This window comes from Hippoglossus hippoglossus, chromosome 3 (assembly GCF_009819705.1).
Source record: "Hippoglossus hippoglossus isolate fHipHip1 chromosome 3, fHipHip1.pri, whole genome shotgun sequence".
NCBI lineage: Eukaryota > Metazoa > Chordata > Actinopteri > Pleuronectiformes > Pleuronectidae > Hippoglossus > Hippoglossus hippoglossus.
Window position 1 is genome coordinate 22,807,214 of NC_047153.1, and position 144,179 is coordinate 22,951,392.

The window sequence follows — 144,179 nt, forward strand, 5'->3', positions numbered from 1 at the left end:
TACAAGGAAATTAAATTGCTAACTAAACACAGGTTGGCTCACTTCTTTAGTGTGACAAGACACAACTCTGTAAATTACAATGTTATTATTTTCCCAAACAGAGATGTAAACGTTGTACTTATCTCTCACTGAAAACAGCCACGGTTCCATCAGCCACTTTTTCTCACATTGTGGTAAAGTACACTTTTCATTTTTACGTGACGGATCCGCCAGCAAATCAACTGCGAGGACGCTCATCCCGTAGACCAATGGCAATCCGTACTCACACACCGAAACGCCCCCCTCGTTACGTTAGATTGAACTCCGGTTTCTGTGCCTGTCAAATTATTTGGCTAGCTAACGTTAGCTAGTTAGCCGGGATGACACTCACAGGAATGTCGAGCAGCTGAAAGGAGTTAGTTAGACAATTATATGTGGACACACGTTAACACCTCTGTTAAAGAAACAAGTAGAGAACAAAGCAAATACGGTGAGTCACACCACTCCGCTTGCTTCCGTGTAGAGGCTAAAATTAAAGGGGTAGTTAAGTTGGTAGCAACACCAGAGGTAGCTTCTTTGGCTAACGCTGTAGATGTCATGACGTGAGTCAAGGAAACAGGCGAGACAGCGCCGGGGAGTGAACATTGATATTATTCGCGGAGAGAGTATATGTCATATTTACAACTGTCAGCTAAAGTCAGGTCATTTGCAAGCACCTAGCGTAAGTCAGTCCTGTTTGCTAACTTAGCATTAGCAGTAGCACCAGGCTGGGGCGAATAACACGACAACTCGGTGTCCTGTCAGAAATGCCACGACAGCAGCTGCTTATTTTACTCAAACTATAACACAGGTCTTAGCTACAATCTTCAAACATTCAACATTAGCTACGCAACAGACTTCGACTATTGAATGTCAATAACAACATAGCAGCTAACGCTAGCATACTTCATCAAACAGTTAAGTTAGCATGAAGCTGCGCTGTCCCAAACAATCCTTCATGTTATATAATTCCGCAGCGATCTTGCTTCTGGTTTTCCTCCTTGCACACTGTCAGCACTTACATATTCTAATGAAAACCACCAGGCTGCAGTGTTATCTGGAGAACAGTAGATCTGCATCATGTGCTTGATTGTGTGGATGTTTGGAAGTTGTCACTGTGTGTGAACAGTCAGTTGTGTCATGTGTGTTATTTTCCACCATAGCAGCGGATGGCCTCGGCAGTACGTGTGGTGGGACCTACATAAAGAGAGGAACACCAATCTGAACCTCTGAATGAGTAATGAATTTAAACCCCTTCTGGAGCATGTCTGCCAATACAAGTCGCAAGGTAAAGCTACACGTGTTGAATAAAGGGTCTGCAACAACACATCTGAATAATTTGTCAGTTTGGAAAGCATATGAATGATCATATACAAAGCATTCATCAGATGATATTGTTCAAATTCATATAAGTCTTTGCAAGCCTTTCTCTGAAATCTAGCACACATGGCAGATACCTGTGCTTTGTAGCACTGACCAAGAGACCATTTTCTAAGTCTTTACTGTTCAATGACGGCGCTTAATCTATTCATAATTTGCTCAAGACATTCTGTTCCAGCTTTTGAAAACATGACAGGGCCCATCATTATCTCTTGGCATATAATCTAGGGGAATATAGTGATCATTACATCAGTCCATACATTTTTCTGTCTGTAACCATTGTGTTTCCCGATCAGAACTTGAAAATCATTTAAAATTGTTTCAAGTAACCTCACAATCATCTTAATCAGTTGGTCGGATGGGGCCTTGTGATACTTTGGGTTTGCAAGGTGATATTTAATTTCCTGAAAACTCTTTATTTTAATTGTCCCCTTGAACTTTAAAACAAGTTGTAGGGGTAGGGTTGGGAAATGTATTGTGTGCTGACTTTACTGGTAGAAGGATGGATTCTTCAAAATTCTAATGGAATCATATGTAATGTTAAAAAAAAAAATACACAGTGGCAATGAAACTTGATCTATGCCACAGAGTTGTAACTATCACCAAAGAATCGTATCAATCTGTTAAAATTAAAGTTTATGTGCCTGTACTCGTCACTCAAGTTTGTATTCAATCATTTTCTTAGGCATCTTGCCAAACTGAAACTGTTTACAGTATAACTGCAACATTATACTCAAGTTGAGGGTGTTGATTTCAAATCAGGTATATACATATGGCTGAAAACTGTGAAAGTTGATGGTAAGAATCCCTGTAAGTATAACTTGTGTCAGTGGTTTAGTACAGTTAACTTGTAATAGATAAACTTTTTGACAACAAAAGGGAGGGGTTAGGTACATTTTAGCACACTGTTGCAACCCTTATGAGGTAGGAAGGAGGCAAACAATGTACCTTGCATGTGGGTGTGAGTTTCATTTTGTCCTGCCTAGTCAGAGGAACAATACAGAAACATTCTCTAGTCAAGTCCGTCCTTAATAAATGTTCATACTAGGTTGGTTGGATAACGCACTATTCACGTCAGGCATTTCTGGCATACTTGCAGTCATCATCAGAAGCATTCACTGTGGCTTCCTGATACATTTCTGGCATTGTGCTCACTGTATAAAGTGACACTACAATCACTCTTATCATCCTTAGAAGCATCAGTAAGCTACAATGATTGTGTACTTCAGAGTGCATGGTCTTGTCTAGACAGTGTTTCCCGATGGCTGTAAACCAGACGGGCCGTGTAACCTGAGAGTTTGGTCACATGGTCACTACCCTGGCCCATTGTGCTACTCTTGAGTTCACATAATGGCTCGTAAACAGTTTCCTTCTGTAATATGGCTGCCAAGACCTCCCTACTTGTCAGACAGCTAGAGATTTATACACATGATGTGTTGAGATTCCTTTTATGTTTCTCAATGAAAACAGCAGAGACCCGACAACGAGGAACAAAGCGGGCACGGGGAGCAGAGAGCCAGCCCAGCCCGGCTGTCCTTGGGCAAAAAGCAGCTTCCACCCATTCCAAAGAATGCCACCCCAATTACCAAGCCTGCTTCATCGGGCACTCCAGCACAGTCAGCCAATGGAACACATGCCTCCTATGGCCCTTTTTATCTGGAGTACTCTCTCCTGGCTGAGTTGTAAGTATTGGTCCAATAAGAGGATACAAATTCAGTTTTTTTATTTTGTATTATTCCTTTGGCATTTGTCATGTTGTGTTCTATGTACGTGGTGTTATTTGAAAAAAATGTGTTGGTATCACAGCACGCCTTCTAGTTTCATTAACCCAAGAGTAAAATGTGTTACATGCATATGTTATCTTCCCTCTTGATTTGATCTAACTTCTTCCCATGTGACCTGCAGCACACTTGTGATCAAGCAGAAACTCCCTGGAATTTATGTTCAACCATCATACAAGTCAGCTCTAAGTAAGGACCCTCTCTTTGATGCTCCTGTAGTTGGTATTGTTTCATATTTATCATATTAATCAAATGCCCACATTTTCTAAATTGCAATATGAAACATATGTAAACGATGTCAAAATGTACCAATACACTATATTTTCTACAGAAAATATTATTTTTTATTATAAACTCTGCTGAAACTGGTAACATACTGCTTGAAGTTATCATGAGTCTTATTGGTGTTTTTAAAAGTAAAAGATTCTGAAATACTTTGTCTCTCTCTAGTGTGGTTTGGGGTCATATTCATCAGACATGGCTTGTACCAGGATGGAGTCTTCAAATTCACTGTGTATATTCCAGATAACTATCCAGATGGAGAGTGTCCCGTGAGTAGTGTAATTTTGACTAAATGATTTTTGGACTGTTAACACAAAACATTAACTTAAAAGACATAAATCATTTTAACGCATTATGTTCCAGGTCTGCAAAAGCAGACAGCCGGCTGCCAATATTCTAATCTGTCACACCACAGTTTCATAATGAACCAAAAAAATTACTCCTCATACATATATAAGAGATCTCTAAATTAGTATTTTTGCTCGGTTGATTCCTTTTAGAGCTCATGCTCGCTTGGTCTCTCCTCTCTCGCATGTGTGCGTGTGCGTGTGTGTGTGTTCGGTCATATTTGAAACTTTCTCAAAATCAGTGTCCTGTTGATAACCATCTAGATGTGTAATTTGAACAGTGATAATGGAAAGTAAGCTATGTGTTATAGAACAGACATAAAATATTGTCGATGAAAAAAAGTTGGGGGGAAAACTCTTGACCATTTTCTTCCTTTTGCTTCATTTCAGAAATTAGTATTTGACATCCCAGTCTTCCACCCTCTTGTTGACCCCGTGTCGGGAGAGCTTGATGTCAGAAGAGCTTTCACCAAATGGAGGTACGTTTTCTGCTTGTGCAAGTTACTTTCACTTTCTTTTTAAATGTGGTTTTTAGTAGCAAAAGAATCCCAGCTTAATTGAAAACTACACTTATAATTTTTTTCAGCCCAAGCAAGTCCTGCTTGGCTGTGCTTCCCATTGGACTTCTTACTCAGCTGGTCCTTCAGTGCAATGTTAATTTTGGAGTAAACAGAAATAGTCTGAGAGAATGTTTTCAAAATGAAATGGAGAGAAAACATATTCAGCATGGTGTTTTAATTCAGAGTCAGAGAATATTTTAAGCTGTGAAGGTGGGCAAGGAACACATCCTATTCCCAAAAAGGTTTAATAATATTGCCAACCTCCTATGTTGTGTTCTTGTAGACGAAATCACAACCACATCTGGCAAGTCCTGATGTACGCACGTACAATTTTCTACAAGATCAATACCACGGAACCACTCAACCCAGAGGCTGCTGTGCTGTAAGTGTCTTCATGTTCCTTAACCTGTTTTTATCTGATGTAATAGTTTCAAATTATGAATAAGTAATTTACTTCCTAATGGGCTGTAACTATTGCCAAAGAATAAGTTTGACATTTCTCATTTTTATTCTGAACACTTTTTGTTTGCTTTTTTGTTACAAGTCAGTGTCAAAAGTATATCAGTATATAACTCTGTATGTGGTTGGACAGGGTTAAAGGTTTGAAAAGCTTTGTGGAAAGAATTATTAAATAAAACATAAATATTTTTGTCCTGTCAGATATGAAAAGGATGTGCAGTTGTTCAAAAGCAAAGTGGTGGATAGTGTGAAACTATGCAACAGTCACCTTTTTGACCACCCCAAGATAGATGATCCCTACGCAATAAGGTTGGTAAACTGTCCACATTCTTTCCATACCACAAAAAACACACGTAGTTCTGTGTGTATGTGAATAGGTGCCATGAGATGCTGAAAGGTTAAGTCTCTGACAAACTCTTCTCTATTGGTTACAGTTTTTCTCCATGGAACCCAGCAGTTCATGAGGAAGCAAAAGAGCGCATGTTCACATGCAAAGTAAGGTTTATGAAAAACACATGTTTACAATCTCAAAGTGCATATGAGCAGGAGAGCGTAGCCTCCTTTAAGGGTTTGCTCTAGTGTGCAACCTCGCGCACCTCGTTTGGATGAGCTGTTCCTGTTATGTAACTGCGAATTTGCCTTGTTGCCCTAGAGACGGCCTGAGGATCACCACAAGGGAATGCAGGTGTCAGGGCTGTCTTGGGTGAAGCCTGGATCGACGCAGCCATTCAGCAAAGACGACAGTCCCCCCCAGAGCTGAACCTGCACTGTCGCTTCAGTGGCCACTAGAGGGAAGCATACGCATCAAATGCCGTGCCACTGGCTTTCCTCAGCTGTCTTATGTGAACTGGATCCTCGGAACCGTTGGGAGAACTTTATATTAAATCTCCATGTTATTGCTCAGCTTTAAGCTTTGTAGGCATCTCCTCAAACAGCTTTAGAATAAGGAAACAAAGTTTGTATCATATGTAAATCGACAAAGACAAATGGATGTCTCGGCAACATCATTTAGGCTGTGATGCAATCAAAGAGCTTTTCTCATTTCGATTTTCGGATCCATGCACACGTTGGGCTTGGTGATATCATGCTGTCCCAAAAGGAGCTGAAAAGTATGAGCAAAGCAATTTGCCTTCATACAGTGAGTAATGGTGGACTATACGATCTTGTTGAAACTGGCTCAGGACTGTTTTATTATGTCAGACTTGGAATGTTTGTAGTCACAGGTGGTGAGAGAAACTTCCTGATTACCACCTCTCCCAATTAGGTTGATATGTTTTATATTCGTTTCTTATTGGATGATGATTTCTTTTAAATTCTACTGTCTGTCTTCTATTGTCTTACATAGTTCCTAATATATATATATATATATATATATATATAAGAAGCAGAACAGGCAAATATGGTTTTAAAATGGGATACTAAATGACTAAGTTTGTATTTTATTTTGTCTGATTCAAATCATTTTGAATGTTTGATGTACCTTTGGCTCTTGGTTATTAAAGGTTTGGTGTGTAAATAATGGATGCTGTGCTAAGGTTTGACTTTAAGAGGCATGTCTGCATCAGGCTTTGGTTTTATTAGTAAATATTTTGGTTACATTTTTTCCAAATGTTAATTGAGCACCCTTTCAGATCTCTACTTCAAAAGTCAATATGGTTACTGCAGGAAACCAACACACTAGGTGTAAAGGATTCATATATATTTTGATAATATTTTGTTATTAGCAGCACAGCTGAAGATAAATCCTTCAAGGATACACCCCTTTGCCAGACCAAAGTCACTTTGTGTCATGTCTCCTCCTGTAGTGGCTTCAGCCACTTTCAATATTGTTACACTTAGGATATTGGGGAGGCATTTTAAGATTCTTGGGGAACCCCCTCTTATGAAATACTCTATTAGAATAGCAGACATGGAATGCTGAAACCTGTTGGATTTATTTTTAGCTGCTGTGAAAGGAACATATGTAACAGAATCTCAGTGTGCTTCACACATGGCCCCTCGGGCTGTAGGAATCTTCAGACGAGTTCTAATGTGGTCTGTATGGGACGGTTCCTCCACCGGTTTGTGAAAGATATTGCTGCATAGATGACATTAGATTGAAATGCTTTTTTCTGAAGTCAATAAAAATGATCAAAAGTAAATTTGTCTTTGCCATAAAGGGGTTTTAGTTATTTAAAACACTAGCAAAACCTGAAGAAAATCACAGATTATAGAAAGCCATTTCAGAAATAGAATGAATTTAGTTTTTTAACCTTGTTTTTGAAAACCTGTTTCATGATTGCTCTGTCACCAAAAGTCCCAAGTCAGCTGTTGCATACTTAAAGAGTCTGGGCAATTTAGTTAAATACGCATTGATTACTGTTACGTAATCTAATAAGTAGATGTAGGTTATAATAAAATATCATTATGGAAAAATCAGTTTGAAGTGTCTAGTTATGTTCACCTGGATTCCATATTATCCTACACAGATGTCCAAAGGATACAACATCTCAAGCACTGGTTTATTTTTCTATTAAAGCAGTTTCAATTGAAAGTGAAGGATGAATCTAGGAACAGACACTGATTAAGATTGCGTTTATTGGTTGAGGACACCACAACCAATAATCACAATCTTAAAACCTACCTCTTAAGCTTAGCGTTCTCTTCATCAATTCTATTTTAACTTACCTGCTTTATTTGATTTAGATGTTCATTTCATTACTGTATTGTTTATTCTATTGTTGTATTTAGACTTGTTAAGCGCCTTGTATTAAAACTTTGTACGAAAGGCAATATATAATTAAAGTGTGATATAAGCTGAGAGAAGAGCCACTTTATTGATCCCACGCCAGGGAAGTGCACTTGTTACAGCAGCAGATAGTCAAAATGACAGCCAGTAAATAAAACAGGCAATGAAATACCAAATAAGAAAATAAAGTTAAACAAAAAAGGAGTACATGTACAGAATATACACATCAAAATGTATACACAATATATACACAATATACAAATTGACATCAGTACACATGCAATATAAACGCTATGAAATGTAAAGATATAAATAGAATAATATATATGGTGTAAACACAATATATATATACTGTATACAATGTAAACATAATACATACAGTGTAAAAAGATCATATAGAGTGTAAACAGAATATATAGTGTAAACAGAATGTATAGTGTAAACAGAATGTATACAGTGAAACAGAACACATACAGTGAAACAGAATGTATACAGTGAAACAGAACCCATACAGTGAAACTGAATATATACAGTGAAACAGAACCCATACAGTGAAACTGAATATATACAGTGAAACTGAATATATACAGTGAAACAGGATTCTACAAGCCATTGAATTGCACATAGGAATGAGCGCCATGTCGCTGTCAACCACCAGAGGTCGCTGTGTACCCGCGGAGGAGAGCGGCCCTCGCGCGCTCGTCCTGTTTGCGCTGAGCAGCGAGTCCGCTCCATGTGCGAAAGTAAAACCTCTCCTGATTGGCTGTGGCCCGGACGCGGCCATCTTATGCTCGCCTGTCAACACGGGCACTTTACAAACGAGCACACGACTCGAGCCGCCGCTCTCCGGCGCTGACCCGGGGCGGCACCGCACCGGCAGCAGCAGCAGCTCCACCGCCGCGCTCCCCGGGAGTTCATCTCACACCCACAGGCGCCATTGTTGCAAACGGCCTCCGGTCCAATCACAGGGGAGCTCACTAATATGCAAATGCGCTGTTATCGCGGTCACGTCAGCAGCAGCCGCTGCGCAGCGGTCACCAGCGGGAGAACAAGTCACAACACACGCACAACTTCACCGGTAACACCGCGTCTGCGCCCGGAGCTTCGCTTTCTGCTTCGATTCAGGTGAGAAATTACACTTCGGCTGATAGAGAACTGAAGAGCGGAGAGTTTCATTCAGGCGGAGAGCTGTCACATTTCTGACAGTCCGGAGTGGGGCTCAGCTGTGTGATGACACCGTCCTGCTCCGTGTGAGTGAGTGAGTGTGTGTGTGTGAGTGTGCGTGAGAGAGAGTGTGTTATCTTCGCGATAGAAACCACGTAACCTCACTAACTTGCCCGCGTTGAAATGTAGCGCTGGCGGCGGAGGGTGCTTCCTCACTTTCTCGCAGTTTCGCCGGTGAAAGAGAAGACGCGCTCGGCTCTGAAAGTAGTCCTCCTCGGTCATGGTGGTCCTGAACTGACAGCGACCAGCCAGTCCGCTCGGCACGGCCCGGCACGGCACGGTAGGAACTTTAATGTGGACGCGTGGACCTGTTCGCCAACACTTCAGCAGCTTCAGCGAGGACTGAAAACAAAAAGTCGGCCGACCAACTAGTCCATAATCACCACGGACACCATCGCGGTCGACCTCTCCATCCATCTCCGGCCTCCTCCTCTTCGCTGAGGAAGCGTCACGACCCCTCTGAATCCTGTGGCTTCTGAAGTGGTGGGTGTTTGATTTACAGGAGCACGTGTGACTCATCTCGAGGGCTCATATCTGTCTTTAATTTAACACCCAATGTCCCGCGTGCACTTAATTCTGCTTCCACTTGTCGAGCAGTTTGTGCTTGAAGGGGCTCAACACATCGCTGGATCGTCAGGCGCCGGGCGAGCCGGGGTTGAAGCCACGGAGGGATGCTGACTTCAGTGGGGAGCACTGGGAGAAATGAATCTGGAAACACGACGGACATCTTGCTGAGTTTAGGGCACTAATAACGCTTTGTTTCAAAGCAACTTCACTTTTCATCCCTTTGCATCTTCCTCACCATGTATGAACCCCTCTTCTTCACCCGGGTTGGTTTGATGCTGTTGACTGACGTGCTGCCTCTTGTTAGGTCCTATATGACACCAGGTCCAGGTTTCAATGGCTACCTCGGGACAGTTGTGTACACAGCTCCTGTTGATGTTATAGTCCCTGAGCTGCACGTGTTTGGATGATGCTTCACCGGATCCACAATAATGAAGGAAACAGCTGGGAGCCCACAGAGGCTGCGAGGACATGGTGTGTTCCTTTGGACGACCTGGGGGTGGTTATAGGTTAGCAGGGGCTCGGCTTTGGCTAGCAGGCTCTGTAATAGGCTGCAGTGAATCAGGGCACATGGCAGATATGGTGATATGATCATGTATTATTGATCAAACAGAGTTGATCAGGTTTAATTTGTTATACCTTCAATTTACTATTGTCATTCCAACTGGAGTGGACTTTCAGCGTTCAACATCCGGGCTTCAGACTTAATTTTGAATGTGACCAACAAGACGCAAGCTGCAAAACAGTTGTTGGAAACCATTACATCTGCCAAGGAGGTAATGTTTTCATCAGCGTTTGTTTGTAACGCAAAACCTACAGAATTTCTATGAAACTTGGTGGAAGGATGTGGTTCAGGTTTGGAAAGAACTCATTAAATCTTGGCGCTGATCCAGATCAGGGGTGGATCCAGGATTTTTTTCCCACCACTTTTTATTTTTGTCATTGATTTTCCAGAGTATAATTCATGGATCTTGGTAAAAAAAAATAGACAGTTTTGTGGACACATTTTGGGTGTGTGAAATTTGGTTGTGATCCAAATACAAATCCAGATGTAGTGTATTTAAATATGGTTTCATAAGGCGACTGTTGGACCTTGGCGGACGTATGCGCTCTGCTGAGTGCCATCCTAGTTTCAAATAAGACAAATTAAATGAATGAGTTGAATACATTGTGTTCATTAGATGAAAATGATTCAAGCATCAAATATGTTGTCAATGTTTGGCACAAATCCCAAAAATGATTAGCCCAAATAATAAGTGCACATCAGTATAATTATCCTGAGAACACAGGGAGAACAGTGTATTACACAACCACATTAACACATTTTGAGATGGTGTAATTATCTCTTGAGTGTGACTTGGAAAGTTGTACTTTTCTTTTGTTCTTAAATTGTTCAGATGTGGCCATTACGCACACATTCTTTTGAGACACTTGATTTCACATGCCTCCCATTTCACTTGTTGATAGTAGGTTAGATAAATCGTCATTATGTTGCCTTAACAGATGAGTGGGACAGTCACACGTTTCCTTAATAAACAGGACAATTAACAAAGCACTGGAGTGGACTTGAAGCTGAAAGCACACATAATGAAAGCAAAGAAAATACTAATGTAAGGAAAAAGTTTATTCTCAGCAGCTTAGCCTATGTTCTAAACACGTGCTCATTGACCTATTTGTGTTATAACAACAAACTGAAATGTATGAGACAAAAAATATAGACTGAATGAAACTACTCTCAAGCTGTGAATTAGCTGCAGTACAACTGGTGTGAAAGTAGAAGAGCCTGACCAATATGAATTTCCTGGGGGTGATACTGATATTGTTGAGTAAAAAATTCTGATACCTCTATATTGGCTGATTCAAAAAAAATTGCAATGATTGCTTAGGTCTCGTTATCAAACCCATATGACAAAGAAATGTTGTTTAGGCTTGATATTTTACAGTTTAACTATAAACTTACTTTAGTAACTATAAATAAAAAACAAAACAACAAAATATATTGAACTATAGAATAAAGTATATAAACATCTTTTATGTAAAAAGTAAACACAAATGCACACATTTTCTCAATTTCTTTTTCTTTAAAATAAAAGTTCTCATATCGGCTAACTTAAACGCAGATATTGATATATCTGTAAAAGGCTCATATTGGCCGATGTGTATTTTCCAACCGATAAAGCGGTCCGGCTCTAGAAAGTAGGACAGCTCGCTTACCGTTAGGTTCAGGCTTCTCACTGTGGCGTTGCAATGTTCTCCCTTTAGCTTTGTGGTGCAGGTGCTTTGGTTTCCTCTGACAGTCCCAATACATGTTAGGTTAACTGCCAAGTAGACTTGCCTGTAGTCGAGAGCGTGAATGGTTGTCTGTTATGTCAGACATGTGATTGAGCTGGGATAAATTTCAGCCCCCCACCACCTCACCAAGATAGTAGGTTTTACAGGTTTCACAGTGAAGCATGGTAAAGTTCCCAACCGTTGATAACACTCTTTCAAATTTTATAAGAAAACTTTGTTAGAATGCCATGCTTTGGAAAAAATGACTATTAATACTGTCCAGCAGTATTGAAGTTAATAAAGTCTCTTAGAAGAAGGCATGATGGGGCGGCATTAATTGTGTGTTTGTGTTGCAACTGTTAAAATGATCAATGATTTTTCAGCCTTCCAAGAAGACTAAAACCTTTTAAGTGCCAATGTCGTTTCGGCTGGTCACGCACCTCTTTACTTTTGTAAGTTGGCTAGTCCATACATATCATTAATGTCATCATTGAAGGAGCTTAGAGATTCTCAGATAGCTCCTGGAGGGTGATTACAGAGACTGCTGCTAAAGAGGAGGTATTCTGCAGGAAACTATGGCAAAAACTGTTGGAGGATACAAGCTGGTGTCGAAACTGTTATGTTTAAGTACAGTCATCTTTGAACTTTTTCAGTGGTGTTGGTTATATTTTGGCGTTATGGGAGGGCTCAAGGAAACTTGATTGAAGATGTTCATGGTCTGCAGAACATGCAGAAAATAAATCCCTGCTAAAGAAGACAACACCTAAAATTCACAGGGGGGGGAATTAAAAGGCATAAAAAATGTTTTAATAAAGATTAGAACAATACAGACAATAACACCAACATCACTGTTTATGTCCAGTTGCTGGTCGACCTTTCTCACCTTCAATCTTTTACTTTAAGAGAAACATAACACTTTTGTGTTATCCTGTTAAATATATACACTGTCTATTAACATTACAGATGGGCTGGACTGATAACGTTTGCTGCCCAGCTCCCACATTAACGTTAGTTGTTTTATTATTAACCATAGCCGCTATCCGCTAGCTTAATGATAACTTAACAGACGGCTAATGTGGCTATCAGCTAATTGCTAATAGTTAAATTGCTAACGTTAAAGTGTGCTGCTGGCCAGGTTAACATTTATGATAACTGTTAAATACTTCAATGTTGTTGAAACGGGAGCTTTACAGACCTCTCAAAATTCACCAGGGTTATTGTCCTACCCAACTTCGTCGCCACCACTTTGTCGGATTGTTTGCTTATCAACATCCTTAGTCTGTCCCTGGTTGTTTGCCTCGTATGCAAAATGCGTCCAAACAGCACTTTAGCTCTTTAAATTTTTCGAATAAAACTGGTTGCGAAGACCCTTCAGCAGCAGCACTTGCCATGTTAAGTTAGTTTTATGTTGGCGACACCAGCTCAATGTTGTGTGTTCATGTATTCAACTGCTAGTGAGGGGAGGGGCTGTGTGCCTGCCTGTCTGCAAGTTTTGTGTGGTCTGGAGGAGGCGAAGACTGCACTGTTGGTATCGATACTGTTGCAAATGAGTATCTAATCCGATACAAATTTTTAGTATTGCATAGTATGAGTATCGGGTTTTTTGACAACCCTAGTCATAGTTTCAGGTTTATTTGGCCTATAATTCGAAATGACACAAGGTAATGTAGGCTGCCATAGTTTTAGAGTGAATCACTACGAGCAACACGTATTGTATTTTGGAGAATGGTACGTGAAGGAAAAAAAACACTTAACTGTATGTTACCAATAGGTAAATTGAAATGTATATTAACCAATAAAAACAATTAAAATCATCCATCGATAGTCTATAGTTAGACTAAGAAACTGAAAAAAATTCTCTGCTTATTTTTGCTTCTGTGTCTGTGTGCATAGCAAGTCAGCATATAATGACTGACCTGGGTAAGCTTCTGTCACCCACCGCCGGTCAGTGGTTGCAGAACACACACACACCCACACACACATAGACACGTACACAAACACACTGGAACACACACTTAAAGGGCCTCATCTGCCTCTGTCCCTAGCTGTTGAAATTCTATCAGCTGTCTGCACTTCTCACAAATTCTGCAGCAGCAGTGTAGGCCACTTCATTGGTTGTGGGGGTGGAGGGGTTGAGGTACATTTGTGTGAATGTGTGTGTTAAAGGGGAGGGGTACAGGAAGAGGCACCTGCTTGTGGCTGGCGGTTGCTTTGCACCAGCTGCTTTGCTACACACATGAAAGACAGTGCTGACAGATAATTGACAGCACCAAATTTCCTTCTGACCTAGTCATTACCTGCCTTTTGTGAGCTTTGTTAACATCCGATGGGAATTCACACCATTCTACTGACCTACTGAGTATGTATCACTGATTAAAAGGATGATTAAAATAGATGGTGGGAAAAAGTATTTGAGAAATTGTCATCACAGACTGTAACTCCTGTGTTTACTAGATTATTTTGTTTACAAACCTAATGTGATCCTTTTCTAGACTATACATTATGTAGTGTTCATCTTCTGATGTTAATTTTTTTATTTTGATATTTTTGTTTTTGGACAGGGACACAATATAATGAACATGCTGTAGAAAGTGAGGCTCATTGGGACCAGCTTGGATCCAGTGGAGTTCCAAAGGTTCCAGTCACCCTATCATGGAATTCTTTGACGATCCCGGCCTCTTTGTTGGAGGTTTGGAAGGGCTGGACGAGGATGAGTTTCCCTCAGCACCCTCACTTGTGGATGAGCTGAACCTCAGTGCTGATTTTGAGCCCCTCCACCAAGTAGAGCCTCTGGGCCCAGGAAAGCCGCCAGACATAATGCCCCCAATTTCTACCCAAGTGATGCCCGCTTATGTTCAACCGATGGATCCCTATATTGGCATTAAGGGACAGAATATTACAGGGCAAACATTTTCTGGTCATAGAGGCACAGGTGCTGGAGGTGGCAGCATAATGCCAGCGCAACATGGCCAGTACCACAATGCCGCCATGAGCCAAGTGCCTCAGTCCAATGGGCTCTTTTGTAACAGTAGCAGTCCAATGTGGGGCAACCAAGACCAGAATGGGAATATGTTCCACCCTGTATCTCAACAACAGCAACATCCGCAACAACAGCGTTGTCATCAGCAGCAGCAACTGCACAACCAGCAACTTAATGTCAGACAACATATACGAGAGCAACAACACCAACCCTGCCATGATCCACAACAGGAGCAGCAGCACAGAATGAGGCAGCAGCTGCAACAACAGCAAAGTCATCAGCAACAGCTGTTAAACCAGTGCCAGTCCCAACAAATTAACACACAGACTATGTCCCTGCAGCAACAGCAGCATCACAATTTCTCATTTCACCAGGGAAGTGAGCAAGTTCACCATAGTCAGCAGCGGGCTCAGCACCAACTATCTGTAGGAGGACAGAGATTCCAATCAAGGGCTCTGCCAAACAAGTCTTATTTGGATAGTCAGAATGCTTCTCTGAGTGGGACTTGCTTACAGCAACATCAGCAGCAACATGGTTCCTACCGTTTGACCTCAGGAGGCCGAGCCTTCTCTGGATCAGGACTGGAAGACCCAAACCGGCCCTTCCCCATGCATTCATCATCTATGGTTCTCTCCCTGCCCACATGCTCAGTCAGTTCTGCCCCTGCTTACCAACTGGCTCAGTACCCTGCTTACCCTGGAGAGCCTGAAGTACCCAGTCTCAATCAGCAGTCTTTGTCCACAGCCTCAGTGTCAGGTCCCACACTCACCACCAATGTATCTCTCACTTCCACAGTGTCTGAGCTCTCAGGGACAGTATGTCAGTTTCCATCCACAGGAGTTTTGAATCAGCAGCACACTAAGACCCCAGGTAGCCAAGAAGATGAATGTCCTTTCCGGGCCCTACATTGTTCTGGCGAAACCCAAGGAAGCAGTGGGTCATCTGAGATGTTTGGTGAATCCATGAGTTGCTACCCAACCATGGCCATCCAGCTGCCCTCTGAACAGCCTCAGAGCTGCGGGGCCATCAACACTAATGGATACCAGGCTTTGGGAGATGGTCTCCTCACATCAGAGGCTCAGGATGGAGACTTGGAGGGACTGGAGCCTCCTGACCTCTTGCCTGACCTACTGCCCCAGCTGGAGGTTGCTCTCAGCCAGCAGGATGAATCCAACTGTTCCTGGGCCAGTTCCAGTTTCAGTTCCAGTTTGGAGAGGGGACATGAGCACAGGAAACCACCACCTGTTGAGTACAAGGAAGAGAAGGTAATAAAAAGTCTATATATATTTTTTGATCCTTCAAAACTACAATGCATTGCCAATACATGGCTGGATATTTTAGCAGAGAACCCCCTAAAGTACCATTCTCTCTGCTCTAATTTATATGAACACAGTCAATGCACGCTGTCCTCAACCTTTTCTAGTTCTCTGGTCAGATTATAGAGAAGTGAGGGGAGAGAAGGTTAATAATTTGACATTCATTGACGAAATTTGATGTAATAAGGGCTTCATGTTTGCTTTACTAAGGTGAACATTTCCTTGCTGACATAAAGAAATTTATATGTTTTTCCCAGTATACTGTACCTGAGAATCCAGTCACTCATGTAATGTTTAACCAACTATCCCAGATAGAACATGTGCCTGTCTAGTAGGAAACCTGCAATCAGTGGTGGAGTGGGGGGAGGTGGAGAGGCAGTACCATGGGCCATCTGAAAGCCCTCTGAAAATGATAATGGTCTGTCCAGCCTGTCCTGCTCAGCTCGCCGACAGCAGGTCAGGCCTGATTAGGCTAAGAGTGGCAGGAGTGTCTTCAGGACTTAGCTGTAAGCATACTTAGGGCTATATCAAGATGTGGGTCAGGGCAAGCCAGAGGCACTTGCACACTGCCTCGCTGGAGTGTGGGGGAGGTTGCACGCTGTTGTGGTAGCTGACACAGTCTCTGTGTGTATGCGTGCACGTGTGAGAGAGCAGGAAAATAGCATGGTGAAGGAGAGTGGTTAGCACTTGAGGGAGGGGGGAGGGGGTCTGGGGGATGGAGAGAGCAGTAGTTCATGGAAAAAAGGAGCGCTTAGGCAAGAAAGGGAGGGAAAGAGACAGCGAGGAAGAGCAGTGAGAGGGAGAAAAGAAGGGGGAGGTTGAGCGAATGCATTAGCTGGCTGTAACAGGCTTCAGGCAGTTCCTGGACCTCAGTTGGCTGGTAACTTAGCAGCATCCACACAGCCTCCTGGCCCACTAGTGACGCATGGCCAGCAGCGAAAGCGGCAGACGTTTTATCATGGTGTGCACATTTAAAATAAAAAGGACATGAATTTCAGCACATCCATGGGTTCCTTTTGATCCGATTCAAGCAATGTTAATGCAAGATTAACACGTTTAACTACAATTGAACATGTTGTCTTGAAGGCAGTGGAAACAGATTATCTCTAATTTAAAATAGACAAATGCACACTTATTTATATCAGAAGAACACGTGTGTTTTGTATGCTCCACTACAGAAAAAAATTATATCTCAACATACTCACAACAAAATTGAAGTGTTGTTTGACATTATTTTACCAATATCACCTTTTCTGTATCAGCACCTACCCAAGAGTGGCAAACAGGAGAGACACTCATAATAACCGTGTGAGTCACTAATTTAGATCTCTCTAAACTGTGCTCTCTGAGTGGCAACAGACCCATTATGTCCCTCTACTTCTGAACACAAACCTATGTCTAAGAGCCAAAACACAACCTGTGTGTTGAGCACTGCTCCAACTATCACCTAACCGGCTGTAGGCGACAACAAAACTGGCGGCCTGCCTAAACCAGAGTTCATCCACACAGCCTATTTGCCCATCTGTAAAGGTCCTTGATTGAATTGGGCTGTGAACCACAGCCATACGAACGAGCCTCTCCCTGTCTGTGTCAACATCCAGCCCCGTGTTGATGCTTACAGGCTGACTGTGCTATTCATGTGCACTGATGTGTGAAGAGCCTGCTGATAGTGTGTTTGCTGAACAGGCAAGGCATCAGGAGATAGCTGCCCACTCTTCACTCCCCCGCAGTGAATGTGGCTAATTAGGATTGCCAATGGTTGTAATGGTCAGCTGCTGCTGTGATGAGCACCCAGGGTTCAAGATAGAATAGTTGTCCCAGGTTACTGTGTTCAGAGCTTAAATTGAGTAAAAATAATGCGCTGGGCTCCGTTGCAATGGATCTAAATTTAAATCAACAGATGTGGGTAGAACTCTGGGCTGTCCGGTGAATCATTTCAACAATATGTATGAGATGTAAGTGGCTTTATGTGAGGCAGTAGTTCAATCTAGTGAGACCCTTCTAAGCTGCATGCCACTATGTATTGCTTACATGTACTGAAGTGAGTCAGCAGCCACTCGTTATACTGTGACTAGTCAGGAAGTGAAGAATGAGATGTCTGAGCATGTTTAAGTGAAGGGATTGTGAGATATGGATAACTGATTTTTCCTCGTTGTGATTTTATTTGTATAGTTTCTAAGTAATTTCTAAATTGGATCTCCCAAAAAATGTACTATATCATTATATAGTATTACATAAATATTGTCCATGACGTAACATTATGTTTCGGGAGATGCTGGTAAAAGTTGGACAACATGTTGGTATTAAAAAGTGTTGAGGCTGATTTTGTTGTTTGTTTGACTTTTCAAGTTTAGTTTCAATGGAAGTGAAGTGGTATTTTTTGCCTTCTTGATCTTAACATGTCTGTATTTGGATTTCATAGACCTATATATGGGTGCAAATTAAACTATGGCCCAAAGGCAAAAACGAAACTGGTTGTGGAGATTTATGGAGCAACGACAGCTCATTCAATATACCCCTTCTCTCTGTACTGAAACTGAAAGAGGATGTTTGCCACACAGATTTCAGTCCCACCCTTTTAGTACCTAAGAAACCATCATCCATTCAACACTGACATGGTTCATCACCTTTCAGAGCATACACCATACCGAGTTACTGGGAGAAATTAAGAAATAAGAAACCATGTTTAAATTAATTGCAAAGGGTGGTTACTCTAAAATCTATGTAGCTGCTGTTCAATGTCTTTAATCGTAATTGGCCTATCTTAAGTGTATTTTGTATGATTTTGCAAATTCATACATGTAAAGGGAGTAATTGAGCCACTTAAAGGGAAAATAATCCCTATCCCAACCTCTTTCTTGCAATATTATGAGAATAAAGTTGCAAATAAATGAAAATATTATTGTAATATTACGTGGATTAATTTAAGGCTATGTTATATTAGAGGTGGTTTATCAGAAGATTAGCCTCTCATCTGTGGTAAAATAAGGACTGTGGAGCATCATGTTAAGTTATACTTTAGTATAGCTTTCACAAATAACGAAAAGCTTCATCTGTTGGCTCATATTTATCATAGGTATCAGGACTTTGAAATTATTGTGCAAATCTATTCTGGAGAAAGAAACACATGGACTTGGAGGAAATTGCCTGTTTTGTCGAGAAGTAAATGTTTGATAGTGGTCAACTGTGAGGCTTTTGTTGGTTGATAGATCTGTGTGATAGTCATTGGAGTTTTTTGATGAAACAATGAGATTGGTAATCAAGATTTTGGATCTAGAAGGAGTGGAACAGGTTCACCATGCTACTTGAAATATTCTAAGTTTTTCATTGTTAAATTACTACTTTCTATTCTCATTTCTCATAAATAAAATAAATATTCTCATTAAATTGTGATGAAGTTGCAGGTGGCCTTTCTTATGTGATATCATATCAGCCTAAGTGTATTTTGATCTATACTGGAAGATCCTTATTTTCACTTTTAAACTTAATGCTGGGCTTTGCAGTTTTTTGTCCTATTGCTACACTCTGCTGTCAAACCAAAGGCTTCAAGTATGAGGGTGCAAATGCTGAACAGGCTGGAAACAGAGATTGAAGTGGAGACTGATGGATCCTGATGGCCTGGGCTGCTCCAGCCACTTCAGGCCCTCAGGCAGTGACATTGACCAGGTGCCTCCTCCCCGGCTACCTGTGTGGCTGATTTGTTATCTGTGTGGGTATCTAGGTATCAACCCTCTCTGCCCTGCCATGGCTCCAGAGCTTGTGTCGCCAGTAAGCAACTCAGGTTATGTGTTCCCTTGCAAGCATTGTGTGTGTGTGTGTGCGTGTGCGTGTGCGCGTGCGCGTGTGTCTAAAAGATATGGTGGCTTTGTTGCTTCCTGACCTCTGCTGAGGTTTATATAACTCCAAGCCAACCAGCTGACCAGACTGGGCAGGCAATGCCATAATCAGCCCTGAAACATGACACCATGCATCACCCCAGCCCTCACCCTACCACCCACATGCAATGCACATGTAGCACACTCGCGCACAAACCCCTGTGAAACCTGCTGCTTCTGTAGTCACATGGTGATAGGCTGTCTTACTCGTACACTTTCTCTGATTACCCTCCCACCCCTCACCCACCACCCCACTCCTCTCTCCTTACCCACCCCTTCGTGCTCACTCTCTGTCAAGTGTTCTGTGTGCATGCATCCGGCCTCACCGGCTTGTCTGTTTTGGAGGCCTGCCAGATAAGGGCGGGGGCGGAGGATAACTAAGGGTCAGAGGTAAACAGGAAGTCAGGCGGTCTTTGCTGTGGGCTGAATGGGAGGGTTCAGTAAAAGGAGGCGGGGGAGGACCTAGGGGAGGAGAGGGAGGAGGGAGTTCTACTCGGATTGACTGTGTCAGGAGCATGTGGGAACGCTGCCAGCCCAAACTGCACAGTAGGTCTGAATTTAAAGTGTGTTCTTTTATTCTGCTTTTCTCTGCTTCCTTCTCTCTTCTGCCTAATCCCATAGGGATTAAATGACTTTGAATATTTTTTTAGGGGTGATGGTTGTGTGTGTTTTTCTCAGTGGTCAAATATGAAGAGTTTTCGTAGCGTGTGTGTGTTGTGACAGGAATGTGAGGCTTCTTGGTTGAGAAGTGAGGCAGCTTCCTTGAACTCATGTTAACCTTTGACTGGTGGAGAATGGAAAGCTGGGAGGTTAGACTGCTGCAGTGTCTCTGGGCATGGAAAGACATGATTTTGAGGAAGACCCCAAACAATTTGAATTGACCTCAGTGACAAAGACGAAATTTGAAAAGGTGTGAAGGGGTAATGACCTCTTTGCCCTTGTGTTTACAACTGACACATGGGCTGTTGTCTCGTGGCAGGAGGAAGAGAGTGTGAAAATGTTGGAATGAAACATCTTAAGATCAAATAAAGCTTGAATAAAACAGGCTAGATTAAGGTTAGTTGAAGTTATTAGGACTCCATTGAGTCTGTCCTTCTGTTCCAGTCGATACATGGTTGTCTGTACCACAGTTTGACTTTGACAAAACGTAGTGTCGGTCACGCTCTCCACAGAGACGACGGTTGGCTAACTGGTTACTGATTGCAAGTTCAGCAAACAGGTTTGTGTCATTAGGAAGTCATTAGCTTGTTGCCATGGACTCCAGTGTTGCAAGGCAATACTGTGTTTATTGAGGTGTCGTGTGTATTTAACTTTAAACAAACATGGATGATGTTATGAATAATGTAAAATAATTGGTACAGTGTTTTTCACAGAATTTAATTATAGCTTTGGCAGTTGCTACTATTTTTTTTTTTTCATGCAAAGATGAGATAAGATTTCATCTTAAAACAAAAAGTTAGACAAGCAACTACAGTGCCTTGTACAGTATGTTTTGGGTCAGATGGTGTAATTCGGCCACATGAAGGGGGAAAAAATTGGAGATTTCTAAAATAAAGTTGCAATATTATGAAAATATAGTTCTAATATTAAGAACATAAAGTCCTAATATTACCAGAATAAAGTCAAAATATCATCATAATAAAGTTGTAATCTTACAGGGGTTATATCAGAAGATCAGTCTGTTGCTGTGTTAAAATGAGGAACGTCTTGTTAATTTTCTCAAGAAACAATGAGATTGACTTCAACATTTAGGTTCCAGAACTCTGGCGAGCACAGGTTCTCCATGCTGTTTGTTTCCTGCATTGTTTATTCTTTTTCTTGAAATACTATTTATTTTTTCCTCATTAAATTACGACTTTACTCTTGTTTTATATTATAACCCTATTCTCGACATCACATAAGGTTGTTTTCTTCAATTCGCCCCCAACACACAGCCTTTCATCCTTTTATTTTCATCCACTGACATTTTTTTTTTTCTGGTCATGTTTCTACGTACTCTTGAACATTAACTTTACTTCATTTTTAATTAAGATGCTGCTTTGTCATCACTTGCTACTCTGTCTTCTCTGTTTCACAGCTCAGCAGTCACTCCGATTGTCACCATGATTGGCTCCCTACTTACTTATGAGTATTTGCAGCCACCATTGGATAAATTGCAGTGACTGAGGTTACTGAAAAAGTCCAGCCTTCATCTGACTTGTTCTCAAATATTGTAGACTACAGTGGCTATATATGCTTGTATCAACAAAAAAAAAACTCAGACAGATTTCTTGATAATCTGATTTAAGGCCTTTGCACACTGAGGTCATATTTATCATGTTTTCTTTTTAATCCGTCATCCAATAATATTCATCACACACAGAAACCTTGCACACAGAGTCCAATGCGTTTTTATTATTTGTTCCGAAAATTCTTAGTAGGACATACAATGGCGTTGAGCCATGAGGAGGATTTTTTTGAGAAGCTGTGAGGGACAAGAAGAATTTCATCTTTTGATCAGAAACTGCCAAATTATTCCGATCGGTTCGAAGTCTATTTCAGGATTTCTGTGAATTAAAAAGAAGAGTCAGACCACTCATGTTCAAATGTTTATAGCAACACGTTAGTGTTTGGCATCAAGGCTCCGACTTAATCATTCCCCCGATATGATTACATAGATGTGATGGGAGTGATGAGCAAATACTTGTAAACCCCCCCCATCGGAGCCTACAGGTGGATGCTGGGGTGGTGGAGAGGCTGAAGCAACTGGCAGCAATACTGACTCAGCAGCGGGGCAAGCAAAGGGAGTGATGGGAAATGTCCTCTGCTTAAATAGAGTGTGGGTGTGTATTATAGCTGATTGTGGAGAGTGAGGTATGTCACATGATGTATGTCACATGATTGGAGCAGCGCAGCTCAAGTTGGCTGCCTGAACTAACTCGCAGGCGTCACTTCATTTCTGTGATCCAATTGATCTCGAAGAGCTCAAACAACTCCAAAACACCTTTGTCAGATAGCAAAGATGGCAAATCTATCCTGTGCTTGAAACCTTAATGATGGACAAGTTTCGGAATCGGTGTGTAAATATTGCTGACACAACATGAGGTTAGAGTTTCAGTTAAAAAAATACGGTCCTGGTTTGTTAAGACCTTATGCTACAGGGGGTGGTGATCAAAGATCAAATTGGGCTTTTTTGCCAGTGAAAAAAACATCAGAGTTACACATCTCAACCTTAGTGGAATTTGTTCCTATACTTTTTTCAAGCTAAATTTCTACAGGAAACATGATATTTCTAGCATTTTCTTCATATAATTGGGGTACAGGTGATCCTGTTAGTTACCTTCTCTTTGTTGATGGTGGAAGAGCATGTGCCAGGCCTCTACCATTCCACTGGAGATTGACTCCACCTACACCTGCCTCGAACTGAGCAGGAGGTAGAAGGGAAAAGAAAATCCTCACTTCATCAATTCCTGAAGGCTGCAGGTCGACTACACACCCTTGCTTGTGCGCAGATGTTCGTAGCTGCCTTTGTGTGTGTTCCTCTTTGCACAGGCAGTGGCCCTGCTCTCTCTTTGCACTGCTTCAATAATGAAGGAGTTGTAAAGGTCTGGCAGCAAGCCCCTCGCTGAATTCCCCTCCACCTCATCCCTTCCTCACTCTCTCCCTCTCTGTCTTTCACATCCTTAGGGACCTCCTCTCAGCTTCACTCTTCGGTTTGCACCGATGTTCCATTTAATGAATGGCATCATCCGGCTTGCTTGTTTTGCACAATTCACTCTCACTTCACAGCCTGGTGTCTGACCTACTGTGCCATCTCTGATTCAGAGAGCATCATGCCATTACTCAGAACAACTACTGTTAAAAACAAGCCTTTAAAGAAGAGGCTGTACAGTTTAGTTTGAGCTGTGTAAAAAAACATGGAAAACCTTGTCCAGTTCAGTATGTAAAACAGATTTCATTCTACTGCGGCAGATGAATCATGCAGCACCCGCAAAAACGACCACTTGTTTGGAAGTCACCTGTGCTGCGCTTAAGTCCAAGTTACCGGAGGTTCATTTAAAGGAACAGATACTGGTGATAAACTTATCTTTTGATTAGTACAGATCTCAGGTGAAGAGACCCATATGTAGTTTAAAGGATAATTACCCGTTTAATACTTCCTCAAAGGAAGTTATGTTTTCGTCTGGGTTTGTTTGTCTGTCTGTTAGTTAGCAGGATTATGCAATAACGGGCGGATTACCATGAAACAAGGATTGAAGGATGCCATATGGTTAAGGGAAGAACCCACTAAATTTAGATGTCGATTTGGATCAGGATGCAGATCCAGGAATTTTGTCACTTTCTTTAACACTGGTTTTTATTTAACATTTTCATTGATTTCTCAGAGAATAATTCATGAATCTTTGTGAAAACAATCAGGCATGTTTAAGGGACTGTTATGTATAAGGTGAAGAAATCCAAAATGAAATCTGGATCTAGTGAATTTAAATGTGGTTCTATAAGGGGACAGTTAGGCCTTGGCGGAGGAATGTTCTCTGCTGAGTGCCTCTAGTTACAGGCTTACAGCATGGATCTTATTTCAGTAAGTTTTATCATGATTTATAGTTTAGTGTGGTATATGAGCTCTGGGAACCAGGTAACAGGTTTGTGATAAAACCAAAAAGTAAACAAATGGCATTAATCACAATTGACTAGAACCTAATATTTGTATCTGATCCACAGGAGACCTGCTTTCAGAGTGTCGAAATGTGTCTGAATAGGAAGGGATCCACAATGACACAGTTGGAATAAAAACTGTGGGAGTTGGCTCGTAATTGTGAAGGGTGTTTCTCTGTGGATGGATGGTGTCTTGCCCTTGCTCACTTTGACTCACACAGTGCAAGCCCTTAAAAGATCATCTTAAATCTCACTGAGCGACCGTCTTCTGAGCTGACACTTGAAGATGCCTCAAGAAAGAAAGATGCCTTAGTTAGAATCACTGCCTGCTATTCCCAGTCATTGGGGCCTGATTAATCTAGAGCCAGGCTCAGGTTGTGCTCAAACCCCAGTCACAGCTGTGTTTCGCAGGGGTCAGTGTGAAATAAGCACCATGTGAAAGCCACAGTAACATAGACATGAAGCGGCTGTTTGAACGATCTTTCTTCAGTGTAAATGCTTCGACTGAATGAGATTCGCTAATCAAGTTAATTTTTTTTAATGCTACCATCCACATAGATGATCATTTGTTAAATACATTAATACTGCACCTGATTTCAGTGATTTTACTGAGGTGCAGTACATAACAGATTTTAGCATTTGAAATAGTCGATGATGATCAGCAGAAACACTGCTTCTTTTTGTTCACTGAGGAGAGGAAATCATATGTCAAATAGTAACTTATTACACACTGCTTCTCAGGTTGAGTAACTTTGTTACCCCTACAGGCTTTGCACTGTAATTGGAAGTATGCAAAATAAGCATGAGGCAGCCCCTAATGCTGGTTAGTATTAATACCACTGCTTGTCACATCATCATGGGTTGCTCTTACTTCCTTTTTGTATTTAGCCAGTGTCTTGTAAGTAAAAATTACAGGGGGGAAAGTCCTGATATTGTTATTAAGGAGCCTCTTCAGATGATGGCAGACCATTTTATCCTTTACCATGCGCTCCTGCTCTCTGTCCTCACAGTCACCCCCTAGTGTTCATTTCTATCCAAACCAGATTGGAACTAAGTCCAACATGCTGTTAGTGTAGTGGTTCTCATGAATCTGTCTGCACTCAAAACTCTTATCAGCAACAGGACTGGCTGTTTGTGCTGAACTTGATTAAATACGGGAGTCAATTAGCTGCCTGCATAATACCAAGCTAATAGGCCGTCTTTGTTAAAGCCTGTTGGAGGAGTTGCTTGAGAGAGCAGCGTGTGTGTGTGTGAGAGACACACACACACAAAGAATTGGTAGTGCCACTACACTGAACAGATTTTTTAAAACTTGGGTTTATTGGATTAAATCCTGAGGATACAGCAATATATGTGTGTATCATATTTTTTGATCTGATAGTAAATAAAAATAGGCTGACACGTTCACAACAGGAAAATCTCGAATGCTCAGGCAAGGGGTGGCACCTGGGCAGAACATGCAGGAGGCAGGACATTACGTATAAATTCTGCTGCAGAGATCATGTGTTTTTCTTTACAGCACATCAATACCAGTGTCGGCCTTTATCACCAAGTGCTCTCGAATATCGTTATTTTCCATTTAAATATCTTCGTCTGCATCGTCTTCGTTTATGGCTCCTCTTTTTCATCCTGAGATTAGGGATGTCACGATATGAAATGTTGGTGCCATGATTATTGTCAGAGGAAATATCACAGTTTCACGATTATCGGTACTATAGTAGGAAAAAGACACACAACAAGCAATATATAACTTATAATATAGCAAATGAACAAGAGAAGATTATCATCAACTGTATCCAGATAGTGTGTGTGTGTGTGTGTGTGTGTGTGTGTGTGTGTGTGTGTGTGTGTGTGTGTGTGTGTGTGTGTGTGTGTGTGTGTGTGTGTGTGTGTGTGTGTGTGTGTGTGTGTGTGTGTGTGTGTGTGTGTGTGTGTGTGTGTGTCAGCCGCTCCTGCGGAGCTGGTCAGAAACCGACGATAAACAAGGATTTCTCCTCTCGCTGTGAACTCCTCCAATGTAGTTTTTTGCCCAGCGTTGGTGAATATATGGATGCATCGTCAGTTCCCTCTTCTCAGATAATGTTTCTGTTAAGTGGCTCGCACACATAAACAAGCGCACCTCACACACAAAACGTGACTCACGTGAGAATATCAGTTCAGAGAATTTCGGAAATCAGCTATTGGCATAACTGGAAACTGTCACTTTTACACACTAAATGGCTAAAACTATCTTGTTGTTCAAATCATATCGTGAAGTTTAAATTATGAATGCATACTTTGGAATTTACTTTAATCAATCAATCAAATTATATTTGTATAGCCCATATTCACAAATCACAGTTTGTCCCATAGGGCTTAACAAGGTGTGACATCCTCTGCCCTTAACCCTGAGCAAGAGTAAGGAAAAATTACTCAAAGTTAAGAGACTATATAACAGCACTTGGTTGGTTTTGGTTTGTGTTCCTTAATGCAGAACTGTTAAATATGTTCCTTTGAGCATGGCTGCTAAATCCCCCATTTGCCTGCAATTGGATGGTGGGCGCCACCCAGTTGTGAAGGATTGTTGACTATTTGTCCAGTCATTGCTCAAAGAAACTACACTCTGACCATGATGAATGAATATATTACAATACAAAAATAATTGTAACTGAAATGAACAGTTTTTTGTTCCGTGAGCTTGTGCTCTCCCGTTTCTCCCCTGGTTCTTCATCTCGCTAAGTGAGGCTGTGTGGTCATAGTGGAGTGGGTCAGACTCTGGTAATAATGCTTTGTTAGACTGTCAGCAGCTCCTCTAGAGGGCACCATGCTCAGCCCAGCTACTGTTACTCTTGGCCCCGATAAAGGATCATTAATGCATGGTGCTGTACTTAATTGGTTGAGGAAGCATCGCTGTGTATCATGTCTCCTTTCATTCATCAGCCTCACTCCAGTGTGGCTGCAAACTGGCCTGTAGCCGGAGGGCTAATTAGTAAAAGCCTAATCCCTTTTTTTTTTTTTGCATCTAAACCTAATAATGAACTAATGAAGCCATAGGTAGGAGTTCTTTGATTGGGGCATCTGTGCCGTTTTTATTTCAGTGAGAAACATTGTCGGCCAAACATATTTTCAGTGATAACAACAAGGAAGTGTGAAAAGCCAGGCAAAGGTTCAGCTGATATTGGAGGTGAAAATGACTTGTATTTAGTATTTCCACCTTTCAGTCCGCATGCAACCCCGTTTGTCTTCTACATTCTTCGCTAATCAACTGTTAATTTGTGAATAATCATCCACCTTTCACACATCTTGTTCAAGGTGTGAATGTCGCGCCATCATCTGCCCTGCTGTTCTATATATAAAGTACAAAACATTGGGCCTGCAGGAGGGGTAGTCACTGAGCCAGATCGATGCCGGCATTGTTGGTCCGACACAGTTGTCCCTCATCACGTAATCTTGGAGCCCATTGGCAATAGCCTGACAACGAATTAACCTCTAGGAGCAACCGCTCCTGTAGAATAGAAAAAAAGTAAAAGGGAGATGCATTTCAGTCAATATGTTGCTCTCCACATGGACCTGCAGGCAACCAAAGCCTGGTCAAACGTGATTGACCAAAATAGAGACGGAAACCAGAAAGCTTCTGCCCCCAAAATGTTGTCCCTCTCTTCCAGATTCTGCATATTCTCATGCACACAGTTTATAGAGATAACTCATCATGCCTCTGATTTCAGAACACCATCCTGCTAATAAGATCACATATGGTCGCATCAATATGCAGGTTTGTTTAGTTCAGTGTAAACAGCAAAGGGCGGCATAATGACAAGTTGTCTTACCGGCAACATAGCAGTATCGCTGTATAAAAGGAGCCACTGTGTCCAAGCCCACCCCGTGTTGGAAGTCAAATCGCAGCAAATCAATCCTGAACCTGAGGGAAAATCTGTCCGTCCTGTGTTGGACGTTCACTCATTTCAAGTGAGAAAATCCATTGATGCTGCATTATTGTGTTGCAAGGACTGTCATTATTTTGCTTTTATTTAATAATATATTGAGTATTTGTATGTATACAGAAACATTTTGGATTACTGGCCACTGATCAAAGAAAATAACTATCTGATGATACTAGAGTTTCAGACATGGCTATCACACATGCACCACACAGAAGAAGATTCCCTGCTCAGACGAGTTCACAACAACACAGGGATCTCACCACAGGCAAAGGTAGGATGTAGTGTATTAAATCCGCTGCAGCACATAGACACTGGCGTTGGCCCTTTTCACCAAAAGCTGCCTTGACATCTTAGTCTGTCTTCTGGTAGCGTTTTTTCATCTGGAGATATTTGTATTCTTTTTGTTTTTAAATTTTTGGATCTGTCGCAAAAACTGGACTTGAACTTGGGTCCTGGCTGATGACCCCTTAACAACTGTGGTCAACCCCTTTTTTCACCCCCTTAAAGTATTAAAGTGCAAATAACCAATAACCCGACCTGTGCATTGTCCACAGCAGTGTTCACAAATACTAGTTAGAAAACTTCATTTTTGTCAGCCGGTGCACCGTGGGTAATGTTACCATTAACACCGGGTGACATTCAATTCCAGTTAGCTATGGGTTCCATCTCTGTGTGAGAGAAACCGCTTGCTGTAGACTCAGAAGCACCGGTGGGTGCTATAGCCATCTTGTCATTTTCAGTCAGTGCACTGCGAGCTCTCAGCTCTCATTTCCCTAATGGTGAGTTAGTGGAGACTCTCACGGTGGTGCAGGCAAGAAATGAGAGCGGTGGCGCACTAATACAGGCTCTTTGATGAGGAAGTAATGGAGTGTTCAGAGACAGACACCTGTGCCTCTGCAGCCACCCTACCTCTCTGCACACGTGTGTGTGTGCGCGCACGCACACACACACACACACACACACACACACACACACACACACACACACACACACTTCCTTTCAGCAGCTCTGCTACTTCCCTCTACTCCCCTCCCCGCCTCTTCCAATCCCCTCCCTCCTCTGTCCTCATAGGAAGCCACTCCTCCTCACACAGAGCTGCCTGGCTGGTTTGCATATTAACCATTGAGTTGCCAAGGAGCTGTGGCTTCATGCCATGTGACTGTTAAAGCATGTGTATCGACTGATGTTCTCTTTTCTTTTTTCAATTCTCTTTCTTGCTCTAATCTTGACACAAACACACCTCTCTGTTGGAGAAAGATAATTTCTTAGTTTTATCAGCCATGTTTGGTTATAAAATCTACTGTAAAATATTTTTCAGACTTGTCACCTCCTGCATGTTTTACAAAAAAAACTGTTTGACTTATTTGAATTATAGTTGGTAACTTTTTCCTGATACTTCATTAAGCATTGTACATATTTCCACCTTAACAGTCAAATGTTCTTTTTGTGCTGTTAGTGTTAATCATTATATACTAACAGCACACGCTGCAGGTAAGGCCACCATTTTGACTGTGTGACCAGTTGTGACTATGTGGAGACTCTTTTTTTGTTAATTTACACACATATATAAATATACTCACCCATTGCACTGTTGCTGTGTGTGTTGTCAAGTCTCCACCCCCAGGCTGCTGTGCCCTGGCAGGCATTATCTGACAGTGCATTTGTTGAGCTTGGAGAGGACGCTGTTGCTCAGCTCCCAGTAAGCATGTGGTCTGCTTCAAAGTCCAAACTCCAAGGCCTTTACTGGCAGGTGGATCTGATGCCAGCTGCTGCACACACTTAGAAAGGAAAGCCATTGTTTATGGCAGTCATCTCTGTTTTTGTAGATGTAAAGCTGTAGAAAGTAAAACTACACCGACCACAGAGATATAGTGGAGAGGGTATTCAGTGCCACTGTTGTACATGTGTTCAAGCAGCATCTCTCTGATTTTATAACCCAACTCCTATCTCACACATACTCTCACACATGCACACTCAGAATAAGGCTTTCCACACCATTACAGTTGGTCAGTTTATTTAGGTCATCTGTACAACTTGCAATGTAAAACCATATTGTGTTGTAGATTGTACCCACGTTTCACACCACACTTGTATAAGCTCACAGTAAGTGTAGTATTGTTTGGGCAATAATTGAATGGCCTTTAATGTCCTGTCTGGATGTTTTTCATAAAAAAGATGTAGAGATCATTACAATAACAGGATTATTTGGAGATCTTTGTTCTTTATGATTTTTTGTTGTTGTTTATATTGTGTTAGATCCTAGGTGATGCTGTGTGTGTTGTGTTGTGTATATACTCTTTAACTAAACAGCCATATTTAGCTTTACCTGTCGGAGGAGACATATTGGTGTTAATCTTTTGAATCAGTTGTGGTTATCACCCAACACTACACAAATAATGCACAAATTAACACAGCAGATGTGGTGAAATCAATGTTTAATGCTTTTTCCAGCATTTGATTTGTTATTTGTGTTTGCTCCGGCCATCAGTGTCAGTTTATCAACATGGTGTAGAAAAGGGTATGTAGGTGGCAGGTTGAACAGGAACGGCACACCTAAAGTGTGTGTGTGTGTGTGTGTGTGTGTGTGTGTGTGTGTGTGTGTGTGTGTGTGTGTGTGTGTGTGTGTGTGTGTGTGTGTGTGTGTGTGTGTGTGTGTGTGTGTGTGTGTGTGTGTGTGTGTGTGTGTGTGTGTATGAAAAGTGAACATTGTGTTGGCAGTGAATGAAGCCTGTTTAGCTGATTTTCACAGTATATATAAAGCTGATGGGGTATCTGTCAGTAACTCAGGCCCTGGCCCAGTAGTGCTGTGCACTGTACCTGGCTCCAGGCCAGCTGCGTGTCTCCGCATAATTCCCAATACCATGTGCCAGCCAGTGCACATGGCCTCTGTATCATGCTGACAGGAGTCCCCTGAAAGGCCGGCTCGTTCCTCCCGAGGTCTCTTCTGGTGCAGAGGAAGACGTGCATGTACTGGACAAGTCCCTGTTTCCCCTCCTTGGAATTTGTTATGCAAAAGTCAAAGCTGGGTGACCAGGACTTGACCTCACTGGGGCTTGACTTCACAGTAGACTCAGTGCAGTGAAGGCTGCATGTGTCTGGTACGGTTAGGGAAGTAGACAATCAGTTATATTCACCTGATTTTTTTTGTGTTGATGTCCTAAACTTTGTGCGCTGTAATATATTTTTAGCATTTGGCATTTTGCGGTTTGTTCATCTCTCATGGACGATGGTTGGACGTTCCAGAAATAATTCAGCATGTCACTTACACAAGGACAAAAAAAAGCTATGCTGTTGACAGTTTTTGGTGTGGGAGAAATCCAGTGCTTTGGGGGTTAAGTTGTGAAAGTTAATTTAATAACTGCTAGCACCATCTGCTGGCCTACTTCCTTACAAAGAGAGAGAGAGTGCAAGAGCGCGAGTGAGTGAGCGAGGGAGAGCGAGAGAGAAAAAAAGAGTCTGGGTTTTAACGACATCTCTAATATTCATGCTGATGCATTTTGCTGCTTTGTGCTTTCATTTTCCACCGCTCTGCCTGCCAGAACCTCGAGCTCGCCACACACGCCCCAGCCAGGCAGAGGGGAGGGCAGCGAGGGAGAAGGAGGAAAAAGACAAGTGAAAAAAGGAGGAAAAAGCAACCGACCAAACAAGCAAGCAAGGTTACACAAAAGCCTTTTTTGTGTGTAATTAAAGGAGTAACCTACCTTATCCTGGCTGATGAAGAAGACGAGGAGAGGCGCAAAAAATAGGGAAACGGCAAGAGCGGAGAGAGAAGGAAAGAACCAGAAATAAGAGGGAAAAGGGTGCTCAGAAAGTCATAGAGAGCGCACACGAAAGGCAGGCGGAAAGAGGAATCAATGAGAGGGGAGGAGGTAGGGGAAGGCAACTCTGACACACACACACAGAGTGAGGGAGACTTTGGTGAAGCCGGACTACGGCGAAAGCAGCACGCAGTGGCAAAATGAGAGCTTCCTGGACTGCCACGCACCTCCTCTACCGCCCACAGCGCTGCTCCCTCATCACCCTGTGAAGAGACAAACGAGGGTGAGAGAGAGAGCGAGAGAGAGAGCTCCCATGCGCTCCTCTTGAGCCCTGCCCGCTGGGGGAGGAGGAGACGGTGGAACCGCTCCGGCGCTCTCGCACTTGCCCGAGGAGAAGAGTTGACCGGGGAGGAGGAGAGAGGGAGGGGAGGGGGGGACACACGGCTCAAGGAAGAGTGAGAGAAAACGACAGTTGGAAAAAGGCAAAAGAGTGAGTGTGTTTTCGAGAGAAGAAGCGTGAGCAAGCAACCGGAGAGAGAGAGAGAAAAACCCCGGGAAAGGGCAAGGCTTTTGTTAGCCGGTTGGAGAGGGGGAGGAAAGAGGAAGAAGAAGAAAAAAGAAAAAAACACCATGTCTACAGTGAAGAGGCCAAGAGGAAGGGTAAGTGAGCTGCTCCGAGTGCTGGCTGGGAGGGAGGAGGTCCGAGGGGGGAGGAAGAGGAGGAGGAGGAGGAGGGGCCGGCAGGAACTGAGCAACCTCTCTTGCTACTGGCTCATGCTGCACTGCCGCCATCTTGAACTCATTGCTGCTTTTTTTTTCTTCTTCTTCTTCTTCTTCCCTCCTCTTCGTACTCATTTGCTTTTTCTGTGCTCGACCTTATCAAGCCGCACTTGATTTACAGTGTTTTCTTTTACCCCACCCCCCACGGTGTGTTCATTCAATACATCACGTCTTTCCCCATCCTCCTGTGCACCTCTCTCCAAGCTGCCCCTGCGCTGTAGTTTAGGTAGTGTGTGTGTGTGTGTGTCCGTGTCCTCCACGAGTTGAGCCTGTCACTCACCAGAGCGCTCACTACATGTGGAAACGAGGGGGAGTGAGAGAGCGAGGGAAAAGCTGTCCGGCCCAAATGGAGCTTACTCTACCTTTTCATGGGCCATAATGGTCCCCTACGTTTTTTCATGGGATTACGTGCTGCTCGAGAGATTGAAATCACTGCAGTGCTGGCAGGCTGTAATTTCAGTTATTTATAGACATATTACACAGCTGCAGTGCTCTCACTTTTGCTGCATTTTATTTTTCCTCTCTCTCCCTCTTTCCCTCCTGCTATCTGATAGATGCCTGTTTTGATATTTTTGTTCTTCCTCTCTTGCTATCTCTTCCATGTGCCTCATGTTCTTCTGCTCTTTAGCATTACTTTCAACCCCTCCCCCTCTTGTTTTTTTTTACCATTAAAATGAATGAGAACATTCCAGCGTGATCCAGTAAATTTCTTCCCTAATAGCCTCAGCGGCGTTGCACACGTGAAAATCATAATGCAGCTCTTGTGTGTGTGTGGTTGTGTGTGTGTGTGTGTGTGTGTGTGTGTGTGTGTTTTCTCCCCTTCCTTCCGCTAATTATTCAAGTCCCTGCCCCCACTTTGTTGGTGAGGTTCAAGCTAATTCTCTTTATTTAGCTAGCAGTGTGGAAAAAAAAAAGAAGCAACCGTCCGTGCCTGGGCCATGTAGGCATACGCAACACAATTTTAGATTAGGTCATCCATTTATGGGTTCCCTCTCTGCTGGGCTCCGGGCCCACCACAAGCGCTTGTGTTGGCATAACTGCAGTCACGCCATCTATTATTCACATATTATCATGTATCGGGCAGACTGGATTATTTATGTCTGCGAGGCTGACTGAAACCTGCGACAGAGAGCCAGTGTTTACCCCTGTCTTTGAATCGCCTGCTCCACCTAAAATAATTCCTTTTGTGTCAGGCTCAGGTCAGAGTTTTCATGTCACATGGTCTCAGAGTTTTTCGACTCCACTCCACCTGATCTAAAGGAATTCTTGGAGGAAGTACTGACCCCTCTAAAGCTGATGGTCTTACATAGGACGCAGAAAGTTAAAGAGAGCATCACGCCGAGTACAGGTCCACTCCCCACACTGTGGCATCTGACTTCAACTAGCTCTGCTGTTGTAGTGGTTCACACAGCCTCCACAAGGTTGTGTTTTTTTATGAATGAGTCAGTGGTAGTTGCAGTGGTCACATCGCAGTATCATAGTGTATTTTATTTTTGCTGGGGGGGAGTTGCAGTATTTTTCTTCTTTTAAACCCATGCTTCATATTATATTGTTATATTGAACCTTGCTTATAGTATCTCAATGTGCTATAAATAACAATCACGTTATTTATAGCCTTTAGTGTATTATCTCTACTCGTTATATGTTGCAAAACATGACAAAGGAAATCTTAATCTTCGAGGCTGCTACCTCTGCATGTGGAGAAATGCATATTGGTGAGGTGGCCGAAGACTGGCTGTGCATATAGCACCTAATAGATAGTGAAATGAATGATGTGCTTAAATAGACTAGTTCCATCTGATCTTTTTGTTTTGTTTGTCATTTTTCTGTGAGAGGATCTTTTAAAGCTTGTCTTTGTACACCAGCTCTCCTTGAAAGGTCAACTTTTTATAGGCTATGTGCTATATCCTTCTTAAGCACACCATCTGAGTATGCGTTTGTGTCATTGGCAATCGATGACATCATGTCTGAAATATTTATGAGATATTTGCCCTAAAAAGAAAGTGTAAATTCAGAATATTAATTTTTATTCTCTGTACTTTTCTCACTCTCTCCTTAGCCACGAAAGAATGCTAATGGTCCTGGCAGCCAGGTACGGGTCCTCAGCCCCCCAGTGAAGAGCAGCTCGTCGTCTTCCTCGTCGTCCTCCTCGTCTTCATCCTCATCAAGCTCCTCGTCAGAGAAAAGGACATCGCGGATGACGCATCAGCAGATGGAGACATCTCCACTGGACAAGCAGGAGAAGGCCAATAGGATAATATCAGAGGCTATCGCAAAGGCCCGGCAGCGCGGGGAGAAGAACATCCCCCGGGTCATGAGCCCCGAGAGCTTCCCCAGCTCTTCCTCACAGTACAAGTCCCACCGTGACCGCAAGCACAAAGGAAACGGCAAGGCACGGCAGAAAGTGAAGGCATGTAGGAAGGCCTGCATTGTCCCCTCCTCCAAGCCCAAGCAGAAGGCCAAGATTGGGTATGTAATCACAACCGTTATTACTATTTGTCAGCACTGGGAGAAATAATAATTGTTTCGTCCTTTGCGTCTTTAAAGCCTCTTCACTTCCCCCATGTCCTTTTTTCTACTTGATGTGGATATCATATGTTTTACTTGCTGCGATCTAGGGGAAAAAAAATTTACAAATAAAAGGAAAGAATATCCCATCAAGCCTGAGGGATTTTAAAGGCAAATTGAGATTTACTTTTTTTAACATTAGATGTTTTGAAGTTTGTGTTTAAATGTTTATTTCAAGAGGTCACATTTGTTGTTGTTAATTTATGTCTGTCAAGCTGCCAAATGGTTAGCGTATCTCTCTTCACATGACCTAATGATCGCACTATAATTAAAATTAATCGCATAAATCAGTCACTGTAAGAGTTCAAAATTAGTAAGTTGGGTTGGAGGTTAGACTTAGCTCAATAACTTGGTAGTTAAGATAATATTGTTTGGCAGATGCTTATATTAAACAGTGAATACATTTTTGTTTGTGTATATTACCAATACCTGATCTCTATGCCTGCCTTGGACTTCCCTTCAAATAGTACATGGGTGTTTTTCTAGTAACATACAATGTTATATATTCTCTAAGTAATATAGAAGCAATGGTGTATTTTACTGGTTGATTTTGCTGTTGCAGTTTTACGTGTGCATTTTCTGCCTCTGGTTGCTGAGATGGAAGCTCAAAGTTCAATAGAATTTACTGCATGCGATAACAATAAACCAGGCTCAGTCATCAGCATAGACATAGGAGGAGCAAACAAAGGCTGCATTTACGTGTGAGACAGTACTGCCTAGTATATTCAGGCAAGTAGTGCTGATGTATAGATACTGTAATCCGCCTCCCATCCCCCTGTTTAACTGCTATACGCACTGTGTGCTTTAAGCCACACCCAGCACAAGCTATTGAAATATCAGCTTGTGTTAATGTGAGGACCAAGGCATGGAGGAAAAGGGGAATGATAGATTGTGCTACTGGAAAAAACAAACAACAAAACATCACTGAGAAGGCCTGTATTATTTAGACCTAGCACGAGAGACTGACAATGGTCAACAATAATAACTGGCTGGCAGCTGCGTTGATTAATAATTAGATGAGATAGACCGAGGGAGAAAAGCTGTTGTAGATAATGGATTTTGCTTGTTGTGCGTCTGTGTGATTGAGTGATAATGAGAAAGTTGTGGCAGTGCTGATGTTCTGGAGAATAGTGAGATGCTGGAGATATCAGTCATGGTGATATGGTCTCAGTAGCTTTTCAGCTCAAGTTAGATGTACTTGCCACGTGATACTCATTGCAGGTCGGGCCTCTCACTGTTTGGTGAGCGAAAGGATTGTTTATGTGGTGGTATCAGTGGTTAAGCTCAGTTTCGATCACGAAATTACATTTCCAATTGATAATCTTTTTAAATATAGTTTATACACATCGTAAATATATACAGTACATACATAGATACCCACAGTACAGTAAGTGGCATTGAACAGTGACAGGGGCACAAACCAAAGAAATTAAAAATAATAATAATTGTATAGTGCTCTGCACATGCCCACCCACCTTCCATAACATCAGGATAAAGCATAAATGGATTTAGAGTGACATGACAAGACCAAGCAGATGGACGGATGAAAGGACAAATGGAATGACATGACAAGAAAATAAAATAGGCAAATATACTGACTAGATGGAATAATCAACAGAAGCATATACATTTCCTCTTTACGGATTTGATAGTTAATTGGACAAACATTGATGGTAACTTCGACTTTGATTCAGAGTCAATGGAGAATAGTGGGGGGCTATATTTGTGCCTCAATATGGAAATGGAGGTCAAATAAGATGTTATAATATTTGTGTGTATCTATGTGCATGAATATGTGAATATCTAGGAATGGGGATAGCTCACAGGCGGGGTTAGAAAGGAAATAATGGGTTCCCAGATTTAAATATATAAAATATGTGTTCTGTAATTAATTGAGTCTGAGTACTAAATTTGTGTCTAGTTTTCCAATTAATAAGAATGCTTTTAATATGATAGCAAGAGTGACTGAAACAAAATTTGAGTAATGGTTTTGTGGGTACAAATTGCTAGATCTCCCAGTAAGCAGATCTTTGGTGATGGTAGAATTGCACAATCCAGACCAGAAATTATGATGTGAGTAATGGTCTCCCAGAAGTGACAAACGAGGGGACAATACCATCTGACATAAAGGTGTCTGTGGTATTATGAGGCTGTAACGATTCTCGAACCAAAACCCTGTATAAATTGTATATAGGAATGCTGTTGTTATTGAAGCGACACAGACGCTTTCTCTTACTGTTTACTTTCCTGAGTGGTTGGCTTATGAAGATCCGCGGAAAAACCCGGAACAGCTTATTTCTGTTGTATCTGTTTTTCGTTGTTTGAACTGAACTATGTTGGGTTTGTGGGGGAGACTGAAACAGACTTTGTAAATATACGGATTGAACTCTGGATCCTGAGACTGTGGGAAACACACGCACACACCCTCACCTCTTTCCTATTCGTTTTTGTTTGTTTGTTTACGCTGTTTTAAGTGAAATCAAGTCCAACGTGTTATTGAGTGTTCTTCTCTTTACTGTTCCAAATGTTGGTGTTTTAATAAAACCCAGAAATGTTCCCACCGATCTCCACCAATGCCATCATCCCTTTGGATCTGTTCCTGACCAGAAAGTCTAGATTTGACCAGATTGGGTTGTGTTAGCAAGTTCTCGTATGGAAGTTTGTCATGTATTTATCTTCATCTTCCTACCAGAGTTGTTGAAATGACTGGGGTTTTATAACAGGGATGTTTATAGTTTCACTTACGGAGGGTACGTCTTTAATGCTGATGTCTCTACATTCAGGTTGTTCTGTATCAAAACATGGGTTTTGATATTGGTTTTTGCAGATATGTTTTATAATGTATTGGGGTTGGTTTGCTGAAAAGTAATGGGTGGGAATAATCGCAAAAAGATCATTAATTTTGGGGAGAATATTTAAATTTTTACTGTGGAGATGCTTGCCTTAAGGTAAAGAGGGAGGTTCCTTCGGAGTTTTCTTATATTGTTTTTAATATTGAAATGAAATTGAGCTGAAACAGCTCTGCCAGCTTAAGGGGGAGATATTAATTCCAAAGCACCGGATGTTGCCAGTGGTGAGGAGTTGTGGGATTTGGCTCTGGACAACGTTATTCCACATAGCTTAATGGAAGGGAAGAATAATTGATTTTGTCCAGGTAATTGTGTAGTCTGAAATGTCAAATGAATTGATGAGTTTGAATGCTTGTTGGAATGACTTTGATTGTTTTTTGTACATAGTAACATATCATCTGCATAGAGACAGATTTTATGGCTTGAGTTCAAGGTTGAAATTCCACTGATGCTGTCATTCTGTTGGATAGCAGTAGCTACTAGCTCTATGAGGATTGCAAAGCCAGAGGGAGAGAGTGGGCATGCTTCTCTGGCCCCCTGTTGTAGTGTGAAGCGTTGAGCAGTGATACTGTTATAACTGTAGCCATAGGTGATTAGTTAAGTGTTTTTATCCAGCGAATGAATGATTCTCCCAAGCCCACTTTTTGTCATTATGGTGAATAAAATGTCCATTTTCTTTTGTCGAATGTTTTTCTGCATCTAGAGAGGTGACTCTTGCATTGATGTTTTTTTTTTTGTTGGGCAATATGCATCAGGTTGAACAAGTGTCCTGTGTTAGTCGATTATGGCATGCTTTTAATGAAGCCTGTTTGATCCTTGCAGTTAGTGCTTTGCTGATGGTTTTCATGTCCATGTTAATGAGTGGATTTTCATGTCTGTGTTAATGAGTGATATGGGGCGATATCTAGGACAGAGGGTGGGTCTTTGTTGGGTTTAGGTAGTCTTGAGATCAAAGCTGTATTCATGTGGGGTGGTATATCAATGCACACCTTTTTCCTCCTAACCACCTTACATCTGTGATGACAGAGTTGATAAAACCATTAGCCTTAAATTAAATGCAGTCTAAGACTTGTTAGACAGGAGGGGCAGTAGCCAAGTTGTCCGCAGTCTTTCATTCAAAAGTGTCACTGATAACAGTCCTTGTTGTTATGAGGTAATGAGTTCTGTAACCCATTTTTTTCAGTGTAACCATGCTTGGCCTACATCCAGAAAAAGCATCGGATCAGAATGTATGCAAACTAGCCAGCTCACGTTGCCTGATACACTGTTTTATAGCTCTCATTACATTATGCATTCCAGCCATTGTAGAACATCGAACTATTTAAGTCTGGTCATTTGACAAAATGTCACTACTTTACAGAAAATTCTATTCAGGCTTTTTTCCCAAGCTGTTGTCTTTGTTCATTTTACCTTGTTTTCAAAACACTTCACCCACCCTTCCATTGGCACAGTGGTGAGTAGATAATGGGTGAATTTTCATTTTTCGGTTAAGACCTTCATTACTAACTTAAATTTTCAATAATGAACAATGGTTTAGTGCACTGCCTTGCACAAAACAGGGAATGCCCCCATAGATGGTTTTTGCACATCTTGAACGAGCCTCAGACACAGTCCAAATTGTGTCAGTCACAACACATATGCACGATTTTGTAAAAAGTTATCAGGGCAAATAAGATTGTCACGCACGCCTTGCCTGAATGGTGCAATGCTGGTTACATCTGTGCCATGCAGAATCTTTAATTTCGTCTTTGAGGATGTGGTCATAGTCATCCTTGTTGTAGCGCATTCTCAATGTTCATCCTTTGTTTTAATTGAGAAAAGAAGTTCAGATACACAGGCCCTCTGCACAAATTCGGCATTGAGGTATAGTTCTGTCTCTATATGACAAGAGGCTTGTGGGAGTGTGTGAATATTTCACCGAGGTGTGAAGTTTCGTAGCTGCTCACGTTAATCGAGCTTTTGCCTTTCTGCACAAAAAAGAGGAGACGAGGATTTTTCTGAAGAGCTTTACTTGGTGATGAAGCTTTAGTTCTGAATAAGCAACATACATTTTATTCTTGATGATTGTGATGAAGTGGAAAAAATATTGTTCCAGGACTGGAATGACTATTCCCTTTTTATGAAGTTGTGCTGTAAATCACAAGTGATAATAAATTACAGTAATACAACCACTTAACTATTGTGTTCCTTGAAGGACAGTGACACATTTTCTCCTGGGCAGTCAGACAGGTGTTGCCTGTGAATCATGAGGAGTCAGAACATGATCAGTCACAGGCTCAGGGCACTCAGTACTGGGTGACGTCTGGGAGTGGAGACAATCAGGCTACATCCATACTACTACGTTTTATTTAGAAAACGGGTGTTTCAAACTAAAACGAGCTCTATCCACACAAGTGTCTAAAAAAACATGCCTGAAAACACGTATCACAAGACAACTCAAGTACACTGGGCATTTGCTGGAATTATGCAGATTACTCTAATATAGCTTGTTTTCTCCCAGAAGGGGGTCAAAGTGATTACAGCCTGATGAATCAATGAATGCTACGTTATGACCGAAAAGACCCAATCAGCAAAGAGTTGTGCGAGTCCACGTCATCATCTCCAAACATTTTTGTTTCTGTCTGTCCAGACTTAAACGCTGCCGTAGAGTTTTAAAAATAAAACCAGCAGCATTTCTAAACTTTTTTTTTGCGGCTCTAAAACTCCGGGGTAGTGTGGACACCAGGCGAATCCATAGCAGAGTTGATGTGTTTTCAAATGAAAACGTAGTAGTGTGGTTGTAGCATCAGTGAGTGCTGGGAATCAATTGGGGTCTGCTTTCCTCTACTGTATTTGGCTTGATCCACCAAACGCAGTGAGTCCTGTTATTTGCTCACCTGCTTTTATGGAGCAGAAATGTGTGTCTGCACACACTGAGCTACCATGAGGGATAGCTGTTCTGTTGCTAATGTGGGGTAATGGAGATGGCCTGCGTACATAATGACAAGACGCTCTAGTGAGGGATGCATACGTGAGGAGAGTCCTGTTCATATGCCTGCACCACCCAGGATCTCCCCATAAAATATTAATGCATCTCAGCTGCAGAGGTACTAATCTTCCGCTAAAGTCATTACTCCAGCCTCCGCTCTGTAAAGGGGGTGTTTGGGGTTTGTGTTCAGAAAGCCTGAGGTTGTGTGTGGATTCAGTGTATATGTTCACACTCCCATTGCATCTGACTGCTTTTAAGCAGAAAATGGGGCCTGAGATAAAAACAAGTTTTTGGATTGCCTGTGTACTTAAGGCTCAGTTTCTCTGTGACTACTACTGGCTTTCTTCTAACCCAATGTAATTGCTAATAAGTGCCTTCTGGATTGCTTTGCTAGGTTACTCTACCAGCTGCTCACCGAGTAAGTTAGGGATCATATCATCATATGAGAAATCTGTTGAACTGATGAGGAACATAAATGAAGACAGCTGATTCAAATATGGATACACCAGGCGCTGTGACAGGTGCACTAACATGATAAATATCAAAAAATATATTTTCTTGGCAATAAAAGTGCTTTGATATCAAGCAATCTGGGTGCTTTTTAGGGAAATTCAACAAAGAAAAGCATGGTACTTTTTTTATAAAATGTTACCATTGTAGAATTATAGAAAACTCTTTGAATTAGTGTTAATAACATCCGCTATCATTACATTATTAAATTGTTAATAAAAAGTAAATTTCTGCTAAAAGTTACCAAAGCTTGAACATAATGAACTAATCTAATAGACTTTAGACAAATAACACGTGGAAGCTCCTGCTCATTGCTGCTTGAAGGGCAAATAGCCCGGGGAATCATCTGGTGAAAAATTACTCACATATGTGTCATATACAAAACTCATCATTTAGCATATTATTATATTGCCCTTTTGAATGAGATCTGTGTGTTTTTTGCTATATCCCAGGCCTTTGAATGGATCATATTAGGAAACAAAGATATAAGTTATTGTGAATAAAAATATTTAGCAACACAATCTGTCCCTTGCTGAGACCAGGGTTATTTAGGCCAGGCTTGCTCTATCGCACCTCTCTCCAGGCTGGAATTTGCTTTTTTTTAGACACCCTACCTGATGAAAAATAACCTCATATAATCACCAGATGAAAGCACCCAGCCGCTCATTCCGTTTTTTTTGTTTCTCCATCCCCCCTCCTCCTTTTTTATTTTTTTTCTCCTAATATGAATTTGGGTCCTGCAGCTTGCTCATAGCTGTGCATCTGATGTTTCCTGCGATGAGGCATGTTCTAAATATGCTGATAGTACAAAGCAGCAGGGTAGCTGCAAAATATCAAACAAAATGGTGCTCGTGAGATCAATTACATGATAGAAAATGGAGGTTTTGGTCTCGTGTATATGCTGCAGCATATAGCTGTTCATATTTCACTGCTTGCCTGCTAGCAGTCTAATCTCTTTTCCCCCACTTTTTCATTAGGAAAAGCTAAAGCTGTTTTTAAGTGAATGTTTTGCTAGTTAATCCCTTGCAGGGTGTGTACGTGTGCATGTTCTGATGTGTGACTGTGTGATGCAGTGTATAAACATGTTGTGTTGTATGCCTTTGTGTTGAAAGTCATGCAAGTCATCCTGTATGTGTAACTCATTTTTAAAATGTTTGCTGAATAAAGCAGAAATCCCCTGTGTGCCCATGTGTACACTGCTGCACATGTCTTTGAGAGGGGCCTTGATGGTGCTGTTACTCCAGTTTCCAGTCGTGTGCTGTGTGGCAGAGATTATAGCCTTCCATTCATAAGAATGGGTATTTCCTGACGAGGACCAGCGCTGCTGTTTGAATAATCCCCTCAGGATGAGAAATGCACCGGTTTTGAGTATGACTCAGTCTCACACCATCATTATTCCTGAGGTAGACCAACTTAAATTTGATGAAGGCCCCTCTGAGATGCCGAAGCATTACATTGCCTTCTTGGCCTGCATTGCACCTTCATATCTTTATGCTATTAAAATCAAACCCTCACACATTGTCTCCCAGTGGTGGCATGCCAAGTAGGGCAGGGCAACACTTGGGGGACAAGGCATGGAGGTTATTTGGCACAATCGGAGAATGGAAGCTAAGTCAGCCTCCAACAGCAAGTAGCCTGTCACTCTGAGGAAAGAGCTTGTGGTATCCTATCATCAGGGATCAATCTGTTGTGTCAGATCAGGGGCAGCTGTAGTCTAATTAGAGATGCAAGATTATGCTGAAAGGATAGCCACTTTAAATCATGGTGGCAAGAAAAATAATCACTTTGCCCTCCATCAGTAGCAAACGTTAAGAGCAGCACATATGGTCAAGATGATGTACAAATATGAAACTGTGCATTATAAGATTACGCAGTTATGAAATTAGAGATGATCAGTTTCTCGTAGGATAAAGGTATCTGGGGGAGTCAGAGCTGAAAGATAATATTTACTGTGATATAGAATGGAAATTATATTGATACAATCATTTTGTCTGTATCAACATCATTGAGTAAATACTTTAAATGTGGTATGTAATACATAAACAGAAAATTATATATATTAAACCTACAAATAAAGTATGCTATTTCTCTTAAAATAACTGGCCTGTTGTGAAGGATCTAAATGGAACAGAATGAGACATGTTCAGTGAGGTAACAAAACATAAAACCTGCATTTCTTTGTCAAAATTTATCACGGAACCTTTGAGCCCTGAAAATGTTGCAACTTAACTGTTTTTATATTGACTCTTCTTGAGTCATGTTTCATATGTTACTTTGACCAGCAGTTCTAAATACACGGTGCAGGTGTGATGTTATGATTGAAGTGAACTGTGTTGAAATAAATGAAACAGACTTCTTGAAATCAAACTTAATTTCATTTTCAATTCATCATACAGTATACAGCTGTCTTCTTGTGAAGCAAATGCTTTTGTCTTCTTTGCCAGTTTTTCTGTATTAGATTTAGGGAAAATCAACTTATCAGCTTGACCAGACTGTTTGTCACTTATAAAGGCCAGTGGCCAGTGATATGATTTCTATGGCATTTACACTGCCTGTGCAAAATCTCTCCTCTGAGCTCTTTACGTACATCGGGGAGTCTTGACTTTGACCCTGAAACCTGAAAGCCGACTGCTTTCATACCTCTCCTTCTCAGTGAGAGCTTGATTTGAAAGTCTGCATTTGCTCCCTGTCATTTAACTTCATATATTTGAGCTTGTGGGGAGGCTATCCATTCACAGGAAGTGTGTGTTGGCGTTGGTGTTTGCAAACCCCTGGGTGGTCCTGCGTGTACCGGCTACAGCAGGGTGGAACAGGCTGTAACCGTCACTAAAATGTGGCTCAGGCTTTGTGTATTGCGCTGTGAGTGTGTGTGCGTGCTGGTGGAAGATATACTTATCTTCATATTAAGCTTTAACTAGACCACATTGTAGTAAATGCCTACTTACGTGCAGTGCCAAGGAGCCATCTCACCATCAATATTCTCTGTCTGTTCTGGCTCAACTGATGATTTCAGAGCCCACAAGTATCTTGTTTCACAGTTCAGGTTTTCCCATATGGGGATCAGAGAGATGCTTTATCCCTGTTACTTTGTGTTAGCTGCCGAGCTGCTGCCTGGTGATGTGACACTGTTGTTCAGCAAGGCCCGAATCTCAGCCAGCTTTTTATTTAGTCCAGGAAGAACGTTGTGTTCTATCCCATTCAGCTGCTTTATCTCTTTTTTTCTCTCTGTCTAATCTTCAGGGTGTCATAGCTTGTTATTTTTTTTTCACCTTCACTATGTCACCCTGACTTGGCATATTTCTCAGCCATTCATCGTGCCACGGACACGCACCAGGGTAGTTTTTCACAGGAAGTGATGTCACCATGAACATCACCGCCCACATTGTCAAATGCCTTCCCCAGGGCAGGTTGCGTGGCAACCGTAAAGTGTCATTGTTAAGAGGATTTGTGAAATGTAATATCATCCAGAGGGGGCAGGGACAGCCCTCAGCACAGGGCTGCTGGAGGAACCTGCTGTTTCCTACTTTCTACAGTCGGATAATACAATTGGCGTGTGTGTGTGTTTGAGTCCTGAATGTCTCAAATACAGATTAGTCTGTATGGGCTTTTTCCTTTGGCCTTTTTGTTAAGGGAAACTACATTGTTGTTACATTGAAATCTCTGTTTTCAAGGTGCTGTTGCTATTGTGACAACTGGTCAGGTTAGTTAGACAAGCTTATCTTGTTTAAAGAATGTCAAACCCAAAGGTCTAAACATTCAGCAAACATAAATCTGTCTTTGTGTTTAAACTACAAAAACCTTTAGTTTTGTATTTGTATTGCTGGTCCTGTGCATCAGTCATATTCTGTTAATTACCTCAGCCAAGGAAGTCATTTTTTTTGTGTTGGTTTGGACACAGAGAAACTCTCTAGTTAATTGAAGAGCTTTTCAACACCAAAATGAACTGAGCTGACAAGAATAGAAGAGAGGTCTTAAAGTTCGACCAAAGCTGAAGTTAAGAATATTTTCACAGTTTGTTGTGTTGATAACATAGTGCTGTATCACCCAAAACACAGTGAATGTTGTGTTGTGGTTTTTTTCTCTTATCTCCACATTGTATGACGATTATTAAGATAGAGACAGGATAAAAAGGGAACAACATCTCAGACATTTTAACTTGTGACAGGAAAAGTCAGGTGTTCCTGATACTATTATTGACAGCTCCGTTCTTTTCACTCATGTCTCAGTAATTATTTAATCATTTATTGTCTTTGTTAATGCTTTTTTTTCTTTCTAAAAAATGTAAACTGCTACATCAACAAACGTCAGTTGCAGACTTCTTGACGACAGTAACCTTATTCATACCCACAGGGTTATAAGAAAGTAATGTTGATGAGAATCATAATCAAATTACACTTTGTGATATGTTAAAATTAATGGAATATTTTATCAGCAAGTCATGTTAACATCTTCATGGAAATATTGTCTGTCAGAATAATATCAGTCAGAATATTGCTGTCTGCGTCTAGCAGATACTTCAGCTGGTTGACGTCTTGTCTGGTTGACCCACTCTGTTTCTGAAGATCTGACCTCTGTCTAGCAAATGATTGGTTGACTTACATGAGAATGTGTTGCTAGTATGGGAATCTTTGTTCACATGTTTGGTATGAGTCATTGTAATCTCGTATGAACAAGCCCACAGGGACATCCTCCTCCTCAACAGACATGTACCTGCTCATGCACCTGTGTGTCTGAGTGCGTGTGTATGTGTGAGTGTAGCTGCATTATAGAAGCACGTTGGAAAGAGAGAGAGGGGGAAGATGTTGTTTTGAGTCCGTATGTTAGCACGACTAGTGTTTTTATTTTTTCCCATTAACATCTGATCAAGCCAGAGATCTGGCGCCTGTGGCTTCCAAGAGATAATACATGTGGAGAGGCGCAAGATAGGAAGTGTGTGCATATGTTGTGAGAGAACATATGGGGAAAGGTCACAGAAATAACATGTGACTGTGTGTGAAAGAGAGAACAGAGAGGAAGAGTATGAAGCGCTGGCGAAAAGAAGCTTTCATCTGTTCATTGTGCAGTTTGCTACTATCTGAGCTCCTAATAACATTATCCCTGCAGTCTGTCTTGATACTGCAATTCTATATTAGGTTATAGGGAGAATTTCAACACTCGAACTCGCAATGGTAGTTTAAAGAGGAAAAAAACTATTTACCTAATTATCACTAAATCAATGTTGATCTGAATCTTCAGAGTAGCTGGGAGCTTCAGCAAGGCACTGAATTATAAAGTAAATGCAAGCAGCTCCTATTGTAAGCAAGCTCCTACTTGTGCGGATAACCCACAATCCTGCTGTTGTACATGTGTTGGGGTTAGAAAACACAGAAGTAAACCTACTCAACTTGTTCTGCTTTTGCAAACTGGCGCAACCTACAGTTTATAAGTGCAATCAACAGTCAAATGACCAAATGGTGTTGGAAGTTTATTTTTTCTGCAAGACGTCCATGATGACATAGTGATTATCAGTCATCTGCTACGATCCTTTGATATAGGACAATCTATTTAAGACAGTATTCTACCCAAGCAGTTCTTAGTCCAACCAGGAAAAGCAGAAATGAAAGATTATTCAAGTTACTTAAAGTTTAGAATATGATTCATTTTCTCAGCCTCTGTACTTCACCGGGATCTGTTCAGCCAGAATTGCTTTGTCTTGCTCATAATACTGACAGTCAACACACACGCTGTCCAATATTTCGTGGGCCTTATAAGAGTATATTGGTTTGAAAATGCTGTATTTTTTATAATGCTTTAAGAATTTTAAGATATGTGGAATTCATAAACCCTTCAATATACCTTCATTTTGAAAGAAAAAGTGAATTAATTTCATAACGTTCCTAAAGACTGTCTTTGCAGGTGTTCAATGGGTATTTCTGAGTTTTATCGTTAAGACACTTGTCTTATTCTCTCCTTCAGGAAAATTGTCATCAAGATTGGAAAGAAGAAAAAGCGAAAACCAGAGTCTTCAGAGGGGGAGTCTGACGATGACCCTCCAACTCGACACACCTCTAAAGATGATTCTGTAAGATCCAGTATACACTCTGCACACACTCACTGTCAAACATATAACCACACAGTACAAGTGACTATTATTGTAAATGGGACTGTAATTCTTAGAAGGGCATATCATCTTATTTTAACAAACAATATTTGAAACCTAGATCGTGAGGCAATTTTATTTGGGAATTTTGATCCTTTAACTTCCCACATCCTTGTTATCATTTATGGTGCCAAATATCTGCTGAAAAGAAAAGGTTGGTACTGTCTCTGTTACAACACTGGTACAAGGCAGTGAGTGAAGTGGTGTCCTCGGCCTGACTGTTCCCGCCTGGAGGAAGGCTGCACAGCTTTAGTTTGAGCCTGGGAGGATAGACTGTGGTTCATCTGCGGTTCATACAGAGGTCACGCAGTGAGTGGCTATCTCAAGTACAAATTTGTATCTGTGCTGATGCAGCCAATTGAAAGCAGAGCAGCATTCATCTGCATCTGCACACACCTAAATATAACTATATATATATATAAAAAATTGATGTGGTATTTTTACTTTTACTTGAGTAAAATGTTTGATTACTTCATCCACAACTGCCTAAATTAGATGTTCAGCATTAACAAATCCATTTGATAGGGAACGTCATTCCCGCTGGGTTTTTTGTTTTTTAATTTTATTTTTGATAACATAAGATTAAATGATCACGTGGTTTTATCAAATCCAGAGCAATGATTTGACTTTGTCCCAACACGTCTCTCTCCTTTCTGCGTCCTATCCGGACCGCTGCCTATGATATAATTACCCTCTGTAAATGGCGCCCCTGGCCTTAATTAAAACAGGCTGTTGATGACTCATTTAGGATGATACCGTGGAAGAAGTCAAAGTAGTATGGCCGACAGCTAGAAGAGAAGCATGGCCTCCTCGGGGGGTTCAGGCCTATTGTCATGGCGCATGGCAGGTTCGACTTTCCAGCTGCTGGTCAGCTTAGGTTTAGGGAGGAGAGGGTGTATCTCCATGGGGATATTATACTCCACACCTAATTAACTTTGGCTCAGTGGCATTTATTCCTAATTAACTACATATTATCATTAGGAGGGGCTCATGTATTGATGCAGGATACAGCGGCCTACGCATATGATAATTACAAAGGCTTGACAGGAAGGAACAGGAAGAAGCAGGATTTTAAAACACACGATTTTCTGACTTTGCTTTTTCTAAGCGTTTTGCTGTATTTCTTACTTGGTACTTTGAAATTTAACCAGGTCATTCATGGGTTATTCATGACATATTATCCATTTTCAATATGGGATAGTGTGACTCCTAAATGTTTTTGTCGTTTAGGTGTTTCATCCTTTACCAAAAAATATAGCATGAGTATGTGAAGAGTGAAACTAGAGTGTCTAGTGTGTGGTTTATACAGAGAAAGTTGTGACTTTGATGAAGACAGTACTGGTTAATAAGCACACTGAGGGAGACTGTTAATCAGTACAGTTCTCTGCACTAAAATTAAAAAGCAGATGCTGCAAAAAATAATCCCATGAATATTTTTTGCATCAATTAACTTCAAAAAGTGCAGTAAACAGTAAAAGCTTAAATCTGCCTTTAAAACAGCACCATTCATTCAAGTACACGTTGGGGCAAGAGTGCAGCTCGGGCCGCCTTTTCCGCCTGAACCTCTCTGAGCCTGAGAGAAGACCAACCGAGTCTGACCTACAACTAGGTGTTTTAGCAGTTTTTTGTGTCAGAACCCAACCAAAGCCAGAGTTAAGGTAAGTTAAACAAAGTTAATGTAAACTGCACTGAGTTAGTGTTACCCTGCAAACATGTAGACATTTGCAGTGTAGATAGGCTCGCCCGGTCAATGTGACTGCACCTGACCCACACCTGAATATCATTTCAAAATCTTTGTTCAAACCCGGCCTTGTTTCGAGTTTCCACAGTATAGTGTGCCCTGATTTGCAATTTACCTGTCAGGTAGTTTTTTTACAAGCATCTTGGAGAACCTGCCCCAATTTTTTGTGTTGATTTAGTTTCAGTTTCTTAATGTGATCCCTGACTGACCCCGTTATGTTGAGATCAAGACACTGGGATTGAGACCATCTGGACTCTAGTCAGGTTTCCAGTTGGTTGTTCACGACTCTGAGTTTATGTTTGAGGTTTTTGTCCTGCTGCAGAATGATCAGACACATCGCTGATGGTATTGAGTGATCGATACAAATCTAAACATGTTAAGTGTGTGCAGTACTGTATATAGTGCTACATAAATAGTAGTCACTAATGTTTACTGTAGAAAATAATCATTGGTCATTCATTAGTCGCTGCAGTCTCCACATCTCTCCCAGGCTATCTGTTGCAACCTCATCAGGGCCATTGTCGGGTTTGGAAATAAAAAAAATATTTTTTTCCATGACCAACAAGGTTTGGTAAGCAATTAAATCACAATTGTTATATTTCACTTATAAAACAGTGAAACTTTTCCCTCCTTGTAATTCTTTTCTAGAAGAGGAGATCTAATCGCCAGGTGAAGAGGAAGAAGTACGCTGAGGAGCTGGAGGCCAGGTTGTCCGATGAGGAAGTCAAGGTTATAGTCAAGGCCAAGAAAAGCAACAAGGAGCCTGCTCTTCAACTCTTTGTCGTAAGAATTCCTGCCTACAACTTGCACATAGCTCTAAGTTGAGTTTTACATGACAAATACTGCACCAGAGTGCAGAGTGCAGCCAAATTAATTTCACTGATGAATAAGTCTAAATTTTAAATTATTTTGTTGGTGGCAATGATGTGCATAAACATGAAAAAGATCAGGTTTTGTAGATGAAGAGCAGGACTACAGTGAAGTGCAGCACAGCCTGTTCTTTTTACTACCGAATTCTCACATATAAACCAGGACTGCTGCAGTATTAAAGAGAGAAGATACATATTCAGTGCCCATTTTTTATTATTTACATGCAACAGCATTGGAATTAGCAGGAGACTATTATTAAGAAAAGCTATGGCCAAAACCTTTTTCTAGAATAATACAGTTTCACCCTGGTTTCTGTTTTGTAAATCAATCATAGGTTTGACATCATCTGTTATATTTGTGTTGTCCAAAATCACAAATTTACCAAACATTACATATTGATTACGATGGAAAAACTGTATAATCCACAGGTAAATCACAATCATGTGCACACTGTTCAGTTTTTATTATGTATTTATATTACCACACAATATTTTTATACCTTGCACTTTAGTATATAGTATTTGCATTAAGTGTCCTTCTTATGTTTGCTTTGAGAGACATACATTACATTAAAGGTGTCATGTTTATTGCATCTGTAGGAGAATCCCAGTGAAGAAGATGCTGCTGTTGTCGACAAAATAATGTCTTCTCGTGTCCTTAAGAAGGAGGTAAAAACGATTTGTTGCTTCTACTTTTCTGTGGTTTTAAGTGATTGTAAGAGATGCAGTAAATTGCTGCACAATTATGATAAAGGTTACCATTACAATTACTTTGCAAGATAGTGAGATTTGAATTATTTATCATTATAAGTAACACTGTCTGCATTTTTTTTACTGTTTTATGTTTAAAGATTTGTCTTTAAATGAAATAACTTTCTATAGTGTAAATCAGCCAAGTCAAAAAAGAACCATGTTTGAAGTTTGTCTCTAATTCAGTGTTTTTCTGTTATCTTAAATCTCTCTGTAGGTCTCTCCAGGAGTTGTCGTCGAAGTGGAGGAGTTTTTTGTAAAATATAAAAACTAGTAAGTTCATTGTTCGGTCGTAGACTCTGTTGTTCATTTTCAAGTGAGCAATGTTTTTATGAATTACATTATGAAGCATAATAAAAAGATATGATTAAACTTCTACAAAAAATATTATCTTTTTGGTTTAGTGATCATTGTTTGATCATCTATGACTAGTGATAGATTGAATGAAACCATATTGAGGATCCTGAATAAGGACTATACTATGTGAATACATAAACACACTAGAGTCTCAGGCATCCTTGAAACATATTTTGCAACAGTGATTTAATTTCTTGACTATGTACTCAGGGATATTATAAAAAAAAATCTAGCTGCTCCCCACAGCAAATTATCAGTCTGAGAGTTTTGGAAATTATGATTTATGAACCGTAGTTTTACTTCCTCAGCCTTGCAGAGAAATAATTTATTTTCACATGACAGATAATCTGTCATCAGCAAGATTGCGTTCATACATTTTCAGCTTAATGATAAAAAGAATGGAGATATGAATTTCACATTTAAAATGTTATAAACCACATGTGATAAAAGAGTCATGTGTCTGAAATCTGTAAAAGACAACGTGATCACATCTGTGTTTTCCCCAAATAGCGGTAAATTTAATGGTTTTTCATTGTAGTCTTATTGTTTGTGTGTGTGTGTGTGCGCGTGTGTGTGTGTGTGCGCGTGTGTGTGTGTGTAGCTCCTACCTACACTGTGAGTGGGCCACAGAGCAGCAGCTGGTGAAGGACAAGAGGATTCAGCAGAAGATCAAACGCTTCAAGATGAAACAAGCACAGAGGGCACTCTTCTTCGCAAATGTAAGGCTGTGTGTTTGTGTGTGGACATAAATTGTATACACATATTGGGCAAAAGGTATGAAGCAGGTGTGTGTTTCCACAATGCGATGTCTTCTAGGATGTGTGTGTTTAGTGTACATGGATATAAATATTGTGTATGTGGATGTTTAATATATTTTTTTTAAGTAGGTTTGTGTGGGCAGGCACATCTGTGTGCATATATTTGAATCTCTTTACTCACTCAGTTGATACAGCGCTGATGCTCGTCCCAGATGGTGAGTGGGCACTTAGGTTTATTCTCTCCGTCTCTCTTCCCCTCGTCTTTCTTTCTGTCTCTCAGATGGAGGAGGAGCCCTATAACCCCGACTATGTAGAGGTAGACAGAGTGCTGGAGGTGTCGTATTGTGAGGACAAAGACACAGGAGAGGTAAAGCGAGTCCTCTTTCATTTGCTAATCATATCTGAGTGGCGTGCATGTGTTTATTGTGTCTACATGCCTGCACACGTTTGACATTTTTTGCAGCATTTTTTTCTCCTTTCAATATATCCTCGACACTACTGATATCTTTGTATCTCACAAGTGCCCAAGGCCATCCTAATGGGCTTCCCTGCAGCCTTTGTTAATATTATAAAAGCAGAGCGTGGCCTCACTCTAGTCTTTTCCATTGTTAAATCTTCTCTGCCTCCTGCAGGAGGTGGTGTACTACCTGGTGAAGTGGTGCTCTCTGCCTTATGAGGACAGCACCTGGGAGCTAAAGGACGACGTGGATCAGAGCAAGATTGAAGAGTTTGAGCAGCTGCAGGCAGCCAAGCCAGACTCACGCAGGATGGTAAGTCTTGCCCACACATCCCCTATCACTGTAATTTCTTTTTCTGTGATTGCTATTTTACTGTATACACATATACACATAGTGTTGCTGCCATTTTGATGTGCTAGTAAGTGTGCTGCCCTTTAAATAAAAGCTGCTCTTGTGTAATTATACAGTTTTCCTGTAGGTTAGAATGTGTAAGCATCTCATCCACCCACATAAGCTCGGTGAAATTATAGGCATCATTAGCCAAACATTAAAACACATTGATACACTAAAATATACAAACTGAATTCCAAAGATTTTCCTGAAATTATCCAGATGGCCTGTATATGAGAACGCAAATGTTAAAGTCAGTTACTGCAGAGAATCTCCAGAGTTTCTCCTGCGAGCCCACTCTGGGTCGTGTTCTATTGAGGCCATGTGAGAATACAGCAGGAGATTCTCCGGAGGATTCACAGCAAGCGTTTGGTTGGTTGATAGAGCTTCTAACACATGACAAACGCAAAAGTGAAAAAAAACAAAAATCATAAAAAACACAATAACAAAAAAAAGATCTCTGCAGTGGAAAATTTGAAGTTACGTCCTGCCTTCTACCTGCTGTGCTCCCTTTTGCCTGATGACTTTGTTGTTTGTCTGGACCCCATTGTGCATCTGTCTGAAAATGTCTGAAAAAACGGCTTTTGAAAACATGCAAACATCAGCTGTCAATCACTTCATGAGCATGATGTATCCACATCTGTCTCCTCTGTTTTTCCTTATTTGAACATTTTAAAATGCATGATGAGCTCGTTTGCAGTTCCCATGTGGCTGTGAAGTTCTTGAAAGATTGACAATCTGAGGGAAAGGCCTTTACAGTGTTTGAATATTGAAATTGCTTGAACCTATATATTTAGTGCAAAGTTGAAATTGAGGTTCTTTTGAAGTTGTGCCACTGTCTTTATGTGTCTCCTGCCGCCTCACACGATTCAACTCGTAGACTCACTCGGTCTCTTTCGCTCAATTTTCTTTCACTGTGCTGCATTAGAGAAGGCAACAGAGCTCATAGTCTATCATCGCTGTGACGCTTTTTTAAATTGTTGTCTCTGAGCTTTTAAGTCTGCTAGTTTTCATTATAAAACTTCTTAGTATTGTAACAGTAATTGCCTTTGATCTGGGTCTTAAACTCTGCCCCCTTGGTGTTGATCCTTGAATTTGACGGAGTTGGGCCTAGGAGGTCCTTGAATTAAGAAGGTGTGAGATTCGCTGGGAATGTTACTGCTCTATCATTATGTCAGGAGTGGAGTATTTTGATGTCTTATGTGCTCATCCAAAATATAAATGTATATTAATCATCCAATCTGCCATTAAACTCTTCCTTAAAACTTGTCACTTAGGAGCGGCCCCCGGCCAATCTGTGGAAGAAGAGGGAGCACTCGAGGGCATACAAGAACGGCAACAGCCTCAGGGACTACCAGCTCGAGGGAGTCAACTGGCTCCTCTTCAATTGGTACAACAGGTTAGTAAAAGTACGGTATATACATACCTTCACACACATACAGCCCTTCACACCCACTGGGGGCCACAGGGCAGAATCTGTATGCTTGTTATCTGACCAGTATCTACAACCCGGATCTTGACCAGGATATGATGCAGTAACTTTGTAGTCATAAGACCTATGACTGAACCAGACATATTACACAATATATAGATTGTGTTGTGGTTAGCTATTGATCAATGCTGTTTTTATACCAATTTTCTGCCAATACAGCCTTACATGATCAACAAATTGCAGAGAACAAGGGGAGACATGCAAAATATACTTGCATCACACAGATCATGATGTTTTGTTGCTGTAATGCTTTATATCGACTTGAATTACAGAGCTTTCATTTTGAAAAGTTGTGAACTTGGCTCTGAAGATGGTGTTGATTGCCTAACAGACTTCTGAAATGGTTGGCACACATGTGAACTGAAATAAGGCTAATTCAGTTTCATTTTATGAAAAGCGTCGACTATTAAATCTTTCTTGCAGATAAACCAGGTAGGATGAACACAAATTATCATATTTGACAACTGGTGGATTTATACACATGCAAAATCTTAAGTATCTCTGTACATATTTTTTTATGCTTCAGTGATCCCATGCTTATAGAATATGACAGTGTATTTATTGATTCAGAGATTTTACATGGGCACATTGCATTACAAGAGGTATCTTCTTTGCGCACCGGAACGGCAGATGAATAATGAATCACTTTTCCTGCAGTATGTGTGCGTGGATCATGCTGCGATTTGGCCGTATTCCCATTATTTGCTTGGGCCTGCGAGGAGAGTCAAATTTCCTGTCAAGGTGCACACTGCTGCAGCAACAATTGCTTTCCCCCCCACCCACGACCACAAAAGAAACACTGCACAGTACATCTGGAGTACAAGGTGTCAGTGTGCTTGCATTAACCCTGGGAATTGGCTTTGTTATGTGTGAGCATGCAGGAGTTTTGTGTATGCCTACGCAGAAAGATTCATCAAAAGTAGAGAGCTGCTTAAGAGGCCAGTGGGAATATCTGCACGTTGCAATTAGCATCAAGACATAATACCCCCACCCACTGGACAGCTGAATAAATGGTTTGCCGGCACGCACCACGCAGCAGAGGCAGTTGCATTTGCCATTATGTTGTATATCATCTCTTTATGCTCTGTTATTATCGGTGATGATGATGTTTTCTCCTCTGTTGTTCTTTTAGTATCATGGGGATTTTGTGCATTTTCCTTGTTTCCCCTCACTTTTTTCTCCCTCCATTTCTTCATCTTCACCACCTCTCTTTTATCCCGACACACATTTTCCTGTGCACTGTGAACCAGGGCATTTGTTGCATGAAACAGAATTTCTTGTAATAAATAGATATAGAGCCTCATACAGCATCCCTACACCAGGGATATAATCTTTTGATTTTCACTCAGATGTCATTGATTTGTATATGGCTGATCACCTTTTCCTAAATTTCTTACCTCAGCTATTTTATGCTGTATTCAACACATTTTTGCTTCTAAACCTCTGTTTTCTCCTCCCATCAGACGGAACTGCATCCTGGCAGATGAGATGGGCCTGGGAAAGACTATCCAGTCCATCACGTTCCTAGAGGAGATCTATCGTGTGGGCATCAAGACGCCTTTCCTCATTATTGCCCCGCTCTCCACCATCGCCAACTGGGAGCGTGAATTCCGCACTTGGACCAACCTCAATGTGATCGTCTACCATGGAAGCATGGTCAGCAGACAGATGCTGCAGCAGTACGAGATGTATTTCAGGGACACACAGGTAAATGGGCACCAAGCACATTTGACATTTTGTCTGCAACTTTCTTAGTCACACAAAAAATCCTTTTCCGGCATCAAGTTACAGAATCACTTTTTTAAACCAATTTCAGTATAATTCACATGTTTAATTCACTGTTCACATGTTTCCCCTGTTGTACACCTTAATTTCTTGACTTATATAATGTATTCTATTTTATTTATTCGTCCATATCAGTATCAAAATGAAATAGAAAATAAATTACAAAATACAGCACAAAAATATGGTATAACTATCACACTTTAAAAGTACACAGGGATTAATTCAAACACATACAGACTTTTGTTCCAGTGCTTGAAAAAACGAGGACTTGTTTTGGTTAAGGGCCTTTTATGATCAGCTATTTTGAGTCAGATAATCTTAACATAAAATAATACACAAATATCCCCGGCAGAGCATACTGACTTGCACTTGTCCATCTTGGATTCTATATGCATCATAATCTGCCACTTGAAGCTTTTCTGGTTTTGCATGACTATAGCTGCACCACAAGTGTGCTGTGTAAAGTGGAGAACAGTAGGCTCTAGAAAGTGCTTTTCTAACATCATCTGCACACAAGAAATGTTTGCTTGTTCATACAGTTTACTGCACTGACGCTGCACATCGGCACAATCTCATAATATTGTTTACTTCTACATTTTATTCACTGTAGACTCAGAGATGTAGTGATGGCAGTGCAGCTATTATTGCTGCACGTTTCAATAGAAAGCACTGCTGTAGGTATTCTATGTGTTTCATCTCCTCCAGTAGTTGTTTTGGTCTGAGAGAAGCTTGAAGAAGAAAGAAGCAAGCAGCTGTTGTGGATACGCAGCTGAGTGTACAGTGCACGTCACATATCTAATGCACATTGAATCAAGAGCGTAGGGAGGCCTTTTAGGTCATCCTGACATACCTGATCGTTGCCTTTTTACAGCGAAGCAGAGAGCAACAGCCCTGTTTTAACAGATTGAAACTCAGTGATTCACTTTGATTATAAATAATCGCAGTGCTTTTTTAGAAAGCAGCTGCACTGTGTCAGTAAAACGAAGTCCTGTGAGTAATCTAATGATATGTTTCAAAACAGAATGCACGCGCACAAGAATGACTTTTCAATATCGAAACCTATGCAGAAACGTAATTATGATGTGCAACACAAAGTCCACTGAGACGTTGTAACCTGTTTAACAGAGTAACTCACATGTAGGAAGAGGTAAGCAATCAGCAGCTGAAGGATAGTGAGAGCAGTGAGATGACCCAGTCTATTTTTTTTTCTCCATACAAAAGATCTCCGGTGTAGTTAGTAGGATTAATATACTGTAGCATATAGCAAGATGCAGAGCAGCACACATGCCAAACAATAAGTAGACCAGTAGGTAGCTAGTGAGCCATGAGAGGAGACTTTCAGTGCTTGGCAGGCCACGTGATGTGTCACAACAGGCACTTAAAAGCTCTTAGCATCCAAACGAACCGTAGGAAGAATTAAGACGAGTGGGAGCAGAACAGAGCCGACCTGCCACCAGGCTGTCTCCCAGGCAGCCTGTGATGTCACAGCAGCCCCCAAGGGGAGCTCTCTGTCAATGTTGCTCAGGCATATCGAGAGAGGCAGGCATCTCTACAGCAGTCTGCTGGCAGGCTGGCAGTGGGAGGGTGTTACTGGATAACTGAGTATCCCTTGAGGAATGTTGTCAAGGCAATAGATACAAATGGAGAGGCGTGGTGGAGAAAAAGCCTCCCCAGACAGAAAAAAACTAACAAATAAACAAACAGCACAAAAAATCACTAGCGGCGGTGCACGTCCTGGTTGTGCAGCAGATTGCTTCTCAGCCCAGAGGTGTGTTGTAGATTGGCTGTCCAATCTAAAAAAAAAAAAATAAAGCAGGCCGTGTGTTTGAAAGCATTAGGCTGTAAAGTCATATACTTCTCATGTCAACATATAATTCATATGTCATATAGTTTCTAATGTCCACAGGTCAGAAGATCGACTCCAATCTACGTCCACACTCTACGTTTTCAATTTGAAATGGCGTTTTATAATGAAAAATTATCTCTGACCAGAGAAACATTTTAGCATCGTGTCAGTAATAAACTTCATCCATACTAAGGAGCCTTAAAATGTATATTACATGAGTGATCACAAACACTGGGCATGCACATGCCGGTTTTAACAGGAAGCAGGTTTATCTACTCTAAGTGGTTGCTTATTTCCTGAAAATTTACGAGGAATAGCATCGGTGAAAAGTAAAAGGGGGGATTTATTTGCTTGGAAAGAAAACGAAGAACAAACAGTTACTGCCAGACAGCGCGGGTAGCAATGCTTGTTATTTGTTATCCGCTATTTGTTATCCACTGGTATGATTCATGACTGACATAGTTTCCAAAAGTCAAATTTTTTACCTGTCCACACTAAAACTGACACAACCCAGCGTCTCCATTTAAAGGGGTTTGGATCCTCTGGATTAATGTGGACTCCAGGGGTAAATGTAGCAGAACTGATGCGTTTGAGTTTGGATGTAGCCTAAGGGTGTGCAGGAGAACTGTATGAATACTGCATGTATTCACAGCTTTTTTTCTCTGCATTTCCCTATGTAACAACTACACAATCTGTTATATGCTACATACCAAATTCCTTTTGTGTGTGAACACACTGATTGTGCACCTCTACAGATACATTTCGTGAGCATAGCATATTACTGAAAAATGTGAACAGTTGTTTCAGGAATCTTTTAGAAACTAATTTCCTAATGCCTATATCTCTTTCCTCTTTTTTGTCTTAAGGGTCGTGTTATAAGGGGCGCCTACAAGTTCCAGGCTCTGATCACCACATTTGAGATGATCCTGGGAGGCTGTCCCGAGCTCAACGCCATAGAGTGGCGCTGTGTTATCATCGACGAGGCCCACCGCCTCAAGAACAAGAACTGCAAGCTGCTGGAGGGCTTCAAGCTCATGAATCTGGTACATAAACCATCAACTTAGGGGGATGAACAAGTTTAGAAAATAATTCAACCTATTTTGACTTGAAATCACTTCTCTACTGTTCATGGTTTAGTCAAATCAGACTGATTGTGAATACTGTACCATCGTCCTCTCATGCATCTTGTCCTCTTTCAGGAGCACAAGGCCCTGCTGACAGGGACTCCTCTCCAGAACACGGTGGAGGAACTCTTCAGTCTGCTCCACTTCCTGGAACCTTCACGTTTCCCCTCTGAGACCACCTTCATGCAAGAGTTTGGAGACCTCAAAACGGAATCGCAGGTGACCTTGCTGATATAGAAAATATAACATTTCTATCTTGTGGAAATGTTGGTACAGTTACAGTAGAGTTATTGGTAAAAATAAGATTTCAGAGTGAACCTACACTGCACTTTGAGGTACACATGTTCAAACACTAAAGGTGTTACAATTGTGAAAAGCACACATCATATTTAGCATTTGTGAATCATTTGACAGGACAGTGAAATTATTGTTGCTTAGAGACAACAGCAGACGTTGTTGTTGTTCAGATTTTGAGGTCTTATTGGTACAGATGGAGCCCTTGAAGTGAGGCTTTATCTAACTAGGCCACAGTGACATTTTATACAACACACACGCTTGCCTAACATATGGTGGATAATGCTTGTCATTGTTGGACAATGTACTGTAGAACTGAACACAAGAAAAAAAGCTTTTAACATTCCTGCTACATGTTGTAGTTTGACATTTCATATTTAGCCCGCAGCACCTGAGAGATGGTCAGGGAAAAATCTTGAAAGCTTTGATTTGAAGTTATTTTATTTTTTTAAATATTAAAAACTGGCTTCTCAAGTAGAAACTCTTGGTTCAAGTGCAACTGTGAATGTTAAATCCTTTTATTAGTTATAGTTGTTGGTTCTGTTTAAGAGGTACTTCATCATTACATGACGAGGGCTCGTAAGTGTAGTAAAAACCGCTGGTTGGGGACAGTTGCTGTTGGTCTAATAATAACTCAGCTGTAACCAAGACTTTAAAGGAAGGGTTGGTATCTTATTTGTTGAAATCCTCCTCACGTTCCAACAGCATCAATATGGTACGATTATCTGAAAAGAAAAAAAGCAGGACTGTACTAAACACGCCCGATCATTTCATTTGGACTGAATTAAATGATAAGCTTGTGTACCTGTCTGTCACTAACCAACCTGCCTGCCCGTGCTCGTAAGCGAGCGAGTCACAGAAAGTTGTGCATGCATTTGCTTTTTGAGGGCGTAGCTTTGACAAGAGGGCTTGTTGGAGGGGGTGTGGGATAGGTTGCATTTTTTTAAGTGTAGCCTGCTCTGTTAGCTGTTCCAGGATTACCAACCCTAGCTTTAATTGTATTGAACTCATGAACTGGGAAATGTGTTTGTGCACCAGAAACAAAATAAGGTGAATACCGACAACATAAATATTTTAGATATTAACTCTACAGCCAGCCATCGATAATATATATAACAGGGTGTTAACAATATTTTTGTCAACACCCTGTTATTTATAGTAAGTGTAAATGATTGTGTTTCATTAAAGCATTTCTTAATATTTTAAATACAAATTAAAATGTTTTGCAGGCAACTACCGTTTAGTTAAACTTGGCACTAGCTAACATTCGCACATTATTTGCATTATGTATGGTGTGTGCATTCTTACATATTTCCATATATGATGAAACATGATCAAGGATTAAGGAAATCTTTATTGTCCGTGTTGGGCAATTTGCAATACAGACAGCAGTATCCACACAGACCTCTATCTCAACTTAAGAGATGGACAACTACAATATATAAGACGTAGAAAAACATGAAAATACAAAGAACTTCAGGGTCTCAATAAAATAAAATCAAAATAAATAATTTATTAAATAATTAATTTCTGTAATGTCTTGTCCTGCATATAGGTGAAGTGAATCTGAGGACTGATGGAAAAAGCTTAAACCTACTAAACAAGGGATGTCTATAGGGTCTGCCAGAATTGGACTGGAAATGCAAAGGAAAATTAAGTGAATACTGTCAATGAATACAATAAATTATTCTCCACTTGGGGATAGAAATAAAAAAACATGTAATGACACCTATAAGACTGCTGTTTTAGTTTCAGTCAGAGCGCAACATGTGTAACTCCACCGCTGTGCAGTGTTTCCAACAGCATTTACTCAGAGTCATGACTGTATTTCTCCTCCTCTTCCTCGTCCACAGGTGCAGAAGCTTCAGGGAATCCTGAAGCCCATGATGCTGCGGCGGTTGAAGGAGGATGTGGAGAAGAAGTTGGCTCCGAAAGAGGAAACCATCATCGAGGTTGAGCTCACCAATATTCAGAAGAAATACTACCGCGCCATCCTGGAGAAAAACTTCTCTTTCCTGGCTAAAGGCGCTGGCCAGTCAAACGTGCCCAATCTGGTCAACACTATGATGGAGCTGAGAAAGTGCTGCAACCACCCCTACCTCATCAAAGGTATGATGGTACCTTTTAAAGGTTAAATACAGGTTCATGTAGTTAAATATAGCTGAAATGTATAGTTGTCATCTGGGTAGACAGCAGAAAGTCTGCAATTTACCCAGTTTCCTGTTTAGTCTTGTTGAGGTGATGTGGGCTCAGTTTATCAGAATCAGGTGCACACTATAATTTGATACCTCAAGAGATTGTTACAACAGACTTGGCATACTGATAACATTCTTAGATATTTTGTTCCCCTTTTAATTAAACAGCAGTGTCACCAGAACCAAACGCAGGTTTGCTTTTGACAGGGGAATTATATGCCAAACTATATATGTTACACACACATCTATGAAGTTAAAACTCCGGCTACATCCTCACTAACACTTTGAAACAGTGTTATAAAAGGGAAATTTAAAGTAAACTGTGTCCAGATGAGCGTTTTATTCATAAATAATCTCCGTACCGAATAACACACTTCAAAACACGTATTACATCAACATGAATGTACATTGCAATAGTGTGTTCCTGTGTAAACAGAAAGTAGATTGTCTACTCTGCAGTTGGTTGCTTAGTCACATAAAAGGAGCAGCAGTAGGAGCAGGGATTAACTTTCTTTGTCTGGGAAAAAGGTGGAACTGTAACTGACAGTAAGTGTTTGCAACACTAGTTCGTCATCCTTGATGCGTTCGCCGTTGGTAGTCGAGGCTTCGTTTTTTTTATTTCTAGGAAAAGGGTCATGTTATGGGAGCTTGATTAATCATTGAAGGATATGTTGTTTACTTTCGGATTTATATTTCTTTTTTTGTAGCTGATTTAGTGACCTATCTTCAGATGTAATAAAACAGAAAAACCATAACATACCTCCATACTGCTCCTGTGGTTTCATCCAAGTGTCCGGAAGCCCCGACATTCATATTCGACTCGAAACGGCGTCATTTACACCATGTTTATAGTGTACACGTATGCTGATATCTTCTGACCAGGTGCATTCAGGGACCGTTGGAAATGCTAACGTCCGCTAGCTTAGCCACTTTAGGAACTTTTCAGTTCTGGGTGAACTATCCCTTTAAATCACACTTTTTCAAAACAAGGGAAAGGAAGGAAAATGGGGTATTTATTGAGTTGAACCTGAAGTGGAACCTGCTGCGAAATCCTGCAGAGAAATCCAGGTTGTCACAATTGATAGACTCGATCAGGAAGTGAACATAGTCCTCTGCATCATTGTCTCCAAAAGTATCTGTTTCTGTCCGTCCAGATGAAAACAAAACCTCAGTTTTCAAACTAAAACATGCCTCAATAACTCCAAAGTAGTGCAGACGCCAAGTGTAAATGAAGTAAAAGTGATGCATTTTAAAACTATTACTACTACATTTGTGTTGATGTATCCTCAGAGACAGGATAATCATTTGTCTTGGTTCTTTTTTGTGCACCTGCACAGTGAATTTTTGCTGCTTGAGTACAACTGTAAAGCTCTGATCATCATGAATTAAAATGAAGGCAAATGAAATAAAATCTTGTTCTTGTGAAGAAAAACTCAAGAAGCATTAAAACACATTATTCCCTGTGTATCCGTGTTTGTTTTGTCAGGGGCAGAAGAGAAGATCATGGAGGATTTCAGGGAAGTTTACAGCCCCACTGCCATCGACTTTCACCTGCAGGCCATGGTGCAGTCTGCCGGGAAGCTGGTCCTCATTGACAAACTGCTGCCAAAGATGAAGGCAGGAGGGCACAAGGTGCTCATTTTCTCCCAGATGGTGCGCTGCCTGGACATCTTGGAAGACTACCTCATTCAGAGAAGGTAACAGATGATGAAGAATTTGTTATTTGCTGACCAATCTTAAGAATTACAGCACAGATCTGGAAATATGAGAGCACAGAAGCAGGTGATATCCTTATAAACTGCTTCTGTGCTCTCAGATGGAAAGTGATTTGGGTCACGTAATGGCCATAAAGCTTCTGTGTGCGATCGCTAGCTCTGAGCCTTGAGAATCAAGTTATGAGCTCTCACCCTGCTTCAGTCTGTGTCTTGCTTTGCAAGTCACACAGTGTCAGCAGCATCTTGGATAAAACACCCAATAGAAACTTCAATGGGAGTGATCAGGAACATTCAGACATTCACGGAGAAGGTTTTATAACTAAAATCAAGGTTTAGAATCTGATCAGATGATTTTGAATTGTTAATACTACGAGTGTTGGTTTTTGGTTATCATCTTTGTCTTTATTTTTAGTCTCAAGTCTCCTGAGTTCTTTTTTTTGGATCTTTGTCTATGAAGGTCCTTTTGTTGCTCTCATGCCTCTGTTTCTCTCTCTCTCTCTCTCACTCTCACTCTCACTCTCTCTCACTCTCTCCCTCTCTCTCCTGGCTTCCCACCAGCATCAGGAGCAAACCGTAAACTATTGTAAACATGTGAGATGCTGCACAGCGCAGACCTCAGTCAGGGTTCAGCAGCAGGTTTCAGAAGCCCTCAGGGCTTCACCGCAGTAGACAGGAGAGTGTTTCTGTAAGGTTCCTCCTGAGTTGAAGTGGAATACCCTGGGGAGGGCAGGAAGGGTCACATTGTGGGAGGGGGTGAAAGTGGACACAACGATAAAAAGGCATAACCGCTCCTTATAGGAACAGGTTTATCCTTCAGGATTTCGTTTCCCAGGTGTTGATGGGAGTCCATAAGTGCCATGGCTGTAATGGTGGGATCATGGGTCATGTCTGTCTTGTAGGTACCTATATGAGCGGATAGATGGACGTGTGCGTGGGAATCTGCGGCAGGCTGCCATCGACCGCTTCAGTAAGCCCGAATCGGACCGCTTCGTTTTCTTACTGTGTACACGGGCTGGTGGCCTGGGAATCAACCTCACAGCAGCAGACACCTGTATCATTTTTGACTCTGACTGGAACCCACAGAACGACCTGCAGGTACGAGAGAGACACATGACACTCATTTAACAGTAGAAGCAATTTGAACTTTTGATGTACAAATATAGTTATTTTATTACCTGGCAGCAAGACTTGACACTACAGAAATTGAAAGATACTGTGTCTGACATACTACTCATTCAAGAGCATGTACATTTAACTTTCAATCCACCACAGGCCCAGGCTCGCTGCCACCGGATTGGTCAGAACAAGGCGGTGAAGGTGTATCGCCTGATCACCAGGAACTCGTACGAGCGGGAAATGTTCGATCGTGCCAGTCTCAAACTTGGCCTGGACAAAGCAGTGCTGCAGAGCATGAGTGGTCGAGATAACAGCCTGGGAGGAGGAGCTGCTGGGGGAGGGGTAAGTTATTTTTGAGGATTCCACAAATGATTTAGAACAGAGCATTTCAATTAAGCTCATCTAATTTGGTTATTAGCAAAAGTGTTCATGTACTGAAATATTTCGTTATCAAATTATTCCACGAACTGGTGCCGCACTGGGATAATCATTTACACATTTTTTTATTGAGACAAAACGTAACACATTTTATTATCCATGTTTTTCACTTGGTGTACCTGGACTCCTGGATTGGATTTAACAGTCATCACACAGTTACTAGTAAAATCAAAGAAGTAAATCTTTTACACTAAAATTCAATGAATTTGAATTTAATTAAATTTGTGAAATTTATGGACAAAACATTGAGGTTTTGTTTCGTCCAATTGTCTTTTCAACTAAATAAAAGTCGCCTGTTTCTCTTGATGACATCAGAGCGACACTGTAACAGATGGCAGATAAAAACAGGACGCCAAGCAAAGACACAGAGCTGATAAAACCCCCAAAAACTTGGAGCTCAATTTTTAAAATTTTGACTTGAAATGCACCCAATTCTATTAGTCTCATCTCTTTTTTTGAGTGTGTGTCAACAGTGTGTAAAGTGTGTAGGGGGATACTTAGCTGCGTTTGATCCCTTCTGAGAATTATCTGAACTATATGGAGGTTGAGCTATTAGCAGGTTTCCACATCTGGTCTGACTGAACATCATGCATACTAAACAGCTGCTTAGTTTTGATACGTGGCTGCTGATATAATTTTAATAATCCAGTGTGTGTGTGTGTGTACATTAAACAGGCTTTGTCTCACAGGAGTGTGTAGTATTATGATCCACGCTTTTCTATTTCTATCAATATTTTTCTCCAGTATCGTTTATTTTTATTTATTGGATATCGTTTCTTGATCCTAACTGTTCGTCCTCGCTCCTTTGTTTCCCAGGCGGTGCAGCAGCAGCTGTCTAAGAAGGAGATCGAGGATCTCTTGCGACGTGGTGCTTACGGGGCCATCATGGATGACGAGGATGAAGGGGCCAAATTCTGTGAGGAGGACATCGACCAGATCCTCCAACGCAGGACAAAGACCATCACCATAGAGTCTGAAGGACGAGGCTCCACCTTTGCTAAGGTGAATGAAATGGTTAAATAATACTACGCTAACACAAGGGCTGTAAATTGGAGCTTAATTTGATGTGTAATTTCGGACAACTTTATATACCATTTATCAATTTACAAATCTCAATCTGTTTAATATTTTAGACATTAAATAAATATACGAGAATCTGAAAATCTGATGATGTTTTGATCTGATTATGATGTTTGCTTTCAGGCCAGTTTTGTGGCATCTGGAAACCGCACAGACATTTCTCTGGATGACCCCAACTTCTGGGACAAGTGGGCCAAAAAGGCCGACATCGATATGGATATGGTCAATGGCAGAGTAAGGACCATCAACACAAATGATACAGTCTACAGAATAAGGATAATTAGGATGCTGCACAAAAAGATGTTGCATCTTGCAAAGAAATACCTCATCCAAATCATCTTTGCTGAAATCCTGTTTACCCTCCCATTTCCCTTTCTACAGAATAGTTTGGTGATCGATACTCCTCGGGTCAGAAAACAGACGAGGCCATTCAGCGCCACCAAGGATGAGCTGGCGGAGCTTTCAGAGGGCGACAGCGACAGTGACGAAACCAAACCGAAGCTCCGGCGAAACCATGACCGACTCAACAGCTACGGGCGCACAGAGTGTTTCAGAGTAGAGAAGAACCTGCTTGTATACGGGTAAGAAGATTTAAAAAAGTTGTGGTGATGATCACAAAGTTAAGTGGATGTTAAATAATACAGGAAAGAAATATTCCACTTTATATGTCCCTAAAATCCAATTTAACCAAGGCAATATGGTTTCGTGCAAGTAAAAGAATACCAGAAAACAAGATATAGACACTGCACTGACAAACATCCAATAAAACAATAACAATTAACTAACACTATAAAACACCATAAAAGAGCTGTTCATTTGCGCTCAGCTAAAAGGGAAAAAAATATTAAAAGTAATAATAAATAAAGAAAACAATGAAATAGTTCACATCGCAGTGACCTTTAAGTTTTAAGTCTTTTTATTTTTATTTTTCTTTAATTCATGTGCCAAGCTCTAGATGGAGCATGGAATTGAATAGAATTTCAGAATGAAAGTTCCTTGTGTACCCAAAGAAGTGTTACTTCGTCTAAATTTTGCATTTATTTTCAAGATGGGGTCGATGGAAGGACATTCTCAACCATGGGCGTTTTAAGAAGCAGTTAACAGACCGGGATGTAGAGTCGATCTGCAGGGCTCTACTGGCATACTGCCTGGTCCATTACCGTGGAGATGACAAAATCAAAAGCTTCATGTGGGACCTGATTGCTCCGACTGAGGATGGACACACCAAGGAGCTGCAGAATCACCTCGGTGAGTCTTGGGACTTAAACCGTCAGTTAACTGTCTTTATAGTTACTCATGGGTAGACTGAACCAAATAGGGTTTAGGATTTTACCACATTTTCTATAGTGCACCTTTGACTTTCTACCTCTTCTTCTTCCACTAGGTTTATCTGCCCCAGTCCCCCGGGGCAGAAAGGGTAAGAAGATGAAGACACAGTCGAGCGCTTTTGACATCCACAAAGCGGAGTGGCTCAGGAAACACAACCCGGAGCACATGCTGCAGGACGATGGCTACAAGAAACACCTCAAACACCACTGCAACAAGTAGGTGTTTCGTGATGCCTCTTTGTTACCTCCGCTAAGGGGTTATGTTTTCAGCACTGTTCCCAACAACTGAAAAGACCACCACAAAAGTGGTGGATGGATGTGGTATGGGTCAGGAAAGAACCCATAAAATGTTGGTGAGGATCCGATTCGGGGTGTGATTTTCTTCTCACTTTCTTTTACATGATGATATAGGGTGTCTTCCAACATCTTCAGTGTTTTCTCTTTAGTACGTGAAATTTGGTGCAGCTTGATTGAATTTAAAGGGACTGTTGGGCCATTGCGGAGGTATGTGCTCTACTGAGTGCTATTCTAGATCATGCTGCACACGCAATGTGACACATTTCATCATTCACACCATGTGTAGCACTTTTTATAGACATTTCTACACCACCGAATTATAAGTAACAACTCTTTATACAACTCTGGACCATCCAAAGTAGTGTCATCAGTAGTGTTATCAGATTAAAGTGGCAGTTGTTTTTTTATTCTTTAACTTGCTTACAGTTCACATGGTGGTCTGCTGTTGGGTTGGTGTATCTCTTGCGGTTGAGGCCGTGTGTGTTCTTGCGCCTGTGTTTGAACATTCAGGCTGTTATAGCGATGGGCAGGTGGTCATTATTCTCTCATGGCACATATTGTATCTGTTTGTTTTTAATAGAATGAAGCCTAAGTGTATGAAAATACAATTTGCACATGGCTCAAATTTAAAACTGCGGCACCTCCAAGCCACAGTAATTAGGAGGCACTAAAGCGTCTATTGGAGGCGACAGTTTACTGATTCATTACCGGACGTGCATCACATCTTGACCAGCTGACTGATACAAATCTTAATGAGACTTCAGCCCGGCTAATGGCCATCATAGATCTCTCTTATTTACAGACAGAGGAGAAAAAAGATAACTGCTATCAAAACATGGGCTGCTGAGAAATACAGCAAAATAGATGGCTTCTTTTTTTTTTTTTTTAAGGGTGGGGGTTGTGTCCATAAGGCTTTTGGACACAGAGTGCTGCAGCTTCCATAGAAAGTTCCCCATTGTGTTCTGGTGCAGTAGTGCTGAATCCAGGGATTGTCCAATATGTGACAAGCTGGGCAGACAGGGACACGCAGTCAGTGCTGTTTGCTGACCTCTGCGTTTTCACTTCGAGGACCTGGAATGTGACTGGTTGGGTGGGCGTTGTGCGATGGGGCGTTCACTATCTTCCTTATCGTGCTATCAATGCAGGAATGAGGGTCTCACACAGGAGTGGAAACTATAGGAAGTATTGCGGAAATATCCTGATAGTGTCCAGATGTGTGAAAGAAAAAAGCAAAAGGTTGAAAACTCTGATTTTCATGAGTCATCATAGTTTACAAGCACTTTGCCTGTGCTTTTTATATAAAAATATCAGCATCTAGTACACTACAAAGATATAAGACTGACGATTTTATCAGACAAGATACAGCTTTGAGAAAGCACATCAAATTGTTTATGCATTCTAAATCAGAATTAGGTATTTGGCTCAGTATCTCCCTGCTTCATTGGTTGTCTTCTGTGAACAGGCCACGATGGATTTTCTGCATGCCGCTCATGTCATGCATACTTGCCGTGTTTGCAGCCAAAAGACGGCGTGTGACTGTGCTGGGATCCTCCACAGGCTCTCTCTCTCTTTAAGTGAACCACATCACACTCCCACAGACACTGACAAACAAAAGGCACGGAGAGAGTGATGATGAAGTGCCGTGCTGACAGGCGGGAGGAAGCGGCAGCTGCTCCTGGGCGGGTCCGGGCCCACAGGAGGATGAAGGGGTGAGGGAGAGGGAGGAAGTTCGAGATTTTGATTTACCAGTGCTGCTAGTCCAGACTGGTCACCACAGACATCCATCACTTCGACAGACAGACAGACCTCAGAGCCTTGCAGTGTTTTTTCCTGGTCCTGTCAGTGAATCAGGGAAGGATGTGGAGCTCATTTATAACAATATTCAGCTGAGTTATAGCAGAAGAAAGATGGGGCGCCTGCTTCTCTATATTTAAGTGTAGCAGTACGTAGTTTTTTTCAGTGCTCTTCAAAGAGGAGCTGCATTGTAGAGAAGCCTTGGCAGGAGAGTCCACAGGTCCACGTGGAATGATGGATGAATATGGTAGCCGTAGAAATTATTTCTTTTAAAATAGAGCAAATACAAAGAGGTTCAAAGTATCAGAGTTTACAGAGAGAGGTGATTATTCAGCCTCCTGGTTCTTATTGTAATTAATGTAACATAAAAGTTTCAGGCATCAGTAGTCAGGCAGCATGTAACGGACAAATGTTTTCCACAAATGTCTGTCTGTGGAACGCATACATCGCGAACCGTTCATCTTATCGGGTTTGCACTTACCATGTGTAATGTCATTAGTCCAGTGAAGAGCAGTGTCAAATTTAGTGTGATTTGGACACAGGATACGTTCAATATAAATAAAATCTGAATAAACAGGTGACTAGTGCCTTGCAGCCAGTGGGGACGGAGCAGCGTGCCCTCAGTCTGTGGATCAAGTTGAACATGCCTTCTTCTACATTCTCTGATAAACTACAGCAGCAGTTGGCAACTAGGTCAAACCGCGGGTCAAAATCACAGCTAGAACAATTTATTTTGCCATATCGGACTAACCCAGATATTCATGGGCGTTGCAGGTGCTGATCTCCCTCATAGCAGCAACATTCATAAAATCACTTCCTGTTTGTCATTTGTCTTCAAAGTTAAACCATGACATTCACTTTGTTGCTGCAATTCTTTATATCGAGCTGAATTACAGAGCTTTTATTTTGAGCTCTGTAATAGCCAACATGCAATGTATGAAAAAACAACACCAGCTCAGTAAATCAATCAAACTTGTACACAAACCGCACAGGCAGGATGAACACAAAGTTTTCTAACTCTGCACCATAGACTGTCCAGCACACAAGCAAAAAAGGGTCATGGTATATTGTAGAACTGTTTGAGGAGGACACACTAATGAATAGGAATAATTCTGGAGTGGTTCCGGAGCTTTAACACAGGACAAGTAAACAGTCCATTCCAAACAGGCAGGTTTAGTAAAGAAACATCAGTAATAATAAGAATGACAATGTACTTGACAAATTATAATTTGTTATGTCTAATTTGCATTGATTTGGTTAAAAAATGTCATGTTTAATCTGAGAGCTTTATTATTATGTTCCTGTCTGGATCTTTCCTTAATCCCCCTGCTCATCTGACAATGTCACACATCCTCTGAGATGCAGCCATTCTACAAAGGCTACTGTAATTGTAGGACAATTAATAGCCCCATAGCAATAAGAACACTCCGCAGAAAACCCACTGTTTGCATGCCAGAAATCCTTAAAGCTCTGCGCCACGTTTTTTTTTTTCCCAATGGCAGACATTACACCATGGAATTTAAAAATCATTTTGTGTTCATACAAAATGATTACACAGAACGCTTTCTACATTAAGCGAAATCTCGAGGCATGTCAGACGTTATAGCCTGGAACATCATCGCACGGAGGTTGCCACCACTTTGCTGCGTCTGTGCTCAAAACCTACTGGCTGGGATGTGTGATCATGCATCACAGAGCTAATGTCTCCCTGGTGAGTCACCCTCCCTCTACCTTGTCAGCCTCGACTTCCCAGCCTTCATCTACTGCCAGAGCACAGCCATATGACGAGTGGGGAGAGACTCGCGTGCGTGTGTGAGTGTGTGTGTGTTCGTCCTAAGAGCCTGGCTGTGGAGCTGCTCGTGACTCACTGTGACGTCACCATACAATAATGTCGATACAATAAGTCACCAAGCTAATTGATTGTATACTTGTCTATCAGCCCGAGTTAGATGTGTGTCCTGCTTTGTGGGCTGCACAACTAATGATGTATAGCTGTTCTCTGCTCTACATCATTCTCTGTACTATATATATATATATATATTCATAAGAGTGTCATTGCTGTAGTGTACAGGAGTGAAATGACAGATTTATACAGTACGATTTTAGGAATGCAGCTGGATTGTACCACATTTCACTCATTTGGATTGTGTTCAACAGGTTGTGTGTGAGCTCTGTGTGTGTTTTGTGTGAGTGTGGGTTCTGCTCACTCAGCGTTTGTTGTTGGCTTTGTTGTGACCGCTGGGTTTTGTCTGTGCAGGGTGCTGCTCAGGGTCAGAATGCTCTACTACCTGAAACAAGAGGTGATAGGAAGCCAGGCCCAGAATGTGCTGGACGGCGTGGACTCCAGGTGAGCTCAACTTTGACCTTATTCACATTCACTTACTTACTTTACATGCGCATCCTCTTTTTATACTTTTATACAACTTTCAAGTCTCAAGACTCTTAATTTCTTAATTATTTAATTGAACAAATATAACAGAATTACCAGAGCATGGTACACGATACCTAACACTGCAAAGTACGGTTATGGAGAAGCTCAGATACAAGAAAAGCAGACTCATAAAAGTCAGGGAGGTCAGATGGATTTAGCAGCTTTAATAATTTAATAAACGCAAAGAGTAGAGTTTCCATATCGAGGTGAAGTAATTGTCTAACTATGTTTTTCTGGAGTTAAAATTGCGGCCATTAGCATATGGTATCAACCTGTTGAAGGAAGAAACAGCTGAGCAGCTAAATGAATAAGAAGGTCCTAGGGCTCCACCTGCTGGTGGAAGATGGAATTTATTTTCTGTCTTCTGTGGTAAAACACTGTCGATTTGTCAAAACTACTGATGAAGAGGAAAACACTATCTAGATCAGTTTTTATAAATTGCTTTACAGTTCTCATTTTGTTGTTTCACAATGAAAATAAAAATCCTCCAAATAGGGGGTGATCCACAGTTCAATTGCAGAGAGACAGGAACTATGTCAGGTTGTTGGATATCAGTAAATGAATAAAATCAATAAAAATGATCCCACATAATATCTGTCCAACTCTCCTCCTCAGTGAGATAAAGATTTGGGTGCCAGAGCCCGACCATTCAGAGCTGCCAGCCCTGTGGTGGGATGCCATCTCCGACAAGTGTCTACTCCTGGGTATATATAAGCATGGTGAGAAACTTCAGCTCCTGCTGACTTGTTTTATACAATTTGTTTACTTGAATACAACTCACCTTGTTTCTACTCTACTTTCAAAGTGTTTTACAGATATGGAAAGGTCTGTATTTGACACTAATCATTAACAAGCCTGTGTGACAGTCACATTATTTATGGTTAAGGACTAATTATTTAAATTGTTGCAACTTACTACTGTGTTTTAGTGTTTTCTATTGATACCAATTGATTGTGTGGGAAATCAACCAGCTTTTGTGTGTTGTCTGGTGTTTATCTATCTTTATCTAAGAGTTTCCGTATATTATCTATTTCTTATGTCACTGTTTGCTTTTCCTCCTGTGTGCTCTCAGGTTATGAGAAGTACAACACTATTCGTGCAGACCCTACACTGTGCTTCCTAGACCGTGTGGGGCGACCGGATGAGAAGGCCATCGCTGCCGAACAGAGAGGCAATGATTTCATGGATGGGTGGGTACATAACACCAGGGCCCACAAAAACATTATATGGCTCTTTTTTTTTTTAATATGTTTAGCTTAAAGATATATTATTTAAATTGTTTCAGTGAAGATTGTCTGCTGCAGAAATGATAAAAACCTGTGCTTGTTTAGGGATGTGGATGATCCAGAATACAAGCCTGCTCCTGCTCTACTGAAGGACGATATGGAGGTAAGACCACAAGAAGTGAAGGAGCATGTTCAACCAGAAAGAACTATTGAGTTGAGGAAGCTATTCCCTGTATATCTGATAGTTTGTGATTAACCATCACATTTCTTATACTTTAAATATGATGTTCTGGTACTGTCCTTCTCTAAAATGAACTGTCTTCTCTTGCAGGATGACGCCTCTTCTCCTGGAGACTTGGTTGTCACTGACAATCCTGGAGGTGAGTATTAGACACGCTAGAGAAATCTTTGTACAACTTTAAGTATGTGTAATTTAATGGTGATTAACCAGCAGAAATTCAACATGATAAATTTACTGAAACCTGGCAATACTCTATTCTGTTAATTTATCTGTATTCGAATGTGTATTGTATATTACCCAGATCCAGATCCAGTTCCAGTTCCAGTGAGAGAAGGTGAAACCGCCTACTGGCCCTCGTCCTCGGTGTTGACAGCCAGGCTGAGGCGTCTGATCACAGCCTCCCAGCGATACACCAAAAGTCGGCAGATCCTCCACATCCACCAGTCTCAGTCTCAATCCCAGCCGTCCATGATACTGTCTGCTCCGCTCTGCCCGCTGCCCCCCACACTCAACGACACCCTCAACCCCAAGATGGCTGCTAAGATTGAACGCCAACAAAGGTAACACCTTCAGATCAGATCAACAATTGGCTGAGCAATAAAATTTAACTCTTGCCGTTTTGAACAAAAATGTTGTTGTATGTTTGACTTTCTATGTAAAATGTTATTACGAGGTAAATTTTCCTTATTTTTCAGGTGGACCAGGCGAGAAGAAGCTGACTTCTACCGGGTGGTCTCCACTTTCGGTGTTGTTTTCGATCCAACCCTCGGCTGCTTCGACTGGACCAAGTTCAGGGCCATGGCTCGGCTGCACAAGAAGACTGACGAGAGCCTGCAGAAATACCTGTGTGCTTTCACCGCCATGTGCCGACGGGTGTGCCGCCTGCCACCCAAGGAGGGAGGTCAGTCGAGCTTTTGCTTACATACACAGAGACATTAAGTGAAACCCTCAGTTTTTATTTCTATACATCAAATTAATAATCTGGACTCTCAGAAGACCATTATACTTTTGCCATTTTGATGATTACAAAAATTATGCCTGTCCAACTCCTTTTTTCCCAAACAAATAAATGTTGATGTTAGCCAATTTATAATTAGGGATGGTATCATTAAGATTTTAACAATACTACTACTCTTACCAATACTGCTTATCCATCTGGAACATTAAACAATATTCTTATCACATCAAGAAATTAAAGAAAAGGACACATTCATTTGTAAGATAACTTCAATGTAGTAATAAATTATCAATAATAAGCACAAAAATCCCCAGTACCAATAACAGAACCGATAACTTAATTATTTTGCCCAAGGGCTTGTTTGATAGCAAGTCTCTGTTCCTATACCTACTGTATTTATAGTGAGAGCATTGTGTATTATGCGTTGCCTGAAGTCAATGAAACACTTTACTCAAGACGTGGTCTTTAACATTGCTTCAGGAAGTTTTGTACTATATGTACTCTTGGTTGTAGATAGTTTAGAGAGGTCAGTAGCACCCTGGTAAACAAGCTGGCTCAGCAGTGCTGAGGTAGAGGGGTTGATAAGGTTAATCATTAGTGGAAAGACAAACAGTGTGATGTTTAAACTCCTGTCATAAACAGGTCTCTGGGTTGTACCTGTAAAGCTGTCTTCACTTCTTCTCACACACCGACTCTGACTGCTGCGTCTCTCTCCTTGTTTTAGACTCTGCGGTTGACCCATCTCTCACCATCCAGCCCATCACAGAGGAGCGAGCGTCTCGCACCCTGTACAGAGTAGAGCTGCTTCGCCAGGTGAGGGAACAAGTCCTTCGACATACATTACTCTTTGAGCGCCTCTCGCTGTGCCAGATGAGCTCTGACTTACCCGTCTGGTGGGAAGCTGGTACCCATGACCGTGATCTGCTAATTGGTGCGGCCAAGCACGGCGTGAGTCGCACAGACTACCACATTCTGAGAGACCCTGAGCTCAGCTTCATGGCTGCCCAACGCAACTACAGCCAAACTAAAACTACACAGCAGCAATCACACACATCCACACCACTCCTCCACACTCAGCACCAGGCCCCCAGCTCGGTGTTGACAGGCTCTCCGCTGCCTCTGGTGGCCCAGAGAGACACAGAGTCCTGTGGGCTTGTGCCGAAATTGGAACCCACCTCAGAGGGGGAGGAGAGCAGGGAGAAACCGGCCGAGAGCTGGAGCCCTCGTCAAGCACCAGCTACTCCCACAGGTCTCGAAGAGAAGCCTGTTCTAGAGACGAGGGACAATGAGACGCAGATGGTGGCAGCACGAACCAAACCTCTCACACCCAACTCCTCAGAGAGGAAACCCAAGAAGGCCAGCAAGAGAGGCCGTCGGGAGACCAGGCGTGGCTCAGAGTCTAACTCAGATGGCTCCTCTTCAAGCTCTTCATCCCGCTCCTCCTCTTCATCATCTTCCTCTTCTTCCTCGTCACATTCCGGGTCCAGCTCCTCCTCTTCTTCATCTTGCTCCTCTGGCTCTTCGTCGTCGTCCTCCTCCTCCTCCTCATCTTCTGATGACAGCGAAAGTGAAGGAGAGGAAGGAAAGAAGAAAGGTGAGTACTCAAAGGGATAGTTCACCCAAAAATGAAAATTCATTATCTACTCACCACTATGCCGATGGAGGGGTGGGTGAAGTGTAGGAGTCCACAAAACACTTAAGGAGTTTCAGGGGTGATCAGTGTTGCAGCCAAATCCAATACAATTTGAAGAAGTGGTCACCATATACTTCAATTGTATTGGATTTTGTAATTATTATTCAGTAACTATTCAAATTGAATTATTATATAATATTATACAGTATTCGATATTAATGTCTGTCTCTCTCTCGTCACGTTGTCAGTGCCTGTCGCAACAAGTGTAAAGGGCTTCGATGAGGACAGCGTGGCATCACTGAGCACAACACAGGATGAAACACAAGACATTCATGTGGCTGAGAATGGAATCAACCACAACGCCTCGCATCCTTTCCAGGGAGGAGGATACATGCTCGCTGCATCCTACTGGCCAAAGGTAAGTAACTGCACATGTGATATATAAAGACAGTGACTGATTTGCAGAGAATCTAAACTCAAAGACCATTTTAAACATTACTGAACAGAATCAGTGTGGTCAACAGCACTGCACCTGTGGATATTCATAGTCATTATTCACCTGGTCATCAAATACAACGTGTAGTTGTCTATGATGATTCGTTTTCATGATTTAAATTAAGAAAATAAGCTGAATATTGACTTGCACCTAAGTACATATCGGATATTTTCACACATTTTTGTCGGTGTGCTGTCTCCTAGTTCTGATCTTACCGTCTTTTTTAATAATTATATTGTGTTATTTTATCTTGTTTATCTTGCCTTCAGTTTTAAAATGTTACCTTGTAAAGCACCTTGCTATATATATTATATTATCAGTATTATTATTAATATAGCATGTGGGCAATGGGGAAATCAGTGTTTGAATTTGTGGGTCATCTGTGCTGTCATTACTTTTTTTTATTTAATTTAATTTGTAATTTTTTAGGATCGTGTGATTATCAACCGCCTAGACAGCATCTGCCAGGCAGTGCTGAAGGGCAAGTGGCCGGGAACACGCCGGGTATATGAGCCTGGAGGTGCTGTGGCCTCCTTCTACACCACCAAGCTGCTGGACAATGCCAACAGCCTGTGCGAGGACCCCTCTGCCTCGCCACAGGGGTCAAAGGTGACCAAGCATGTTGCAGAAAACAAGGAGTTCTCAGTAAAACTCAACGATGTATGTTGATTTCTCCCATTCCTTCCCTCCTCCCTCCGCTTCGCCCTAATCGTAGGACCCTACCACTTCTGCTGCCATGGCTGGTGTTAGCTGCCGCGTTCAGCATGTTGCTCTGGTTCTCTTCTTCCGTCTTTCCTTTGGGTATGATTAGTGGTTTCGGCTGCCTGGCAGGAGGAGAGATTAATTTAATAGCAGCCTCCATCTCTTTTCCCACACACTCAATATGAATTGGGCTCCGAGGCTATGATTACATCAGGACAAATCACTCAATCGTGAGAATATAATAAGGTGCAGTTTGAAGCCTCTCTAGACTAAAGGAGTCTTGCTTATGATGTAACTGAAACATAGACCTTGGCTGTGGGTGTCTTCTAATATGCGGCAACGTGGCAATTAACTCGGCATGCTCGCTTTAATTTATTCCTCCGCGTAAATGTTGTTTTTTCGATAATGATATTTTCTTAAATTGTATGTTTTCTACCACCATAGATCCTCAAACACCTGCTGCTTGTTTCCTTTACAATCTGGACTGTATATGCAGACAGCAGCTTTCTCTCTGGCATGGCTTCCCAGTACAAATTACGAACAGACTTCACCCACCGCCCTGCTAGCCACTACCCACTGTGTGTTTATTTGTCCCAATACTACTAACAAGAAAATGCATGAACAATATTTGCTGTTAATATATACAAATTTCTTACAAATTGACATGATCATTTTTTGTCTGAATTGAAGTAACTTTATGATCAGTAAATTACTGGATAAACAAACAGGCAGAGCGAGCTTCATTGTGTAATAAACAGTCTGACAAAGATTAAAATAATTAAGGGTACCTTTTACCTTTTTATAAACCTTTTTGTTTACTTCAACATTTTTTTTTCCTACACTAGTCTCACACTTTTTTTTTTGTCTGTCCACAGCAGGAGGGAGGTCTGAAGTTGACCTTCCAGAAACAGGGTGTACCTCTGAAGAGGCCCCTGGAGTCCGAGGATGGCCCCCAGGCCCAGCAGCAGTACCTGGCCCGCCTTCATGAGCTGCAGAGCGCCTCGGACACAGGGCTGGCTGATATCACCAAGCCTCAGTGCAGCTTCCAGACTGGTGTGTCCATTCGAAATACAGATACTACCCCAAAACCCATGCATATGCCTTGCTTTGAGATCTCCCCTGTTTTACTTTACCACCACTAGATGATAGCAACATGTACTTTTTGGTGACTTAAAGGGATAGTCAACAAAACACTTTGAGTCTCAGGGGTAAACGGCCAAATCCAATACAATTTGGAAAAAAGCGTAACATGCCTCCATACTGCTCGTGCAGAGTCATCCAAGTGTCTGGAAGCCCCGACATTCATATTCAATTAAAAACGGTGTCATTTACACCACGTTTTAAGCCTAAAAGTCTGCAACTGGAAGTGGTGCCCCTTGGGGGGGGGGGGGGGGGGGGGGGGGAGAGAGAGAGAGAGAGAGAGAGAGAGAGAGAGAGAGAGAGAGAGAGAGAGAGAGAGAGAGAGAGAGAGAGAGAGAGAGAGAGAGAGAGAGAGAGAGAGAGAGAGAGAGAGAGAGAGAGAGAGAGAGAGCTGCTCCGAGGCGGATATCAAAGGACATTTAGGCTTAAAACACGGTGTAAATGATGCCATGACACTTGGATGACACAACACGAGCAGTATAGAGGCATGCTGTTGTTTTTTTCTGTTTTATTACGTCTGATTTCGTCCCCTGACTCTGCTTAGTGGATGAGTGAATTTCCATTTTTCTGTGAACTATCCCTTTTAAAGACTGCACCACTGGCTTTGTTTACAGAGAACAAAATGTTTGCATTCAGTCTGACATATCGTTGAGCTTTTTATCCTTTTGACCAGTAACTAGAGGTGAAAAAAGTCTGGTCGTAATGTAACAGATGCTTCTCCAATTTTTTCTTCATTTAAAGTTAACTTTTTTGACACAGTAGTTCAAAGCTAACAGGCTGGTTCTCTTGCAGTACCTCCAGCTCTTACTGGTCAGATGAGGCTGAACGGAGTACTGGACGGCCAACCTGTGGTCAAGAAGCGAAGGGGAAGGAGGAAGAACGTAGAGGGAATGGACCTGCTCTTCATGAACAGGAGCAAAGTCCCTTCTGTTCCTGATCAGGTAAAGGGTTTTTGCAGAAAGAGGAGCACAGTGGTGTAACGCTGGTATATTGTCACAAGAAAGCAGCACAAATATTCAGCTTGCTCTGTCTATAATGTTTGATCTGTAGTAAAAGCATTCTAAATGTAAAACACTGTGTCCATCTATCTCCAGGTACCTCCAGGTTGGGGTGGTATTGGCCAGGTGGGCACGGGGGCGACTAGTGCACCAAGCTCCAGTCAGGTCCCTGCAGACACAGAGAGCAGGGTCCCAGTCATCAACCTCAAAGACGGCACCCGCCTTGCTGGGGACGACGCCCCCAGGAGGAAAGATCTTGAACAGTGGATGAAAGAGCACCCAGGCTTTGTAGCAGATACAGGAGCTTTTATTCCTGTGAGTATTTTCTTCTGTCCTCTCAATCAATATAGTAATAGTTTCTGTAGTGCCACAGGAAAGTTAACAAAATGTTTTCATCTTTAAGGGGGTTCGTATAGATGGAGGTATAGAAAAATGTCAGAGGATGACTATTAAACTAATACTTATTTTATGTAGAAACAACCTACGGTTGGACATTTACATTTTAAAACTATTCTATATCCAGGGGGTAAATAAGATGCAAATGCAGTTCCACTTCCAGGACGGCCGGCCCAAGCAGAAGAGGCACCGCTGTAGGAATCCAAACAAGATCGACGTCAACAGCCTAACAGGAGAGGAACGAGTCCAAATCATCAACAGGAGAAATGCACGCAAGGTGAGTTTGTGTGTGGGTTTGATTGGGTTTTCAAATATTATCTTTAAAAAAGCGAATTAAAATGCTTTATGTTGAGGAGAGGCTGTAATAACCCCTTGTTCTTTTCCCGGAATGTAAAAATAATAAAAAATCAGAATCATCCTTTCAAAAGCTGATTTATGACTAATGACCAGACATTACATGCTCTCTTACAAATGTACAAATGAAGGACAGTTCCTTCTATATTAACAATCAGATACTTGGCAGACATATGTATGCAGTACTTACCATAATCAACCTAATCATTCATGAAAAAGACAGTTTACAAACAAGAACACAGGGGAAGTTACATTTGATTTGTTAACCAGACTGAATAATAAGAGAAAAGAGTACTCTATGCATCTGATACAACTGTGTACTTCATAAATCTGTGTATTGTGCAGTTTGCTTCATGCAGCTCAATTCGTCTTCCCTGTAGGTTGGTGGAGCCTTTGCTCCTCCTCTGAAGGATCTGTGCAGGTTCCTTCAGGAGAACCCGGAGTACGGAGTTCCACCTGAATGGGCAGATGTGGTCAAACAGTCGGTGAGTCAAACAGCAGCACATCCACCATATAGAAACTGAAGCTGTGTCAGCAAGGAAGGCCATTTTGAACAGAGTCAATAATACACTCAGTTGTTTACTACAGCAGTAAATCATACTTAATGGAGTCATAATTCTGTTTTTAGAGAGGTGTTGATTTAACATCATGATCATTTTGAAGGCAGTAGATTAGTAATTGTATAATATGTTGCTGAGAGGTGAATAAATGGGTGAAGAATTAGTGTCAGGTGGGAGTGCAGTAGCTGTATAGTAGATTAGGTTGCAGCAACGCCTACAGTGTCCATGCTGCTCATAATAATTTGGCTCATCAGTCTATGTTTACCCCTTATGTTATTACATGAACTGTGAAGTGTTTAATGAAGAATCATTTTTGGCTCTGCTGTGTAAAACTGCTAAACAAGCATATATTCAATGTTTCATCCAGGGTTACCTCCCAGAGAGTATGTATGACAGGATTCTGACAGGACCCATTGTTCCTGAGGAGGTGAGTCGACGTGGACGTCGACCCAAGAATCCTCTTGCGAAGGCAGCGGCGGCGGCAGGAGGACCCAGCACAGCAGCCTCCACCCTCGGCCTGAATCCCCTGCTGGCCAACGGCCTCCTCTCCGGAATGGACCTCACCAGCCTGCAGGCCTTCCAGCAAAACCTCCAGAGTTTACAATCCCTGCAGCTGACCGCAGGCCTGATGGGGCTGCCATCCGACGCAAGCAACCTGGCCGCGAGCAACCTAGCCGCCATGTTTCCAATGATGCTATCTGGTATGGCCGGACTGCCAAACCTGCTTGGCATGAGCGGCATGCTTGGGAAACCTGCTCATGAGGGCGCAGGAGGCTCAGAGGAAAAGACAAAGGGAACCACCAGTGGTGCAGCAGGACAGCCGTCTGCCTCTAAAGCCCCTTCTCAAACCTCAGACACCAAAGGAGAAAGGACAGAGAGTTTGAGCACGACTCCTTGCTCAGCGTCCAACTCCTCTTCCTCGGCCACTGCCCCACAAAGTGCTTCAGCTGCCTCCGCAGCCTCCAGTCACCCACTGTCTCTTAACCCCTTGTTACTCTCCAGTATGCTTTACCCAGGGATGCTTCTCACTCCAGGCCTTAACCTTCCTGTGTCTGCCACACAGTCGCAGAGCTCTAACACTGACCCCACCCTTCCTCCTGCTCCTTTTCCTCCTCCGCCAAAACCCTCCAAGTCATCGACGCGGGAGACAGTACGGCCAGCAGGAGCAGAAAAGGACGGTCACGAGGACGAGGAGTTGGATGACGACGACGAAGAGGAGGAGGAGGAGGAGGAGGCAGAACAGAAAGAAAACAGTGGTCCTGAAGGTTCGGGTAAAGGCGAGACGTCTTCATCAGAGTCTGGGAGCTCCTCCTCATCCTCGGATGATTCAGACTCCAGTGATGAGGACTGAATCTATGAGTATATAATTATAAATTTATTTATGTATCGCCTAGAAATGTATACATACAGTATATTCACATATATATGGATTTTCCAGCACTTGTTGTGATTTCTTTACGTGTAAATACAAGAACTAACTAAAAATGTTGTGTAATAAAGACAAAAACCTAAAAAAATGGAGAAAAAAAACTGACTTAAAAGGAACTGAAATTAAATTTCAGTGTTTGTTAACAAGGTACAGTTCTTGTTTTGAGACATTTTGCATGTCAGGACTTTAGCAGATTTCTGAACTCTGTGAACTTGTACCACACGATTATTATGTACAATTGCAACAAAAAAGGCATTATTGTAATTATGTCAGGATTTAATTTTATTAAAAAAGTGAAACTACATCAACACGCTCGTTTGAGCTGTGCTATTAATATATTTTGATTGTTGGGGGGGGTGGGTTTGGGGGAGAAGCGACACTTGACAAACACTTTTGGTTTCTCTTGTAAATAATATTTCAGTACTTGGACAGGTTCATTGACACTTATGCTTTGCAGATCATACGTTGGATATGTCAGCAATAACTTGGGCAGCTAATGAATGTCACTGAAGCTGTAGATTATCTTGTCTGCCATGTTCCCACCCCAGTGCACAAGGTCGCGCAGCCTCACCTGTCACGTGGCTCCGCGTCACGCTGAAGATGCCATTTCTACATTTCTTCTCATTGATTATGGAAAAAAAAAACATAGCTGACGCCCCTTCTTTAATATCTCTTTGAGGGGGAAGTATTATTCTTAATTTTTCAGTGAAGAACATGAGTTTGAATCCTTCAAGAAGGTTCATTATTCACATGGATTAGTGATCTTAGAAACATCATTGTCACCATTACCTTACAAACATGTCCCAACATGTCCAAGCCGCACCTTAGCTACCACCCACAGTAGACGTCGTACACGTTCACTTGCACATCTGTTGATTTATTATTTTTACAGTGTCAGAAACTCTCGGAGCTGTGGGGAAAGAAAACAACCTTTATACTGTGTGCCAAAAAAACTGCCCTTTGACCCCCTGAGGTCCTGACAGAGTGTTGTGCTCTCTGTGTATTGGACTCGTTATGACACGGATGATATTACTGCAGCCCTGGCGTATTGACTGCATCTTATACCTCAACTGTGCTCAATGGATTGGCTTCACTGTGCAAAATATACATGTGCATGCGTGTGTGTTTTCCCGCCGTGTGTGTGTGTGTGTGTGTGTGTGTGTGTGTGTGTGTGTGTGTGTGTGTGTGTGTGTGTGTGTGTGTGTGTGTGTGTGTGTGTGTGTGTGTGTGTGTGTGTGTGTGTGTGTGTGTGTGTGTGTGTGTGTGTGTGTGTGTGTGTGTGTCAGAGCCCGTTTCTATTTCCTTTTTCCTTTCCTTTATTTTTATTGAGAGCTTCCACTGCATCCTTTAGTTTGGCTGGACCTCTCACCTGGTATCTACTGCTTCCATAACTTTCCAGTCTGAATGTTGTGCATCAAGGAAGGGCGGCCTGTAAGCTGTAAGACTCGTGGAACCACATTACCAGTGTTTTTGACCTTTAAAACACGACTCTTCTCACGACAAATTCGGAAGGAAACATTTCGTGTTGCATGACCACCTGTCTGCCAGATTCTTGTGGAAGATACACGGCACAAGCACTGAATAGTTCAAACCCCTACCTGAGATTGTACTAAACTGTCATCGTCTTTTGAAATTGAACACAGTGCCAGATGGGCTGATTTCAGGAAGGGCTCAATAATAGCTTGTGTCACTGGAAGTTCGCAGCATTGTTGTCGTTGTGTACACTCTGTCCTTGACTCCGCTCTGCTGATGACTGGAGTTTCAGCTAGATTTAGAAGTGCCCTTATCCTGTACCTCTCTCTCTCTCTCTCTCTCCCTCCCTCTCATCCATCTTTTGTGTGTCCAAGCAAGCTGTGCTGCACGCTTGTGCGTTTCACCCTATCATCTGTGCACGCGCTCATTTAAGCTGTAACACTGGAGTTCACTCAAGCCGAAGTACCTTTTTGTAATTTTCTCTAGGACTGCTGTTACTCAGTGACTGTTAATAAGTTGCATGTGATTTCTGGGATGAGGTCTTTGATTGGACAGGAGGGGGCGACAGAGCGCTCCTCCTGTGCTACAGAAAGCCACTGTTAAACACAGTCTGGTTAGTATTGCTGTAGCATTGTTCTCTATCAGTGGGTTAAACCATGAACGAACCGACAGACTGAAGACACGCCTGAGTTCTGATGTTGATTTAAAGCGTTTTTCTTGTACGCCTCTTAAATAGCGAGCTCATCATGGGTTTGCTTGCAATGTAATTGCATCTTTTGTTGTATATTAATACTAACAGTATGGTATTTTTCTAAATGTGGAAGCAAAGACCTTCTACATGCCACTGTCATTTTGTATATCTGCACCTCTGCTCTCTTAAAACTTGTAGTGCCCTTAAGCAAACACCCAGCCATCGCTTCTTCTGCTGTAGGTGACATTTAATGTTTTGCTACCCCCAGTGATGGGTTGATGGATTGACGACTGTGCTGAGCCTCTTTAGGACACAAATGGCACAAAAACAAAAGTAGACGTAAGATTGGACTTCACTTTTCTGTTGCTCGTTTCATTTCCTTTTGTTTTCTACGTATCCCAAAGCACTGCTAGTGCTAGAGAAGCAGTGTTAAACCTACGTCAAAAACAAGTTTAAGTAAACAATGACCAATATGCAAGAGGAATGATGAAACACATTACTGCTGTACAGGGACGTCTGTGTTCAGATTTCATACATGTAATCACTGAGATGACGAGCATCATGGGATTTGTATTTTTTATTTCAAGCTTGATAATAGCCCAAATGTCACCCTGGTCAGTTTTTTGTCTTGGTTATTATTTTAATTTTTTTTCATTGGACAGTTGTAATATTTGCAAGTTGTGGTCTGTGTAGTCGAAATAATTCTTTATGTAGTGCAGGAAAACACGTCTTAAGTCATTTGTAATTTATTGGATTACTTTCTATGAAGTTCTATAGAGGAAATTGAGGTTTAATTATTTTTATTAAACATATTCTTCTGACTATCATAAAGTGTGCTCTTTGCCTGTTGCTTTGTCTTGTGGGGCCTTGATCTAGAAATCACTGATACCATATGAAAACTTTAACTCCTCATATCTGTAGACTAGTGTGTCCAGGTCAGTGAATCCGATTCTCTGAGCAATACAGCTCTTCATTCTTTTCAACCCTTATTTAACCAATCAAACCCTTCACTTCTCCTTCATCCTTACATTCCTAAGTTAAGTTTGTCCTTTTTTATCAAAGTGATAAAGTTACAAACCAAAGAAGGAAATGTCCTTTGTTTTGTAACTTTAACACTTTGAAAACAGCATTAATATTAATAGATAGTATAAAAAGTGCAAATTATAACCCTGGTAATGAGACAATACATTAATTTTCTTCACAAATAAACTATATTCTAGATAAACTAAATCTTAAATGACTGTAGAGTCACATCAGTGGTTAATTAACTCTGCCAAAAAGGTTATGTTTTCATCTGTGTGTTTGTTTGTGAGCAGGATTGTGCATGAAATTTTGTCTCAGGAATCTTTTTTCACTTTCTTTAACATTGTGAGTGTTTTTCATAAATTAGATTTATTTCCCAGAGAATAATGCATGGATCTTGATGAAACAATCAGACATGTAGGGGACTGATATATGTGAGTCTGTGTAATTTGGTGCAGATCCAAATTAATTTTAATTTGGTTTATTTTGGGGTCTGTTGGGCCTTGGCAGAAGTTGTTTGTTGGTTTACATGTTGTTACACAAAAAACACGGAACCAATTTCCTCCAAACTTGATGGAGGGATGTGGTCCGGGCCCGGGAGGAGCTCCTCACATTTTAGTTCAGATTAGGATTAAAGTGCAGTTCCAAGAATTTTTTTTACTTTCTCTTACATTGCAACATTTTTGTTAACTTTTCAGGGAATAATACACAAATCTTGATTTTCTACTGTTTAGGACTATGTTCTATTATAAATCCCATACATGGTTATCACACCACTTGTTTTCCTTTTATATGTCTACTATAAGAACTAGATTGAGTGGGGAAAGTTCAAACAAAGGGTTAAAAAGGTTTCCTCCACACCTCCTCTTGGTGTCGCTGGGGGACCAGCAGAGCTGCCTAGTGCTGATCATAGCAACCACACACAGATGACAAGTTTGGACTTGTCTGCTGACAGAGGCCAGTGGGCTGAACTTCCTCAGCCTGCAGAGCAGCAGCAGGCTGTCAGCTCTGAACCATGCTTCACTCTCCACTGACTGCTCCCAGCCAGACACACACACAGAGAAGACCCTCATTCTGACTCCTGGACCCTCACCGTAACCTGGTAAGTCAGCTGTTGATCAAATGATAAATGCCAGACAGATGATCTGAAACGTCAGCTGACAGTTTGAAACCAAACACTGACATCACTCTGTATGAGGTCTAACTTTAAAAGCTGCAGGACACTCTTTCAATAACTGAATCTCTGCTGTAACCGGGCTCTGATACACTTCTATTGACGATCAGAAACAAAATGAGCCTCATGGATGTTTACCACGTGTGGGAAAAGTGAAAGCAAAGCCAGAGTTAAATGTACCATGTGTCAGTGAAGGCAACAGGAGGAAACAGGAACTGGTTGTGACCCAAATAAACAGGCCACAGATTATACATTATTCATTACGTCTCATGATCTGTCATTGTTTACCAAGTTTGCAGCTGAACAAAAACACCAAACAAATATGTAAAGTTGGATGATAAAATAAGATATACCATTATTGTACCACCGTAGAGGAAGTTCAAAGTTCACCCAGCAGCAGAAGGAAGTAGCAGCGCAGGAGAAATACAAAGTCTGTTTTTCTAATTGTGCAATATAAAGAGAAAAGTTTTGTAATTGTGCAATTTGTAATATACAACATGTGCAGCAGTTTCTCTTGGATTATGGATTTTATTGTTAGATGGTCGGCGCTGTTTAAACAGAGCTGTGTCCTTCCATATAATGCATTGTTTGTTTGTGTTACCTATGACATTAAAGACAATAACACAATGAAGCGCCGCAGATTTGGGTGAGTAAGTTAGGAAATAGTCTGGTTTATTTCCTTCCCTGTGTTCTCTATTATCTGGTTCTTCTTTGTAGCAGCAACATCCTTGATCTAATGTGAAAGGAGGATACAAATTCTGGGTATTTTTTTAGTGCATGAGCAGGGCCTGGTGCTCATGCTCAAAACAACAGGCCACAGGGATGATTCATGTGTATGAGGAGCGGTGTGTAACCTGATACTTCCACATGCACTTCCTGGTCTACAGCTGTAGGTGGCCACACAGTGAACTCTCTAGTCTCACACCTGCAGCTGGAAGTAAGTCAGAAAATGGGCTTTAAGATAATATAAGATAATATAAATTAGACTTTATTAATCCCGAAGGAAATTCTTGTGCCAGTTTGCTCAAAAATTACAGTAACAGAATTTACAATAGTGGATTAAGTCTAAAATATATAAACTGTATTATTCAAGTTTCTAAATGTGCCAGTTTGTCTTCTTATTTTAGAAGCTTGTTAATAAATCTGTCTGTAAAAGCTCATTTCAGCCCATAATGATGAGATGTAATGGAGAGATGAGGGGAAGTAAATAAATGAGCTGCAGTAATTATCAATAGATATCGTCATCTAAATCAATACTAGATTAAAAAAGAACCTTATCTTGAGGCTTCAGGATACATGTCGGATTAAACCTCCATTTTGCCTGAGCAAATAAAACAAATGTCAGAACTGAAACGCCAGAAATGATTCAACTAATCAATCAGTTGATGAACCAAAAGTAATTGTTAACTGCTTTGATGACTGTTGAATCGTTTGAGACAGAAAAAATACCGAACAGTTCCTGGTACCTGTTTGTCTATGAGGATTTTAACTTAAGCAAACAACGATTCACATTCACTATAGTCAAATTAGTCTCCAGCTAATCTGCATGTCATGCAAACATGCAAGCTGCAAACACAGAGACCCTGGGAAACTATGATTTGAACCAGCAACCTTCTTGCTATTTAGTTTTCAGGTTATAGGTCAGAGAAAACGAGACATTTGAAGACGTCACCCTTGGGTTTCAGACCAATTTTTAATTTATATTGACTAATTACTGACTTCAAATAAATCAAATGATTCATCAGTTAATAAATGAAATAATCAGAATCAGTAATAAGCCTTTATTTATACTGAGAGTTTCGAATGCAACACGTGTGTCACCAGTGACTGTTGCAGCTCTGATGACATGCAAGATTTCCATGGAAACAAAAAAAAATGGTTCCCAAAGTGTTTTGTAGTACAGACTGTGTGAGAGAAAGGGAGAATGTGACTGGCAGGCAGATGACTTTATTTGGAAGTGGAGTGGCACCCACATACCTCCACCAAGGCCCACAAGTCCTCTCCTGAAACCACATTTAAATTCACGACTTCCAGATTTTATTTGGATCGGCAATGAATTGCACACACTCATAAATATCAGTCCCTGAAACATGTCTACATGTGTATTGAATTATTCTCGGAGAAACCCAGGAAAATGTTGAATATCGCACAATGTTTTGGAAAATGATTAAAAAACATTCCTGGATTTGATCCGGGGTTCCTCCTGGGGTCACGTCGGGCCCCTCCACAAAATTAAGTTTTTAAGTCTGAGCAAGTGATGGAGTCAGACTGTGTCCATGAAGAGAAAATATCAGATTGACACGATGTCGCTCTGTATCTCTGCAATGATTTGATTTTACAGACGTACAAACCCCACATGATCAGGATCAGTGGCCTAATATGAAAATGAATGTAAACACACAATCAGTGTTCAGTCCTCCTCGCCCTCCTGTGTCATGCAGACACTGGACTGAGGTCTGTCTGACTCAGTGAGGACAGTTATACTGGATAATAAACGCCACATGTGAGAATGATTAGAGGAACAGAGTCTCCTTTCTGTGTAGGCAGCACGCACGCTCGCACGCACGCACGCACACACACTGATATAGTGTAGATCGAGGGTTAGAAAATGGGCTTCAGGCCTATGACGACGTAAAAAGTGTTGGAGATGACACATGACCTCTGAGGCTCTGAGATAAAAACTCATTCCCTTAAAAGGAAGAAGAGCATAGTTGAGTCAGTTCAACCTGAAATGATCTGGTTTGCCTTTTAATGCCGTTGGTTTGTCTTTACTGGAACGTGCACTGTGCACACAGGAGACTACACACACAGTTATTCTAGTTGCTTTACAGACGTGCATGTTGTCTGGCATCTAGAATACTGTTGCACATGTTCTTAAAAATGAGAGTCGTATCAATGAGTGTATTACCTGAAGTAATAATAAAATCAAATGATTCTTTCTCTGAGGTTCTTTAGGAAACCAGGAGTAAAGTTACACAATCATTCATGACTTTTTACAGTCTGAGGGTTCGTCACAGTTTCTACAAAGACACTCGTGCTTTATATAAATGCATATGTGACTGTTTTCATTAGGCCTAGTTTATTTTTATTAAGTTGTTTAAGACTGAAAAAAGAAAAGAAAATATAGCACTTTTTTTTTTTACCTGTTTATTTCTCTTTTTCAAAAAGTTTGGAAAAACATATATTTTTTTCTTGTAACCTAATTGTCTCTCTGTGTTTTCTTTTGTGCAGCCGCTCCATCCGTCTCTGGCTCTCGCCCTGTGAGAGTGTGAGGGTCACCATGGCAACCGAGCCTCGGGGCAACCTACAATGGTTTGGCCCCAGTGATCACCTGATGTCTATGTTTAGGTTAGTGCTGCATCTCACTGTATTACTCACACTGTGGACACTTTGTGTTTGTGTTGTCTTAGTGACTCACACATTTTATAACACATAGTTAGAGTACTGGGCACCAGTCACTTTGTCTTGAAGACACTGTCTCTTTTGTGTTAGTGTGATATTACTCCACCTAACTCCTACATGCATGTTAGGTTTTGACACATAATAAATAACAACAGCTACTGAGTGTTACTGGTGGTTTACTGGTAACGGGTACAAAGACAGAAGTCCGTTTCCCTACAGTCGTTTTCAGACATGAACTCTGGAAAATGTCCGGACAAATGGGTCCAGTCGGAGTTTGTCTTTCACATATGAAGAATGCAGTGGGATATTCTCTGGGCCAGATTTTTTACTACAACAGGAGCAGCATGCAGGAGGCAGGAAGTAAACTATGAATTCCAACAAAAGCTCTCTAATCTCGTTGTCTTTCCAAGTTGACATCTTTGTTGGCGTCTTCTCCGTGTGTGGCTCCTCTTTTACACCTGATATCTTATTATTATATTGATGTATTATATCTGTAGTGTATTGGACACACGATCAATGCTTCCACTCACTCCAGACAATATCCTGCTGTATTCTCACATGGGCTCACTCTGACCTTATCCGGACATTTCACAAGGCAGAAAGAGTTCCGGGAAATGTCCGGAGAAACTGACTTGGATATTTGCTTTGATATAGATGTTAATAAAAAGGACGGATCGATCACACTCAGGTCTTCGGGGCTAAATATATGTTGTTTTTGGTGCTGCCTTCAGGTGCTCTCAAAAAAACAAAACACTACACAGAGGACAACCAAGCCAAAGTCTCCTGGTGTTTACAGTTTGTTCATTTACTAAAACAAACCAGGTTGTTGAACTGTTTTTTTAACATATTTCAAATGAATCATGTATGTATCATAAAAAATAATCCTTTTGTTGTGTTTAATTGCAGTGTCATCCGTTCACAGCTTCCTTACTGGAACTTATCACCTGCATGTGTGCTTCCACGCAGGCATAAACAATTGAAGGTGGCCCTAGTCTGTGCGTGGCACGTTTAAAAAAGACTTATTATTAATATTATTATTGTTATTATTATTTTTATAGCACGGCTTTGTTGAATTTCCTATTGTGACGCGTTCTTTAAAACTCAAACACACACACACACACACACACACACACTTTCAACACTAAGTCCACTGTGTGAAAAGCTGCCCACCCCAAATTTCTAATTACCCCGAAAATCTGAGCAGCCTAGCTCCGGGCCTGGTTCAGTACATGTCTGTGTTATTTGAGGAGGTTTCTGTGCAGTCGTGTGGCTTTTTATCTACTTCTCCTTCCTTTATTTACTTCTCCCGTCCCTGCTATGGTTCCTCTGATTCAGGACCTGCTCCAGAGATCCAGCCGAGGCAGTCAAAGCGAGACTGAGGCGCATGCTGCAGACGTTTCTGCTCCAGCAGGGGGACCGATCAGGTAATGAGAGGACCAAAGGTATACTTACAGTACATATTCAGTGATTTAACAATGGGACCAGGGGATAGTAATTAAATGTTGGGGATAAATGCACGATGACGGATTGTGTTCAATATTACTTGAGGACAAAAACTCCAGACTTTTATGATTTTTTAAAAATAATTTATAATTATTATTCTTCAGAATATTCATTTGTTCTCTCAGAAGCAAAAGCATGTCTGCGAGCAACCTCTACCAGTTAATCCCTCCATGATGAGAGGGTTTTTTAATGATAGGTGTTAATCTGTGGAATAAAGATCTTGTTGCTGTCACATCTAATCCCTGTGATACTGTTGGCAGAGCTGGCAGCGAGGTGCTGCCACCAGGCAGAGTTCTGGTATTACAGGATCCTAGAGAACCTGGTCAGGCAGGAGAGGAGAAGACTGGGCGTCAGCGACGTGTCTGTGAGTTTACCCCCCTCCTGTGGCCACATGTGGAACTGCTGTCTTTTTCAGGGGTGTTGTTGCCCCTTTATGAACCGTGTGTGTGTCACATACAGAGAAGTACAGATACTCGTGTTAAAAATGATTTAATAGGGACTGATTCAACCTCTTTACTCAAGTACGTGAGAGTAAGAAGGAACGCTTCCAACTGCTCTTACACTCTACAACACTATTTAAAATGTAAAATACATGTTTTTCCTATATACAGTCTATATATGCACATACCTCTATTTCAATATACCCTTATACCTAAGGAACAAATACAGTTTACATCCTCATACAATCATACTGTATCATTGCACTTTACTCGAGTACATTTCTCAGCTAATATTTCCATCTAATGGGAAAATTGCATTTTATGTGCATATTCTTTGTAATTATTATTTAATTAACTTTTTTATTTTATCTCATTGGCTATTTTATTTTATTTTATTTTATCCTGTAGGATTTGGGATCAATGAAGTTTATCTTATCTTATAAGGATTAAAGTAAAATGTTCCCCTCTGAAGGTCGTTCCTGTCGTGTGCATCTGTGCAAAGCAAACTGAGACTCATGTCGGATGGAGAATGTTTGTTTCTCTGCTTCGTTGTCGACGTTGTCAATGACGTTGACTGATTCTTCACTTTCTTCCATCTTGTCACGGACGTGTGTGCCGCACCTCTTCTTCACAGTTTATTCTCCCTCTCTTGTCTGTTTCGTCTTGATAAACGTCTTTAACACTGTGTTACCTATGTCATGCATGATATGCACTGATAGATATCCAACTAAGTCTCTTCTGTGTTATTGTTGCGTTCATTTATGTTGAAAACTGTATCAATGTTGTTAAAGCGGAGCTCGATGATGCACAATTTAAAAAAAACGAATTCCCCTCAAATGCATTAAATGGAAGTAAAGAGCTTGTTTTGAAAATGTGTTAAAATGTAACGGTAAAAGTAAAAAGAAATCCTCAAATCCTCAAGTAAAGTACAGATACCTGAAAAATCTACAGAACAACAACAATATACTTTCCCACCTCTGGTCACATAACATATTCTCATCTTAAAATAAAAGTTTTGATCTGCATCATTATTATTCTGTTTTTGTTTTAAAGGCAAACACTGTGCATGTGTCGCAGGGCATCTTGGAGGCAGATCTTGTGCAGCGCTGCCTGGTGGCCTGTTGTCTGCAGATTTCCATTTGCTCAAACCATCTACCATGTGATCTGCCCCAGCTCCTTCAGATCCTAACGATGAAGTCGTACCACTTCTGGAGGGTGGGTTTACCTGTCGTCGAGCACATGTTTAGAGAGTACATGTCCCTTTACCTCGCCAAGGAGGTGTGTGTTTGTTTGTCAGTTAGAGCGATTCCACAAGATCTACTGGATGGATCACCATGAAACTTGAAGGAAGTGGCATGTGTCAGGGAAGAGGCCATTTAATCTAGTGGCGATCTGGATTTCGTTTTATCACTGTCTTTAATATTTTGAGATTTCACTTTTTTTTTGTGAATTTCTCAATGAATAAATCTGAAATCTTTAAGAAAAATATAAAGACATGTAGAATGATAACATTTATGATGTAAAGCAGATCTAATAATAATAAGAGACATTTTGTTTTTTTAGGGGGGGAACTTGATTGAGTAAATTAAAGTAACAAATATTCCCTTCATCTATATTAGAGAATGGATCTTTTGTGAGATGATGCAGAACATTTGTGTGTATGTACATATATGTATCAGATGCAATACACGTGAATGCATTATAAAGTGGCCAATGATTAAAGTATTTATACAAAAGCAAATATCTGACAGAGATGAAGGGAGCAGCAATGACAGTTAGAGGTATATATAATAATGGTAGAATATGTGTGGAGGCATATTGTATAAATAAGTAATCTTAAGAAGAAGAGGAGGACAGAGAAGCTCCATGTGTCCCCTGGTGATCTAGACCTATAGCAGCATGACTAAGAGCTGGTCCAAGACCTGAACCAGCTCTAACTATAAACGTTATCAAAAAAGAAGCCAACATTTAAACATAGAGCGGATGTCTGCCTCCCGGACTGAAACTGTGGGATTTGAGTCAGTGACAAAAACAAGTGACAGCTCTGCCACCTTCTACTTTGACCACTGTGTCCCTGCCCGACAGGTGATTGAGCTGGTGCTGCGGGCTGAAGCAGGGCTGCCTCATGCTGTCGTCAGACACCTCTCCCAGGTGGAGAAGAACGTTCTGGAGAGCTTGGCCTGGACCAGGAACTCACCGCTGTGGGAAGAAATCCGAGCCAACAGGGGCCAGCTTCTTACCTGCCAACAGGTCGGCAATAAAACACAAAACCTCTCATAAGGCAGCATGGGGCTGTGTCACATTTCGTACTCAAAGTTCTCTCAAGGGGGCGTCGATTTCTGAGCAAGATTAAATTAGAAATATGATGGAATGAGTGTGTGATGAATCGTTAATGAAAACATGAGAAGCACATGCATGACCTAAATAACGGCTTTTTGTCATATGCAGGTGATGCATCCTGCACAGCTTGAAGATCCAAAGAGAACAGAGTTACAGCCTGACACAAAACCAGCAGGTATAAACACTTATTATAATTCTATATTTACTTATATTCTAAGGTAAGTTGTTATTTGTTAAAATTCTCTTCACATCCCGATAGCCATCAATAAATAAAGTTGTCTGAAAAAAAAGAAAAAAAGTCGGTGTGTAACCAGGATTACCAACCCCAGCTTTAACACACATCAACACATGTCTTGAAAAACACCTCACTTGCAAAGCGCTCACAGTATTCTCATTATGGATTGACTGGTCAGTTGTGTTTTTGGACGTCAGTTGGTCAGTTGTGAGCTAACGTTTCTCCCATCAGCTGTGACCAGGCCTCAGAGGAGCAGCCCCCTCCATCTGTTTGCTCGTAAGGTCAGCTGACCCACCACACTGCAGCCGTCTCCTAGTGTGCACAATCCTATTCAGTGATTCAAATAGCAGCTTGCTGTGTATTTAGTGCAGTCGTGTTCTGTCTCAGGTGTACAGTTTGATGAGCAGGCGTCTGAGGGAGCTGTGTTCCACACTGGACGTTTCTGACGAGCTGCGGCTGAAGATCTGGACGTGCTTCGAGCACTCTCTGGTCCACTGCTCCCACCTCATGGTCGACTGTCACCTGGACCAATCGCTCATGTGTGCTATCTACATCATAGCTAAGGTGAGCTGGGACATATCTGAGAGAATTTATAATGACCTTTAATTGGGTCTGGTAAACTGATGGCCCTTGTTACCGCTACTTCCGGTAGTGAACACCCACCCCACCAGCATAGTGGTGAGTAGATAATGAGTGAATTTTCATTTTTTGGTTCACTATCCCTTTAAGGATGAACTGATTAGATGCCACTAGATGTCGCCAGCGCATAGGCTTTAAGATATACGTAGCATAAAATAGAAAGTTACAGGCAATGAGGCTTTCTTTAAGGTTCAACAATAAATTGGCATAGATCGCATCACGATATGATCTCAATAATTTAACCTGGTTAAATTCATTTGATGATTGCTTTTCTACTCTTTTCTACTCTTATACTCTCACAGCATCTTGAACGTCTAATAAATGCTACAGTTTGATGTATCTCATTCCAGTCCCACCAGTATTATTACACACAGGTTTTTAAAGGTTGTTGTTCTCAAAGCACCACACAGCACTGTTGTTGTAATGATGTTATACAGAAATAATGATCATAACATTAAGTAAATAATCTTCATCACCGATATGATGACAAAACGAAACAAGTTTCATACACGGCTCAGAAGATGTCTCTCTCTCTCTCTCTCTCTCTCTCTCATCTCTCTCTCTCTCTCTCTCAGTCTCTCTCTCTCTCTCTCTCTCTCTCCTCTGTAGTCAATTACTCTACACCTCTCTGTGAAACCAGCCCTCAGAGTAAACTCACGCCTCTCACTTACCCGGTGTGAGAAAATGAGAGAATGGTCATAAAATACACGATTGATTATAGCTAATATATGTCGTCTGTGCTTTGCTCAGCAGGCAAGTAATAATGAAAGCACAGTGCAGAGCGGCTGGATGATGAGAAGAGACCATTACATGGAGCGATGCATCTTCGTGTTAAAAATATTTCCATCCGATGTCCGACTAAATACAAAATTAATAGTCTGTATAAGTTTAAAATAAATCACATTCTACCTCTGAATATTATTTATTTAAATGTCTCTCTATTGTTGCAAATGATTTTGGGAAATTGGGTTGAAAAAAAACACTGAGACATGTTAATGTAATACATTTTATTCTACATTTTTTAATTGACAGTGCAGCTAAGTTGTCAGAACAAGCAGCACAGGGGGGGAAAAAGACTTTATATCATTAAACGTTAACATTTTATCAGTGGGTGTTAAAAGGCATCTTTAAGAAATCACTCACAGACTCACTGGTCTGTTAACAATATAATGTATTCAATTTGACATACATAAATAACAGACATGATCAGTAATTAACTTTTTAATTTGCATTGTTTTTACAGATCACCAAGGTGGAGATACCCTTCAAACACATAATGAAGTGCTACAAGTCGCAGCCACACGCCAGGAGGGGTGTACGTCTTTTTTCTGGATCAGCTTTGAATGATTAACATATAAAATTGAATTGTAAATAAAGTTTAAAATTGAGTCTCATGTCACAACTTTAACTACATTAACGGTCTGAGCACATGGTGCAAGTTCTGGCTTATAGCATGTCCAGATCCACTTTTTCTAGTTTCATGGAAAAAGGCAAATGATTTAGAGGGATTGTACTTAGTCGCATAATTAATTATGGGTGTATTTTGTACATAGTCAGGTGTGCTTGCACATCGGTCGATTGCTTTTATAGTGGCAGATTTTCCTGGTAGTCAGAGACAATGCAGGAAACACCTTCACTTTGCACAACTCTGTCTGTAACAAGCAGAGTATACACGTGTCGTACACCCGTCTATGTAGGTGCATGTTACTATATTGATAGTCAGAGAAATACGCCCTCAGATGGACACAAGTGCATTAGCCGTTTAAACAACCAGCTCCCATGTTATAGGGAGCAAGGCAAGGCAACTTTATTTGTATCGCACATTTCGACTGCAAAGGAAATCAAAGTGCTTTACATGAGATATGAAAGGTATCATGACATCTTGTTAAAGCAACACAAGACAAAACCCAAAGAAGCTGGGCTGCACTTTGCAGTGGGTTTACAGAAGGTCATTATCTGTCAGGTGTATTTGAGGTTTTATATCTGCATTGTGTGTTCTGGCAACATTGGTTCAATATTCTTGAACAGGTGGTTTCTGTCCTCAGGTCTGTAGCAATGTGCTGATTTCAGGACGTAACATGGACAACCCTCCCAGCAGTAAGAAACCATTGAGTAAATACAAATGCCACTCATCTGTATGAGGAAGTAACAGCCTGTCCTTCATTACACACATATAAATCTGCAAGGTGGTCATGTGTGATAAATCACACAGTATGGTACAGTGCTGTCAGACTCACAAATACACGTCAACATGCAGTATTTAGATTATCGTACATAATATACAAACTATACATAGAATTGTGGTTTGTTTAGCATTTTAGTCACTGAAGGATTTTGAATTGATTTCAATACATTATTATAATCAAATTACGATCATTTAATATAAACCGAGCACAGACACTGCAGAGGAGCTGTTGCAGTGATATAAATATGATCTGTTTGTCCATATGAAGCACTTCCTCTTTCCCAGCCACAGGAAAACAAGAGGATTATGACATAATGGTGACTCCTAACACGCCATCGACACATTATCCAGGAGCCTCTCAGGAGCGGAGGGGCAATCTTATCGACTTTTACAACCAGGTCTACATGACCAACATGCAGCACTTTGCCGAGCAGTTTGCTCCGACCTCTGGGGTAAGTGGACCATTTCGAGTGTCTGCACTTTTGGAGGAGGTAAAAGAGCGAGGCCACAAAAAGCAAATTCATGGAGATGTAAAATGTATTAATATACTGTAATACCTCATCTCTTACAAGACTGGATTTAACACATGCTGTGGAACTTTTATGCAGGGTGACACTCCTCCTCTGTCTCCATATCCTCAACCGTGGAAAGCGTCCCCTCGCAGACACCAGGTGCTCAGCAGCCCCTCCGTCTACATTTCACCATACAACCCTGAAACCCCATCCCTCGTACACCGGCCTGTGCTACTACTTCAAACGCTAGTCCCCCCGAGGTCTGTTCAATGTGCTGTTTGTCGTTGTTATCAGTTGAACTGCATGTGTGCAATCTAGACTTTGGATGTCCTTCCTGTTTACAGTGTCTGCGGAGATCAACAACATGATCAAGATGGGCAGGTCACCCACCAGGGGCGGCGCTATCCGGTGAAGCTGGAGGAGGAGGAGGAGGAGGAAGGAGACCACAGCCCTTTGGCAAAAAGGCTCCGTTTGGATGGTCAGTCAGCCTGGCAGAGGAGACTGAGGAGCGTGTGAACGCTCGTGTCGCGAGAGGGACGCAGGGCCGACCTTCTCTGGTTACAAAGCCAAACCTGCACTAGAGGGAAGAGGAGCACAGCGCCGACGATCTCTGAAACTGTAACTACAATATCAGGTGTCCGGGGAAAGCACAGAGCAAATATTGTCTTCCGATCTGTTAAGAAAACCATTGCGCAAAGTTTGTTAGCTCATAGATTTGGTTTCTCTGCACTATTTTTGACACCAATATTGCTGCCTATTGTTGCTTTCAGACATGCACTCAACTCCAGATATCTCCTGAAATTATCCGGAGGGGTTGTATGTGAGAACGCAAATGTCCGAGTGAGACAGACTTTCTCTGCAGTTTCTCCTGCTAGGCCACTAGTAAAAACTCAGGAGAATGTCCAAATGAGCCCATGTGGGAATAAAACAGCAGGAGATCCATCTGTTGGTATTCACCGCGAGTGAGTGGCAGCGTTTGATGATATTTCTAAAACATGCTGGATCCAAAATCTGCCAAAAAACAAGGATAATGCAAATATCTCAGGATCAAGTGTTGCCAAACACGTAGAAGACACTGATGAAGGTGTCAAGGTACTTTGGTGATAGGAGCCAACACTGATGTGGATGTGCTGTAAAACAAAAACACATGATCTCCTGCCTCTGTTCCGACCCCATTGAGCAGCGGACATTCTCCGGAGTTCATGTCTGAAAACGACTTACGTGTCCTTGACCAATGCACTTAACATGCCATCATTGGCCAGTGGAGGAAGATGGTGGTACTGATCTGCTCTCATCATGTTGTGTGAACTTGCAGTTCAAGCCACATTAGGTGTGGGACAAGCTTGTCTGCCTCACTTATGACGTTTCAGCAGTGGTCTGGTTTCCCTGCTTGAATGTTAAATGAAGACTACGTGTTTCAGTGTCGTTCACTCTCAAATAACGTTTAAAATCATTTTTTCTTATTTTCTAATGATGTTTCCTGAAAATATAGTTTAAATATATATATCATTCCTCCAACTGTCACCTTAGGTCAACTAGTTAACTTAGCTAGTTAGCTAGGTGTGTTTAAGGTGTAGTTACCTAGTTAAGTCTACATATACCAGTCAACCCATCACACTCTGTCTCAGATTCTTTGACCCACCCTTTCCCCTCATCCTCCTTTCCATCATCGCTCTTCCCTTCATCCCTCTTCCCTCTTCCTACCCTCCTCATCATCATCCTCCTTCCCTCATCCTTTCATCCTCCTTCATTCATCCCTTCATCCTCCTTCCCTCATTCCTTCATCCTCCTTCCCTCATCCCTTTCCTAATCTCTTCGTTACCCCACATCCCTTCATCCATACCCTCAAACCTCTATCTTCCTCCCTCATCCCTTCTTCCTCTCTCTCTCAACCCCAGTCACCAGTGCATCCTCCCACACCAGCCAATCAGACAAAATCTTCACCTCCATCCCTTCACTCAACATCCCCAAACTTTCTCCTCAACATCCAACATATCAAATTTCCATTCAAACATTTTAATCACATATTGTTGGGGCGTGGTCCTCGATAGTGAAACTTAGTTAAGTTATTGAAAAGGGATTATATAAACACATTTATTTGAGAATATGTCTTGTCTTATTCTGTAAGAATTGTGAAGTGTTTTTATCAAATTTTTAAAAATTAATAAAATTAACATGATCGTACAAACGTTTCCCAACAAAGGGTTTGGATTTTCTTGTATTCCACTTTTTATGAAACCTAATATTACATACAGTTCTCTGGGGGAACTGGTTTAAACTCAGCCTCACTCTGCTGGCTTCTCTTTTTAAAAAGCTAATGAGCTTCATATGAACTTCTTTGTTTATTACTTGGTAGATTCAGCAATACCTACGGACCAATCAGCAAAGGACAACAACATCATGAGATATAGTTTTGACTGTAAATTTTAATATCAATATCATTTCTATGCTCTTGAACAGTTGTGACATATAGGCCTGTAAATCAGAACCTGCTCTGACTCGAGCTGCCTGAATAATTAAATAAAAAATTCATAAATTCCTAGGAGCAGGAACTCCCTGCTCGTCCAATGTGAGAAAACTTGGTAACCATGGCTGCCCTGTGATTGACACACAATCCCCTGGTGTGTTTATCAGTAACCATGTTGTGGCATTCTACTGAGTTAATTCTCAACCCGTGTTGCTTAGGAGGTAATTACACAAGGTGATGTGGCCGGGAGACAAAGGCTCGTAAAGTAAAACCAACAGGCAGCCAGGTGCCCGACCTCAAAAGGACGTCTCAAGGTTGCCATAGAGCACAAAGGCACCTGAGCCCACAACACTCGAACAGGGTTTGTAAGGTTTGGACCAGTGTTTTAACGCTTTAAACGCCTCCCGACTCCCATCAGCTGCACAGCTCATATAGCCGAGGAATTACCTGATCATGGGTTGCAACACAAGCCGGGGGGAGGTGGTGGTGGATCCTGCTGAAAAGCCAGAGGAGAGGCCGAACACAGCTACGTCCACCAAGGAGGCGTCCGTGGAGGAAACCAATGGAACAGCAGACAAAGAGAAAGATGAAAAAACAGAGTTCCAGCTGAGGGTGACCAACATCTCATCCTAAACTCAAAGTAAGAAATGTTAATGTATATTTATCTGAAAGGGACAATGCACATTAATCAACATGTGTTCTTGAGTCCAACATGTAAAAGTTTCAGATTTAGCCACACAGGCTAGTTTTTATGTGCGGCCCCTGGTGAGCTGATGGTACATACAAATGCCAAATAGACATATGTATAAGAATACAGATGTACATGCACAGACACAAACAAAGGCATAATATAAAGATAGGAATATAAAGACAGGCCTATCAGGCCAAATAAATGAGATTAAATAAAATCACAATTAGGCAAGGCAGTTATATTTCATATATAGGTAGACTGAAGGTGCTGTACAGGAACATTAAGAAAAGACAAAACCAAAAGGAATCTATTAAAATCCCAAAAGCAATTTCAATCCCAAAAAAAAGCTAAAAGGTCTCTGTTTAATTTTTTTTGAAAATCCTTGAAGGAGAAAAATAATACAAATAAAGAAGATAGAATTTTGCAAACTAACCAAAACAAAAATGGAATAAAATACAACGATGGGATGACGACATGTTTAAGTCACTGATAAGTGTTTTATAGAATTGGAGGAGTTTATAGCTGTGGTGTTCCAGGTATGTGCTGCTCGATGAGAACACGCTGACTGTGCAAAGGTGATTTTTCTATATGAAAAATAACTTTGATAGTTTTCAAACTCCAGTCTGTTGACTATGCTCCCCTCATTCTGTTTTCAGTTCCATCTATGAAACGAGGATACAGCACCTCCCCTATAAAGTGTGCAATTTATGGCCATCGCATTGGGGTCACTTTGATACAATCACCTCTATAAGTTGACCGCTCCGTCTCTCTGAGGCTATCTGACATGACAAATGGGCTGCGTGGTGACTGAAATGGGCTGTGTGTGTCTGTGTTGCAGTGTGTACAGATTGGCCTGTCTGGGGTGAAGGAGGGCCTGTCAGCAGAAGGAGGAGGAGGAGGAGGCAATGAAGAAGCTGCACCACTGTCCGTCCACCTCTGTGTCATCTGGGCCAGCTACACACACAAAAACAAAAAATGTAACTCTAGTGTTTATACTGTAGAACATATTTTATGATAAATATACTATTTTAAACTGTGTCGTGCTCCTGTGTGAACCTGTGTCGCCTTCATTTAGATCCTCAGCCAGCCCCCTGCAGCATCACTTCTGCATCACCTTTTGTTTGTTTCTCCCTGATCATTCTCCTCCTCCTCCTCCTCTGAAGCGCTCACACCTCTGGTCAGGGCTGATAGTTACAACACACTCTTTCAAACGCTTCCAATTCTGCTGCAGGCTACAGCAGCGAGCCTTGAAGATAGTCAGCTTATGTTTTCAGCTGCGGGTACCTTTCAGCTCCCCGGCTGGATCGCATTGCTCTGCATATCACAAGACTGTTACTGATGTTCATTTGGACAGTCAGAGACAAGTGAGTGCTTTATACAGAAAAATCATGACATGCTGCCAGGGATTTAAAAAAAACTGTTCCAACACTTTCCAGTCTTCGCCACCAGGAGGCATTGGCAAACTGCATGCAGTCCCCTCTGCTGCCACCAGGGAGCAGAAGTGATCTATAGCACATTGCTAGGATACATCTGAGGACTCTGGCTCCATTTGCCGAAGACATTTAATCTGAAATATAGGTTGTAAGTTTATTACCAGCCAATGAATGGAGCTGGAATGAAATAGCCATTTCACAAAGTATATCAAAAATACCCATCTCAGAGGCAGCGGGAAATTACATGAAAATATTACCATTATACAAATGGAAAGTGTGATTGAATAATGTGCTAGAGAAGATAAATGAAAAGCACTTTGTTGGAAAACGTGGCACTAAATAGGTTTTTAATTTCAGTAGTGGGATAAAAGAAGCACATTTTTAGCCCATTCCACTGCCAATTGATCAGTGGCTCCACACCTGCAGAGAGAGAGAGAGAAAGAGGAGGGGGCTTATCGTCTCATTATCATTTAATTAATATGCATGCACACATGCCGATTATCTTTCCTCTGCCATTTAGCAGAAATGAGACATTGATGTTTTAATGGTAGCCAAATGGATAACTCCTCTGTTGCTTTAAAGACAAGGCAGCCACATTGATTGACACAGCCGCAAAATGTTAAGAGAGACAATTGAATTAAAGCAACATGAAACACTTGATTATTGTATTAATACTTGTCAGCAGCTCGGCCATTTGCAGGGACTGTAATCATGTGATGTAGCAGATTTCTTTTTTTTATCAACTCTCTAGTGCAGGACACAAAAAGGGCAAGGCTTATGGTGCGGCGTATGTACACACACACACACACACACACACACACACACACACACACACACACATATATATATATACCAATGAGAATCCGTTATGGAAACATTTTATTTGAAGGACATGCAGAACAGCAAGCTATTAAATTTTTCCACTGTGCCATGACTATTAAAGGACCCAAGGCCACAGCAAGTGAAGCAAACCCAGGATGAAAGTTATATTAATCATAATTCAGTTTACTGTACCGTGTGTGTGCGTGTGCGCGCCCACGTGCTGGATTTATGTTCATGAGGCCACAGGCCAGTATTGTGTGCCAGTGAATAGGTAATATTATGGAAGGAAGAACTATTGACATTTTTCATTTGTGCATAAACGCTGCTTGTTGCAAGTTAAGCCCAAGGGCTGAATCTTTTTTTTTCTTCCAACCCAACACCACAGTGTAATAATATTGGACAGATTCGTATGATCAAAAAAAAAAAGATGGTTCCATGACTTTTCCAAACATAAAACATCACAGAGGACAAAACTTGTGCCCACTGGAGGCTGCAGCCGCTCTCGGGACTGTGCCACCAAAAAAGAAAAAAAGAGGGCAAACAGAAAATGAGAAGGGCAACTAAAAAATCTCTCCGGGGGTGTAATCTCCTTACTCAGTAATGGACCATTTATATGACATGTATAATGGGGCTGCCACAAATATTCACAAGTAGTGGTCTTGTTTTCTGCCAGCCTCCCTTTAAAGATGTGTTCTTCACAGGGTATCTTTTGTGAATATATGATCAGAGGCAGACGACAGCCCCGCTCCTTAATCTTACACTGGCCTTGAAGAATGTCACTGATTCCAACCACCATACCCCCCCCCCCCCCCCCCCCCCCCTCCTCCTCTTTCCACCACAACTGCAGGCTACACAGACTGTCCTATTATTCACATTGCGGTACAGCATCACATCTCTGCTTGTTTTTGTTTTTTTTGTTTTTTGAAGGGTATGGGTTTCTTTATTTTGTGTAGAGCAACAAAAATCTGCAGATATTCACAAGAACTTGCCTCAACCTTGTGATCCTGTAGAATCATTAGTGAAGTCAGTGCCACAGGTACATCAAATGAAATGGTAATAATCACTACACTAATATCGCGGGTTAACGTTTTGACCTTCAGCAGCAAGCAAATGCTCAGACTCTGCTCTCGCTGTATTCTACAATGGGAATGTGTTGCGTGTTGCTTTACATGCTGCTGGTCACTTTGCACCTGTATATTACTACATGTCTGAGCATGCACAAGGTGTGAGAAGACAATGAGAGACTTTCTGACAAACATCGACTGCTGTTTATGAAGCACTTATATATCTAGATCAGTTCTCCCACACTGCTTTGGGATAAAATGATCATGTTACAGTGATAACAGATCTGTTGACTGATCAGAATGTGTACATACAGCTCTGTGCAAACATTTAAGATACTCCAAGTGTCATAGATTTTACTGATCAATTAACTGCATACAAAGTGCACCAAACAAGTACAGGCAGGTAGGTTGTTCCAAGCATCTTGGAAACAGTTATTCTGTAGATTCAGTCCGTCTCAGTAGACATGTTGACACCAATAATCAGATATTAACACCAGTCTGAATACGACACTTTCATGTAAACATCATTTTGTGATTAACTAACCAAAATAAGAATATTCAGAATAAGCAATGATTGAAGACGTGGAGTTTTCTGACCTAAGTCGCATTATGTTGACTGGTATACGTCTTGATCGCATTTTACTGCTGTATGTTGATGTCCTATTAGAGTTTTCAATAAGAAATCAACATAAAGCAGTTACCCAGAGTTTAATGACACATGCCCTGGGTTTGTGGGACTTAATGTTGTTATGAGTCATAATCAGACTGTGCTCTATAACATGTAAACAAGATTATGAATGGAATATTCTCACAAAATAATGTTTTTTTTCTGAATAAATTAAAAAGTCGGAATATTGCTGTCAATGTCTTATGTCTCATGTTATCCCTGACTGACTCCATGATGCTAAAACCAGGAGTCTGTGGAGGCCACATGATCAAACCAAAAAGGGGAACGCTGCATTATGTTAAAACGATAGTCTCTCCAAGGGCCAGTGGCAAAACTCATATGCAAAACATCAGCTGGGCAGCAAGTTTAATTTGAATGAAGTTACTAATTAAATTTAGCTTCGGGTGCAGGACCACACCTCAACCACTCCTCTAATTACCAATCAACCCTTCTTATACCTGGTCAACCCATCCTGCCCCGTTAGCCTCAGATCTCTCGAAGACAGGCAGACCGAGCTTCACACTTAAAAGTCCAAAAATGATGATGGATCCCGGATTTCAGATCAGCTTACCTCATCGGAAGATAACCTGTTCAAAGCCAATTATCCTCCAGCCATCCCTCAGTCAGGCAACAGCCAAACGTCTCAGCCGAGCATCAAAAGATTTAAACGATACATCATTGTGGTGTGCTCCATGCTAGTGAATATACAATCAACATCCTGATTTTATCCTAAATGATTTGGATTCTGTATTTCGTGTTTTGGGTTTCTCACTTAAAGAGAAAAAGTCCAACTGGAAACACTGAAGGTGCTTCATCCGTTTGTTATATTGTCCATAGTTACAGTTAAACAATAGCAAATGCAAAAAAGTTTGTTATCCTCTGCTGGAGAGTATTTGTATGATGTGAGGAGCTGCCTAATGGAGCACACATCCAAAAAGGTAATCTCCTTGAACTATGGGGAAATGTCCCTGGAGCAAAGCTGCTCACAATCTATCTCCCCACTGCCTCCAAAAAGATTCACTCCAAGTCGACCGCAAATGAATACAGGGACTGAAATATCTTACCATTAAGTTTTTTGTCAAATGTCATAGCAATGAAAAGTCTGTAGGACACTGCAAATAGATTATGAATGAGTGGAAAACCCTATAAAGTCCTGAAGGCAAATAAGATTTAGCTGAAGATAAAGGTCAGGGCGCTGGAGGAGAGATACGGGGAGGCATGTGGACGAGGATGACTTGATTATCCTGGATGGGAGCACAAAGAGACATGTCCTTTTGCAACAGGGTTACAAGAAATACCATCCTTTAATAACAGGAGCAAAAGTGCAGACTATAAATGTTCATCTCATATCAGTAAATTAATTCTTGAAGAATTCTGATGGTGTACACCAGATGTTATACTGCGGAAGTGAATATTTATCTTTTGAAATCCTACATATTATATAAGTGTGACAGAGCGATGACCAAAGAGTTATAACAAAATCCTTCAGCCCTTTCCACAATTGAAATAATCCACCAGTGTCTATGTTTGTATTTTTTTTTACTGTGTTGTCATTTCTTGGAGTATCTTTAAAAACGTATATCTAAAATCTTTACAACTTTAAAAGTAATGTAAGTAATTGTAATTAAAAAAACGACTGGACTTTTATTTCATATATTTTGTTGTGTAATTACATGATGTCAAATGTTTTTTACGATGTTCATACCCAAACCCAGAATTATGTCATTTCAAGGTAATGGGACGTTTAACCACTTTATCTGTGGTTTTGTCCGTCTCTGCTGTAACTTCTGGGGCAAACATCGTATGATGAAGATAAAACAAACTGCCAGTTAGCCAGTCAGCTGTTGTACCCTTCTACTCTTTGTATTGGTCACTTTTATTCTTTCAGACATTACCTCATCTATGGTCACTTCAGGTAGATTCTCATCGGCAATGGTGGTGAAGACATCAACTCCCATGATCCCACGCTGCTTCATGACGTCATCAAACGAGGTCTTTTGTTTTTGTTTTATTGAGAGAACCCAAGTGGCCAAAGTTACATATTGTACATTTAACATAAGATGATTGAACGATGTACAATTTCAATTTTTGAGATACGCCCATTTTGCTCTGCTCCTCCTCACCACTCTCTGGCACCACCGTGCATTATCAACTCCGATTTCACCACACGTAACGAAACATAATGATGTCAATGTCACCACGAGCGTACAATGTGATGTGGTAAAACTTTCTGCTGCAAAAAGAGTGAAGCTTACTTTAGATTGATTTAAACCGTTCATACAAACAACAATCGCCTGCAGGCAGATAAGGGAAATCCCCTGACGCCACCTCCTGTTGATACTACGTTTTGCATCGCATGTGACAAAGTGATGAGGCGACAGACAGAGGCTTCAGCTTTTCGGTTCATTAATGCATGCTCTTGCTATTATAGCTATTATAGCTCTAGCTATTATATTCATAGGTTTAAATTACAACCGTGTGCCTCAAGGGTGAGCACATGTGTAGACTGTATGTGTAAACAGTATCCATCTTTAAATTATAGATACATGTTTGAGGAGTCAGTCCAGTTTAGTGCGTCTACATCTGATTTGCTCCACAGTGAGAGATCATGAGAGTATGTTTAACTCATACACATGTTCAGGGGCAGTTCTGTATGGCTGTGTGCATGATCGTGAGCATGTGCGCATGGTGAGTTCATGGACAGTAAGTCCTTTCAAAGAAACTGGTGAAAAATAGGAAATGGTGCTCTAAATGTCATTCATTCAGCTGAGGTGTCAGGGTGACCTTCAGCAGAATCAGCTCTTCCTATTGTGAGCGTGGACGAGTGGGCGCTGTAAAATATCAAGTTTGATAAGAAGAAAAGTCGAAGGCAAACATGTGATCGTGGCCAGTGAACGGCCAGACTGGCTTCAGACGTGACTCTGTGATCTCTATGGGAGGATACTGTTTTACATGTAGGTGTTGCTGCCGCCCCAGTTGTTTGATGGGTCACAGTTTATTAGAGAAGTTTCTCTTTTGATCTAAAACAAACACAGATCTCACTATGTAATAGTTTAAAGTGACTCTGTTCTGGTCTATATTTAGTTTGGGTAAGTTAACACTCCAGCCGAGCCTCACCCTGAGATAGAGTTAGTTTACCTAAAGCCGTCAGTCCTCATCCTCAAATTAATTTCTCTTGTCAAAGTAAATACATCTGACTGAGGTGTTGCATTTTCAACTATGTTTTAATATGGTTATGCTAGAAAAATATACAATTTTTTATCATATTTTCTCTAATAATACTAAGACAAACAAATTCATGCAATACAAAAACAGTGCTGCTCCTTTTCTGCAACAGTTTAGTCTGTGTAGGTTCTCAGTCATCCAGGTCATATCAGGGTTTGGTATTTAGTTACCTATGTACACTTGCACAACTTCTGAAGATTCAACAGCTTACTTTTACTATGGTTAACTATGCTTACTGTTTCAACAGCGCCCTCTGCAGCCATGTGTGGTGATTAATTCTGTTGTGCTTCGTGTTTAGCAATTAATTGTTTTTCATGTAGAGAAAAACAAAGCCTGTCAATCTGTTGAGTGGAGCTCTGACTGTGTATTCCTATTCACTGAACTGAAACGCAACTGAACGGTGCATATTACCCATGATCCCCGGCTTCCTGAACCAGAAGAGCTGCAGCTGTCACCAATACACCAAACTCTGTTCAGAATTCTTCTTATTTTAAAGTCTCCTCGCTGAATATCAAAGGTAAATGCAGATTTTTTTTTGTTTGTATGACCTTTTAACTGATCTACAGTCAGGCTCTATTCTTGAACTTGCTGGGCCTGATTCTTGCATTTCAGCTTCTTGCAGATTGCACCTTTCAGCTGTCAGTCATGATGTTTCACGTCATTTTTATATCATCAAATAACTGATTTTGCGCTTACTTTGACTTTTCAGTTTGGCTCATATCCCATCCACTAACATGGAGGATGCTGGATTTATAATCTAACTGCAGCAAGCCACCAGGGGAATGCTTTGGCTTCACTTTTGGGGAGCAGTCATGTTTTCCATCTTTACATACAGTCTACACACATAGACTTATTCATACAGCATTGAACCATGTGCAATTAATGCAGTTTAGCGCCCTCTAGTGGCTTTGTTCTTCCAGGTCAAGGAACTTAATAAAGTATTTTTTTTCGAATAGGCCATCTTGTTTTAATCCCACCTGGGGAAACAAGCTATGTGACAATCCTTCTCCATCTGCTTTGGTTGCTCATCGAGAAACATAATCTGTCAGGTAATTTGTTTATATCTGTTTACTTTTCAGATGCCACTATTATTAAAACTTATTGCCTGTTTTCTGAGCGGCTTGTTGAGACTTATTTTACCTCCTGGTTTCATTTTGTTACGCTTATAGTACATTATGCATGCACATATTTAATTTGTACACAGATTTGTCTTTGCTCCTGTGTGTTTAGCTCGCTGCTTAAAGTTGTGCAGTGAGATAAATGTATGTAGTTTTACATACGCAAACACGTAGTAAAGGCGGAGGAGGCATCATTCTCCCTGTTCCCAGTCAGTGTACCATTAAAATAATTGCGAAGCTGCTATTTTAAGGTAAAAATAGTTGCATAGTGTTGCTTTAAAGATGCCAACTCTTTGCTTGGGACTTGTAGCTTTAACCTCAGCCTTGGATGCGTTATAACATGTATTTGGCCATCAAGTGCGTATTTACGGACCGTTTACCAGGTTCTCATTTAAAAAACGCGTCTGCTGGAAACATTATAAAGTTCGCTGGAGACAGTATTTTCAGCCAACTCATCAAAGTGCTGTTAATTAGCTAACTAGCAGCAGCTTATAAAATCTGCTAGCGGCAGTCATTTCAGGCAACAGAATCCACAGCTGTCAGCTGGAAACGAGACGCATTGCTTTTGTCCACCTCTGTCTGCATTCAAGGACCCAGTGAAGAATTACACGCCACCGTTATCAAGCCTGACAGATGTAGCAACATAACCGAGGGGAGCAGGGTTTAGCAAGAGTCTGACACAGGGTCAGTTGATTGTTTTTGAGGCCTGAGATCATCCTTCAAACATAGTGTGCTTAAGCTCTAATGTTTTTCATCATCTACTGGGAATTGTTTATCCAATACACGAGTTCTTACCAGCTCAAGGACTGTTTGTTTTACAGTTGAACCCTGATTTCTAACCTTTTTGGATAGAGACGAAGAAGAAGAAAAGATCATTTCCTTGTGAGGATACACAAGGAATCATATGTATTTTATATGTGACAGTTATGACAGGGAAAAGAAAGCCGATGAGCTTGTTTGGTGTACCACATGTTTTTCTGCTTTGTGTGTTGGTGTGTATTCAACATTAACATCGCACGGAACAAATCCATTAGGATAAGAAAGGCTTATTATCACAATCATTTCCCCGACAGTTTGCTGCAGTGTTCACCATGACAACAGGCCTAATACCCCCGAACATTACTAAACCATCTGCAGAGAGGTGCTTAACGCGCATCAAATAACAGTAATAGTCTGTTAATGGCGTTATTGCCCGCTGTGTCATCATGCCACAGTCCTGCAGGGCTCAAGGGAAAAAGAGAAAATCTGTTCTATTGTTCCAAGTTGAAAATCTCATGGCTGAAATATGATTTTTTTTATTTGTTTACCGTCCTCTGTGTCTACATTTTTTTTTAAATGGTCATTACGACAAGAGCAAAAAAAAAAACCTTCAAGGGCTTATGTTGAATGGATTCCTTTAGGCCAGCATGTTTGTTTGTCTGCAGATTTGTAATAACAAAACTCTTCCTCTCTCCATGATTGGGCCATGAGGAATGTGACCTCATCTCTGGGAAAAAATAATTAGGGACAGCAGCCCCAGAGCACACTGAGAACCCCCTCCGTCTTCTCCCGGAGGCATCGCAGCACAAAGACAGCCCTCTGTTCTCCACCGTCATATTTCTGTATGGGCTCAGGCTAATATTCTTAATGCCGGCTGCTAAATGCAACCAAGTTTGTGGCCTGGAAAAGAGCAGCTGCAATTAAGAGTTAGATTAGCCAGGAGATGGGCGGCATTCAGATTTAATGTTAACCTGATTACAGGTTTCACAGAAATAAAGGCTACGTGTCAGGTTCCATCTCTTGGCAGCTCGTAAACGTGTGTCTCGTATGTGTGTGTGTGCGTGGTGTGTGTGTGTGTGTGTGTGTGTGTGTGTGTGTGTGTGTGTGTGTGTGTGTGTGTGTGTGTGTGTGTGTGTGGTGTGTGTGTGTGTGTGTGTGTGTGTGTGTGTGTGTGTGTGTGTGGAGTTTCCCTCCTATCATTATTCAGGATCATGGTTTAAGTCACTATTTCCTCATTTCATGTAGAAATTTTATGATGTTTGACCTCCAAACCATGCTCCCCCTACTTTCTCTAACAGGTCCAGATCATGTGCACATTTGTGTTTTGAAATCCTGCTTGAAACCGGCTGCAGTCACACATAGTGTTGCTTTTCAAATGTCATGGACTGTAAACAAAGATGGACGACACATTCCTACTTCTTTCATAGATACAGGTGCTGCTGATGAAAACCAAACTTACAGGATAAATGAACACTTGAACATATAACAGTGGGAAAAGACCTACCTAAAATCACAATAACCATCTATGTAATTTAATATTTTTTGTCTTTTTAGTTTGGTGGAGGGGGGCAGGGTTTAGAACCTATACCGCAACCAACCATTAGGGGGCAAACAGGAAGGTTTGGCTTCCCTTTTGGGGAGCTGTCATATTATCCATCTTTATTAAAGTCTATGGGTCAAGTCTGTTTCTTCCTGCTCAGGCTGCTTCTATTCACTCGTAAAAAACATTTGCTCATGTGCTTGAATTTTTGTAAAACAACCCTGTCACAAATCCCCAATTAATTGAATGATGTTGACCTATGAAATCATCACTGTCTCATTTTTGGCTGGTTCACTGTACTTCTTTATGTTGTGTGGACCTTACCTACACTTGTCTTCCATATGGGGACACAAGGAAGACATAACGTAAGTCATTTGATTTCTAAAGTAAAGACATGTTTTGGGATTAGGGTAAGGTTCGTTCTTGGTTGAGGTTAGGATGAATGTTACGAATAGGCCATTTATTTATTTTTTCCACAACGATACCAGCCCAAGATACAGTCACAAAATATTACAGGTGTGATGTTGGAATCAAAATTACGTTTTCAAGAGTGTGTGGTTTAAGCAAGGGTGCTGGAGGTAGGGCTATAGCAAGTAGGATAGGCTCCCCCTCTTTACCCCTGGCCCAGTTATTTTAAGTCGTTGATCATTGTCCTCCACTTTCAACCAACCTCATCCACAACTTGGATAAAAGAAACGTGGCTTCAACTAGACACCATTAAAAGATGTTCTGAAGTTGCAGCGACGCAAGCAGGAGCATCCAATCATAAATATGTAAAGTTGCTGGATGGCTGCCATAAAGCACACAACTAGTATCAAAGAGAGAAAGAAAATGTACATTTGATCATGTACAAAACAATGCAATGGTTTGAATTCACAATAGATGGGCTCCTAGATGGCTTCATGAGATTTCTTTTTATTATACAGCTGATAGAAATACTGGATTATAATGGATATGTGCCAGTGATGGGTTATTATATAGTGCGATTATACCATATAATTACTGCATATATAATGTCTCCTATAGGCCTATTTAAGGGATGAGACATAAAGACTGCACATTTCTTGTGATATGACTATTAGTAGAACACCTTTTGATATTGACTGTGCAACTGAACAATTTGCTTTGCATGTAAACACAGATAGAGTTTGTTATGAAAAATGATACGCACACAGAAATGGCATATTTGATGTTGCTCGCTTTCATAATGCGCCCATTTCACGATGAGATATACTGTAAATCTCTGCCTTTTTTTTCTTGCATATACGAGCCAAATGAATCCTAACGGTCATTTGGAGGCTACGTTAGTCTTTTAATTAGCTGGAAAGCCTTTCGCCAAACTACTCTCATCCCTTTACCATCCTTCAGTCTCTGCACTGAGCTGTTGGGGGAGCCTGGTGTAAATGCAGTAATTGCCAAGGTCCCCAAAGCTCTCCTCTGCGAGACTGTATGTTTGGAGCAGAGTGAGAGTACATGTGTTTGCATAAGCTGTCTGTTTGCATGTGAGCCCGGGTGAACATGTGCCAATGTGTTACTGTGTGTGTGTGTAAACACTTTGGTTTTGTTGCATCTTTAGGACCTTTTCCAGTATCAACACTGACCTTGTCAGGACTTCATGGGGACCAAAGCTCAGTCTTAATGAGGTTAAGTATTAAGGTTAGTAGTAAGATGTTAACCATGGTTATGTTGAGGTTTGGATTAGGTATGAATTGGTCATGGTTAAGATTAGAGATATCAGTCAGACAACTCACGTTCAAACGTTTATTGCAACAGTAGAACAGGTTAGTGTTTGGCGTTTAGGCTCCGACTTAATCACTCCCACAGATATGATTACAAAAAATATGTATCCCCCCCCCTCGAAGCCGACAGGTGGATGCTGGGGTGGTGGAGGGGCTGAAGCAACTGGCAGCAGTGGGGCTAACAAAGGGGGCGATGGTAAATTTCCTCTGCTTAAATAGACCACCTAATAAGGTGGGTGGGTATTATAGATGATTGTGGAGAGTGAGGTATGTCACATGATGTACGGAGCTCGAGTTGGCTGCCTGAACTAGCAGGCGTTGTTCCATTTGTGCAAACCTGTGAGTGTGTGGTCCAGGTATTAGCCATGTTGTGTAGACCTAAATCTATTTACACGGGGGGGGGGGGGGGGGGGGGGGGGGTTACGGAAGCTGTGTGTGCTTACACATTTGATAACATGCTTTTTGTTTCAGTCCTCATTCGGCCACATTAAGTCATTCCAATACACAGCAGTAAGTGGTTGTATAATAACTGTACCTCTTAATGCTTTTAATTATTAGTTTAATAATTGAATCAGCCTTTTGGAAAGATTTATCATGGATCCTCTGTGTGATCGTGTTTGTATGAAAATGTTCCAGATTATTGTCACAGTGTTTTCTCTGTTTATATGTCCACCGAATGGTCAACCCAGTGACTGCAAAATCTTTGTGTGTGTGCACCCATAGGTGTACCTGTGCGTGTGTGTGTGGTCAGTGGGCTGCTCTCTGTGTGTCTGTGTGTATATGTAACATCTGTTCTTTGTTGGTTGAGTGGTGCAGTGTGTGCTGGCTCTCAGGTGCAGCTGCTCTGGTCTCCTGTTGCTGTGATCTCTGAGCTGAGAGGCATTATTAGCAGCCTGCAGCTCTCCCAGTCTTTTCCACCCTAATTACATACCCATCATTAAAATGCTAATTCACACTGTTAAAGGGGCAATTAAAAGGGTAATTAAAAAGGCTTTGTTCCACCAGTCTACCTGTGTGAGCGGTCTGACCATTCCTGCTCCTCTTCTGTTCTTTCCCATTTCCATAATGCCTGAGGTCTAATCCCCTTATCCAGGTTCAACTGGGTGTCAGCAGCTACTGGTCGGGCATCTTTGAAAGCCAACACTTTACAGAGTAAAGTATTCATGATACCAAAATTATCTAATGTACTCAGATAAAGAAAAGGCATTGACCAATGGCATAAAATTCAATTGAAACAGTTCCAGTTTTGCATTTTTATAGAATGAGAAAGAATTAGTACATCTGGACAATAAATACAGTAAAATTGATTTTACAGGGTTATTTCTTCATAATCTAAATCATGCAATTAATCATTTATTCAATTCCCAGTGAATAGCTGGTCAAATACAGCAGAATATGTCCTACTTCATTTCTATTTCTATTATGGGGTTAGGTTCCTTTTTTATTTAGTTCCTTATGTTTTCCATTTAATCAAGAGTGAAAAAACCCTCTTTATTCATACAGTATCAGGTCCAGGTCCATGGGGGTGAAAAAGCATGAATTGCTCCCTCATTTTAATACTCTGCACCCTGAGCTGATCCCTGAATAGTGAATGTGTCATCATCCAATCGTAAGTGGTGAGTGGAAAAACCTGCTACAATGCACCGAGTGAAATGGCAACAGAAATTGTCACAGCATCACAGCTGTGTTTGGGTGCCTCCTCCTGTAGATGGACGACTTCAGGCTACAAGTGTTTGCTAATTGTCCCAATATTGTTCCAGAGATATTTGAAAACGGTTGAGGAGGCTGAAGTGGAACACTGGCAGCACAGCCTCCACAGCTGTGGAGTTTCCAAATATAGACGACTTCATCAAGGATATTAGACTAACCAAACATATCAACCTCTGAAACAAACAATACTATATTATTGCCTTTAATTGGCAAACCTGGTTGTGCAACAAACCAAGTCTGTACAATGGTGCTGTAACAACATTCCAACCAAATTCTACTTTACTTTAACACATTTCCTTCAACCAAATATAAGCTAAAATACAAAGTATTATTATAATATAATATAATATATATTTTTTTAATAATACCAAAAGAGCAACAAATAATATCAGGTATGTTGGCTGAGTATAACTGAGTTATCTGGCTAATTTGGTCTTTTTGTGTCAGAGTCCGAGGTATCTGATGAAGTGAAGCTCACAGTTTAAACAAACTTGTGTCTTTGGTGAAAGAACTGAGAAAGATCTTAACTGTGGCACATACTGATGTACATAATTGTTTTGTAAATAATGAAACTACATTAGCATTTTAGCCATATGGATTTTTCCTCTTACTGGACACTCTGGATGTTTTTAATGTGATATCAAACACAATGGGCCCTGGTGAATAAGTAGTGTGGTGTTTATCTATTACAAAGCAGTTCACTGCAGATACAGCCAGTGTTAATGGAAGTTAGCACAGATGGAACCCTCTAAAAATGAGAAATGATGGATTCGCTCCAGCTTGCTGATGCTGCGGGCGCTATTTGGTTTCAGGGCCGGTGAAGTGTCAGTGGTTTAATTTTATAGTGCGTAGTTTTCCCTGATTTCCCCCTGGAACAGAGCACTGCTGGAGAATGCGGAACATCTGCCGCCACTCAGAAAGAGATACATATAAAAACCATCATTCCCATCAGTGCTAGTTGCAGCCGAGTCAAGGAAGAGAGCCAAGTGCACATCGGAATAGCTGCCTCTCTCCCTGTCTCATGTTAGCTCCTGGGGATTGGCAGGCAGAAACCTATTAAATTATCCTGTGTTGCTACAGTATTTGTAGCATTTCAAATATGAGCCCCAAGGCAATGCTGCATGGCTGAAGGTACGGTATCAAACACTGAGGAAAGTCTGAAAACTCTATCACATGTTATTATTAAATATGAGATAAAGTAACACTGTTATCCCACATGGACGTTTATATAGTGTGTTAAAACAGCATTTTGTACAAACTTGAAACAATTTTTCAATATTTTATTACAGAGAAAATGCTTCATGGCCAAATTCATTCTCCTTAAAATCATAAATAAGAATTAAAATAACAATTTGATAAGAGAAGGAAATGAAGAAGCAGTTTTTGTTCTTGGGATTTGTGAATCTGTTGTGTTAGAGGTATATAAGGTTGTTTCTAAAATGCAAATAAATGATATATTTCCTAATCATTTAAATTTTTAAACATTTTCAGTTGTTAAAGAAATTAATGATATGTCTACACTACTGCAGATATTTTTTCAAAGGGATACTTTCCCCTCATATTACCCACAGAAATCACATATATTTCCCCATATTGAGAACAAAGAAACAACTTCAACAACAAGCATGGAAACAGAAACCAGAGTTGTTGAAAATCTGCACTTCAGAAGACATTTGTAAAAGCATGTGGACGAGAGGCTCAAACACAGAGGAAAACGTTTTTTTGCAAAATATCCTCATTAAGGTGGACAAAGCATCAGTTACACTAACAGTCTGTTTCACTTTTGTTTTCATTTCATGATCCCAAAAATGTTTTTGCCTCTTGCAGATGTTAAATAATGGCTGCTTTTCTTTTGATACCATAAACTTGAATCATGACTTTTGTGTTGTTGTGCAGCTTTATTGCATCATGATTTTTTTTTTATACTTTTGCCTGCTTCTCTGTTTCTTATTTATCGTGTGTGTGTTTGTGTGTTTGTCTGCTCCAGAGTAGAACTGAAGTAATTTAGTCTGCCATGTCTGCTCTCATTTCTAGCAAATCAGACAGAGGAGCCTGTGAGTCATTAGAAGAGAAAGAAGCAATAGACTGTGAAATGTAATGTACACAGAGAGAGGCAAGCAAACAATGACCTTCACTAGGAGAACAGAATCAGAATGAAGGTTGGCGTGACTGTGTGGAACATCAACACTTATCTATGCCTGGGGAATGAAAACCAAAATATCACACAATATGAGTCAAACTATTTGTGAGCCAAAAGAATTCTTCAATTTATCTTGAAATAAGATTCATGATTGAAGAGACTGTTATTAGCTTAATGAAATGTTAAACTTCTGTGTAAATAAAGCTGGTAAAACTCTATCAAAACAACTGTTACTCGGTCACTCATCTTTCCCTAATCACCACTGTCTAATATTTAGAGCTGTGGGTGTTTCTATTAGCGTGTCTACATTTATTCCATTGCCAAGTTTACACTGTGTTTGAGTGGGTGAGAATAATAAGGGAAAGTCTCAGTATAAAGTCAAACCAAAACCACACTACCACGGACTACTCCATCAAAACTGAACTTGAGTCAACACTTCTCTGAAAACATTTGAATACAAGCTTCACAATGTGAATAACTGACATGTACAGTTCTTATTTAAAGCAGCTATCATCCGTAATTTTAATAATGGATCACAGCATAATGTCCAAGGGTTCACATGAACCCATAGAAATATCCAATCCTGTACTAACCATCAGCCCAGTGTTTTAGGGTCTTTCAGCTCATTGTGCTGGTTAACTCTCATTGCTCTGCTCGTCACTGTTCTCAGCAGCAGGTGGATGTTCTCGATAAAAAACTTCTCTCTCTGTGCTGCCTGCACAGTAACACACTTTTGATCTGTGTTTGGACTTCTGTTGTGTTGGGAACTTTTTCTGGTGAGATTTCTTTTTGGATCTCTTTTTGGATTCCAATTGATTATGGACTGTTTGGTTTCTGCATTTATGTCTTTGCAGTTTGAGTTCATTGTTTCCTGTTTTGTTTTGAAACCTCTCACTTTACTTCCTTTCTTTGTCTGGTTTCCCTTTGGTGATCACCTTCACCAGCTTCACCTGTGTCTGGTTAACTGTGTGTAGTGGTCTGTGCGGCAGGGTCACTTCCTCTTGACTGTTTTCCAGTGTTTGACCAACTGTTTGACCTTATCTTCAGCCTTTTGAGTTTGTGATTCTACCTGTTCAACCAACTTTCAGTCAAAATAAAGACATTGGCTCTTTCCTTGGCATCTGCATTGGGTCCTCACTTGTTTCTGGAAGTAACAAAAGGTAGAAACTACCTGGTGAACAGAGGTGAATTCTGGACTTTCCTCACATTTGTCAGGTGGGTTCGACACATGACTCCAAATAAATCCTCATTCTGCCCTTTATCTGTTGAATAAATAGGCAGCCATTAGCTAACAAGTTATGTTCTGTGTTGACAGCTTGTTTTTGCTGCCCCCAAGTGACACAATTTTGTATATTGACGTAATAAAAGAAACAAAACATAATAATTAAAAAAAAAATGCAATAATATATTTGCATATTTAAAGGCCAAAAGTATAATAATACAAACAAAGCCATGCATAAAATGTACTGGACAAAAACTAATTTCAAGACATTTGAAGAGGGACACAGCCATTTACGACCCAGTGAATGATCTCAGTTTGTGAAAAATGACTGATTACATGGCTAAAGTAAAACTGAATGAATCTACAAAGATGTATTGGTGGTTCTAATAGTTGACAGTATGCAGGCATGTATTATATAAATTAAATACAGAGTAGATAAAATCAGCGAGTGAACAATTTGCCTCTTTTGGCTCAGACAGCAGCTGGCTCTGGGAATCTTCTGTGTATAAAGAAACTCCAAACTCTCTCTCTGCCAGACCACTAATTCACTTTCCTGTCTTATTCTTTTCTGTCAGTTTGGTTTGTAGTAATCTTTATATCTGCCTTTAAGCACGTTCATGTGTCTTGTAAGTTTGTCTGATCATTGATTTGCTGTTCTATTTTGATTTCTTAGCCAGGTTGCCAGGTTTAGTTTGCTGTAGAGCTGGACCCCATGTCTGACTCACACCTAGCCAGAAAGCAATGCCCCACGGAATCATGGGCTTTCTGAGACGAGGTTGCCCCTCCCCTTTCTTTGGCTCATGGTTCTGGACAAATGTAATTTGGACCAAACTCGTCGCCACTTGTTAAAAAAACAGGCTCTATTGGAGGTCCAGAGATGCATTTTGAAATGTCAAATTGGTCATGGTGCAGATTTGGAGAGGAAAAAAGACAAAACAAATAGACAGCTGGTTCCAATTATGGTTTTACTAGGCGCTGATGGGCCAGTAATTACAGGATTAGAGACGTGTAACTGCACACAGCTTTGGTTGCTGCTCCAAGTTTGGAGAGACACAGAGACTCGAGTAGGTTAAAGCCATGCAAGCTCAAACAGTGATATTTACACATTACAGCAGCAAAAGCCCTTTGGTGATATGGCAAAAATATGATTATGATACTTTTCAGTATTGTTTGATGAGTAAAATAATCCATGATATAATTTGATGATGCTGCCAGTATAGTTGATAATGAGTGATGCATAGAGACACCAGAGGGTTCATTAAACTTCAGGATGTAGTTCAGTAAGGAAATTCCAATACCGTAATGCAGACATTTAACTGTGCCAACATGTGTCATAACAAAATAATAAGCACCAATTCTTCATTTGAAGGTCTATAAAAGACTAGACCTAGGTTATATATTTTTCTGACTCGTGTACTTGCACTATTCAAAATGTTACAATTTTCAAACCCGGAGAAATTCCCAAATTACTCAATGGGACATTTCAGTTTGGTCGCCTTTTCATTGTGTCAAATCTTCTTGAACACCATCAATAGGTCTTTTGTTATTGTTTCAGTTGAGAGACTCGTAGCGGTCGAAGTTGCATACTCTATGTTTAATCAAACAATACATATATCTACTATATCAAATTAAAAGCTGTAATGACTATCCAGTGGATCACAGAGATAAAAACTGAACCCGGCAAAGCCTTTCAGGTCTCAATAGATTTTACAGTTAAACGGGTGATATGTAAACCCTGTTATCAAATCAGTATGCTACGTCTTTCAAGTAATGCTCATCATCTGTAACTGGTTAGAAAGAAAGATTAGTCCGTCCACTGTCTGATTCTAAGGCCCAATCCTATTTCACCCATTGGCCCTTCACTATTGGGGAGCAGGCATATTGTCCATGTTCATGTATAGTCTAGGTTTCAGACCCATTGCAAATTGGTCTGGTGGGGCCGGGATAGTAAATCCTCACTGTGTAATATATTTAGAGCTGACACAATAACATTGTCTCAGATCTGTTGATTAACTGTCCAGTGGTTAGCTGAAGCCAGAAACCAAAACACTGCAAATGAGTCTGAACTTATATGACAGAGCTTTGATATTGTCCTTATTGACCATGTGGATACAGGCCTGATGGTTTTTGCTTAGGCTCCAATTTCACTTACAATTGGAACGTAGTTAATCTGCGCTTTGTTGCTTTTAACAGATCCAAACCACTTTGATATAATTGTTACCTTTTTTGTCCACAACTTTCTCAGCTTTGGAAGATAACACAAGCTCATTTTCACAGTTGCTTTCGTGCCCCTCACCAATTCCACTCTTGTTTTAAATCTCATTTCCAGAAATGTCTTCACCATTAGTTCAAACAGTGCTTTGTGGTATGAAATGTGCATGTACTTATACGTGCCAGCCAAAACCTGCGGACGGACAGGTTGTAGTCAGGTTGTTTCTTCTGTGGCTTAGGCTGTTATATGTACACATGTCGAGTAAAAATGCTCAAAGCATAACATTGACTGTCATCCTGTTTCAAGTTAGTTTTTCAGCCCAGCCTTACTCTACGTCACCCATTGTGTTCATTGGCCAGAGATCTGCTGAGGCTGAGGCTGTGACATTTGAGGGTTCTCTCCTTTAGGATTCATTAAGCTAAAAACTGATTTTCCTAAGATTGAAAGTCTTTCCCCTCCCTGCCCAAAAAGTTTTTTTTATCTTTGTTGAAACTGCTTTCAGTGCAGCTGGATTGTTTTATTTAGTCATTTTAAGTTAAATTCTAATAAGAAACTGAGAATCATCTGGATCCTGGTAATGAGATGATAATGAATAGTTGTTGCTGATGTGTATGTATGGGAACATATGTTTATAAACATATTTACATCTTAACTTCATCTGGCCCCAACATCTCTCTTGATTGACCCATTAAATCCAGTTCCTCAAACAACGAGTTTCACTTTCTTCCTGTTCCTGTAATACCGTCCATTGTTTTCCTTCTCTCACCCTGTTACTTGGGCTCTAGGCACAAAATGGTGACAGAAAGGAAAAGTGAAGGCCTGCCCACAGACAACATGTCAACCATTCTCTCATACAGCTCAAGGCTCAAAGGTCCCCATCCCACATCATCCCTATACCTCCTGGCTCAACCAGTCTGCTGACCACGCCACCAGCGCACTCTGTTTCTGTCAAAGATAAATAATTAAACCCATCAAATTAAAGTTTTTCCTTTTTAAAATATTCAATTTTATTCATGACTGTCTTCACCTCTTCTCCCTGTTCAGATAATAGCAGCTGATGTGGTAAATGTAAGAATTTTAACAAACAACAAAATGTCACATTCAGAATTTATAATACAAGTGGGCAGCACAACTCTCTGTATAATAGAGACTGAACATACACAACATGTCTATGTGGAAGAATAAGTGATGGTTCATTGCATTAAATCATAAGCAACATCAGAACTGTGGTAACTCTGAGGGAATTTTAATACAGACAGACTGGGAGCTTTAAACCTGACACAAGTTTTCCCCTCAAGTCCTAATGGATAAGAAGGATGAGCGGAGCTATAGGACTGGCCATCCTGAGGTGTCTTCATAAATTGTAGACAGAGAGACCTGAGATGTCTGTAGGGCTCTTCTTCTCTTAGAGGGGCTGGAGAGCTGGTCTGTATCAGCAGGAGCAGCTCCGCAGCGGTTGGACGACTCCCTGTTGTGTAAAGTTAACAGAGGTAAATGTAGGACATGTTTATAGGTGTTTATCATCAATGAGCTGAGTCGTCACTGACGGAGGTGTCACTGTTTAATAGCTCACTGCTGCTATGCATCCGCTGAGATAAGTAATGTGTTGAAATTGAAAGAAGACGATCAATATGCAATTCAATATATACAATCTGATTAATTAATCAACAGAAAACTAATATGGAACCCAGAGTGCATACCTCTGCCAAGGCTCTACGTTTTCACTACAAATATTTATTTGGATCTGCACCAACCACCGGTGTATATATATATTGTAAACATAGTGTCTTCAGGTTTTTAGCTGTGGATTGGACAAAACATTTGAGAGTGTAATTTTGGTCTCTTTTAAAATATCAGTGAATATTTTTCAAATTTCTAAGATTTTTTGTTTTCATTGTTATTCATACATTTGATTTCATTGTTGCTAGAAGAACAGCTGAGTAAAGTTGGAGCTAAGCAAAGAAATGCAGACTGGTGAAATGCATTGGTCATCCCCAGGTTGGTTTTCCTGTCAGTGTCTGAGCTTCTGTGTGAGATGTTTTGTTTGCTAAACATATGTTTTAGAACTTTGAGGTTGCACTCACTCAGCCCTGAGAGCAGCACACTCTGTAGCCATGCATTGTGGATAGTAGCTGGTTAGCATGCATAGCCTCCTAGGCACTGCCTTGCTGTCCTGTCTGTTCTCCACAGACATACAATGTGTAGCAGGGTGTCTGGTTTGAAATCCCCATGGTGGGCAGAGGACGGGTGTGTTTACAGTTTGCACTGCCAAATGGAGCTGGAGCCATGATAAACATGAGGAGGGTCAACAGATTCACATTTTTACCCATATGAAAAATCACATTATGTTGTTATTGTGATTGCATGTGTCCCTATATGTGGGGCACATCTGGACCACTGAGCGGCCTTGACCATCTCCCTGCTCACACAAGCACTGAGCAGACAACACAGTGACAGTAAGGACACAAACAGACCTCCAGCTCTCTCAAGGCAGAGCCCTGTGGCCCCAGGGACCATGCTCCATGTTGTCCCCCTTGATCATCTCAGGGAGTGTCATGCTGTGTGCCAAAGTTCAGCCTCCCTCCAAAGGGAGAGCTGCAGGGGAGCATATGTTGGATGTGACACATGGTTGCACTGACACACATGTGCGTAACCATGCATACAAACAGCAACCCCCTATCTCCTCAACCACACACACACACACATACAGTCATACGCACACACTAAACCACCTGAAAAGAACCACTAAGACACACACTTGCATATGCGCACACCAACATTAAAACTACTACTACCAACCTACACATGCACACACACTCACACAGAGCAGAGACTCACATGCTCCCAATTCCCAATCACCGTTTCTCCAGCAGCACAAATTCTCCTGGCCCAGCTCCTCTGTGGAGGCAAAAATACCATAGCAACCAGCTGGATTACATCCAGCATATTATGTATTAGATTTGATGGAGTCAAAGTGCTGGCCACAATCTGATTAAAGCTAATGTGTTTACATTTGTGATGTTGCTTGCTGATTGCAGTCTCAGTGGACGGGCGTAGGGCTAACGCTGACATGATGAGGCCACTGTTTTGGCTGCTCAGACACTCCCTGTAATGGAGGCCGCTGAGTTAGCTTGCTCTAATTGGTTGGCTTTTGGTTCTTCTTGTAAAAACAGACGGTGTGTAAATATAAGGGCCTGTGTCCACCAGATGCCTTTCCGATCTAGTATTTGACGTGCATATGTTGGAGCCGACATGGAGTCATTTCATTCAGTGCTGATGTGTCCACCAGGCTTGGATGTGGTATGACAGCCAGACAGGAGCCTCAGAGCAATTTCTTATCCACTTCTGGTTTAGTTATTTTCTGGGTATAGTTGTGCTTAGTGAGGCAACAAACAGTTTGGATCTGGGTTGCATTATATTGAGTATATTATTCATGAAAAAATCAACTAATACTTTATCACAACAAAATTTCAGTTTGGTTGAAACCTTTTATAGGAGGTAGTTGTTAAAGGAGACCTTCTGTTTTTCTTTGTGTCACATAGTTTTTTGTGTATGTAAAATGTCTGCAAAGTTAAAAAGGTTGGCCAATCACAGCAGAGTGGGTCAGCTGGCCAATCAGATCTCACTGGGCTGTACAGGAGGGGGGCCTTAAAGAGACAGGAAATCTGAGCGTTCTAGACAGAAGCTGAAAAGAAAACTTGCAGCAAAGGACAGTATGAGGAAAGTGAAGTGCTGGACACATGGTCTATTATCGGTAGAGCTGAAATGATTAGATGGTAAATCAATTAGTCAAATGCCAGACAATTTAATTAAAGCAGTTTTAACAACTGATTAGTCATTATTTATACAGAAGTGCAAAATACAGTGTCTTTTTACTGATTTTGTCCATTGTGTAAACTCACTACATGTTTAAATCTTCCTGCACAACCAGAACCTGATCAGCTTTCAGGTATTTCACTGTACGGATGAAATTGACTCAACATAAACACTGAAGCTTTTTTGTATTCACAGTGAAAATTCCATTAAAGATTTATGAAAATAAGATAGCTGAAAAAAGTGGGGTTACAGATGTCTTGCAGGTGTGGGCTACATTGTGCAGTTCAGTTTTCTGTCACAGCTGTCTCAAGACTTTAGCCTGCATATAAAAAAGACTACAGTTTTATACGCACGTAAAGCTGAACTTTATTAAAACAAGCTCACTATGTTTATGATGGATGTTTTACAGCAGCCATGTGGGAAATCGGACTGTGGGACTTCAGCCAGCATTTCTGCCAGGATTGCTCCTCATCATCCCAAAGCTAAATTGCTGATCATTCAGGCAATTAATCAGACGTTATGACTCCCCTAACAATGTGTGTCAAAGGACAACTGATCATGCAGAAATTTGTCCCCATTGTTAAAATTGGTCTGGGGCTAAAACTGGGCTGAGTATGCACAGTGTCTGTGCAGCTTTACACTGCTGCGATAGTAAACTAAACATCTGTGGGTTTGAGTGTTTTGGTTCAATAAAACAAGCAACTTACATATGTCAGGTTGAGGTTTGGGAAATTATGATGGACATTTGTTGACATTTTTGTTGATGAATCATACAATATAAATATATTTTACTACAAAACCAATGGCCCCTTTGTTACACAGCCTGGAATGTTGCGCCTTTATTTCACCTCGCAGTTCCATACAAAAGAAATAAAAACAGAATTGAGGGCATTGTTGTCCTGCCCTTGTGCCGACAGCGGAGATAGTCACAGAGCCAAATCCACGTCTGTGTATAGAACGGAGAACAGGCATGGCGGGACAGGCCGCTGTTGTGCTACATGTCACGCCTCTGATTCCTGACCTCCGGCATGCTATCTAAAAATCACACACTGAGGCAGCAATATGCTGGCTTGTTTGGTTCAGTGTAAACAAAACAAAGGTGGTTTGAGAGGAGTCTTCTCAACAAACAGCATATCAGGATCTCTGTATGAAAGGGAAACTTGTATCATACACTCAGGTACATCCTTCATGCAATTGTGAGGGGGGCAACTGATGGATGAAAACATCTGAATGCGTTTTTCAAACCGCAGTGTATTTTTACTCCAATTCATATCTCACAGAAATGCACATCAGCTGAAGAGATGTACAATATATATCCTCTCTGTGGTGTAAACATGATAATTCATGCCGTGACACTCTTTTCATATCATGATGAAGCAGAGCCAGTCTACAGCAGGGTGTGTAGTATTGGATAGAGCTGCACACGCTCCTCTCTCAGCCTTGTAAAGTGTTCAGCCCTCGCAAGGTAACCATCTTTCTTGGCCGTCCATCTCGTTCACTTGTAAAACATAGCTATACTTTATAGGCTTGTTACTGCCACAGGGTTTCTCTTTTATTTATTAGCCTGTCCGGGGTGAATGGATGAGTTTCTGTCTGTGATGTGAACCTCTTGAAGTGAGCCTGATTCCTGTGTTGCTTCTATCAGCGTTGGACAGGAATGTTAACTCTATAAGACAATCAGTCGCCCCCTTGCCTGTGTGTGGAGAAGATGTTTGTGTGTTTGCATGTGTGTGTTTTTATAACGCCGCGCCAACGACGGCCAGTGTCTGGAGGCATTATGTATTCGGGTTGTCTGTCTGTCCGTCCTATTCTTGTGAACGCAATATCTCTCGAACACCTTGAGGGAATGTCTTCAAGCAGGGTACAAATATTCACATGGGCTCATTAATTAACTGATTCGATTTTGGTGGTCAAAGGTCAAGGTCACAGTGGCCTCACAAAGCATATTTTTTGCCTTCTGAACACGATATCTTAAGAACACCCTGAGGGAATACTTTCATATTTGGCATAAACGTTCACTTGGAGTAAAGGATTAACTGATTCAATTTTAGTGGGTCAACGATGGCCTCACAAATTATGTTTATTGTGTATTTGGATCCATATAACATATGATTAAGACTCAATTCTGGCATGTAAAGATATTGCATTATGCATTCTTGATTGTAAAATAGTCCCATAACTGAAAAAACTGCAAATTTTCCACCTTTACCCATCTTTTTCAATGATCATGATTAACGTTAGATTTTATAGTTATTTTCTTCCAGGGGGCTTTTATGGGATGGGTTGGGTTGGGGCACTGCCACGTACGGAGTCTCGATGCATCTTGTGCTACTGAGCCTCTCTGCATTCAACTCTGAGATAAATGATAAAAGCTAATCTTCAATGGCATCCCATCATAGCTCATTTCCATAGCAGCCCCTCTCTCATTGTAGCAGGATCAAATCCGAGCTGGCAATGAACAGTTGTTTCCATTTGATATGCCCCTCTGCCCACTGCACCATCATGGCTGCCCGTCAATAAGGATATACTTTCTGATTCCCAGTGAATATCCTGCAGCGGTTTAAAATTTTTCTTCTCCCCCTTTCTGATGGTGTGCGCGGAGTCCATTCTGCTCCTGCAGCTGAGTTCATCTCGATTTGGACAGGGAGGCAGAGGATGGAGGGGAGAAGAAAAGAGAAGAGATTTTTAGTGCACTCTCTGTTCTCCGCGATAATGAATGCTTTGTCAGGGAGAATCCATCAACCATCACTGTGGGGGGAGGAAATGTCAGGGAAAGTTATGGTTTGTTGGCTTTTAACCCACGTGGCCCAGCCCCGCAAAGTAATTGAAGTACAGAAAATGTCATGCTGTTGCACTTCATCTATTTGTATAGCTGTCTCACAGGATAAATAGAAATATTGCTGTGGCAACACGATGAACAACAAGCCTAGTGTCTGTTCAGATCTGCAAAGTGTGGGTGGAAGGTTGATGTACCGTACAATACACATCGCACAACCCCAATGTTGCAAAAACAGAATCTCTATCGATTCTTGTTGTTGTGTTATTTGTGTGCTTTTTATGCTCTTGTGCCTCTTTCAGAAATAGCTTCTTCTTTTTTCAATTGGATATTTTGGAGACCTGAGTGGAAAATCAGGGTTTGATGATTGCAGCCCTGTTGAAAGTGGTCGGGTATCTGTGTGATATGGACAGGAAAGGGATGAGTAGTTCACAAGGCATGAAAGAAGGAAATCTGTGTATGCTGTGTGCACACACTCTCTCCCAGGTGTTTCTTTGTGACAAAGGAAAGACACGATGCTAAATCAGATAATCTTTCTGCCAGGTACTATGACAATTATTGGATTCGTCACTCAGTTTCAGAAAATATTTCATTGCAGACATTTAATCTCTCAGCTATAAAATTGAACACTATCTCACTGAACTCTATTATTCAGTACTACAGAGTATTATGGGAATATAAGGTTAAAAATGATGAGATTTCGAGAATAATGTCGTAATAGTGGAATGTCACAATATTACGAGAATAAATAAATCAAACATTCTTCTTCAAATAAGCAGAAAGAAGAACGAAACGTTATGACTACAACACATAATGTATGAGATATCACGCCCTCTCGTGTCCTGGCTGAAGAGATCTCTATTCACGCCGTTAAGGCAGATGACGTGTGATGGCGTATGTGAGGCCCCGCCCACACACAGATGTTTGTCTGTCAACACTGTCGTTCTTCAGTTCTTCAGTTCCAATCTAATTGTTTCTTGGAAAACAACAAAGTCCATTTGAATACCATGCAGATACAACCAACGACACAGTCGACCACTGCCAAACATTTACTCTTCTAAATAAAAGTCTGATTAGCGAAAGGTTAAATATGTTGTTATTTGTGAAACCTAAAGTTTAACGTAACAAATTGCTCCACATTCCTTATTCCTTATAACTTTATTCTAGAAAATGTACAACTTTCTATCTATATTTTGACTCCTCATAATTATACAGCTTTATATTCATAGATGTATGACTTTTTTCTGATTTCTACTTTATTCTTGTAACATCACAAGTTGGTTCTCTATTAATTAGGGACTTATTTCTCGTAATATTTCAGCTCCGTCGTATTGTAGCACAATAACAATACCTGAAATGTAAATAATCCATTTGATCAAAGTTTTACCAACAAAGCATTTATCTGGTGCACCACGTTACTTTAATTTCTCCCTGTTAGCAGGTAGGTGGACATTTTATTTAATATCATTTACAACTAAATTCAACCACTGACTTTAAACACTTTGGTGGTGTCCTTTAAGTGTTTCCAGTGTAAGTATATTGACCATGATCTTAACCCTGACGTACTCCCACCCATGTCTAACTAAAAACCAGTGGAAGACGGAGTGGATACATTGCAGCCAGGTCTAATTGGAGAGGGCCTGTCTGTGTTGTTTAGTGATCCATGGATGGACCCTTTACTCCAGTTAGAGGTAGCCGGGCTTGAATGACACTTCCACGTTCGTGAAAGCTGCACAACCTCAAACTGATCAGCCTCTTTAACTGTTGAAGCATGGCTCCTCTTCCCCGCCATCCCTCCCCATCCTCCGGCCTGCCTCATTCCAAGTCCGGGGCCAGAAATAACTGTCAGAGTTGGCCCAACTAGGCTTCGGAGATCCAGACTCCCTGTCCATCGCTGAAGGGTGGACATTCTTTATGTGAGTAATGGGAGAACGTGTGAGGCTTTATCTCCCATCCATCCCGCGTATTGTTTGACAACCCTGCCCCAACAATGTAAACGCTCTGAGTCAGAGTTCACCGGGGTCACGTGTGGTATTTACTGACCCAGAGAAAAAGAGAGGATAAAAAACTTTGGGGAATATTTTCCTATGGTTTTAAATTGAGGAGGACAGAAACAAACGTGGCAGTTTGCAAACAGCCAAGCCGCCTCAGACGTCACATGATCACAGCAGCGAGCGGCTGATGTGTTTTGATTCTGGCACTGTATGTTGAGCAGCGCACAATGATTTGATTCAAATGTTATGATTGGAAGGAAAGGGGGAAAAAAAAAATCTGCAATCTTCAGTAATTGTTCCCCGGAATGAAATTGATTCACACCCAACTGAGCATGAAATAACATTGGCAGATGACACTGCTGTTACTGTGCCTGAAACACAACACCATTCTAATAGGAATAATCAGCACCTTCTTGCACAGACACACATCCATACTTTCGGGCGATCAGTAGATACGAACTGTTTCATGGCCATAGAATGAATTAATCCCTAAGTGGAGCTGAAGCAAAATGTATCATTTTAAATCTTTATCTGGAAAATGAGTCACTGCTCCTCGAACCTAAACGAGTGAATTAGGACTGTGGAGACTCTTGTTGCCTAGATTATTGATATGACGCAGCAGGTGTGAGAGCAATTCCATAGTAAACCCATAAGCACTGAAATATTACATTACACCATTAACATGTTAAGGGAGTGGTTAACACAATAGTTACATATCCACCTGTACACTGAAGCAGTTATTGGTTTCTGTTCGTTCCTCCTGACCACAGAGACTGAAAATATCTCTACTAGCACGACGTCATGTTATTTCATGAGATGTGAACTATAAATCAACTAAACTGTTAAAAATGTCCATCTTTGCCAGGCAGCACCTGCAATTATTGTCCTTTAAACCAGTTATTAATGTTCTATAGATGTACAACAGCGGTTAACTGTTGCATCCAAGTTCAGACTATACAACTTTTTTAATGTTTGGCTCTCTGTGCAGTTCACACTCCATGACTTTATGTCCTGTGGTTGTTAGTCATTATGAGCTCATTTTACACAATAGACTGGCAGCAGGGGGGTCACACACTAAATGACCTTTCAAGAGAAACTGTGTATGTCTGGTCTCTAAACTGTTGGCATTAGTTGTCACCAATTGTCTGCAAATGTAGCCAGCTATTAATGTAGTCAGAGGACCCAACGTTTCAGGGAGCCTCTCAAATCGCATCGTTGTTGAGTTCACACACAGCGATTGCAGACTTCTGTTTGAACGCAGATTTGGCAAAGATCTGGGGCTCGTCAGCGAGTTCTAAAATTTGACGGCAAGTGGCAAATTGGGTTAGAAATTATATAATGTGAACCTGGCATAAGACATGACCCACCCACTGGCCACTAGTTGGGGCTACATCCCAGGAAACAGCAAACCCCCATCTTTCCACGCACATGTCTGGTTGGTGGTGTGAACAAGAAGGGTGGAAAATGAACATCTTGTAAAAATTGCAGACGCTGTGATTCTGATTCTTCCAACTTTCTCTGCTAATGTCTGGAACCTACCTTAAATTGTGATGTGGAGCTAGACTCTTTTTTGCTAAAACATTTGACTCTGTGATCTGTGTGTGTGTGTGTGCGTGTGCGTGTGCGCGCGTGCGTGCGTGTAGAGAGATGTTTTGATCATTGAGTGAATTTTATTGAACGTTCTCGGTCAGGTGTGCAGAATTCCTTCCTTTGACTGTTGTGGTGAAGGAATGCGGTGGTTTGAACACTTACATGTCTTTCCTGGTCGGCTTTGTGCCATCACTCTCTCCCTGTACAAGGTCAAATCATTTTCTCTGAAGCCCATTCAAGGAGAACTCTTTCTGGTAATGAATTATAGAATACTGGTGTTTTGGTGAATGCAGTTGGTTGCCTTGTTTGTTTTTTGGAATAAGAATGGTGAAGTTAGCTGGTCACCTGAAAACACAAACATCACATTAGTCTGGATACATTTATAAAACCAACCCTGAGAGCAAGATGTGTCATCACAAATATTTTTCTGTTTTAAAGAAGGAAGAGACAGAGGCACATTGATATGAAAACAACTCTTTATACATATATGGCATGTAACAAGAGATGAGTGAATAATTAACACAGACACAGGATTAGAACTTGAAAATTAGAAAAATGTGTTTCATTTCTCTGTGACTTGAATACTTCACCCAATATGTGGTTTTTAGTTGCCTAGTTTAAAGGAATGGAAAAATAATACATGGATAATATCAAGTCAAAAGCCGGATCAATATTTAAGATTGCTTTAAGATTGGTGGTAAAAGCACATTGTTTATATTGATTATATTATTATCAATATATGTATTGATATATACAAAGAAATTCATGTATATAACGATGAACTCTCCCACAATTATTTGAACACAATATGTAACTTTAGCAGCTACGAGTCTCAATCAGGACATCAACAAAAAACTTAGTTTGATGATGTTGGGAAGCAACGTGGATTCATGGGAGTTGTTGTCTTCACCACCATTGCAAATGAAAATCGTTAAATGAAGAATTGTTAAATATTATATCTTTAACTTTAACTGGACGTGTTTATATTTAATTTAACAATTACACCGTTTACTATCAACAACGTGAAACAATTGAATGAGAAGGCCGTGTAGCCAATTCGTTCTTTAGGCTAACTTCCTGTCACATACGGTTTGTCGTAAAGTGCTTTTTTTTTACGTACATGGAGGCAAATTCTGGACAGAAGAATATCAGAGTTGACTCACATATGGACCCAGAGCTTTGTGGAAACAAGGCGTTAACGTTGTTTAGATGTTATTTTATTATGCACAGTTTACAGTCGGCCTGAGCCTGTATGTTATGATGGATGTGAACTACCCTGAAGCTCTGATACATTAAACCTGAGCACCACTCCTGTAATGCACATCATGAATACTTACAGCATTGCCACTTTAAGCCACAAATATCAAGTTTCCTGACTTATGGTCATTGCATTTAGAAATTATGCTGCTGCTGAGTTTGGCCCAGGGCGCTGGGTACCTTCTCCCCACTCTGCTGCACAGCACTGTTAGCCCAGTGGCTCTCTGGAGGCTCAGGGCTGATCAGTAAACAGACTGACCTGATTCTGATGCCCTGCCTCCAGCTATTCAACCCAGAATTGTTGAGCACACAGCTCCTCTCATGAACCGACAGCTACTACATGCCCCTGGTATTTATCTTGACACTCCCCCTCTATTTTCCTTCTTTTCAACCTACTGCCAAGCAGATTCTTTCTGCAGCGAGACTGTAAATTAGTGTATATTAAGCAGAGATTACTATAATACTAAAGTAAAAATCAATGATTGACTAAGGGAAAAAAAGGATTTAAACACACAGACCCACATAGAGATATCCCTTAGATTCTATGGCTTCATACTGACTAACAGTCTCTGCTATACACTGTAATTGCAGTCGTGTGCACATGTAAACACAGCTCATGTCGCTGATAGCTGCCCTATAGGAATGAAACCACCATATACAGAAAACCCACCTACCCATTAAACTGTAGAGAACCAATAGATGGAACCAAATTAAGGATTTAAGATGATCTCCTCCCTCTCTCTCATCGACTTGGTTAATGTGCTCAAAAGTCAGATACACCATATCTCTATCACCCTGTCGTCAGAACAGGTTCAGTCCCACGAGCAGTCGGCGCTGCGTCTCCATTGTCTCTCCTGGAAATTAGTGGGGGAGGGAATTAAAGAACAAGGTTAATTAAGAAAGAGCTTAAATCACAGCTGCTAATCACGGCAATTTACACACCGAGAGCAGTATCTGCAGTCATTTTTCCGTTGTGAGCGAGGAATGGAGATGCGGTTGCACAGAAACAGCTCTGGAAACAATAGGTGAGAGGCTTATTAAACTGCTGACGGTGCCGTCTCTCTCTCTCTGTAGCTGGCAAACATACACACAAATGAAATGAGGGAGACGGTTCCTCCACAAAGTTACTCTTCATAGTTTAATTAGAGGTCACAATATGTGATGATTATGCACCGGTGCTGTTGTGCTGAGCAGATTGACGACAGTGTATGTGCACGATTAGGCAGATCTCCTACGTGTGTAATGGATTTAACCATTATAGAGGTTCATACAAATGCAATAATCTTACTACCGTTCCTAAACTCAGCCTGTTGGGGCGACCTGATGGCCAAAGGGTTCATGTGCATGAGGACGGGTTGGGTATTATTTCGTTTTTTTCCGATACCAGTGCTAAATTGATACTTTTGGGGCGTTCGGATGCCTAAACGCTGCCTTTAGAAAAACACAAAGTGATGGTCCACAAATTGAAACAAAAGGCTTTTTTTTTATTGCTAAGGCAAATTGGAAGTTAAAATTTAACACATTTACTTTTAACAGTATTCTTAAATAACCAAATATTAATAATCAATCAATCAAATATAATTGGTATAGCACATATTCACAAATCACAATTTGTCTCATAGGGCTTATATAAATAAGTGCTAAATTTTCACATCATAAATAAAACTCAATTAAAATCTAACACTCAATAACAGTTTCAGTGTTTAATACAGAAATACACTCCAGTTCCAAACTCGTCATTAATCTCCCCACAGCCGGAGTCAGGCACGCCCACACCGCCGGCTCATGTTTATCAGGATGTCTCACGAGCAGTCAAACACGTTGCATCCCTCTGCTTTCCAACGTGTCCATGCGTCACCAGGTGCTTCATTAAGTTTGTCGTGTTCCTTCCCCTACACGGAATAGTTTTCAAACATTTGCTGCACGTCCCGGTGTTGGGGCCCTTTCACGTGAAATACAGCCACACTTCAGACCATTTAGCTTTCTGGTATTTTGTTGTCGTGTCAACTCGAGTTTGAGGTAGCTAACGTTACATGCTGCCAGAACCAAAGAGAGTGTGTTGCCACCAGACTTGGGGAAAAAAGTTAACTAGCAGCACGTACCCGGCTCCACTGTAATGCTATAAAAACAAAAAGAATATTATATGTGACATGAAACAAAATATACAGTTACAATGAAATCACATGAAACATTTTAGATCTGAGAGATTTAATATTATTCCTAGAACTGCCCCTTAAAATATATGACACTTTTATTATTATTATTGAGAGCTGCTTTTGTGAAAGTTCCATGTGTACAGTGTGTGTGTGTGTGTGTGTGTTTAAGTGTGTGTGTGTTTGTGCAAGACACCTGACTCTGCAGAACTGAGCAAAACTCACCTCATCTGGATCTCATTGCAGCCTGTTTTCAAGGAAAGCCATTATGCTGTGGTCATACGCAGGTGGGAATCAAGGAATGCTTGGGAACAAAACCTGCAGATCCCCCCCCCCCCTCCCCTCCATTCTCCAGACTGGCAGGGCCGGGGCCGTACCAGCTGCTTGAGGGAAAAAAAAAACCTGTGTGGGAAAGTCTCCTCCTCAGCTAATAGACGACAAACACCTCGCAGAGTGGTAGAGATAGCATGAAAACGATTATAGCGTGACCCAGATTCTGTTGTCTCTGCCCTTTCGCCGCGGTTGACAAATACAGGAGGGGACCTTGCAAATGAAAACCAGTGAAGAAACGCTGGATGCTAATGAAGACAAACAACCTCGTCCCAAGTTGCAGCTGGCATAGGCTCTGACATGATGGGAAGGTGCTCGTCTACAGACCCATTGAAATCAACTGAGCTGCCTTGTTTTTTGTTGAGAAGAAAAAAAGCTATAATAATAAAAAATAATAATTACAAATGCTTCTAAAAGTATTTAAAATCCTGTCATATACTCAGTAATTAGAGTGTGAAGTGAAGAGCAGTTATTCAGTTTTCAGGCTATTATGAACTTCTTTTGACATTTCAGAGGTTGGCATTTGCTTTCTAGAGAAAAGCCTTAAATTGTCTCACTTGTGCTGATAACAGTGCAATTTTTTTAGGTCTTAGAAATGAGAATGCTTCCAAAAAATCATGCTAATTCTAAATTGATGCGAGGAACATTTTTATAGTGCATAGCATAACCTGTTTGCTCCACCATCCTGCTGATCTTATCTACTCCTCCAGTAATTACAGCTCGGTGCTTGCAGAGCTTTCACCTTCTTGATTTTTTTTTCCGTCTGTCAGTATCTATTTGTCTTTGGGGAGAAACAGATATGTTTTAATTTCCAAGCTATTTGCTCCAGCTGAGCTCGCAGCGGTTGAAACACTCCTGATTGACCTGTAGTTGAGCGCTAATAGCCCAATGGCACTATGTTTGTTGCATTTTGTGCACAATTGCGCAACTTGCATCCCCACTGTTGTGAGAGGAGAGAGACTGAAATATGAAAGGAGCAAAAGCCCCTTGATGTTTTGCGAGTGCTGTGGCAGTGTGGGGTGGGGGCTCAAGGGAGAGACGCTCTCATCCCAGCAGGGAAGTCAACCCACGCCTTTAGTTGCAAACCTGCCCCTGTGTTCTGGTGAGTTAACATCTATGAAGGGCATGAATGATACACGGCTGATCGGGTTTTCTGCTGTACGGACAGTCGAGCCCTGAGCTCCTCAGTAAACCTCGTCACATGTAGCATTTAGCCACAGATAAGTAATCCTCCCTCCTATCTTGCACTATTATATCCCTTTGGGAACTCCTTTCTTTAAATTGTCATCTCTTTAAAGATGTCACTCCCTTCCCCTTTGATTCATATCACAACAATATCTTCCACGTCTATCTGGTCTGATGTCTCTGTCCCAATCTGTATGATCTCTGTAGTCACTAGAATACTACAGCACTTATAGGCCTTGCAAAAAAAAAAATGCACTTCATGTTTGCAAATGAATGCATCATTGATGTTGACAATAAAGCCTCCTGGACTGGCAGTGAGGTCCCTGAGAAAAGATTTTGAAGGCTAACTGCCTAAAATGTGGAGGTAAATTGGATTCATTCCTGGCAGAGGAATCCCAGTCATGAGGGATTCGTCAAGCAAATATTCCAGTATACCAGTAAAGAATCTAGGAGCCCATTCCTCATGTGTTTCTAACAGCCCCTGATGCCATACGTGCATTGCATCAACAATGGTGTGCTCCCGAAGGCGGCCAGTAGGGGGCACTGACATAATACAAGACCCTCCCAATCTGTTATGCCTGGCTGGCCCATAGGGATGTTTGCAGTAATTTAGTTCCACTGCCAATATATAAATAGGAATTCTGCTGTTAGCACAAAAGAGCGGAGGGGAAAAACATACTGCCGAATGAATGCGAATTGCTCCCCTGCTCCCATTTCAACATCAAAGTAATCAAGGAAAACAAGCTTTTTTAATCGAAAGTATGCAATTAGAATAAAGCAGAACTGTCCTGGCTGTGCACACTGCCAGAATGAAGAGATTAAATGGGTAAGGAGAGAGGGGAAGGCACAATTAGTGCAGCAGCAGCTATCGGACTGCAGTCAAAACAGATAATGTGAAACCTTTCATTTTCTGTCCCTATACTGCTTCGCCAAAGACGGAACTGGATTCTTGGAGCTTCAAGGGCAGAGGGAAATGCCAGTCCGAGGCAGCGGGGGGATGATTGCTTTATAGAAACGGACACTAATAAAAAGGTGTTTTTGTTAGCACTTAGAACACAAAGACACCTGAGGTTTTAAAAGACCTTATTTTACTGCACGATCACTGAGCTGCTGCTGCGCTTCTCCAGCCCCAAGAGGAATTACAGTGAAAAAACAAGCCTGTATTGTCAGACAGACAGAGAGAGAGAGAGAGTATGCTAAATAGCCTGTTACATTGTAGAACAAATTTTTTTTTTACAACCGCTTTCTCTCTCACCAGCTCACAAACCCGGCACCTCTATGTATAGCCATACCCCATGCTGACCTGTCCTATGCAGTGTCAAAACAATGATAAACATTTGGCCGCTATAGGAGCGCTCTGGAAACCAGCCAAGCTGAATGCACTGTTTTGTTTCACTGAACAATGGCGCTGCTAAAAGTACTTAACAGCTGTGCTATGCTGCGAGTTCCCCACAGACCGACAACACAAGAACATACTAGGAAGTGTTGCAGTTGTTCATTTCTCTAACCAACTGGGAGGTGCGGCACACTGAGACTTGCAATATATAGTGTTGTGAATGAAGAGGGGCGACTTCAGTTGTCATGTCATGGGTTATATATCTGTTAGCAAATTCAATTATTACCCCGTTTAATTTGCTTATAGAATAGAATATCGATTATAATGACTGATAATTGTTTTCAGTGGCTTTATCGTGTTCTGAATTTGAGTATCTGTCTTTCCTGTCAGTAACTGATAACTGCTGAGAGTCTGTGTTACTGTTTCTTTCCCTTTTCCTCTTACATTTACGTATATGTCTCTTTTTTATATTTATACATGAATAGATCTGAGAAATACAGCACAATTTAGAAGAAAACAAACACTATGCATAAGCTTTAGATCTTTCTTTCTTTCTTTCTTCTTTATTTTGCAGCTCTGTATGTGCCATTGTTTTAAACCCTCCTCTCGACTCAATCCTCTACTTTCTTGCAACGGGCAGTTTAGTGCAGGGTCCTGAATGAAGAGGGGAGAGAACAGTGGTCATGCTATGAGCTATATCTGTTAGTAAGTGAAAATGTTACCCTTTTTAAAGATATTTATTTACAGAATAGTCATATTTATTGTACTGTGTTCTTTTTCCTGAGGCTTTATAGTATTCTGAAATCCAGTATCTTATTTCCTGTCAGCAACCAATTCTTATCAGATAACTTCATTGAATTACATGTGTATCTTTTTAATTATTTTTGTAATGTCTGCACAAAGAAATGAGAAATAGAGTAAAAGTGAGAAATACTGCACGATATATAGCAAATCAAACAGTGCGCTAGAGATCTCTTTCTTTCTTTCTGCAGCTCTGCACGTTCAATCGTTTTAAACCCTCCTCTCGACTCTATCTTCTCTTCTCTTGTAAAAAAAAAAAAAATGCAATCGGCAGAAGGCCTAATGTCACCAGATAACAAAGCCTTACGATAGAATCACACTGAGGAACACAATGAGTTAAGGTAGACGTGTAGGAGCGTCCACTGTGCTCGTGTCAACTCGGCTCTCGGCAGGCACGGAGCTAACAGCTGTCATTTTTGATCGATCTCTCCCTGAAGCCCAGTGTAATAAACACTTGAGAGAGTCTCTGGTTTGGTGATGTGTGAGTGTAATGAGGCTCTGTCACATGACTGACAAGTAATGTTCCTGCCTCCTCCTCCTCTTCTTCTTCTTCTGATTCCGATCATCCCTAAAGAATCCTTGTCCATCTCGTGGTGCACGTCTCAGTCATTACTGTAAAGGTCGTCCCTCTGTAGTCCAAAAAATATAGTCTAACATCCCAGGGGTAATGCAGTGTTTTGGTAAGTTAGTGTCAATCAGTCAATCAGCGTTTCACACAGAATTAATTCAACCTATGGAGGTAACGGGGGTGCACGTGCATGTGCACGAAGGTGACTCTCACACGCAACAGATTCAGAGTGGAACAATAAGTGTACAATATAAGATATGTTCTCGTGTGAATGCATTGATGCTCCAACTGCAGCAGACGGTAAAAACGTTATGGACCATAGCGCGAGCATGGGAATAAAAACGAAGAAATGCTGACAATGACATTCCATAAAATAGATTTTAAAAGTTATAAAGGTACAATAAATAGAAGAACTACAAGTCAATGAAATGGGATATAAAAAACGTTGGTCTTCACATTAGTCTAAGCTGTGTTACTGCATAAAATGTCTCATTTGATGCCATTTATTTTTTTCTGCTGAGAAAACAAACTTCCACAGGCTGGGAAGCAGCCCAGGACAGACAATTTATCACAGTGAATGTGATGCCTTAATTTGCTTTAAACGTCTGTTTTTTTTTAAGCATCTTGTTTTGTTGTCTTTTCTCTGTGGCTGAGTTTGGGGTTTTCATCTCAGTGGGCACATTATTTTATGCTGTACTTACTGTCAATCACCTGACACCCACGAGAAGAAATGGAAGTCTCTGCCAGAAAATAATACCTCAAACAATAACAATAACAATACTTTCAGCATGTCACCTTGCAAACTTGTCACGTCCGTGTCTCTTTTTATTTGGACTGTCTTTCTGAAGGGAGACAGCCGTTAATTTCCAGTTTGGCAAAGTAAAGTTTGTCTTTTGAAAACAATAAGTGAACACGTGTACATGCCGTGCGTTGAGAATGAATACAGAAAACTGGATAAAGCCCGCAGTAAAAAGGCTGTGACTAGATGTGGGTGTGAAGCATGAACCCCTGCAAACACTGTGGTGGAAGCTTGTGTTCTCCCCACAATTAATCACACATACAGAAACATGAGCGTCTACTCATACTGTATGTAGATAAACACAAATGCTTTATACGCACAAATCCACGTACAGTAATTAATCTACTGCACTCTCTGCCGGCCATCTGTCGTTTCTATTGATGGGTCGAGTACTGGGTCGGAGCGTGGCTGAAAGTGTTTGGGTTCATTCCCCCTCCTTTGTGTGCCAGAGGCCCTGCCCCACCCCCTCCCCTTATTTAAAGAGTGCCTTAACAAGCAGCTACACTAATTAATTTGACTCACATAATTAGCTTTATGGCTCCGTATATTTAAAACATTACGTCATGGAGCCTGCACGCACTGCTTTTGTTTGGCTCCCATACATTCTGTTGTACGTCTTTTATGTCAAAATTAGCGGGTATGCGCATGTTTTTTAATCACGGTTAAACCCCATAGAAGGACGATTGAATTGTTTCCCGTCGCCACTAATGGAGTTTGCCTCTATGATACAAATGGACCGACAACTGAGGCACGTTTTTACCTCGCTGTCTTGCCCAATTAACACATTTACCTGGGTGTCATGTTTCTATCACCGCCGATTGGAGCCAGAGCCGATTAAAACCTGTGTCTACTGTATCCATTCCCATCGCAGACAAAAGCCAGAAGCTAGTGGGGGTAAGTGGGTTTTCTGACAATTGGAAAAGGGGATTTGTATTTGCAGGTATCCAGTTGTTAGTGTTGCTGATCTTAACATCAGCTGGAGAAATGTCATCCCTTGTCAAGCTTCTCTAATATTTTCCTTTCTTCAATTTTGTTTCCTGTGTTTCTACGTATCGACTTCTACTCTTTCTTCCAGGCTGCTACAGACATTGCCTTTAATATGCGTTTGACAGGTACATTAACTATTTTGTTAGACTTGAGAGAATGGTAATGTGCTGATAGAGCTGTAGTGTTGAATGGTGCAGTGAGAGGAATATTTTGTTCCACTGTGGCAGACATGAATTGAGCTGTGCTCCCCACAGGAAACAAACTGTCCTCCTGCTGCTGCAAATACAACATTTGAATGATCAGGGGTCATTAAATCCAACTTAACATTTTTATTCCTCTTATTTAAAAAATAAATAAAAAATGAAGCATATTTGATCATTAATTATTAACTTGCTTACAACACAGTTTATTTAACACTCGACAATGGGCTCACTCATGGAGTTAATAGGTGGCTGCTGTGCACCAGTATTGACCCAGCGTTGTATTGAACCCAAACCTCCAGCAAGGCAGTTAGACGACTAAAATTAATAAATATTGATCGATAACAGTAAATGGCAAATTGCTTTTGACTTGGTAACGTGTCCTCTTACAGTAAGTAGTTCCCTCTGTCGTCGTAATATAAAGATTGAGCCCCCACAATATATGATTCTTATTTCCAAATTATAATCGACATAGTACAGAACATCAAATGCATACCTGAATAGGAATTCAATATGTCTGACTTTGATTGTAATTATGTAATTGTGTAGCAGCATCGACATGCAGGAAACCAGCTGCTTTGAATGCATCAAGCTACTCAACATGACTCTGTTCTCTAGTGGAACACAGGCTGCCACTAGGATTCTGTAGCCAGTGGTGCAGTGGTGCCTGGAGAAGTGGGTATATTCTTCAAATATTAATAAATAGCTTCACTGTATATTATTAACATGATTTACAAGGTTCAGCTATTAAAATCTGCTCACTGTGGTTGACATCTTCACTTTAAACTGTTATACAAGAGGCAGAATATCTGTCACCATCTGACGGGGTTGGGGAAGGGAGCACGTACTGGTGTGGGCGCTGAACTACCATCACTACCGGAGCTGCTGGCGAGCAGCACAGGCAGCAGAGCGTCATGAAGCGTCTGCTGACACTTTTGTTTGTGTAGTTCGCTTCATGTTTAAATTTCCTCAGAGGCCGAATTTAGTCGCGTTTTTAAATGAGTTCTGTTAATCAGGTGAAGGGAAGGGGATATTTTTTACCAGGATGACAGACACAGATATAACCCGCCTTCTTCTTCTTCTTCTTCTTCTTCTTCTTCTTCTTCTGCTTCCCCTACTCAGCTTTTGATTGGCTTCCTCTGATATTCTTATCCTAACTATCGCCGTAAACCTGCGTATACAGTGCACTACACTGCTGACTGTAGCTTGTGTGGCAGAGACAGAAATATAACATCCTTTTACACAACCTGGTCAAGGTGTTGCACTTTCAACCCGTCTATCTAACTGCTACGATAACTCAATGGAGCTGTAAGCGGAGTTATGGTAACAGAGCTGGATTGATGTCGGTGTAGAGCCGGCATGGCAGAAAAGATGCTGACGCTGTTGTGTTACACGTCGCACCTCTAGATTCTAGATGCTCTAGAGGTGCCGTCTAAAATCACACGCTGGGGCAGCAACATGCTTTGGTTTGACAACATAATGAAGGATCTTCTTAACAGTAATAAAGCAGCACCTCCTAATGTCAGTGGTTACAGAAAGAACAGGTCCTTACATCACAAACGTGTGTCACATCTCAGAACATGTCCTTTGGTCTCAGAGCTAACAAATGTGCTTCTTGTGGAACGTATTCTATCTACTGTCCTTGAGGTGATGTGGACACTTTCTCTGTGGCTTTATCAATTATTTATTTCCTCTGTATTTTAGTATGCCTATATAAGTGTTGTGCTTTTCATTTAGTTTTTTTCTGATTCAGTTGCTCAAGCTGCAGTCTAAACATGCAAATGGATTCATATTTGCACCACTGCTATTCAAACGTCTGATGTAGTTTAAATAGTGAATCATAATAAATCGTTTTGTGGGACCCAGCTGTGCTCGATACCTCTAAAGTGCAAGATACATCTATATCTCTTACAATGGATCAACAATCCTCAGTGAACAGACAAAAACAGCAGTGAGCAGCAGAAACACAGCGACCGCACACCGACGCCAACTCCTGCTCCTCCTTTATTATATGCACCAATCGTCCCTTTCACTCCCAGAGCAGGGAGACCTCATTAAGGTAGGTTAAGGCAACCCACTAATGGCTCCTCTCAGTGCTAATAACACGGGGTCACCCAATATTACACACTGCTTTGTTCCATTCATCCAGCTATTTATCATGTATTATTAACAGCACAGGTATCATGGAATCACTGCTATAATCATGATGATGTTCCCATGGCCTGGGTTAAGAATGGCAACACTCGGTGGGTTAGCAGATGACTTATTATGGGCAGGAGGGTTGGCGCTCCCTCCACCTGATGAATATTTCACTGCAAACTGAGTTACATGCAATAACAAATCAGTGTCAAGCTGTGCCGGTCTTGGCCTGCATGAGTCATGTTGGCAGTTACAACATCGCAGTGTGAACAACATGCAGCTGTTTTGGAGTTGAATAGTGTCCCAGTGTGTGAACTAAGACATGAGATGCACACGTGTTTGTTTTATAGAACACGGCATTGACATCTTAAAAGTTTTGACATACACAGTGCACAATATATTATGTCTAATAAATGTTTCCACAGCATATTGATGCAGAAATCTGTCGGCTCAGTTTAAGCTTTTCATCTGTGTTTCAAAACCACATGTATTATATTTGTTTAAATAAGCAAAGTTTTGTGTAAAACCTGCTACGCTTAGTACTCTCATCCCTCAGTCTTCCACACAGTCAGGGGACCAAGGCTCAGTAGCTTCTCAGCATCTGTTTAGAATATGAAGCATGCTGTTAAAATCACATGCAGGCCCTTTTTTTGTGGAAGAGGACTTTGGGAATCTTGCCTCAGTCATTGTAATGGGCAACGTTGCATTGCCAAGCAGGCAAGCTGATGTGATTTAGCATAATTTGAATAATGCCATTCATGGAAATGTGCAAGTGTGATGAAATTTTAATGGAGCTCGGGATAACACAACTGCTCCTCAATTACAATGGCTTTCTCTAAGACTCTGAGGCCTCAATCGTAACATGGCTTATTTCATTACTGTACTATCAATGTTTTTATTGGACTCACTTAATTACTATGGATATCTCTATTGTTGCAGAGTAAGAAAAATCTGCAAAGCCTCTTTTTCTCCTCACTGAGAGGCTTTTTTCCCCTGCAAGCTCATCCTGTTTCCTCCCACTGGGAACCGAGGGGATGCCGCTACTTCAATACTGCTGTTTATAAACCTGGAAATCATTGCAGTTGCATGGATGACTTGTGTATTTATAAGAAAGGTCTGCTCAGTGAAAAATTGAGACCATAAAGTTGGGTCGCGCTAAAGTAAGTAAAAGCTGGCTCCGCAATGTAGAATCGAAATGTATACTAGGAATTAGACCAGACCCATGGCAGTGAGGCCACATGTAAAAGCTGCTCTGGTTCAGGTTGAACAAATGACCCAAAAAGCTGGTCGTCCTTTTAACATCATGCATTCCCAACATATTTTCAGCGACCATCAACCCTGCTTTAATGCTTTGCAGCGAGTGTAATTTGCCGACCCTGCCTTCAATATCTGCTGCAGATGTGGGATTATGGGTGAATTACATAACAGGACACTTTCAAATCGGTCTGGAACATTTTCCAGCAGTGCAGATGATACCAATAAGGCAGGACAAGCTGGTCTTTATTACTATACTGTCTCT

General features: G+C 41.2%; 3 protein-coding genes across 19 annotated transcripts; all 3 read left to right on the forward strand.

The window, feature by feature from the left end:
- Window positions 1–311: 311 nt before the first annotated feature.
- aktip (akt interacting protein) lies at window positions 312–6,958 on the forward strand. 4 transcript variants are annotated; one of them, XM_034581088.1, is made up of 11 exons: window positions 313–469; window positions 572–573; window positions 1,182–1,306; window positions 2,869–3,080; window positions 3,304–3,368; window positions 3,630–3,730; window positions 4,199–4,287; window positions 4,652–4,750; window positions 5,029–5,136; window positions 5,262–5,322; window positions 5,480–6,958. In XM_034581088.1, exons 3-11 carry the CDS (start codon window positions 1,259–1,261, stop codon window positions 5,585–5,587), a joined length of 891 nt encoding a protein of 296 aa, XP_034436979.1. In that variant the 5' UTR covers window positions 313–469; window positions 572–573; window positions 1,182–1,258; the 3' UTR covers window positions 5,588–6,958. The 4 variants fall into 4 exon arrangements, with proteins under 4 accessions (XP_034436980.1, XP_034436982.1, XP_034436979.1 ...); XM_034581090.1 differs by having other exon boundaries at window positions 2,872–3,080; XM_034581089.1 differs by lacking the exon at window positions 572–573 and having other exon boundaries at window positions 312–469; window positions 1,185–1,306.
- A 1,436-nt stretch (window positions 6,959–8,394) lies between these two features.
- On the forward strand, window positions 8,395–82,611 carry chd9 (chromodomain helicase DNA binding protein 9). Of its 11 annotated transcripts, none has more exons than XM_034581842.1 (39): window positions 8,395–8,680; window positions 14,176–15,859; window positions 34,938–35,347; window positions 47,729–47,834; window positions 50,302–50,436; window positions 51,123–51,191; window positions 51,490–51,545; window positions 52,231–52,348; window positions 52,668–52,754; window positions 53,020–53,157; window positions 54,513–54,634; window positions 56,191–56,434; window positions 59,225–59,401; window positions 59,558–59,701; window positions 61,630–61,885; window positions 63,458–63,668; window positions 64,586–64,781; window positions 64,959–65,144; window positions 66,057–66,242; window positions 66,444–66,554; window positions 66,702–66,901; window positions 67,369–67,568; window positions 67,705–67,864; window positions 71,997–72,086; window positions 72,786–72,889; window positions 73,243–73,360; window positions 73,502–73,559; window positions 73,728–73,776; window positions 73,939–74,197; window positions 74,333–74,538; window positions 75,320–76,189; window positions 76,477–76,646; window positions 77,154–77,384; window positions 78,305–78,479; window positions 79,359–79,507; window positions 79,661–79,879; window positions 80,088–80,237; window positions 80,695–80,799; window positions 81,242–82,611. In XM_034581842.1, the coding sequence occupies exons 2-39, from the start codon at window positions 14,267–14,269 to the stop codon at window positions 82,223–82,225; spliced, it is 9,042 nt and encodes a 3,013-aa protein (XP_034437733.1). In that variant the 5' UTR covers window positions 8,395–8,680; window positions 14,176–14,266; the 3' UTR covers window positions 82,226–82,611. The 11 variants fall into 11 exon arrangements, with proteins under 11 accessions (XP_034437733.1, XP_034437736.1, XP_034437730.1 ...); XM_034581845.1 differs by having other exon boundaries at window positions 77,154–77,333; XM_034581839.1 differs by having other exon boundaries at window positions 8,396–8,680; window positions 78,302–78,479.
- Window positions 82,612–86,404: 3,793 nt separating this feature from the next.
- LOC117759618 (retinoblastoma-like protein 2) lies at window positions 86,405–99,642 on the forward strand. Of its 4 annotated transcripts, none has more exons than XM_034581851.1 (14): window positions 86,405–86,592; window positions 89,896–90,012; window positions 91,402–91,490; window positions 91,830–91,933; window positions 93,063–93,224; window positions 94,095–94,259; window positions 94,458–94,524; window positions 94,816–94,865; window positions 94,972–95,148; window positions 96,467–96,538; window positions 97,269–97,320; window positions 97,694–97,860; window positions 98,017–98,180; window positions 98,265–99,642. In XM_034581851.1, the coding sequence occupies exons 2-14, from the start codon at window positions 89,945–89,947 to the stop codon at window positions 98,434–98,436; spliced, it is 1,509 nt and encodes a 502-aa protein (XP_034437742.1). In that variant the 5' UTR covers window positions 86,405–86,592; window positions 89,896–89,944; the 3' UTR covers window positions 98,437–99,642. The 4 variants fall into 4 exon arrangements, with proteins under 4 accessions (XP_034437742.1, XP_034437744.1, XP_034437743.1 ...); XM_034581853.1 differs by having other exon boundaries at window positions 97,700–97,860; XM_034581852.1 differs by having other exon boundaries at window positions 86,407–86,592; window positions 93,087–93,224; window positions 97,269–97,341.
- Window positions 99,643–144,179: the final 44,537 nt, after the last annotated feature.

Excerpts from the sequence above, each read along its gene's own strand:
- chd9 (XM_034581839.1), top strand. The coding sequence starts at position 14,267 with ATGGAATTCTTTGACGATCCCGGCCTCTTTGTTGGAGGTTTGGAAGGG. Across the intron at positions 54,635-56,190 it reads CTCTTCAATTGGTACAACAG|ACGGAACTGCATCCTGGCAG; the intron begins GTTAGTAAAAGT and ends TCCTCCCATCAG. Across the intron at positions 59,702-61,629 it reads ACCTCAAAACGGAATCGCAG|GTGCAGAAGCTTCAGGGAAT; the intron begins GTGACCTTGCTG and ends CCTCGTCCACAG.
- LOC117759618 (XM_034581850.1), top strand. The coding sequence starts at position 89,945 with ATGGCAACCGAGCCTCGGGGCAACCTACAATGGTTTGGCCCCAGTGAT. Across the intron at positions 90,013-91,401 it reads CACCTGATGTCTATGTTTAG|GACCTGCTCCAGAGATCCAG; the intron begins GTTAGTGCTGCA and ends CCTCTGATTCAG. Across the intron at positions 96,539-97,268 it reads AGCCACACGCCAGGAGGGGT|GTCTGTAGCAATGTGCTGAT; the intron begins GTACGTCTTTTT and ends TTCTGTCCTCAG.
- aktip (XM_034581089.1), top strand. The coding sequence starts at position 1,259 with ATGAATTTAAACCCCTTCTGGAGCATGTCTGCCAATACAAGTCGCAAG. Across the intron at positions 1,307-2,868 it reads CTGCCAATACAAGTCGCAAG|CAGAGACCCGACAACGAGGA; the intron begins GTAAAGCTACAC and ends CAATGAAAACAG. Across the intron at positions 3,081-3,303 it reads TACTCTCTCCTGGCTGAGTT|CACACTTGTGATCAAGCAGA; the intron begins GTAAGTATTGGT and ends TGTGACCTGCAG.